This window comes from Colias philodice, chromosome 22, assembly GCF_061535455.1.
Source record: "Colias philodice isolate Cphi_HAF_F1 chromosome 22, ilColPhil1 Martin Lab GWU primary, whole genome shotgun sequence".
Lineage (NCBI taxonomy): Eukaryota > Metazoa > Arthropoda > Insecta > Lepidoptera > Pieridae > Colias > Colias philodice.
The window spans coordinates 4,868,639-5,012,817 of record NC_143107.1 but is presented as its reverse complement, the minus strand read 5'-3'; the positions used below and the strand labels follow the sequence as shown (position 1 = coordinate 5,012,817).

At 32.6% G+C, this 144,179-nt stretch overlaps 2 protein-coding genes across 2 annotated transcripts; both read left to right on the top strand.

Moving 5' to 3' along the window:
• Nucleotides 1-25,792: 25,792 nt before the first annotated feature.
• Nucleotides 25,793-117,736, top strand: LOC149478428 (uncharacterized). The gene is made up of 8 exons (XM_089709347.1): nucleotides 25,793-25,978; nucleotides 84,919-85,243; nucleotides 87,203-87,675; nucleotides 89,072-89,173; nucleotides 96,002-96,110; nucleotides 100,176-100,322; nucleotides 111,424-111,558; nucleotides 117,578-117,736. The coding sequence occupies exons 2-8, from the start codon at nucleotides 85,030-85,032 to the stop codon at nucleotides 117,703-117,705; spliced, it is 1,308 nt and encodes a 435-aa protein (XP_089565473.1). The 5' UTR covers nucleotides 25,793-25,978; nucleotides 84,919-85,029; the 3' UTR covers nucleotides 117,706-117,736.
• Nucleotides 59,666-61,094, top strand: LOC149478429 (uncharacterized). The gene is made up of 4 exons (XM_089709181.1): nucleotides 59,666-59,701; nucleotides 60,088-60,279; nucleotides 60,388-60,493; nucleotides 60,699-61,094. Exons 1-4 carry the CDS (start codon nucleotides 59,666-59,668, stop codon nucleotides 60,947-60,949), a joined length of 585 nt encoding a protein of 194 aa, XP_089565307.1. The 3' UTR covers nucleotides 60,950-61,094.
• Nucleotides 117,737-144,179: the final 26,443 nt, after the last annotated feature.

The following is a 144,179-nucleotide window of genomic DNA, read 5'->3' as shown; positions in this document are numbered from 1 at the left end:
TCACAATGTTAGTCTGCATACTCCTCCGAAACGGGTGGACCGATTCTCATGAAATTTTCTGTGCATATCGGGTAAGTCTGAGAATCGGCCAACATCTATTTTTCATATGTACCACGGGCGAAGCCGGGGCGGGCCGCTAGTAATTTATAATATCATCATCTTTCCAGTTACAATATTTACAGATACGGGAATCCTTCATTGACTGTGTTCTTGACACTGCAGTGGTAATAAATTGATAATGCTTACCTTGCGCTTAAAGAAGTAAAATAAAATGACTTGGTCTAGTAGAATGCAGAAAGCTTAGATTACAAAATAAAAGACAGATGGAGCGTTGCCGAACTAAACCGAATGATTTATCGTCATTTTCAATAAAGCTATGTGTGCTGTCATTTCGCCGCTGCACTGTACGTACACGGTGCTTCTGTGTGCGTGTAATGTTACCAGATATTGAAAAATTTCCCAAATTTTTCCCCGACTACGGAAAAAAGAGGGTTATGTTTTTCGAGTTTATGTATGTATGTATAATATTTCTTTGACACGCCCTGCAGTATAAACCGTTGGACCGATTTTGAGTTGTGAGGTTTCATTGCAATCATCTGAATTATTATGTTAGTGGCGGTAGTGACGTAGGCTATATACATAAATTAGCAGTCAAGTTTTAATTTTTATTTTAATATTATTTCGGGTTTGTTGATATTTTTTTTATAATAAGTATTGTAAAAATTATTTTATTAAGTAGGTATATAAAGTACCTGCCTACTTAAGTTATATATGGACAAAATAATTGTATTCAATTTTTAATTAAATAAATTACATAAAAAAATGTGTGCGTGTACTAGTGTACACACGTAAGAAGTAAAACTTCTTTATGACCTTATTTTTCAAAAAATAATTTGCAACTTTACAGAAATACGTCGAATCACGCGTGGTAGGGACAAGAAAAAGATGGCACGTAACGAAACGAAAAAATGTTCCACTAAATTTTTTTCCATACCCGATAAAGAAGTTTCACTTCAAAAATTTTCAATATTAACTACATATAATAATTATATTATTTTTTATTTTTCAAAATACAATGCAAATAGCGGTAGTTTTTAGTCGAGAATACGGGACATTTTATTTTCATCATATACATCATGGAGTTCACATAAATTAAATCGCTAGCGAAAACGACTATGGTGTTTTTAAGCTTTATAAAAGTAACAAAATAATGTATTATGCTTATTAAAATAATCTAATAATGATCATGAACCTTTAGTGCACTTTACAAATAATCACATTCACGATCGAAAAATCCAATAGCATTACCCTGAAGATCTTTTAACCGTTTTACCGTTTTACCAATAAAAATGGCAAATTCATTTTCAAAATACTGGCAACATACGTTGAAGTTTTGTATTCCTTCATATCTGTAAAATTATTATTCGTATAAAGAAATAAATCAGCCAAATAATCCACAGAAAACCTGTGAAACGATGTTTTATCTTTTTTTTTTGTTTTCGGGAACAAATTTTACAGCGTTTTATTATCACAAGACAGCATTTTTTACTAAAATTGCAAATCCTTTTTGACGTATTGCATGACACTATATGCGCTATAGCACTGGAGCAGCGACGTATTTGCTTTTGATTTCGTATTTTCTTTGACAAGGGCGACGGGCGGTTGTCATGCTCCATCTGTATTTTATTTTGTAATCTAAGGCAGAAAGTTAATCGCCTAATTGTCCGCACAGAAAATCGACCAATGCAACAGCTGATGTTATAATACATCTGCCCATCCCACAAGGCGGCATGACTTCATCTATAATATAAAAATGAATCCCAAAATGTGTTGGTAAGCGCATAACTTGAGAACGGCTGAACCGATTTCGATAATTCTTTTTTTATTATATTCCTTGAAGTACCTACGAGGATGGTTCTTATGTAGAGAAAACGTAAATATGTACCACGGGCGAAGCCGGGGCGGACCGCTAGTTTACTATACAATCTTACGTATTCATTTATAAAGATACTAGCTCTACCCATGATTCTACCAGCATTGCTCCTATTTGTCTTATCGTGTTGATGTAGAGATTATAGTATTCCTCGATAAATGAGCTTTTAAACATTAAAATAATTTTTCAATCGGTCCAGTAGTTCTTGAGATTACCGCGTTCAAACAAACAATCTCTTCAGCTTTATAATATAAGTATAGATAAGATATTAATCTTATTAAAATAGCATAAAGGAACCCATTTATAATATCAAATCCTAATATCTTTCGCGACAACGCAATTGAAGCAAAAGGAATCTCGTCCTTTTTTGAAGTTAAAAACAAATGTACCGTGACTGTGCGAGTTTTTGTCTCCCGAAATGTCTCATATCCGAGAATATGAATGATAGATGACCGCGGAGTGCTGACTTGTATGGACAGCAAATAAAGTCAAATATTTATTAGAAAAATTATGTTAGTATTTCTTATAGGTATTAAAATTATGTAGTATTGTTATTTATAAATAACGTAGCGATTAAATAACTTAATACAAATGTAAGAGAGACATATTAAATACATACCTATGTTTATTACAGCAGCGTATTATGTTACAGTTTAATCGGAAAATATAAAATTCATACAGATTGAGTACTTGATTTATACACACACAACTAACAGGGTATTAAAATTAAAAAGTAAAGGTGTTATACAGTCTCATATTGTACATTTTACAAACCAAAATTTCACGTTCATTAAGAAATAAATAAAAAAATGTTTCTTACAATGTTAATTTTAATAGGTAGGAGATGTTTTTTTGCTAACGCTACTTTACGTATCTAGAAATAAAAGATACACGTTTTGTTTATTGCCCTCCTGTATGAAATATTAAATGAGAGCCTATTTATATAAATGAAACAAGGATAATAATTAATAAGGATGTACTTCGCTTTTGCCTAATAAAATCCCTTAATATTTTATCGGTTTCGTAATTGAAAGGAAAAATAATCAGAAATAATTGTTAGCAGATTAAATACATAATTATTTGCGAAATGTATTAACAAAAATTTATCGTAATCAAGTTCATATTTTTATAGTCTAGTTCCGAAATAAATAATAATTGGGATTAAGCCAAATTAAAGCCAAATTACTAATTGGTTAATAAAATAAAAATAAGTTAAATATCCCATCCCAGTCTCAAACCTGATACGTTTTGTTCTAATCAAATATTCCTCGAAACCAACGAGGCAGCAGTAATACAATAATATTACTTTATTCCTAAGAAAAACACGTTTCAGCCGAGACAAGGCACGTTAAGTATTATGCTTGTAAACTAAAAACTTATACAAAGAGGCTTAATTGGCTTGTTCTACGTTTAATTACATGATTAAAACATTGTTTTTTCAACGTTATTTGCCCGCTCTCAGAGAGCAGATTAAGAATTTATTTGCTTGAAGACGTTGTGTTGTTACATTCATTTGAGATGCAAATCCATTTTTCTGTTGGAAGTTTAGTCACTTTAGTTTTATGTCATTGAATATTATGAAGGTATAATTAGTTTTACGTATAAGTATTCATTCGATTGGCGCGAAAATGAGAAAGGACAATGAAGTTTCATATGAGGATGACAGATTCCATATTCAAATGTTATGTCATGTATTTCTTTTAAATTGTAACCGTATTTTTAAAGCCGGACTATTTTATATGATGATGACAGATTCGAAATTCAAATGTAATGTCATGTTTTTGTTTTTAAATGTAGCCTTATTTATGGCCAGTTTACGTAGTTGTATATACGTTTGTAAAAGAAGTAGAAGTTTATAATATTTGTTGTTAGAAAGACGAAATCTTCTGAAAGTCTGTGAATTAATAAGACCCAAAACTTACGCCTAGTAAGTCTACGTTATTGAAAATATGTTCAAATATATGTAAATATGCGAATAGAAAGAAATATTATTCAAATTCCATGGAATTATCTAAACTTTATCACCATAAATCTATATAATTTGTGAGTATAATAAGAATTTGCCGTCGCAATATGTTCTATCGTAGAGGGGTGAATATCCAATATTGTTGAGCTCTTATTTTTGGGGATTTATATGGAAATAGAGGCCAACTTATGCTAGCGTAGATAAATAGTAATACACGCTTTTCTCCCATGTGTCAACTTTTCTTATTTCACGATGGAAGGATATAGCCTTTATGTTTTCGATAAGAACGATATGTGCATAGGCTAGAACTTTGGTGAACATGTGGTTAAGTTAATTTAACACATAAACCATAGAAATCTAAATAAGAACTCTTTCGTGCGTATACTAGAAAATTAGAAACAAATAGTATTTTATTTTACTTGAAAAAATTAGATTACATAGTAAGGATACATTAATGTTAGTAAATTATTTAAATTTGTAAAATGTTAGAAAAATGCTTAAAATTATCAAATGACGGGGCACCGGGGTCTCTAATTTTAATAGGTCTTCTTACATTTTTGATTATATTTGATCATAAATACAAAATATAGAGACATATTACTGGCGTATATTTTTACGAAATACATGAATTCTCATGAGTTCAAACAAAATTACTATATATTTGTAAAACCATTCAAATAAGGAGTCTAAAGCTTGTTGGCAGAAGCCTGGATATGTCGAAGTTAGACGTTTTAAAAGGATTGCTACTCTCTGCCAAAATGCATCTTTATTATTGTCGAAATTTGTTAATTCCACGTAACATGTACGTTTTATATTAGCTTAAAAATAATACCTAGTTCTTAATTATTTTATAGAAATATTTTTCGATTGACGCATTGTATAGGTACCTACTTCAGACAAACTTTTTCGACTCAAATTCTTTTAATAAAAATCTGCACTTAAAGAATTAAACAGTGGATGAGAATTATGTGCTACCCTATAGTTCAAATAAAGATTAAAAACATGAACAACCAATATTATAGATTCCACCTTCTATAAAGGTAAAAGTAACTGAGAGCATAAACAATCTTTATGAAAAAACCGATAAGTTACCATGACGTGTGCATATTCTGCAAAGCGACACGGTTCACAATTCATTTAATACTAGCTGTGCCCCGCGGTTTCACCCGCATAGCTCCGCTTCTGTTGGTCTTAGGGATCACACTTATACCAACTAAAATATCATCAGATATATAGCATATAACCTTCCTCGATAAATGGGCTATCTAACACCGAAAGATTTTCTTAAATTGGACCAGTAGTTCCCGAGCTTAGCGCATTCAAATTCGCAAACAAACGAACAAACTCTTCAGCTTTATAATATTAAGTATAGTTTACGATTACAACACAATAAATCAAGTACAGTAAAATTCAATATCCCATGGTCTACAGCTTGTTAGACATTCGACATAGGGGTCTGTGATTTCAATTCTACCAGTAATGGTCGATGAAACGATTTGTTGTGGGTACACCCGACCACAATACAAACGTAAATAAATAACCCATCACACAAATATATCTCCTATTGCCTGCACATAAAGGTTCGTTTCACTTACAGCAGTTACAGTTCAGTCATTTATTAGCGAGTGCATTCGATCTTTGCAACGATATTTCACGGTAAATACCCTTAGTGGTAACGCATTCTACAACCCCAAGTATCGGCAACATATTTAATTTGAACCTTATGTGCACGCAATACGGTTGTTATTTATATTTGCGTCATTTGAGACGGGCTTCTGCAGATTCGTTTCGGATTATACGAGATTGGTGTAAACGAGCGACGAACGTGATTCCAATACAGATACAATGGTATTGGATAACAAAGAACTACTCTTTTTAGCTCATTTCCTTGAAGATATTTATTGTAATCAGCGGTGTTTTGTCTAGAATACTGTATTGTTTTAGTTTCAGAAATGATGACTGTGCTTGTGTCATACATTTTGTAGATAATGCTTAGCAGGAGAGTAATTACTGAACTTAATTCACTTACAGAATTATTATGATACATTTTCGAAAATTGGAGCATTATTAAATAATGGCAAATAGTACGTTCCTCTCTATTTAATGCTATATTAACTTCTCCTGGACTATATAATATGAGAAACGTTTGGTGAATTAATGAGGAATTATGAATGATGAAATTACTTCAATTTACTTGGTTTGTTTTATAGGTAACAATTTTCTGAAATAATAGATACAGTTATAGCATTAGTATCTTAAAAAACATATTCATTATTATGAACTGTATCAAAAAGCATATTCGATTAATCATGCGCTGCGACTAAAAATCGCAAAGTCGCACGTCTGTCCCACTCAATGACGACTTCCTGATAAATAGTGATGTGCAATAATTACGATTTATGGCTCTTTGTGAATGAGTGCTAGTGACGGGTAATTCAATACTGAGATAATCTTAATGTACCATCTAGATATTGGCTTTGATATAATATTTTATACTTGGGTTACACTCTCGTGTATTAGAATGTATTTCATGTTTGTTTTGTTTTTTTTGAGATACTTCTTATAAGCTATTTTCTAAAATATCAACCATAGTGAATTTATGTTCTAATTTTCTCAATTTGATTGTAATTGAAACTGAATATCTTATCAAATAAACACAAGTCTAAGTCAATTATTTTGACACTATTAGTACCTACCTATAATTGAAGTTGATTGAAGTTGAAGGTAAGCTTTTTCTTTTACAAAATAGGTACATATCTAAATAATTTCACTGCTCCCAAAAGGATTAAGGATTAACTATTTGAAGTAAAACGCGTCGTGGCAATATATTCACGTCATGCCGTAAGGCGACGATTTTGGTATCTTCGAATCTTGCCAAAGAAGTTTCACTTCTGACACATGTGCTTCGAACACACGCTCTATAATTTAAATGCACGAGTAGGTATTAAATGTCTATGAATCCCATCTAGATAATATTACCATTATTAAAACAAATATATTCAAGTTAAAATATTGTTTACAATGTCGGCGTAAACAAAAAGAACCTTTTTGGTAAATAAAGTATACAAATGCAGACACCTTTGTTCAAGTTAAAACTGCTGAAATATTTTGGCAATATTGTTTTATATTTACGAAGCCTTTTAGTAAATTAAAGAGTTGTGCGATTTGTTTTCGACGAAACAAAATGGTGGAACCTCTAGGGATGGATTCTTCGAAGAACAAATCGTGTCTTGATATTGATTAAAAACGTTATAATTCAGAGTGAAACTATAGTTTTGTATTTAAGGTGGTAGTGGAGAATGTGCCTATAGCCTAGTATAGTATTATATTATCTATACTAATATTATAAAGCTGAAGAGTTTGTTGAACGCGCTAATCTGAGGAACTACTAGTCCGATTTGAAGAATTATTTCGGTGTTAGATAGCTCATTCATCGAGGAAGGCTATAATATCATCACGCTAAGACCAACAGGAACGGTGTCACGCGGATGAAACCGCGGAGAGCAGCTAGTCTGTGATATAGCTATGACCTATGAGTTACTAATACGCAATCATACTATTATCATAGTTGTCGCCACGTAACTTGACCACTTTTTAGTGTTAGGTAAGGGGGGGAAGCTTGCGCATATAAATATCTACAAAAACTTCCCTCATTGCACCTCTTTTTGTCCAAGAAGTTTGCCAGGCGCTATAACTCATTGACCTAACGGGGGTTCATTCGCAAAAAAATATAAGCAAGTAAAGTTGTACTCGATATGGATGTGGCTTTCTTATAATTAATAATCTATTTAAAAGACTGGTTTTTTATTTATTTCATCCTAATTGTAAAAAAGTTTAAAGTAATTTGAGTTGAAAATCAAACACATCTTGGTCATACACACATGTCATCTCTACAATTTATTTTCATTTGCAATTCCAATTATTATGAAATATCCATAGGTTGCTGTTTAAGAAATGCCTAATAACTGTAATTAAAAATTCGAATCAAAAGCCAAACAGGCATGAAACTAATACTAACACTCATCAACACAGGGAGGAAAAACAAAAAAAAAACAAATTTGCAAACGATATAACTACGTCCACAAAGTTTGAAAAAGTACTAAAAGTTCAAATCGGCGGTGTGAACCCATAATTCATTGTATGGAAACCAGTGCCCTATACTGATCGAAGTCTATATATCAAGTGGACAATACCCTGTCTAGGGCTGACAGCTAACGATTTGAAGTTTAAATTTCTTGGCTTACAAATAAAGCTGAGATTTGAATTTCTGCGTATCGGTCATGATGATATTTAAATTTATTACTGTATAAATCAAGTGTTGTATATATATGTCGTTGTATGTTGTATATATATATATATTGTCTTTAAATACTGAATTAATGAATAATGTAACAACTTATTGGACAACATAAAGTCTGTTCATTTCATTTTTTAATTACACATAATTTTTCTTTACTGTGGTATTGATGACCTAATTTTTGATTTTATATTAAAACAAACACTATTGAAACAACAAACAAACCGTAGATTTAATATTTTATTTATACAAGACTTCTACTATTATCCAGGAACTAAATGCATACCAAAAAAAGAGGTTTTTAGCAACAGAGGTTTTTAGCATCTGATACAAAATATAGAATAAAATCTCGAAGGGATTATATATTACGGAGAACCCTATTAAAATATGTGAATTTTTTAATAACATATTCCTCTTCCATTAAGGAATTCCTAAAATTGATAAATTTTAATTAAACTCCGAATCGTACATCCCTGCACCTTCACATTTTACGTGAAGGGACAGCGCATTGTTCCCTCCGTCCATTGTAAGTCCTGAAATTAAGATGTTCGGGAAATAATAGAATTTCCGACTGCTAACGTCAGAACGTGATCAATGTATTTTTATAGCAATTTATCATATCCGAATCTGTCTCTTACAGGTTTAGAATAGCTGCCAATATCGCGTGAACATTTATCAAAATGTTATCATATTGGGACGGGTGTAATGCCTTTGTAATTTTTCGCTTTTTGTAGGTGCGAGTGTCCCGAAATTAAAATGGAGTAATATGGAAATGAGAATTTGGAAAGCCGAAGCCCTCGTTATTTTTGCAGTCAATCTGCGACTTTTCAATTATTAAAATAAATTATGGATAGTTCTGACATTTTAACACATTTCATTAAATGTTCTACCTATTTAATCTTTATATGAGAATACTTTTTGTTGTTAATGTTGATATCAAGATAGTGTAAGTAAAGTGGCGAGTAAAATCGGACACTGTTAGAGAATAATAGAGAAAAATTAATATATTAACACATCCAATTGCTGTGATGGTTTGTATAAAAGATTTCAATATTGAACTCCCTTAAAAACCTTAAGAACTTTGCGCCAAAAATTAATAAAAATGCTAAACATAACGGCCAAATAAACTTCACAGGTTTGATAATTCTGTACCAAAACTTATGCAATGCATTGAAAGTGTAACAAAGGTCCATAAACATGCATGCGTCCTCACAAAAATTTACGTTCATAATATTACTTTGTATAATATTACTATCGGTGTAGTCTCTCACTGATTTACCACTAAACAATAATTAATTACTTACATTCTCCCAAATAATATTAGAATACCGTTCCAACATTCCCTACTCACTATTAGACACAAAACAGTTTACTAAAACTCTCAAATAATACTATTATATTTTACTCAAATAATACCGTAATACAGGTCCATCTTAATAATATTAGAAACACTATCTTAATGCCAATTTGTCAATCTTCCACAATCTTATAAGTGCGGTTGACGGGTCTACCACTGGTCTTACCGGGGCTTATTCAATGCTTTCGATGAAGTCACTGTTATAATATCTGACAGATAGCTGAGTATGCTTTTAATTGCTTGTATCTTAATTTAAATTTATTAGAAGCCAACAAAAAGGTTATTTGAATAGAATCGATGTAACTCTAGATATAGATATTATTTATAATTCTTGGGACCTGTGTCTCAGATAATTTAAGTTATTATAGGTGCCATTGTTGATAAAGTTTTTGAAAATTAGGTATGTTAAAATGTTCCAAAAAGACGATTTAATTTTTTTTTCAATTTTTTTAGAATACATATTAATTTTGTCATGGAACGAAGTCAGTTAGTTCAGCTCAGGAAAGTTAGTTCTTCTTTCTTAAATTTAATACTTTCCACTTATTCATTCGAACAATTAAATCAGTCAGTTTTAAGTCAATCATCATTCGTTCGTTCGTTTCAGTCGTGGGACGTCCACTGCTGGACCTTCAAGGATTTCCAGTATAACCGGTCACCGGCGCGGCAGCCTGCATCCAGCGGCTCCCTGCCACTCGGACCAGGTCGTCTGTCCATCTTGTGGGAGGTCGTCCCAGAAACATCATTACTAAAACAATATAATATACTACGCAAAAACAAATAAACTTTAAAACACACAATTAGGGGTTAAAATACTTACGCAATATAAACCATTAACGACTTTTATTTTCCCAGTTGAAATGTCGTTCATTTACGAGATAGCTGCATTTTATATCACCGACTCCCAAATAAAGTTATGTGGGCTATGAAATCTCGGAACGTTTATTTTTATTACAATATGGCGGCCGTAAAACTCAGTAATTCAGTAAAATTCAGTAAAGTATTCATTTAATGTGATCTTCGCTTTATTCTTTAAGAATTGTCAAGTAAATAAATAATATCTTCTTATATATAAAAATGAATCGCAAAATGTGTTGGTAAGCGCATAACTCGAGAACGGCTGAACCGATTTCGATAATTCTTTTTTTTATTATATTCCTTGAAGTACGAGGATGGTTCTTATGTAGAGAAAACATAAACATGTACCACGGGCGAAGCCGGGGCGGACTGCTAGTATACTAATAATATTATAAAGGTAGCTGAAGAGATAGTTTGCTTGAACGCGCTAACCAGGAACCACGTCCGATTTAAAAAAAGAGCGTGTGTGCTGAGCACACGTGTCAGAAGTGAAACTTCTTTGACAAGGTTCAAAAATACCAATATCGTCACCTTACTCCATGGAGTCGTGATACGTCATGACGTATCACCTGATACTCATGTAGGAAGGTGTACTACCATTGTACTACACTCTATTATAAATTTTACTCTCAACGCACCTAAAGAAGTTTGACTTCAAAAATTATTTCACCCTGATAGACAGTCCATTTATCAAGGAAGGCTGAAGGCTTTATATCAAGATGATAAGAGCAATAGGAGCGGCGCAATGCGAATAAAACCGCGGGGCATATTGTTAATAAAATAAATAAGTTTCGATGAATATTCTTTATAAATAGAAGTCTTGAACTAGATGCATGAATGGGGTATTTGAATATTTTCATTTAAAATGTATATACTCAATTAAAATCTAAGCAAGAATTATGCTATTATTTCTTACTTTCTATTAGATATTGATAATTATTATCCTATTTTGTATTACGACATTTGATTCTTTGTTTCTCAAATGCAATTTAACAGAAATACAAAAATCATGTTATTATTCATTTATAGAAACAATTTATGTTTCGTTTGAACGAAAATTGTTGAAATTTTATTTTTAATTGGCGACATCTTAACCTATTTCGCAATAAATTAGATTTGCTTGCTCTTTTAGATTTTGCGGCTCTTCAACGAATTACGTTTGACGTTTATTTTATCCTTTATTTTTACTGTTTGTAGTTTTGGATTATTTACACAAATTTTGTACATTTAAAATATTTTATTTCTTCATCTATTGATAATGCTTTAAATGCTTCAGATGTTAATTAAAATAACTGATACATCTAGTATTAAAAAAAAAATTGTAGATTCACTATTAAAACTTCTTTAGGCGTGTTGAGAGTAAAATTATAAGTCACGTCATCGTAATACCGTCATGACATGACTCGTCACCTTATTCCATGACATGTGTGGACATTACATCCATGAATAAGGTGACGATTTTGGTATCTTCTTGCTAAAGATGTTTCAGCTATGACACGTGTGCTCGGCACACACGCTCTATTCGATGTTTTCAAAATATATCGACCATACAAAAGTGAAATATTATTTTACTCTTTATATTTGTCACTATGAATTAATAATTATGAAGTTAAGTTTAAATATAATGGAAGTATCAATAAATGGCATCTAGGTTATAAAACAGGATCGATGATTTTATGTGTCATAAAAATATCCCATCGCAGTCGTAAAAAACCGCTAATAAAAAGCCGCAAAGTAGTTCAAAGATTTCCCTGTCGTGTCATAGTACTAACCATATTATGAATATAGGTACTTACCTACATACATATTATAATATTATATTATGTTGGTTTAATGCTAGCAAATACATACAGGGTGTTTTGTGAAAGGTGTAATAGTTTTTAAAGGGGTGAAAGTATAGCTCATTTGAAGTAAAAAAAGTAAACATTACCTAGCCGACACTTATTTATTATTAGTATCAACGTATTGCACGCCTCATAAGCGAAGCGTTGAGGTGGGTACTACTGTCACTTCGCGCAAAACATCTGATTTTTCAAACTTAAAATGTCTTTATGTATCATACATTGCACTTGTAAGATAATACATACACACACATATTAAGAAAAAACACTATTTTTAACATTCATGATATTTTTGATGTCATTTTTGTTATTTAAACCAGTTAAAAAACAGTTTAAAAAAGTTCTGTCTTGGACGTCCGTGTGTCTGTATGTGCGGATCCTTTTTCTTGTTAACACGATAGCGACCGAAATGCTTAACTAATCGAGTCTTTTTTTTTCTCTTACGCTTGAGTATGCTCAGGAATAGAACCCTTTCATTTTTCAGGGTCTGATTCGATGTGGTTTAATTGTTATTAAATAAACAAAAATAATTTATTAAAAAAAATTATGAGGCGTGCACTTTTGGATTTTCCAAATTATTTTTTTCTTTTATCGTTTTCTCTAAGAATTTGCTAAATTAAAGAAAAAAATAAAAAAAATCTATACTAATACTAGCTGTGCTCCCCGGTTTCACCCGCATTTCTCCGCTCCCGTTGCTTAGCGTGATGATATATAGCCTATAAGCATTCCTCGATAAATGGGCTATCTAACACCGAAATATTTTTTCAAATCAAACCAATAGTTCCTGAGATTAGCGCGTTCAAACAAACAAACTCTTCAGCATTATAATATTAGTATAGATTTAGCACAGCTAGTGATTTCTGATATTAATAAGATTCGGCTAGGTAATGTTTAATTTGTTTAGTCCAAATGAGCTATACCTTCATCTGTTTAAAACTATAACACCTATAACATGTCACCCTGTATATTATGTGTACCTACTTATAGTTATTGGAAAGTGCGTATTTGAAATGTGTTTTATTTCCGTTTTGTGACTGTTTTTCGTGTACTATACCTAGAGATATTAATGTTATTTATTTTCGAAATAATATCACCTGCTAAATAACGTTATTTTTATTGTAGATTCAGAAGTGAGAAGGAATAAATTGTTTAATGAAATTGAATTATTACTTATATTCCTAATTTCCTAAGTTTCAGAGAGATATTGAACGGTATTTCAAAACTATACCTTACCTTTATAAACAGCGGAAAAATTTACTTGCATATGTTATAAGTTCATATAAATAATGTTCTTTATGAAGATATAAGTCAAGGGCGGATCCAGCTTTAGTGCCTGGGGGGGGTCACATAGACGTGGTCAATTTTCAAAAGCTATATTTTGGTAATTTAATTTATACTTTGTACGTACGTAGATTTAAAAAAAATGGTCAAGTGCGAGTCGGATTGGCGAACCAAGAGTTCCGTACAAACATTTTTATATGTTTTAATATTAAATTTATGCTTTTTGCGATTTTTCCTTTATCTGTGCTATAAGACGTAATATCAAGATTCTGTGTTCACGGGAAGTACCCTGTAGGTTTTGATTCCTGGCAACACTTGCGAATGTTGATAAGCATGAAATGTATGTTTTAGCAATTTTTCCTCCATCTGTGCTGACATTGCTTTTAACCAAATTTCAGAACTCTGTGTTCACAGGAAGTAGTACAATACCTATAGATTTTGATTCCCTTGCGATAATGTCGAAATTTGCGATAATTTACGGCATAAATGGCTGTATCTTTTGATTGCGTTGGCTTATAAGTTTGATTTTTTCACATCTATAAGGAACCGTAGATTTGAGTATTCGGTATGAATTTCAGATTGATACCTCCACGCGTTCCTGAGAAAAAGGGTCTTCACAGGCAGACAAACTTGAAAAATATATATTTTTTGCAATTATTCCTGTATCTGTACTATAAGATGTTGCTTTGTACCGAATTTCAAGATTCTGAGTTTAAGGAAAGTACCCTGTAGGTTTTGAGTTTTGATTCTCTTGCGTATGTCGAAATTTGCGAAATTTTTCGGCATTTACGGCTGTATCTTCTGATTCGTTGACATAGAAGTTTGATTTTATTATAGCGTAAAGGTATTTTAGACTTGAGTTTTTGGTATGAATATCAAGTTAATACATGTCAGCGTTCATGAGTAACAGGGTTGTAAGTTAAAATTTTTTTTTAATATTTTTTTATATTATAATCTAAGGAAAAATTCATGCTTTTCGCAATTAGTAAACAAAGTCGTAGTCTCTGTGCCTATGTCCCTATGTATGATTAAATCTTTAAAACTACGCCACGAATTTCGATGCAGTTTTTTAAAGATAGAGTGATTCAAGAGGAATAGTATATAATTTATGAGGTTTTAGAGAAAGCGGGCGAAGCCGTGGGCGGAAAGCTAGTCTGCGTTTTAAGACGTTTGATTTTACTAAATTTCATGACTCTGTGTACTGGGGAACTACCCTGTAGGTTTTGATTTCTTAGGGAGTGTCGAAAAATTTCAGCAATTACAGCTGCATCTTATGATTGCGTTGGCTAAAACGTTTGAATTTTTCACAGCATCAAGGGACCGTAGACCGTAGGATTTCGACATTAGCAAGGGAATCAATACCTGCAGGGAGCACCCTGTCCCGTAAACACAGTCTTGAAATTGAGTAAAAAGTATCGTGTTATAGCACAGATGTAGTAATAACTGCGAAAACCCTAATTATTTAATTAAATTAAATAAAAATAAATTTTTAAATAATTTTAAATTTACAATCCCTTTACTCATGAACGTCTACATATATTTAATTGATATTCACATCAGAACTCAGGTCTATAATAACTTAAATCTGTTATTTAATTCAAATTCTATGTCAACGCAATCTGAAGAAAAAGCAATTAGAGCCGCATATTCTGTGATTCGCAACTACTTGCAAGGGAATCATCAATCAAAACCTACAAGGTACTTCCCGTGAACACAGTCTTGAAATTTGGTTAAAAGCAACGACTTAAGCACTTACAAGCACAGATAAAGAAAAAAATCCTTTAAACAAAATTGTAAGATACAACATAATGAAAAAATATGTTTGCTCGGAGTCATCGGTGCGCGAGTCCGACGCGCACTTGGCCGATTTTTTGTTGTAATTTGACTGTATTTTATAGTGTTCATTTGAAAAAAAATTTTGCTATTTTATGACTTATCCACGAACTGGGATATTTCGATATTTGAGGTTTTGTGTGAAAAGTGTAACAGCAAAATTTGTGGAAAAAAAAAATTAATTACATACAACTTTACCTACCGCAGTTATAGTTTTTTTTTTAATCGAAAAACCTGTTATTTTTCCTTAAATTACGACCACAGGTCGACCCTAATAAACTTTTTCTATAATTTTTGTTATATAATTCTCCTCCGTTACCGTTTGTAATTGATTTCATTGTTCTATATTACTTTTATGTCTCAAAATTCAATAAAAACATCATATTGAACAGTATTAATTTGTTAATTTAAAAAAGTTAATATTAAATTAGTGGTCCACTTAGGTCGTGGACCTAGCCCAGGGGGGGGTCATGACCCCGTGACCCCCCCCTGGATCCGCGCTTGATATAAGTTTCCTTTGACTCATACGAAAGTAGAAAGTAGGAGCGCAAAAATCACAAATAGTAAAGACGCGTACTATGCCGTACGTATTGGAATAAATTTGAGAAAGTTATGGGAATTTCTCCCATATGGGAATCAGAATAATCGGATCTCACAATTTTTCCCCGCTTTCTATTTTCACGAAACAATTTGTAACGAAAATTCTGACATTTTTAGATTTACCTTTTTTCAAGTTGGAACGAAAATGTAAAATGGAATTTTGGTGTTGATATTCAGAACGCAAATGTTTATTCAGCGACACCTATTTCAAAAGGTCTTTGATTTGATAAATATGAATTATGCACATACATAATAATATTTTCTACACTGTGAAATATAAGATGTAAGTAGGTACATAATATGTTCACCGTTTTGAAGAGAAACTTCTTTAGCCCATTGACCACCGAGCGGCCCGATCGGGCCGAGACACAATAGATTTTCTATTGTGTCTGTGATCCGAGGACTGACGGATTAGTGACGTTGAGAGTAAAATTTCAATGAGAGAACACCAAACACGCAATACTGTCACGTCATGGAGTAAGGCGAAGATTTTGGTATTTTTGAATTTTCCCAAAGAAGTTGCACTTCTGACACGGGAGCTCGGCAGTCAGCACACAAGCTCTTATTTTAATATATCAGTTATTCATTTAAAAGGTCTCTTGTCTCCATTTCTTGCATCGAGAAGTCTAGTTATGCATTTATTTAATTAAAAAACACAAATGTATCAAGCAATCGACTAATTGGTTTTCTTAATTAATGCGAACTACTAGCTTTTAATGTATCTTTTAAACTGAAGCAGTTCTTTTTTACAAGTACATAGTACATAATATACTAAACATGGAACCAAAGATACAAATTAGTTTTAAAAATTGTGCCAATCACTTTTATCAAGCTTTTATCTTTAACAACGCCACTGTAATTTTATTTTAATTTATAAGTTACTATCTTAGCTTCACCTGTATCTTTGTACGTAACCGTTAACCGTAACGTTTTGGACTCGACTTTGACCCACTGTAAAACAGACAGTTTAATTCAAACTATGTACACTTATGTAGTAGGATAAATGACTATACAATAATTTCATTTTTAAATTAAATTATTTTTAACAATATTTATAATAATTATAACGACCTCGTTCGCTATGAATTTAAGCGAAAAATTATGAAATTAATTTTCAAATCTTTTATCGTGTTCAATGATCAGTGATCACTTGCTATGTATTCATGTGGAAGAACTATTGAATTGTGCAGAAATGGTTTGCCAGTAAACGTATCAGATTTTTAACCGATTGCGTCGGATATAATGGGTAAATGTTTTTGCCACGTGTTTATAGAATTAAATCGACAAATTCGTTGTTTTGTTGTTGATAATATATGTTTTTTTTTTAGCTTTTTAGCTTGAAGTTAATAATAAACTATCCATATTGTATTTTCATACAAACAGTTTGATTGAGCATAATTTATTCGAATTTTAGAGCACTGAAGTAAAACTTTTGCCACTATGCAAAAGTTTTACTTCAGTGCTCTATTACTAAATAGAGCAACCGTAAATAAAATTAAATCCTAAACTTATTCATAGCATATCCAACACAAGTTATTCACCTACTATACAACACAGGTGGATTGAAGCTGACATTACTAAAAACTCCAAAATGTTGAGTTTAGCGAAACGGCCAGATAAAGGTACCCTTGTCAAAGTCTGTCTCTTACGACTTATAAAATGTTTTGTAAGGAGTGCGGTTATCTGAGCAAGGGTATTTTATTACTTACACAGTCTACTAAGCTTTCTATTTTTAAATAGATAGAGATAGATAGATATTTCTTTGTTGCACACACACAAGATTTACTTAAAACGCAGATAGAAAGACAAATAGTATGTACAAACTACTAGTAAACTACTAGTAGAAGTACTACAAATGGCAGCGCTAGCTAGCTATCTCTTCCAGACTACCATTAATGTAGTTAACAATATATTTTTACATAGTATAAAACAATATTTCACCTGCCGCTCTATATGTATGCTTATCTCTTCAAATGGGCAGCGTTGGACCAACAAATGATCGTGAATCCCATCGTGAGGCCCATCATAGACATTTAGGCCCTCTACACTATCGTCATTGTCTCTACTCGCCCAGCGCTGGCTATTGTGAAGAGGGCCCATAAGATGTGCGGTTATCTGAGCAACGGTATTTTATTATGCTACTTACGCAGTTTACAAAGCTTACTAACCTTACTATTTCTACATAGTATAAAACAAAGTCGCTTTCTCTGTCCCTATGTATGCTTAGATCTTTTAAATTACACAACGGACGTTGACGTTGTAATTTTTAAACGATAGAGTTTACTTCAGTGAAGGTATAAGAACCTATTTTGTTAATTACTTATGACACAATGCGGGCAAATATGCTGATGGAAAAAGCATAAATGTATTCATAAATTATTCACCATTTTGGATGCCTCTGATAATATTGTTTGAACTACGAACTAGTAATAAAAGAACACGAAAATCAATAAAAGGATATTTAATAAAAACTCTATAGCCATGCTATTGAAATCTTATTACATGCAATAACAGGACAATCAAACAATCCCCATTACGTAGTATAAACATTACCAAATAGCTTCATTAGTAATAAAAATAAACCGCACAATTCTACGGAGCGTAAAAAATAAAAATTTCAAGATAATTCCATTTCCTTATATCCCCCTACTGGTCCTTAAGAGTCGTCTCAAATAAATACGGGGGCTGACAAAATCCCGCGCTTTTTGCGGTCAAATAAAAATAGATGTTATGGGCGTTGAAATAATCCAGTTTTTCGTAAACACCCGTTATTTATGAGTGTTTAAAGTTTCTTTAGTAAATTATTGAAGTTGGTTTTGGTTAGGTTGGACTGTTATATTTCGATAACTTTTCAACTTCTATAAGTATCGATGAGTCATTCATTTTACACGTGAGTACATATTTTGTGAGAATTTTTTAAAGAATAGAAAAAATTCGATCACGAGGTGGGATCATATCCCGATCCGCGTCTTTGTGTTAATTATAATATTATCTATTAGGAATAGTCTACAATTTTTGATACGCTAAATTAGCACATTCGCAACTATAATACTATTATAGCATGTGTTTATTCATTCGAAAATAAATATTTTCTGAACATAAATGTAGGTAAGTGTAAAGCTATAATTCTGACAAAAGATGAGCAACGCACCGTAAATTATTTGGTAAATATAGATAAAACATTTACAACTACATTTACAATTTGAACAATAATGAAATTATCGAAATAATGTTTCTTGTATTCTTCAAATAAAATATAAGACAAATATTATTTTGTTAGTATTGTATACTTAAGAATATATATTACAAGAATCAATAACATAACGAGTTGAAGACGACCTTTATAAAACTTTCCACTCAAAGAGTTACCTACATAATAAACTAGCTTTCCGCCCTTGTTTTCACCAGCATTTTCGAAGAAAAACCTGCATAGTTCCCGTTTCCGTGGAATTTCCGGGATAAAACCTATCCTATGTGTTAATCCAATTTACCGTCTATATGTGTGCTAAATTTCATTGTAATTGGTTTAGTAGTATTTGCGTGAAAGAGTAACAAACATACATACATACACATCCTCACAAACTTTCGCATTTATAATATTACCTAATACTATAGTAGGATTCCACTCGAAAGAGTTACTTACATAATAAAGAAATTGCCTATGGCAAATACTCGAAACACGATGACACTCTATAAGATTATCAAGGTAAGTAAAAATATAAATAGAAGACGCTTATTTCGATTCGTTTTTACGCAGACAGTCACCATAGCAATAAATATCCCGTAATCTTCACGCAAATATCTCCAGGGGAGAGACAGTAGTGGAGGATTACCCGGCTGGATTTAGATGGTAGATATAGTATGATTACATTCTAAATACAGCCATAAATGAGGGGATATTTAATTTGTCGGCTTAATAGTCGTGATTATCTGTGTTTGTTTCTGTAATGAGTGGTTTAGTCATTTATTAGTGTTTCAAGAGATAAGAAATATTTTAGAACCGCCTGAGATATTGTGATTTTTGTCTCTCTAACACATAATTAATGAAAATTGTACCTAATGTTGAGCATCTGAGATATTTTTTAGGTTATATGCCTTAAAGGCCTTTAAATACATAATAATACATTAAACCTACAAATACATTAAACAGAATAAATTAAACAGAATCTATTACCAATACTTTTCTATTTCTATCCGATAATAAAAAAAATCTCTTTTTAATCCTACAAAAAAGCTGTCTGGATATTTATATATCTTTAATACGTTATAACATGACCTCGTCTACTATTCTTCAGTTTAGGGTCATAAAGGTTACTAGACCCACGTGAAACTCGGGTCGTAAAATTCGTGTGTATGCTTAGTAAAGTTTTTGCTCTTAAATCTTTATACAAACGTCGATAAGAGTAAATATTTGAGTGAGAGCGGGAGCACACGATGCGTTGCGGCGCCGCACCGCAAAGATTTCACCGTGTCAGTGGGCACACGAGCGGTGCGGCGCCGTAACGTTTTTATGACGCAGCGGCGTCGTAGCAGCGTTGCACAGCGTGTCCTTCCTTGTGACGCAAAACAACTGAGCGGTGCCGCTCCGACGTCGCACCGCATTCACCCCTCCCCGCCTCGTCTTGGTGGTTACAAGTCCGGTGCGGCGCCGGAGCGCATCGTGTGACATGCCACAGATATTTCTATGTAAGACGACGTAGCGACACCGCTCCGGCGCCGCACCGCCGCCGCAACGCATCGTGTGCCTTCGCTCTGAGGGCGCGGGCACACGATGCGTTGCGGCGCCGCACCGCAAAGATTTCACCGTGTCAGTGGGCACACGAGTGGTGCGGCGCCGCAACGTTGTTATGTCGCAGCGGCGTCGTAGCAGCGTTGCACAGCGTTTCTTTCCTTGTGACGCAAAACAACTGAGCGGTGCCGCTCCGACGTCGCACCGCATTCACCCCTCCCCGCCTCATCTTGGTGGTTACAAGTCCGGTGCGACGCCGGAACGCATCGTGTGACATGCCACAGATATTTCTATGTAAGACGACGCAGCGACACCGCTCCGGCGCCGCACCGCCGCCGCAACGCATCGTGTGCTCTTACTCTGAGAGTAAAAACTATGGGCTAGGAACAGTTAGTGCGTAGCGTTGTGTGGTTATGTAGTATGGTTGTAATAGTGCTAAGTATAACGTATTTAATAATTTTATTGTATTGTTAATCAAAATAATATCTACTGGGTATAAGTTGAAGAACAGATTTCTCTTTATTAACAGGTATAATTCATATTTGTTTCACATAATACATTTTAAGGTTTTAAATGTAATGTATTCGTTATTAAATGAGTAAAAGTCACAGATCACAGAAACTAAAGGGAGATATGGTTAGGGGGCGGGGCCGGTGTCGCAGCAATATGTACAAAAAGAGAACAAACTGTAGCGGTGCTGTATACGTACGTCACTTACAATCTAGTGTGCGAACGAATAGTCGCTCTCATATTTTTGTGTGATGACACGCACACAACGTGAAGTATTGTTTTGATTTTGTTTACTGCAGTTGTGTGCGTAAATTTATTATGAGACACGGTTTCGTACTCAGCGCAAGCGATTGGCATCTCTCTAGATCTCTATGGTAAAAGTAATTTCATGAAATTCTTACTTAATTTTATAAAATGCAACTATTACTTTGGTTTGTTTTTCTCTTTTTCAGGCTTAATCCACTGTACCGCTTTGGATGAAATGTTTGGCAAATATATTTTGAGACCTGAGAAACGGGAACAATGCAGGTTTCGAACACATCGACGAAGCCGCGAGCAAAAGCTAGTTTATTGTAAACACTAAAAATCGTAAAGTTAACACCTTTTCTATAGAAACCATTAAAACTATTGATAAAATGTTAAGTAATAGTATTAACAAAAACCTTTTATACAACGCTTTCACTGATTATCAGAAATCAAACTTTCAAAGGGAACATACATGCAATAGGTCAAATGTTCAATAGAATGTCATACTAGGTATTCAATAATTTATCAGTTCCACAATTTGGTCCATAAAATACACGAAAATTGGATAAAATTATTATGAAGTGTAAAGAAAAAAAAAATCACAAATATTTAAAAAACAAAAATCGTCGCATTACTCCCTGACGTGACGGTATTGCTATGAGGCGACCTTGAAATTTTACTCCCAAGAAGTTTAACTTCAAAAATTTGAACGAAAAAAAATTCCAAACAGTCCCAAATTTATTTTAACGATTCAGAAGCTATAAAGTTCAAGGCTTATTGTCAGATATACTGAAATGCTGATATTTCAAAGCAATTAGTGCCTAATTTGTCACCGATGTCGATAATGATAAACAGTAGCAGATAGTAATCTTCATGACTAATACGAAACTAATCACTCATGGCGTTGAATAATCAGTGCTTACTAGATTGTTATGACCGCCTCCTTGGTACAGTGGTTGACGCATGAGCGTAACACCGAGTGGTCCTGGGTTCGATTCCCGGTGGAGACGAAGAAAAAAAATGTCTCGGTCTGGCAGGACACATAAGGCTGATCACCTACTTCTCCCTAAAGAAAATCGATCAGTGTAACAGATGTATAATGCATCTGCCCCTTACCCCACTAGGGGACATGGGACTTCACTTTTTCACTAGATTGTTATGTGTATAGAATCATGTTACTATTTCGTAACACCTATTGCTTAATTCTTAGGAATATAATTAATAATTCCACCGAGTTTTGAAATGATCGAATTCTTTGAAAAATGCCGTGTGTATTTTTTTTTTGATAAATTATTGAGAATTAATTCTAATGTTTTGCATCGGAAAGGCAGAGACTTCTGAATCACAGCGAATGCTATATTATGTAGTCTCTACCTACTCTGTAGTCTTTATTTTGATTTTTTTTTGTATATAGAAATAGCCAGGCATTTGACTGCACCATTACCTGATGGTAAGTAGTGATGCAGTCTATGAAGGGGCATGCCTGCCTAGATAGAGCCTATTCACTCTTGCCTTGAATGTGTTTAAGTTGTATTTATCTGGGAAGACGGAAGCGGGTAGGGCGTTCCAATCCCTTAAGGAACCTTGTTCAATAAATGATTTTATTAATTATTATTTTTATTTATCCTTAACATAAACAACTTATTCCCAAAAGAATGATCGATCGCTCAATACCCAAACGCAAACGTCCCAAAGATTCAAACAACAATCAAGTTTTAAACAGCACTAATCAAATCAAATCAAATAATTTATTTGTTAGAACTAGAGTTCATGGCCCTGTAAAATGTAATAAATTATCAACAATTACGACAATAAAGGGACAGGACTTATTTTTCAAGAGACCACTTCATCTACATTCACTTGAGAGTCTAATATAATTAATGTTTAAGGAAATTTTCCTGTTTCACTTTAAATTGAGTTTACGTTAATTACTGCGTTTTTTTGTTGTCTTCGTGAGAGGTTACATTTTTTTGAGTTAAATTTTAGAAGTATTTTATTAGGCTTTATTAATATAATCTTATAATGTCACTTAAAGTAAAGAGAGTTTGTCAATTATTATCAATTCACATCTAACTAGATAAATTAAAAATTGCTAAAATAGATGGTTTGCCCAAAATTCCAAAAATTAAAACATGCAAGAAAACTTCACTGAAAACTTCTTTGACTATGTAGTATGTACTTTTTATTTTTATCTTTACTAAGCTATACTTTGTTTTTTTATACACCAAAAGCTAGAAACATAATATTACCTAGTAAATAGTACTTAGTAATTATTACAATTGAATGACTTATTTACGTGTAGATACTAGACTTAGATTACATAAATAATGTTAAATATATTAATTTATGAAGCACTAGCTTCCGCCCGCGGCTTTGATAAAAGGTAGCCTATGTTCTTTCTCAGGATCTAAAAATTGTGTGTGTTTCATCAAAATCGGTTTGAGGAGGCAGGAAAGCGTAACAGACAGACAGACAGTGTTACTTTCGCATTTATAATATTATATTATAGATTTGAATATCATAAAACCAAAAATACCAAATTCAATGTTAAATATATTTTTGGCAATATGTACGCCTCCATATTGAATTACCTGTTACCTCATATTATCAGAAACGAAACCATATTAATTATTACCTTAAAGGTACCTTTCGAACTCGGAAGCTTATAAGAAATGTATTTGAACATATTATTATTTACATTTTTACATGAAATCAGAGTACATTGAATAGCAAACATAGCAAGTGCCCTTGATATAAATTCCCTTTGATGTGGCCATATTGAATATACTAAGGTTGACATGTTCTCTTATTACAAAGGCTTTTGGGACTTCTAGTAATATATAATGTAACACGGCTAATGTAAAAATGTATTGTGTAACCACTGTTTCAAGTTTTAAAGAGATTTTTTTTAATTGGTGTCGCTTTTTACGGTACTTGTATCGTCTATTTTGAAAAGGTATTAAAGTGTGAAGATTTAGGTTTAACTGACGTATGAAAAGTGGCATCATTTTAGATTAAGGTTAGTACTATACGTTTAATTATATTATACTAGCTGTGCCCCGCGGTTTTACCCGCGTTGCTCCGCTCCTGTTGGTCTTAGCCTGATGATAGCCTTCCTCGATAAATGGGCTATCTAACACCGAAAGAATTTTTCAAATCGTTCCAGTAGTTCCTAAGATTAGCGCTTTCAAACAAAAAAAAATTGGTTGTCTGTAAAGTCGGTTTACTGACGATAGTTGAACGTGACAACGTCCGATTGTGCTTCTTTGTCGCTCGTTCCGCGCTCTCGCTTGCACTTCAAGCCTTACATGGAACGCCTCAGAGCGAGGTAACGCCGCATGAGTCATGTTTTTTCGTGCGTGCAACCGGCTTTATCAAATTATAAGACGTTGTCACGTCAAAATCAAACAAACTCTTCAGCTGTATAATATTAGAATAGATGTATTACATAGGCCGCATGATGCTTGCGTGATGACGCTGAATAGTATAGCGATTATATAACCATTATTCATAAAAAAATTTACTTAAGTATATAAAAATTTGAACTAGTACGCAAACTATGTCGATAATCTAAACTTTCGATTGATATAATATTATACCTTAACCAAATCGGGTCATCTATTTGGGGGCTACGATTTCACAGGGCACAGACAGACAAAAGTACACACGTAAATCTTATAACACCCCTTGATTTAGAATCAGTGGTAAAAATAGTTCTCTTCTGTTTGCTATAAAGTTATATATACTTATTTGAACTAACATGTAAAGAAGTTTCAATGATGTAGATAAACAAATTTTGATAATATTAAATATTAATAAAAAGAGCGTAATCATTCTTATGTATAAAGGACAAAGGTATTCCTTGAGGTAAAGAAAGATAAGAAACTCGTTATAATTATTAACTAAAGGAATATTTTATTTTATGTAAGATAGGTACCTATCAATTACAATATTATGGCCGCTCTACGAATTTCAGCATCTTAAACAATTCTTTAAATAAAACTTACTCATTGAAGTTTTAAAACGACTGAATAAGTTATTTTTTTGATGATCATATTGTGAACTTAAAGTCCATTTTAAACGTATTCTGATGACGTCATCACAGCTAACCCCAAATTCCATATCCAATCACGTGACTTCAATATTGTAGTAGTCAAGATTTTGCACGACACAATACCATACGAATCGTTTAGAAATAGGTTGAGCACCAAGAAAACTTATGTCCATAGCTTTCCTATCGCTGAGGGCTTAGCTATAAAATAGATTCCAGTTTCCACCCTTGCGTTATCTTCTTTCTCGCTCGCACGTTTGAATGAGCATTTTGCCAGTGCGTTTTGATTCCTCGCGTTGGTAGTACGTACCGCTGTTCGGATACTCGTCACGAATTTTGAATTCGCGCGCGATGTGAGAAATACAGATAAATATTTTTTTATAGTCTGTGCTGTGTTGTGGGTGAAATGAGATTGGAATATCTTAGTGTAGTACTGTGATTAGTGGCTGTTTATGCAAGCGTTGAGTGTTGCGAATGAGGTAATTTTTTTAATGTCACATTTATTTTATGTTGAATATTTGATGTGTGCATTGTATTGATGATAATTTTAGCACGGATGAATACAGACTTTATTTATTTAAATGGTACCATAATTTAACAAATTCACGCTATTTACCTTAAAATATCACGCTAATGTTGTGATATTTAAATAGGAAATTGAACTTAAACAGCACATCAAAATGGCAAAAATAATGCAGTGAATTATTTCAAAATCGAGTAAAATTAGTAATAGAAATAATTCTGATCAACGCACGCATTATTGAATTTTCTTTAGTCGAACAAGGTACCTATAACATAGGTAGCTATATATATTATTATGAAGTAGTACCGAAAGTAAAACTGGAGAAGATTTTCATAGAATAATATTAAGTAACTTTATTTTGTTAACGAGAAGGGAAGCAAGGTTTTATTCTAATAACTTAGGTACAGTTGAGTGAATTGTTGGGTTATGTATTAGGTAGGTAAGTATGCACTAACGTAAAAAAATATTTATTATTTCATACAAAAATGTTTCATTTTTTATGAAAAAAAGTTTACAGTTTTATTAAAAAAGGAAAGATTTGATCGTGTGTTTGTTTGTTTGAAATTAATAGGTTGCGAATTATGTTTTAAATAGGTAGTATAATTTAGAACTAATAAGAAATCACCAGCAGAAAATATCTACGTGTAGGTACCTACGTTATTATTTTTGTATTGTTTAGACATAATATTTAATTAAAAAGTTCCTAAATAATTATAACAAGTTAATAATATAGAGAAGTTAAGTTGGCTGAAAAATTGCAATGACCCTATGTTTAAGAGCCATCTCTACCAGACAAAGTGATATGCTTTATTTTATTTTGTTTTTATCCCGCATCAATCGTGGTAGAGCCGGGACGAGCGGATAGTATTCTTATAAAAAGAAACCATATTTATTCGGTTTTAGCTGTCAATGACCCTATGGTTAAGAGCCATCTCTACCAGACAAAGTGATATGCTATATTTTATTTTGTTTTTATCCCGGATCAATCGTGGTAGAGCCGGGACGAGCGGATAGTATTCTTATAAAAAGGAACCCTATTTATCGGTTCTAACTGTCAATGACCCTATGGTTAAGACTTAAGAGCCATCTCTACCAGACAAAGTGATACCTATGCTATATTTTATTTGGTTTTTATCCCGGATCAATCGTGGTAGAGCCGGGACGAGCGGCTAGTATTATGAAAAGAAACCCTATTTATTCGGTTTTAGCTGTCACGACGAACGTTGTTCTGTCAAAAACAAATGCAGGTTTTTAGATTGAACCTTCAACAAATATTGAAGAAACAATTCCTTGAATTGGACTACAGTTCTTGTATTACCTTATACTTATTCATAAATGTTTGTTTATATCAATATATGTATAAACATGCAAAATCTTATCCTGTTTTTGATAGTTTCAAATTACGATTTAAGAACAAAAACTTTAAAATTAACCACATAGGTACCTACCTACTTACGCATAGGACCATTTAAAAGCGTAGCCTAGTGGATACGAGTTCATATTTCAATTATATTATACCTAGGTACATTGTTGGAGTGTTAAGAAATGTGATGTTCTGTAGCATTGTTGCAGGAAAACTCCATTATCCCTGTTTCCGTGTAATTTTGGAGACTACTTAGAAAAACCGAGTTTTTATATTGTAATATATTTTTCAGTCTTTGTTAGGTAGGTACTAAAATATTTGTGTATTTCAGAATGAACAATCACGAATTCTGAAATTAAACATGTAGGTATAACATAAAATTAGCTGGTATATCATGTTCCAAATAGCTATTAAATATTTTCGCTAATTAGGATGCTGAAACAAATTATTTTTAACTAAAACCTAATCCGCCTCCTTGGTATAGTGGTTGACGCGTGAGCGTATAACCGAGGGGTCCTGGCTTCGATTCCTGGTGGAGGGAGACGAAAAAAAAATGTCTCGGTCTGGCAGGACACAGAAGGCTGATCACCTACTTGTCCCTAAAGAAAATCGATCAGTGAAACAGATGTATAATGCATCTGCCCCTTCACTTTTTTAAAACAATTTTGTAACAAATCCTTACCTAGGTACATAAAGTTACAAAAATAATTTACGTTACGTTGTAAGTTGTAACGTGGGTAATCATTATTTTAACAAAAAACCAAATGTCAGAAAATAAAATTGTCTGCAGAAGTAGACAAAAATTTTATAGAATAAAATATATTATAATCATCAATCGGTTCAACAAGTCGAAAGTTAAGAAGTAATAAAGCCAAAAAAAACAAGATTTCCTTCAATCCATACTAATATTATAAAACTGAAGAGTTTGTTTGAACACCCTAATCTCAGGAACTACCGGTTCGATTTGAAAAATTCTTTCGGTGTTAGAGAACCCATTTATAGAGGAAGGCTATAATAGGCTATATAATTATCATCACGTTATGACCAACAGGAGCGAGCCACGCTTGTGAAACCGCGGAGCGCAGCTAGTGTAATATATTAGTTAAGTTATTTTATACAGTAAAATAAATAAGTTATTCAAGTTGGAAGAAACAGCATATAGGTAGGTATCTACGTAAGTAGCGTTTTCACTTCAAACTGAGATATAGGTATTTTCTGCTTGAAGATTTACTAATTGTACTCGTATCTTTATTTTATAATTGCTATATGGTTTCCTCGTTTAATTGGGTTAATGTATTTATTTTAATTAGTCTTCTAGACTGGAATCTTGGGTATTGAGGGCATTACGTGGAAGTAATTGCATTTAGAAATATTTCTACAGATAAAAGGTAGTTACGTGTTTAAAGGTAGGTGTAGTAGATATCTATACTTAATAATTAATATTATAAATCTGAAGAGTTTGTTTCTTTGTTTGAACGCGCCAATCTCAGGAACTACTGATCCGATTTGATAAATTATTTTGGTGTTAGAAAGCCCATTTATCCAGGAAGGCTTATATAGGTGTGTATATTATCACGCTAAGCTAAGGAGCGGAGCACTGCGGGTAAAACCGCGGGGCACAGTAGTACATAATAAAAATAGATAGGTTCTGTTTTTATACAGTTGAAAATAGATTTCCAATAGTCGTAGGTTGTTATCCAAATTCCCGTCTAAAAGACTGACAAAATTGTAAGTAAGTATTGAAAATGGAAAATACGGTCACTTTGTTTGCAGCGTTTATTATGTAGGGTAGATATTATCTATACTTATAATAAAACTAGCCGCTCCGCGCGGTTTCACCCCCGTGGCTCCTCTCCTGTTGGTCGTAGCGTGATGATAATATTATATAGCCTATAGCCTTCTCGATAAATGAGCTATCTAACACCGAAAGAATTTTTCAAATCGGACCAGTAGTTCTCGAGATTAGCGCGTTCAAACAAACAAACAAACTCTTCAGCTTTATAATATTAGTATAGATTTATACTATAGGTATAATACTTATATTTAGGTAATGGGTACTTATGTAATTATTTAACGCTAACTTTTCAATCAGTAGAACGTTCAGTTAGATATATACTTGTAATCTTTTAAACTTCTAATAGGTATAAGCCTTAATAACGGCTAAACAATTTAACTTAGGTAGGTGTTTTCTTCTATGTTAATTTTGTGCAAGTACTATAAATTTTGCAACATAATATTAAATCCCAATCATTATTATTTATCCCTAATCATTTTTGAAACTTAAATTAATAAATAATACCCCAAGTTTTGGCTCTAATTTAAAACAAAACACTAATAAAGTTGGTATAGCATTAACCTTACGGGATAGTAACAGCTTATAAATACATAATATGCCAAAAGAACCCAGTTTCTAGGTTATTCGGGTTCAGTAATAATAGATTATGGGGTGTTTACACGGGTCGATTTTAGCCGTGCGGCAAGTCACCAGTCGCATCGCCTGTCCTAGCCGAATCGCTACCCGATTTACACGAGTCGATGAAAATCGCGGGTGACTAGTTCATTTGGCATCAAAATGTCGATCAGCACGGTCGATGTCTATGTGTCGATCGCCTGCGAATGAGCATTTTCACGGTCGATTTTAGCCACCAGCCGCATGCGGCCGGTAGCCGCGCGGCAAAAGTCGGATGCTAGTCTACTTTGGGGCTTGCGATTTTAGTCACTTGCGGCCTAGCCGAATCGCCATTTAGACGGTCGATTTTCACCGTGCGGCGGAAATCGTGCGGCTTTAGTCACCCGTGTAAACACCGCATTAGACGTGAGGGTTTTCATTTAAATTTAAAATTACTTAGTTCAGTTTTGTCCACGTGTGTGTGAGATTAGGGAATGTATTTCGCAATTACCTTTGACCGGTATTTTTAGTTGAAATTGTACCTATAGGTATATTAACTTTTACCTAATTTTTCACAGACTATTTAATGTCATAAGTCATAACATTTTCTTAAAAAATATTTCACTCATTTTCTTTACATCTTTACTAAATTATAAAGCAGAAGAGTGTGTGTTTATTTTTTTAACCCGTTTGTAATATTATTTCAATGTTAGATAGCCCATTATTAATTTATCGAGGAAGGCAGTTAAATATCATGCTTAAACCAATATTATCAGAGCAATACGGGTAAAACCTTGGAGCAGAAATAGTTTATTAGTCTATAATAAAAAATGTGTGCGTGTACCAGTGTACACACGTAAGTGAAACTTCTTTATGACCTTATTTTTCAAAAAAATAATTTATTATATGCAACTTTACAGAAATACGTCGAATAAAGGTAGGGATAAGAAAAAGATGGCGCGTAACGGAAAAATGTCACGCGTAACGAAAAAATGTTACACTAAATTTTTTTCCAACCCCAATAGTTTCACTTCAATATTTTTAGTAATACAAGTTCAAGTTATTTAAACAATAACAGAACGTCCTATTTAAAACAACATAGTTAGTACACATCGAGATAGTATGTACTACGTACATATATCTCGATGTTAGTACATAATGAAAATTGTCCAGCATTCCGATTGTCAATTTTAAAACAACCATTTCCTACAATTTTCATACACAAAGCACAAACGTATCTTGATTAAAACGGAATTCATTAATGTTTTTAAAATAGAGCATCACATATTATAAACCTGTATAATGAAAATGTAGTGCGAAATGTAGGAAGTCGAGTGGTATTTGAAATGGTTGCATATTTTCATGGTTGCTTAAATAGGTGATGTTTGTGTGTGTGTATTTTGTATAGATGTAAACAAATATTTTGAATTTTGTAGAAAAGACATAGAGATAAATCTTCTTCATAATTTATGTTCAAGTATTAGTAATATTATAATGGGACTTAAATATACATGGAGAGATACTAAAATTCCCTTGAGGTATCTATTGAAAATCAGCGAGTTTTCGCCGAGGGGCTGACCTACATAATATATCAGAATCAGACAGATATCTTTATATTGCGAATTTGTGTCGTAATAAATAAATTTACATATGTCATATACCGTTTTTACACGCTTTATATTAGCTTCACCTGTATGTTTGTATGTTTGTAACCGACTTCTTTGGGCGCGATTTTGACCCACTTTAAACGGTCAGATTTCGTTCAAACTTTGTAGATTTATTGAGGACCGATGACAATACACTGATTTGATAAAATTTTCTATTTTTTAGTTCGGTTTTCTATAAAAAGCGTGTTTTTTAGTTTTTTTTAACTATTATTATTTTATAATTCAATATTATAAATCTTTTCTCTCTTTCATAATACAGATAAGATTCATAAAAATCATGTGTTATTCTGATGTATAATGAAACCTATATTCCTGTAAAGTTTCCTCCAATTCCGAACAGTAATATTTACGTGAAAGGGTATCAATCATACATACATCCATACTCGCAAACTTCCGCGTTTATAATATCTATGATGTCTTATTGATTGTCGTTACGTAAAAATAATTTACATTATTTTTTAATTAATAAAAGAAAACATTAAAAGGCGCAGTCAAACTATTATCACATTACAGCCCAAGTGAATAAAAACTACATTTTGTCGACCATTTTATTATCCACTGCGGCACTTAGATAAAATAATTCATTTGCAAGTAAATGTCACCCTTTGAAGATTGTGTATGAATTACATTTAATATACCTACGTAATGTACTATATAGAGGTCATATTTTACCTCTAAAATGTATATTACCTATTATAAATTAAATAAATTAGATCTCAATCCTGGTAAATGCACAGTCGTCTCATTTAGTCGTAAAAAACAAACACTGCGTTTCAACTATCGAATAAAAAATCAAGATCTTGGAACTAGCCCTGACATAAGAGATCTAGGAGTGATACATGACCCAAAACTCATGTTTGATAAACATATCGATTATATTCTAGCTAAAGCTTCTAAAGCTTTAGGCTTTATAATGAGAATTTCGTCAGATTTTAAAAAGGCGAAGACGTTTAAAATTCTGTTTTGTGCTTACGTACGCAGCATTCTAGAATATGCGTCGCCAATATGGAATCCGCGATACGATAAATATATAACTAGAATTGAACGAATACAGATGAAACTTTTGAAATTCCTATGTTACCGATTACACGTCCCGTACAAATCTGAGGATTATTACGAGGTCTGCAGCAAATTTCACTTCCTACCCCTAACATATCGCCGGGAGATTTCAGATATTTTATTACTTTTAGGCATTACATCCAATAAAATAGACTGCCCAGAACTACTAGCCAAAATTTCTTTATACACACCCTCAATTTTATCTCGTAAATATAATCCTATCTTTACTTCCGCAGTCAGCACTAACTATCGTCAAAACTCGTTTATTCTACGCGTAAGCAATAATTTTAACAAGCTATCAAAACAGTTCGATTTTGACTTATTCTGCAGCAGTTCTTACTCCATTAAGCGTCAGTTAGCTAATGAGTTCTTCCGTCAGTTTGGTGGTCAAGTTGATATGTAATTTGATTAGTGTTACAATAGCATTGGTTTTAAGCATTTGATTCGTGTAAGTACGTAATCGCTCACATTTGTAATTGTTATATATTAACATTATTCTAGCCGTGAGAATCTGTAAATGGCTTATTGTAAGTATTATATTATGTGACTATCTTTAAGGATACAGCTGTAGATTCTCCTAAAATATAAATAAATAAATATAAATAAATATATTATATAAACTAGTTTACCGCCCACGGCTTCGCGTTGTGTAAAACTTAATAAATTATAAACTGAAACTTTTCTCGAGAATCACGCTATTCATTGGTGAAATTAGAATGAAAATCCGTTTAGTAGTTTTCAATTTAAATAAGTACCTACCTATGTGTACAAAGAAGCTACAGGAAGCGGCTTCATTTTATACTGTGTTAATATAGGTTATATAAGTACATCATTCAATTTAAACTCAATAGTTCTTTTAGTTGTAATAAATATAAAACATAACTTCCATACATATCTCCTATCCAACATGGCCGAAAAGACCTAAATTTACTCGAACGTTCGAAATCGTAGAACGTATAAATTCAATTTCACATATAGATCCAAATATGTTCCACCGACTTGTAATCTCGTTGTGTCGCGTAAAGTAATTGAAAATGTCTGGAAACATTAACATGATTATGTTTTTTATCCTTGAAACCAATATACCTATGTGAAAGGCAGATGTAATAAAAGTTATCTACAGGGTGGAATCGCTAACTGTACTCAGTTGGGGGTTATTCCGTAACTATGAGTGATATCAAACACCATTATATTTTACTATCTGGGTAATACTCATATTATAAATGACAGTATGCGAGGATCAAGTGAGGATATTCTTTCACGCAAACACTACTGAAGCGATTACAATGAAATTTGGTATGTTATCTAGGTAGGTACATACTGAAGACCCAGAATAAGACATAGGCTGTCTATTGATTCCGGAAATCCCACGGGAACGGGAACTATGCGAATTTTTGGTTGAAAACGCGGGCGAAGCCGCAGGCGGAAAGCTAAGTAGATAAACAATAGTCTGGATTATTGCGTATCTCTGCACCAAATTTCATACAGAACCGATTAGAATTTAAATATTTTTTTATTAGATTTATCTCCGTCAAAATTATGATTGTCCTTGTTTATTTTGAAAACTGCGAAAAATGCGTGCAGACTGCAGATGTAGATATAGTTAGAAAAATTTTAGATGTATAAAGAGCATTTTATTACTGTTAAGGTTGATGTTCCGACCGTCCCTCCATACATTTTTGATTACCTCTAAACACTTAACACAGACACTATTTCTTTAAAACTAATCATTTTATCACTTCTCTATAATGAAATGTGTGCGCGTTCGACCTTTTTAATCAATAATTTACAATATTTACTTAGAAAAACAACAGTAAAATACCGGAAAAATTTGACACTTCTACAGTAGTGTGCGTGACTTTTGCCAAGCGAAACACGACATAAAGCACGACATCTAGCGCATAGACTATATACTTATTACAGATCTAGCGCGTCAATGTCTAAACGAAAGGCGATGTTTAGACATTGACGCGCTAGATGTCGTGCATTCGCGTTCGTTATCTTATGCATAATGAGCATAATTCTAATAAATCAAAGTTCTGTGTAAAAATTGAGTAATTTCATTTCCAATCGTTGAAAGAAAATAACAATAAAATAAAATAAAACTAATGACCTTAGAAACTATGTTTTTTTTTATTTATTACTCATTATTGTTCGTCCGTCGTAGGTCTGTAAACTGTATTGTACACTGAAGGTAAATGGTACTGTAGGTACTTTAGTTCGGCGTCGTCGCTCGTCGGCTTGATATAAAATTACATTCTTGATTTCATTGACACGCGCTATGATTTGCGCGCGGAATTTCTTGTGTTGTGAATTTATTTTTGTATGCTATGCATTTTAATTGATTCAAATTGCAATGTTTCTCTAGTATGCATTTGAGACTATATTGTAAATTGTAATAATTGATCGTGGGTATAGTAATTAATTATTCTAATAACGCAATTAGTAATATATGTATTTTCGGTGGGATTCAAAACAAAAAATTGGCCCGTGATTTTTATGAAATTTCACCACATTGCAAATCACATCAATCATAGTTCATACACATGTATGACGAAAGTGATTAGTATTGTGGCTAACATTGACTCATCAGTTCATCACTGAAACCAGTGATAAATCAGTACCTATATCATATTGTGTTTGAATATTTTTAAACAATGATATAAGTATACAATTATTATAAATCGGTAAACTATCAAAGTAATCACAAACTTGCAAACATTGGTAAAATGTCCAGTAGTTTATGAGCCTATTCATTACAATCAAACAAACAAACAAAGTTTTCCTCTTTATAATATTAGTGTAGACAAACACTATGAATACGATCACGAATGCAAATTCGGGGATTTTCTAATTATTGCTAAATAATAATTGAATTCGTTTTGAAATACTCTATAATTTTTAGTGTATAAATAGACATTTATAATTTGGTGCTCATTTTTTTTGTACTGCTAACGCTATTGTAGGTACCTATTTTCGTTGTTTTATTTCAAGTGAACACGGCCATACAATTTTGTCACGAGCCGCCTATGATTGTAGGTACTTTTGTTAGGCTCCTTCGTCGTCCGCGTCGGCTCGAAAGTTCTTGATTTCATTGTCACGCGCTATGATTTGCGCGCGGATTTTCTTGTGTTGTGAATTTATTTTTGTATTATTATTATTTTTTATTTTTTATTTTATTTTATTGATTCAAATAAAATATTTCACTAGTATGCATTTGAGACTATATTGTATTATGTATAATTTATCGTAGGTATAGTTATTCTTATAACGCAGTTATATTTTCGGTGGGACAATTTGACCCGTGATTTTTCTGAAATATCACCACGTTGCAAATCACATCAATCATACACACGTATGACGAAAGTATAGTGGCTATAATTGACTCATCAGTTCATCACTGAAACCAGTGATAAATCAGTACATATATCATATTTTATTGTGTTTGAATATTTTTTAAACAACGATATATACAATATTATTATAAATCGGTAAACTACCAAAGTACTTCCGAATTTTCAGACAGACAAACAAGTAGTTTGAACACGCAGTTTTCTTATACTAGTAGCAAAAATCAAAAATCAATCAAATCAATATGCTTTTCCGAATTTTCAGACAGACACACAATTTTATTAGTTTGTTTTAGCAAAGTAGGTACCTATACCTATACGCTTACGTCGCGCGTCGCGTCGTCGAAAACGGTGCGCCCAGAAACAAACATACCTAATTCAGTTACAATCCTTTTTTTGTTCCGTAATTTATTGTATTTATTCTAATACGATTTTTTTTATTCGTCGGCCAGTTCTACTAGGTATAAAAAGATAAAATTGAAATATAATTATTGTAGCGACAGCCATATTATGTTACTATGTTTTCGTAAATATGTTTTTCACCTTCCTGGTTATTTTCACATAATCTTATCTTATATATAAAAATGAATCGCAAAATGTGTTGGTAAGCGCATAACTCGAGAACGGCTGAACCGATTTCGATCATTCTTTTTTTATTATATTCCTTGAAGTACGAGGATGGTTTTTATGTAGAGAAAACGTAAATATTATGTACCACGGGCGAAGCCGGGGCGGACCGCTAGTCTTATATATAAAAATGAATCGCAAAATGTGTTGGTAAGCGCATAACTCGGGAACGGCTGAACCGATTTCGATAATTCTTTTTTTATTATATTCCTTGAAGTACGAGGATGGTTTTTATGTAGAGAAAACGTAAATATGTACCACGGGCGAAGCCGGGGCGGACCGCTAGTCTTATATATAAAAATGAATCGCAAAATGTGTTGGTAAGCGCATAACTCGAGAACGGCTGAACCGATTTCGATAATTCTTTTTTTATTATATATCCCTTGAAGTACGAGGATGGTTCTTATAGCTAGAGAGCTAGTTAGTTTAGTTTTAGTGCAGTGGCAGTGTAAATGTTGTTGTTGAGGTTATGTAAATTTAACACTTTAGTTAACTACCAAGATATAAAGAAATGAGGATAGGACACAATAACTATTGGTTGAGGTATTTATAAACTCATAATATACTTTTAAAAAAATCACGTTTTAATAAATTTCTAGAATTAAATTAGAACAGCTGATTCAAAATAGCCTAAAAAATCTTAATAATAATAATTACGCTTCACAGCAAGAAGAAATGTACCATATGTACCCGCACAAAGTCGATATTGTGTTGCCTACCGTTCGACTCAATGGCTAGGGTTGTAACTACCTTTAATAATTATTACCAAACTAATAAACCGAGTGATGCGAAATAACCATAATTCTTTTAGAGTTTGATAAAATGATCAGGCAGGTATTTTCTTTAATCCTCTGAATTCTCGGTTACTAAATTGTATCGTTGAAATTATTCTTAATCGCGTAAATTTAATAAATAATCATATGGAAAACACTTTTCATTTGTTTTTTTACTTTCACGCCCAACTACTATACAATAATTACGTTGTTTCGGTATTTTGACGAGAAAACGCAGGAAACATCCGTTGTATCATTTTAGATAGATTGTATATTTTGTATCTGTAGAATTGAAATCAAAGCTATGTATATGTTGTCTCCATTCTTTTCTTATCGGATTGTTGATCCCAATGCGAATGCGTCACTTAAATTTTATAAAAGACAATTAAGAACATCAAAAATAAAGTGATACGTAAATATTTCACAGTGCAATATATTATGTAATTAATAATAATTATATATTTATGAAAAAATAATTACATCAGATTTAATAATAGCAATTGTTTTGAATGTACATAATATGAATAAATGATTACATCATAATAGTAATAATCACAATTGTTTTATTTCCCATTTGTTGCAACCCTAGCATATTTTCATGTAGCAGCAGAAGTACCTACACTGGCGGCGCGGCGGCATCGTGCGACATCAAAGGCATTGCCTTACTAGGTAAGTTTATAATGACTCATTTCTTTTATTATATAATTTACGTTTTACTTTTACAGAATCCGATTCAATGGATTATGAAGACGAGTCACACAACGCCATACGATAGTGATGATGAATGAACATTTCAATAAATGCATGCGTGTTTTTTTATGTTGTTTTGTAATTATTGTTAATTGTTTCTTAAATAAAGAAATAAACTAAATATTTAAATGATGATTTGTTATTTGCAACACAACTTTATATTTGAGATTCTTTACAAATGTATATTTAGTTTTGTATCATCAAATTTATAAATTTTATTCCATAGTTTTCAAAATTAAATGTAAATGACCATAAAAACATTAATAAAGTAAATCATTGATGTAAGGTCAGGGAACGTAATACATATATACATCTGACCATGTAGAAGCTAAGTCTTGTTGACTGCTGAAGTCTGTAAAGTTTTGTTGTCTGCTGAAGTCTGTACGCAATGAAAATGTCTGCCGTTTCGAAAATAAGTTTTTAAGACCCTAAAAATAAAATATATGAATGGCAGATCTGGTCAAATACTTTCAAAATTGTATTTTTTTCAGCACTTTCATAAGTGTCTGCCAGAATGTTATCCGCGTGATAATGGTCTGCCATTGTTATTTTCCGATAGTAATAATAATCTATTTTCAAATATCAAAATGGCAGACGTGGTCAAATGGTTTCAAAGTTCGCCAAAAATTTCCACCTGTCTTACCTAAGCGCGCGCCCCGTCCACCACTCTGGGCTTAGTGACTCCTCATCTCATGTATAGTAGGTATAGGGGAATCAACACACAAAAATCCAGGTCTGGTCAAATACATACAGGTAGCTTTGCGCTAGCTCTCTAGCTATTACTTCTTATGGAGAGAAAACGTAAACATGTACCACGGGCGAAGCCGGGGCGGACCGCTAGTAAATAATAAAATAATAAATAGTGTATTAGATTTGTTATTGTATCTTGTATACCTACGAATAATTATTCTTACGTCTTGTTGGGAAATGTTCAAATACCTACCTATTGAAATAATTTACTGTTACAAATCATTAGTGTTATTAGTTTTGAGTGAATAGGCATGGATCAGAAATTCAGAATATAATATGCTACTAACTACTCAAATACATACATGTTTACACAACAAACACCACTGACCTCTATAACTATAAGTTATAGAGGTCAGTGACCGTCAGTGACAAACACTATGGATACCTACGCTCGCGAATGCAAATTCGGTGATTTACTAATTATTGATACCTAGTCATTGAATTCGTTTTGAAATAGCCTGTACTTTGTAATTTTTAGTGTTATAGACATTTATAAAATGTGGTGCTCATTTTTTTGTAATAAATCATCCCGAACGCTATTGTATTTTCGTTGTTTTATTTCAAGTGAACACCTATACAATTTTGTCACGAGCCGCCTCTGGCCTCTGGGTGAAATAAACAAGTCAAATGATTTTTGTTCTAATTGTATTTTGGTAGTAGTTTGTTTAGAATTTACATTACCATTGTTTAATTTTTATTTTGTATTTGCAGTAAAATAAAAAGATGAAAAACTTCATTAGGTATATTGTACGACACCTCACTCTGAATCGCGCTAGCGAAATTTTTTCGTTACAGAGCACATATACAACTTTCGGACAATCTTCATTGAGGCCGGCCGGCAAATCGAGTACCTATGTCGAGAAACTTCTCTTATTCGATGGAGGTATTCTACCTTCCTTCCTCCACAGTTGTGGGACCCCGACGTGCATTGAACACGCAGCTTTCTGATACTAGTAGCTAAAATCAAAACCACAGATATGTCTGTGATCAAAACCATAATAATATTTTTACCTATTATTTTACTAAAAGTCGAGTGCATCGAAATCGTAAATATGTTTTTCACCTTCCTGGTTTTTTTTCCATAGTAAATAGTGTTTTTGATTTGTTGTTGTATGAATAATTATTCTTACTTGTTGGTTATGAAATGTATTTTGAAATAATTTACTTTTACAAATCATTAGTGATATTAGTTTTGAGTGAAAATGCTTGGATCAGCATAATATCATATTTGCTACTTCAAATACATGTTTTGATAAAAAAAAAACAATAGTGTAATGTAGGTAATAAAATAAAACTGCGTTTTATTGTAGGTAATCAATTTTGACATTATTTATTTCCCAAAATTACAATAAAATAGTTTACGCCAACAAATATAACTTTTATTTTTATAACAATCCTACTTCCTACTAATGCGAAAGTTCATACATGTTTCAAAAGAAAAACTTTTACTTTTACTATTATTTCAATTTATCCGGTTTAATTAAGACTTAATATTGATACATATGATCATTATAAATACAAATAGGAATTAACAATATAACGAATACGTGGCACAACTAAAATTTTACCGATACCACCCGTGGTCATTCTCCTTTGTGGGTCATTTGTAACAGGATGGCGGTTCTACAGCGAAAAAAGAAAAATGATGGTCAGAACGCTGATACCGGATACCTTAAGATACTGTAATATAAAATATTACTAGATTAGATAAAATATTATAGGTAGTATCTTCACCGTGTGTGACGCGCTTTACATTCACGCCATCTAGAGTTAAATCTTTATCATTTTTGTATACGTCTGTGTGTGTAAACGACCCTGTATGCAATGACAGATGTTAAAACGCATAATTTTACCGAATTGGGTGGATTTTAAGGCAATGATATAACATATTTCAATAAAATATAATATTCAGTAACCGCCATGACTATTCCTAGGTTTGATGACTATTCCAATTACGCAAAAACTCAAATAAACTAGAAATGTAGAATTCAGCGCCATCTAGCGGGATATTGGCTGGGAACAGATCGTTGCAATCACCTTAAATACGTTATAATAAATTCCAAACCTAATTCTACTGAATTATTAATCAATACAACGAATATATTTAATACTAGCGATCCGCCCCGGCTTCGCCCGTGGTACATATTTCGCAATAAAAGGTAGCCTATGTTCTTTCTCAGGGTCTAAAGATTATCTGTGCCAAATTTCATCAAAATCGGTCCAGTAGTTTATGAGCCTATTCATTACAATCAAACAAAGTTTTCCTCTTTATAATATTAGTGTAGATTTCCAATAAAAAGGAGTACCTAGGTATCATGTTTCCATGCTCAATTCAAAAGAAGAAATCAAATCAAAAACTGTAACATTGAAACGGTGCCGTATTTGAAATTTGAATCAACGTTATTGATTAAAGAGAAACCTCAAACCTTGTTGTGGCTGGTACACACTGCAGTTTATTTAGCTCTGAAGTAATGATTTAAAGGCATATCGTATGATTGTGAAAATAATTAGTGGTTCTTTTTGTAACTATATTGTCTTGAGTTGAAGTGTTACTATATGTCTGACATTTGGTAGCAGCCACTATAAAATATAAAACAAAGTCGCTTTTCACCGCCTGTGTGTCTTATTACAGGCTACGTGTATGCTTATTACCTTTAAAAGTACGCAACAGATTATGATCCGTGCGTTTTTTTTATTAGAGGAAGGTTTTAGTAGGTATACAATTTATAGGTTTGAAATTAAGCAGGCGAAACCGCGGGCGTATAGTGTATACATAGTTTTAATATAATTATAGGTACCTACTATAACGTCTATGTCACTAATATATTATGTAATAATGACTTGAGCTGTCATTTTCCTTGGCCGAGCCACGTCCACACTGACCGAGCTGCTTCACGCAGCAAATGCTTCGCGCAGCAAATGCTTCACGCAGCAAATGCTTCGCGCAGCAAATGCTTCACGCAGCAAATGCTTCGCGCAGCAAATGCTTCACGCAGCAAATGCTTCGCGCAGCAAATGCTTCGCGAGGCTGCTCGTTCTGTGGAAACCCGCCTAATGATGATAATAAACTCACGAACTGTTCAATTATATTTAATAAGGTATTGTAACTTGATTATAAAGAAATAAAACATAATATCATTATAAATATTCAAAACAAATCTTATATCGATATGAAAACTTCGTTGCTCATGTTTCCTTGCCAAACATTTCTACTCACGACCTATTTACTCTGAACTTATATTTGTTATTGGCTTCTTTAAATTTGCCCTGACAACTAGATATTTTCTCCAACTTATGTAAACATATCGAATGCTCTTTTGTTTACTAAATCAGTTTGTCCATATTGAAGGCAATTTTATAAACAATAAATTGGCGAAAATAGTCTTTATATTTAAGTGCAAAATGGTTAAAGATTCAGTGATGTTTTTTAATAAAAAAAATATATATGACGGTAGTTTAGTTGTTTTATCCTAAAGTACCCGCATTCATCTTATAGTTGTGTGTTAGCAGTAGCAATATTCTGTGGTTATTTATTAATTTCTATTGTAAATGTTCACCATTTAGGTAAATTAATTAATTAATATTAAGTATATTTATTTATATAGATAATAATTAATAAGACCTTAATATGTGCTATCGCCGAAGTTAAAGTTAGCGTTTATTTCAAAATTGCTTTTGACTATTGGTTCCCGTTTAGTTACGAGTTAGAATCTTTAGGTAAGTATTTTTGTGAAAATATAGTTGATAAACATAAAAGAAATGAGGAACGACAAAATTATAGTCTCGTAAAAGAACTAGGTAATTCACGCAATAATATAGATGAATAATCACAGACGGAGGTACATTTTATCTATAGATATTTTCCTTCTCAGTTAGAGCAGCCATGCGGATAATATGCAGATAAACTGAAAATGAGGTTTCTTTGCTTTTGCCCAGTCTTGAAAGGTATTTGATTTGGCTATAGGTACTATTCAAATAGTAAATAGGAGAGCTTTTATACAAGTAAATTAATATAATTGATTGAACGTTGTGAATTTTATTTTTGAACTTAGTTTTAATAGTAGATATAGTTTATTGTTTGTTGATTATAAAAATAAGTCTAGATTATGAAATTGGCAATCCATACTAATATTATAAATGCGAAAGTTACTCTGTCTGTCTGTCTGTTACTCAATCACGCCTAAACTACTGAACCATTTTTCATGGGTATGGAGATATTTTGATACCCGAGAAAGGATTTATGCTACTTTGTATCCCGGGAAAATGACGCAATCCCGGAAATCCCACGGGAACGGGAACTATGCGGGTTTTTCTTTGACTGCGCGGGCGAAGCCGCGGGCGGGAACCTAGTATTTTATAAGACACTAGCTGCGGGTGCACCCGGGTGACTCCGCTTCTGTTGGTGTTAGCGTGATGATATATAGCCTATTAATAGCCTTCCTCGATAAATGGGCTATCCAACTGAGATTAGCGCGTTTAAACAAATAAACTCTTCAGCTTTATAATTTTATAGTACCTATACATATAATATCTAAGGTAGACGAAACGAAAAGTTTCATTAATTACACTACATTTGAAAATTATTGTAAACTAAGTAAGTATAATAATAGCTCTAATGTATATTATTGCGGCAAACTGTATTATTCTAACCCGTAAATTCAGTTTGCACATGCAGTATAGATAAAACGTTTCCTCTAACGATATATTATTTCAAGCATATTTAGTTTCTAAACCGTTCAAACGACACGCTGTTATTTGTACTAATGCATAATTATTTAATGCCACGTTCTATAAAAAATGAATTGTAAATGTATTTTGTTTATTTTTAAAATTCTAATCTGCACTAATATTGTTAAAACAAAGTATGTATTTTCATTCGTAACGCTTTCAGGACAAAGCAAAAGCACTAATTTGGATGAAATTTGTAATAAAAATAGATGAAGATTCTCGACCCATTAGGTGCCACTGGCTTTCAAAATCAATTAATGTAAATACACGTAATTAGTTGGGAAAAATAAATAGGGTATGGAATTTTCGACCTGTATTTTCCAAGGGTGAAACCCTCGGGCACATATTGTATTTATATTAATATGCAACGAATTTGTAAATATGTTATCTTCCTTTCAAATTCAAAAATACCTATATGTATAATATATTTTATACCTATAAATATTAAATAAAAAAAAATAATATGCTAATAAATCGTAATAAATATTTCAATTCGATAAAATTTATAATCTTATAACAAGCCTGCAAGATGCAAGAGTTGGAATCTAGAATTCGGCTTAAACACTTTTTGCCCTTTAGTTGTAAAAGTTTTTTAATCAATGTTAAAAGCGCTTGTTTCTTCCGTTGTAAGTTGTAACAGCAAATAAATTGACACAAAAGAGACACTGAATAAATAAGTCAATGCTGAAACTAGGTGCTTTATGACTGTGATAATATACTATGTTTAAACTGTGTTTTTAATACGTTGGGATCTTAAAAGTAAAATATACTTTTATATTTTGTGAAACGTACATGAGTAATTCATTATTTATATGTGGATATGATACTATAGACTATGATAATATACTATGTTTAAACTGTGTTTTAATACGTTGGGATCTTAAAAGTAAAATATACTTTTATATTTTGTGAAACGTACATGAGTAATACATTATTTATATGTGGATAATAAATAAATAAATAACGACGATATAATATTTAGAAATAAGAATTTTTGAACAGAAATTTAACAAGTCTCTTTATAAGAAAGCTTAACTGATTTTGCTGCACAAATTATTTCCTGTATAGTTAATAATAATAGTGTCCTCTTGATCGAATCAAAAGAAAGAATGGTCGTCTAATATCATTATTCGATATTAGACGATCATTCGTTTGGATAACATTTACAAAACATAATAATAACTTCAAAAGACAGAATAACTACATACATAATGTACTTCCAAACAATTTTATGATAATGTTATTTGTACATAAAACAATTTTATTGCCTTTCAGTCTGAGTAAATATTACCTAAGTGTTTCAATCGATTTATTGAACCTAAATAACGAATAATTTACTCAGGTCGCAATTACTTGATATAAATAGAAGGTTAAATTGTTTTATCCAACTTTCTGATGAATAAGGCCGTAAAGTTTTAAACAAATACCCTTTTATTTAGGTACTTAGAGTTTTCAGAGGGAAATAGCAAAATAATTCATTATCTAACTGTACTTTCTTATGTGAATAATTAATCATTACACACATAGTACAATAATCTCTTTTATTTATTAGAATTTAGAAGACAAAAACGTCTGTATTTGAAACAAAATCTTGTGTATACATTGTACATCAAAATAATATAGAAGAAATAGATACCGAGAAGAGCATTTGTTAATATTCTTTAAAAAAATATACGAAAATTTATTTTCCTGTTTGACTGTTAAGCGCATCACACACGGTGAAGATAATGTAAAATAAACTAAAGATAATGTAATGTTGGTTGCCTGGAAGAAATCACTTATAAGTGATAAGGCCGCCATCTGTGCTGTGTCTTCTTTTTGTAAGTTTTTTTTGTTGGCAGTACAATAAAGTATTTAAATAAATAAATAAATAAATAAAATTTGTATATTATATTATCTTAGAGCATATTTCCGATTATCGCTCGCCATACAAATCCTATGAGCCATAACACACGACGAAGATAATATATATTTTACCTTCAATATCTTAAAATACCAAGCGATAAGCCATCTATAGGCCGGGAGATACTGACACAAAATTTCGGGTCATTTGTAACAGGATGGCGGTTCTACAGGGGTCTTAGTACGCAATGACAAAAAGAAAAACCGGCCAAGTGCGAGTCGGGCTCGCGCACAAAGGGTTCCGTAGCAGCAAATATAATAAATTACAGTTAAATCAACCTATCTCAAAAACTATAAGAGATACTTTGATCAAACCAAAAATCGTTGAAAGAGTTAATTAGCATGCATCACCTCTATTTTTTTTAGAATTTTATACCCCGTAGTTATAAAAATAGAGGGGGGGGGACATACTTTTTACGACTTTGAGAGCTGATATCTCAAAAACCGTTCACTTTAAGAAAAATGTTTTTTAGAAAACTTTATATCATTTTAAAAGACCTTTCCATTGATACCCCACACGGGTATGTACATCGAAAAAAAAAATTTCATCCCTCAGTTACATGTATGGGGGGCCCCACCCCCAATTCTTTTTTTTACTATTTAGTGTCATATTTTTGTAGCGGTTCATACAACACATATTCCCATCAAATTTCATCACTGTAGTACTTATAGTTTCCGAGTAAATCGGCTGTGACAGACGGACAGACGGACAGACGGACAGACGGACATGACGAAACTATAAGGGTTCCGTTTTTGCCATTTTGGCTACGGAACCCTAAAAATGATGGTCAGAATTTTTTCATTTTCCTTTTTTCAGTATCTTCACCGTGTGTGATGCGCTTTAAGGTCTATAATAATTATATATTCGTATCAGTAATTACTGACCCGCCCATGCGGTTTCATTGAGGAATAAATTAAACGATATACCTACATATTATTATATAATATGTTACGATAAAGAACCCTCTATAATAACAATTTCTATTTGAAGGTAATTACATTATTGTACAGCTGTTTTTCCTTGCTTAAATATTCCGTTTGATTTTTTCTCTATTGTTGAACATTTTTCTGAAAATATAAAATTGAATTTGGTGTAGACCTTCTTGAGCTATAGGTATGAATATGTATATAAAACGATATTTTTATTTATTTATAGGTAATTACTAATTAATATACCCTATAGGAACCGCCATAAATAATATTTTACCAATGTTCTCTAAAATGTATATTAAATTGTTTAAATCGTAAAAGCAGTTTTGATAAACATATAAATAACAAAAAAGTTAGTACTTCCTCTTTTAAATAATATGTGATATATGGTATTTAATTAGGCTACGCCTTTTCATATAGATATTATGAATATCAAACAATATTTAGCATAATACGGACCATTGTATAATTGCTTAATAATTTAAACTGCAGCCTTAATTATGTGTTATCACGATATACAATAATATATTATAAAGTGCAGGAATTATGACCTACATGCCATTTCAACCTATCACTACATAGTATAAAACAAAGTCGCTTTCTCTGTCCCTATGTCCCTTTGTATGCTTAAATCTTTAAAACTACGCAACGGATTTTGATGCGGTTTTTTTAATAGATAGAGTGATTCAAGAGGAAGGTTTTAGTATATAATTTATTAGGTTTTAGACAAAGCGGGCGAAGCCGCGGGCGGAAAGCTAGTTAATTTAATAAAATAAATTAAAACCTAATTGAATCGGAAAATAATGTTTTGCTATATCGCTGGGGTATAAAATATAGTTTACTACCTATTCCTAAACTAATGTACCTAATTTACGAGAATTTTGTATCAAAATAACTCAACTAGATCTCTGCCCGCGTCTTCACCCGCGTTTTCAAAGAAAAACCCGCATAGTTCCCGTTCCTGTGCGATTTCCGGGATAAAAAGTAGCCTATGTACATACTACATACCAAATTTCATTGTAATCGCTTCAGAAGTTTTTACGTGAAGGAATAACAAACATCCATCCATCGTCACAAACTTTAGAATTTATAATATGTATTACTAAATTTCATTTTCACATAATTATTATGTTTACTAAATTTATCCCATTCATGAAATAGTAGGTACCTTTATTAATTGATTTTCATCGTTAATAGTTTACTAAAAGCAGATATAAAATTGTAGTTATAATAAATAATAATTGATATGTAGCTCGTTTATTTTGGAATGTGTATTTTATTTTACATTTTCACGAAACATTTAACATATTTTAATTCTACATAGTGTGGATAAGGATTGTATTTACATAGTTTCAATAGGCAACTTTTATCAACCAATAAATGTGAAAAATTATTTTATAATATACTAGCTTTCCGCCCGCGGCTTCGCCCGCGTTTTCAAAGAAAAACCCGTTCCCGTAGGATTTCCGGGATAAAACCTATCCTATGTCCTTTCTCGGGTATCAAAATATCTCTATACCAAATTTCATGCAAATCGGTTCAGTAGTTAAGGCGTGATTGAGTAACAGACAGACAGACAGAGTTATTTTCGCATTTATAGTATTAGTATGGATCGTAACCATCATTATTGTATAGATGAAATGGAAAATCGAAAAAGATCTGATTTTACCAATTCCAAACATGACATGGAAACACGAAACAGGCCTGATTTCTCCAATTCTTTCTCCATTGAAAGGTTTTCGAAAGGTCATAAGAAGGTCAAACCCTTTCACCACAATATTATCTTAATAGAGGTACAATAGCAAAGGAAACATATGAATTCGCAGCTTCAACCAACATTCATGTGAGCTTTGATTATTCAATCAAAAACAAGCGGAAAAAATCGCTGACCCGCGACAAAATAGCGTAATGCAGGGAAAAATCGGTATGTCTGTTTTTCGCTGAGCGAGGTTTTTTGAAGCAATTATTCATTGGTCTTTTTATTTGAATAGATTTACATTGCAGCGGGGTTTGGAAGATAAAATCCAATTCAATTTATTGGACCTTTAATTGTTAATTGACTTTGTTAGATTTATTGATTAGGCATTTAGTTTTAGATTTTTAGGGAATTTTTGTTTAAATTGATGGTTATCAATTCGATACGTTAATATTTTATGACTGCTAGTGTATGTAGTAGGTATATTCACCTCGTATGATCTATTACAGGTTCATTAAAAGCTACCAAAATAATACAAATTACACATTTGAATGTGAAAAATGTGTTAAAGTATTACTTTCATTTATTTATGTAATTGTACCGAACCTTTTTGTATTGTCCGACATTTACTTCAACTAAGGGAACAACAAAATTGGGTCACTCGGTTAAAATGGACTAACTAAAAACTAAGACAAAGTTGGCAAGGTTTTTTTTTATTATTTCAACTACAGTTCATTTAAATGATATAGGTATTTATACAGAATTCGAAAGTACAGGTAGAGATTTTTTCTCCTTGTCTCCATGATTTTTGTACGGCGTTGCGGTGAAATAGTATGCCTAGTATAAATAGTATGCACAGATGCCGTACAAGAATGGTGGTCCACAAAATTGGAATTTATTTTTATTTTCCGACAATTATTGCAAGGGTAAATTTGGTCATTCGATTTTGTACGGCATCTGTGTCATACTATTCCTAATACTGCTTTTAATCCATTATTCCGCAACGCCCTACAAAAATCATGGAGACAAGGTGAAAAAATTTCTACCTGTACTTTGGAATTCTCACCTGCACTCAGTTGGACAGCTTACAAGTGACGGCATAGTGCTGAATATTATTATTTTATGCTCTTATATCGTTCTAGATAGGTTACCTGGTGGTTCAAATGACCCATAATTTTTTCAACATGGGACTGTAGTCTAAAATTATAAGCATGCTAATTTAAAAATCAGTCTTCAAACTAAATTCACAATACAATATAACGTCATCACTCATCATATTATAGCTAGGTATAATACGTTTCGTATATTATTAAAATGCTTTCCTGTTACGAAGTTAGGTATGTAAAACTGTTTGTGGGAACCTTCTAACTTGCTGTTTGTTTGTAATTTCGTTGTTTGTTCTCAACTGTTTGAAATACGATCAGTTTATTTAGGCTCTAAATTACGTATTGTTTGGTTTATTCTGTTCATTTATTGTGTCCTTTTGTGAGGAATTAGTAGTGAACTAGTAGCCAGTGAGCTAACTATAATATATTTTTTGAGGTCTTAATTTAGGTTAGGTTCTTAACAAATGAAACAATTTTCTTTAAAAATGGAACGCTATTAAACGGGTTATAAATTCAAATTCAAATTCAACTGTATAAGTTAGACGAGCATATTATTATTTAAAACTAGCTTTCCGCCCGCGGCTCGCCCGCGTTGTCAAAGAAAAACCCGCATAGTTGCCGTAGTCCGTACCCGTGGGATTTCCGGGATAAAACCTATCCTGTGTGTTAATCCAAGTTCCCTCTATATGTGTGCTAAATTTCATTGTAATCGGTTCAGTAGTATTTGCGTGAAAGAGTAACAAACACACACACATCCTCACAAACTTTCGCATTTATAATATTACTAGATTACCTACTAGTAGGATATGAAATTGCACCATCTTCGGGGGTTTTTGTCCCTGTATCACTACAGTGAAAAATATTACCTATTTTGGAAGTACGTGTAGTCTCATTTACGAATTCTTCAGCAACTGAATTTAAACTGAGAGCCCTTCCAGCGCCGGAATGTTAACCCAGATTTTCTTTGCGTATAAGGTTTTTAATTGGTTTTCAGTGTGGCATTCCTTTGAAGTCGTATCCTCCTATATACACTGGATAAATTCGTATGTATGTTAGGAGTAGGCATTGTATTTTTATAAGGATCTAAGAAAAACTACATCACCTTTATATATGTACTAGCTGTGCTCCGCGGTTTCACCCGCATTGCTCTGCTCCTGTTGGTCTTAGCGTGATGATATAATATTATAAACTATAGCCTTCCTCGATAAATGGGCTAACACCGAAAAAAATTTTAAATCGAACCAGTAGTTCCTGAGATTAGCGCGTTCAAACAAACAAACAAACTCTTCAGCTTTATAATATTATAAGTATAGATAGTATAGATATATTGTAATTTTCTAAACAACGTCGCTCTTTTGTAACGTTAGTTAAGCCAACTAATTATAAACCACCGCTGCAGTGCATTGGTAAACTCATTACTGCTAACTAGATGTACTAATTTGAATTAACCAAATTACAATTTGTGAATTACAAAATAATTATTATAATTAAGTAACCATTACTAGTATAAAACGAAGATAATTCCAACTGTGTGTCTCTATGTACTATGCTTAGATATTTAAAAGTGCGCAACGGATTTTGATGTGGTTTTTTTAACAGATAGAGCAATAAGATCCATAAGAGAATTAATCTAAGATTATTATATTACAACTTTCCTATAATTATTTTCCTCTATTTCGCAAACTACCCGCAAAAAGCTCTATAAAACGTGAAGTTACACGATATAATAGTAATTGTGATATATTATACAATCACGCTTTTACAAGACACTAAACACGAATCCCACACTTTCACTACTAAACAATTTTTTCTATTTCGCAAACTACCCGCCAAAACTGAAAAAATATATCGTAAAAAGCCCTACAACGTGATCACGGGTCACGTTTGTGAACGTGACAGCAATAATAAGCCTCAAAAGTCGTAAATTGGAAAATTTTCAAACTTCAATAACATTGCCATAACATGTGTAACAATTGAGATTCCATTTTTTCAACGTTATTGCATTGAGCAATAGTTTTATATGGGTTATACGGGACGCGAGTGATTTATTAATAAGAAAGGGTTGTATATTATCATAATTGTGGTATGTAGGTGTAAATACTTCTTTTTATTGTTGTTAGATTTTTATCAAATAATAATTATTGTTGTTATTTTAAATTAAAAATATATCTTTATTCTCCATGTAGTTCCTTTGTGTATTGCTATTAGATTTCTTTATCGGTTTAATTGACGTTATCTTAAAATGTGGTCAACAGTTAAATATGATAAAGGGCCGATTTTTCAATGCTCGGATAAAACTTATTCGTCGAATGATGTATCAAACTACCATTTTAAAAACGTATTCTAATTGCCCGTATTTGACAGTTTACGTGACATTTTAATATTATGGTGTAATACTTTATTGGACGGATAAGTTTTATCCAAGCATTGAAAAATCGGCCCTTATTCATTTATTTATAGTTGAAATATTTGTTATATTTTCATACAAATACTGCTGGGTTTATTAGCTGAAGTTACTAATGTAGAAATATAATGATGACATTAATTGTCAGTCTGTCTGTTTATTCTGAAATACTACACAATATAAAAGACTGGTTCGTCTTCTTTAGCTAATTAGTAAACAAACAATATGTCCAATTATAAAATTGGTTTTTATTCCAGTCCCTAAGACCTCTGTGAGAAATTCCTATTTCAAAAGATGTCTGTGATTTATTTCGTAAAAACATTTGCTGGAAATTTCTTGCCAGTAAGAAATATACGTATGCCAAAAGTACCTAATCAAAATTTTTTGTGCCTATAAGCTCGTTTTTCTTGTGGACTTCCCAGTATCGGTATCAGTTATTAAAACGAATATTTATCTTAGTTCAATTTATTTTATTTATCTATGTAGGTAAGTCATAATAATAATACAACAATAACATTTTATACCACATATATAATCAACTTTACTAAAATTACTGCTTTAGTAAACTTGATTTGTCGTTATTTTCTTAATTTCTCTGTATTTGTACAACTTATTTGTTTACAACTTAATTAAAGTTAATATTTAATATTTTTTTCAATTTTTCGCTTTGAACCTAACCTTTTACAACTAGGAATATGAGAAATAATATTGATGATTACAATAACACCTCGTCCTCATAGGTAAGTCAAAATTCAAATTCAAAATTCAAATTCAAATTATATTTATTTGCAAGAATGTAGTTACAAATTATAGATGTTACAATATTATGTGGCTAATACATTCTACCCATTGATTGGGTGTGCAAATATTGAAAAAGAAAGTTGATTAGTCTAATTATTTAAATGTACACACAATTCTATTTTCACAATTACGCGAACGCACTACGATTAACACGATTATATCACACACTTATCACACACAATATCACATATTATATCACACACATTCGAAACATAAGATCACTCAAACTTAACCCTTCTTTTTGCGCAGTCGCTAAAAGCTAAAACTATCGTACAGTAACTGACTGAACAACATAAAAAGTTCCGTTTTCACAGTCGAAAGATACTTCGAGTCGTTTCTCTTCTGAAACAAAGCGAATTAAAAATGAATGAGCACCGTGCAGTTAAAATAGACGTTCGACGTTTTAAAGTTTACACCAGAATAACTAGGGTCCTTGCTTTTGGTTCAATAGTATTTAAAAACTATAATGAATGACTCTTTGGAATGTTTGTAATGTTCACTTTAATAAAGTATTTAATTATTTTTAACAAAGAATTTGAAATAAATTGCAAAAATTCGAATAAATTTGAAAACATTTTTTTTAAATCAATTTATTGATTAGTTTCAAACTAATGCGTGAACAAACATTTCCGTAGATTTTTATATATTTCAATTGTAGATGTGCTTCGAAGCCATCACAGGTTGCTAAAATTATAAATGAGGTGCATGATATAATGCCCCAGCCACACGACTCGACGAGTGGTATGGGAAGTGACGAGGGAAGTAGGCAGGGACGTACTACGTAGTGTGGCCACGTTACTCGTCATGCCACTCGTCGTGCTCATCGTCCTGCTCACTGCTGTCGGCTTTTGCGCGCGAGTCAAAGGACCGGCAATACGAGTGCGAATTAGGGATGGGCGTCATGGAATCAACGGACTAGTTAAATTAACCGTCTATATGTACACTCAACGATTCGACTAGTCCATCGCTCACCAATGCACTAGTTGAATTCAACGGCTAAACAGTCTTATTGATAAGAATAAATTCTTTTCTTTGAAGTTTTTTAAAAAAAAAATATTTTTGGTTTACAAGACCAATGTTTTGAATTTAAACTATAAAAACAAACGATAATAAGTTTTTTAGTAATACTTTTTTTAGGGAGTATAATTTTTGTAAGAAAGCATAAATATTTATTAATTGTTTTATTGAGATTAGAATTTATTGTTTTAAGAATTTATTTAATAATAGTTATTTATTTTACACATGGACTAGTCGAAGATTTTAACTAGTTGAATGACTAGTTGATGAACGACATTTAACTATATCTAGTCTCGTTGATGAAAAATAGGTCGACGACCCATCCCTAGTGAAGAGCGTCGCGATTAATCGCGCGAGTAGAGCAGTGTGTGGCCAGACGGCAATATCGAGGCGAGCGGCAGCGCGATGAGCAGGACGAGGAGCAGCACGAGTAGCAGGACGAGTAGCATAGTGTGGCTGGGGTATAAGGATATAAAATGCACATACACGTACACACACACACACAAATTCCCGCTAATTCATCACAGACAGTTTAACTCGAAATAATTAATAAAATTTCTATTAGTACAGATATACCGCACTTCAAGCATACATTTTAAGTTGAAAAATATAAACACAATAATTTATATAGTGCGAACTATCTTTGTAAAACCGTGCCATTTACCGCTCTAACTGTCCGCGATACTTTCAAACCGTGTTAAATATTTCTCGGATAATAATTTATAACTTTACAGGCAAAAGCAATGGTCCTGCACTCTACGGGGAAATGGTGCAATTTTCTTCTGTGCTTTTCTATTGTCGGTTTCTGAAACGATATTTTATTATGTTATATCGTTTGTAGGTTACTTTCTTTAGTGTCCGTACTGATATTATAAACCTTATGAAATTGTGCGAGTTGCGAACAGCTGGTTGGAATTAAAATATATTTTATATGATAGTCCATTATTTTATCGTAGAAAAATAGACGTGTAATATTATATAATGTACCTAACATGGAAGACGCATCTCACATAGGTACTATGTTCAGTGGAACTTATAGTTTTTAATATGCTGTTTACCTAAAAATACTTAAACAATAAAACAACGTAGAAATCCTTGTATTTGATTTTTTTCTCTATGTTATATCTACATTCTCTGTAGAGACTGCTTTCCGAATTGGTGGGAAATGGTAGAACTATGTTATGACGAATCAAAAGTCCTTCTATAAGAAGTGTTATTGAATAAATAAATGTTTGAATTTGAGCCTACTTCTCTAGCTCCTATAACATCACTTAAATCAGAACATCAAACAAACATAATAATATTAGATAAAGCATTAATTAACTAATATTACCCAGAAAATGAATCACTTCATAATAATTACAAGTTAGTTACGGCCCTGCCTTCATACGAAACTTGATGAATACGCCGTTCGCACGGGAATAGAATGTGGGTCCTATTTCCCTGAGTTAGCATCCAAGCTTACGTCTTTATAATTATTAAAATGTATAAATTCATTCTTTAACTCCGGTCTGCATCGTGCAGACATGGGTGTAAAAGTCTCATTTTAGCCATTAAATGTAGTTTCTAAGTATATCTGAGTTTCTTTTGGGGCCTCCGGCTACGGGAAATGTAATTGGCGCAGTCGGTAGGATCCTCAAAAAACGTGGCATAGATAGTAACCTTGCTATCGCTACGAGGATCCAGAATCTACGATTTCTGCGGCCTGGAGGCTAAATCAAACATCGATCCCAAAAAGTAACCAGATTTGGTAAGTACATAGAATAGTTCTGTGTTGCTTCCTTTTTCTAGTTTATATTATTTTTAGTCCTAATTTCCTTTCCATGATTTTCCATCCGTGAAAGTCAAATTCCCGAGAGCACTACATTGAGTTAGGCTGCTCGTAGACTAGTTTTAAAAAATAGTAGAGATTTATTTTAATATTAATTAGACTAACTATGTAGATTATAAAGTTATATAAGTACTGGTGAAGGTAGTGAATAGCCTAATTTCTTAATCAATGATAAATTGAATAAAATTACAATTAACTCGAATAGCATACTCAAAATTGAGTAGGTATTCAAAATCCATTAATAAATAATTTCAGGATCAAAGAGACAAAACGTACACTTCATATAAAAATTATTCTACAAGCTTTTATTCGCGGTTTATAGGAGGCCTTAGGTTCAAGAATTCAATATATATGCGGCCGATTTCAATTGAAAAAACGTTTAAAAATTGTGACAAATAAATTTTTCATTTCATTCAATTTAATTTAATCATTAGAATTTTTGTACGGAGAATTAAATGCATCTTTTTTACAGAATAAAAATAATTTTAATAATTAGTAAAAATGATAGAAAAGCATTTCAGTAAACCTGTTAGAGGTTTACCTTTAACACATAATTATTTAAAAATGCGTGAAATGAATATGCATCAATTATATCCACCTGAGTACGGCCCTGACTTTTATTCCGAGAATTATTCGTATTCAATAGTGAATCGCCTTATCGGTATACATATGATCCGAACTTTACACACTATGCTTGTAATAGCTTTACTGACTGTGAAGATTAGGATCGATCATATTACCGGTATTAATTTGGATTACAAAAATGCTATAAAATATGACAATTTCATTTAAGCTTTTCAAAAAAAAATCATCAGCATTCAGTTTATATCATCTAATGATGTAAAATAGCCGTCATAGTATTCTTTCTCAGATGGTGGAAAATCAAAAGAAAATTAATTTCACATTAATTCAATTCTTAAATAAAATAAACCTTATAGACTGGGGTAGAAGCCTTTGAAAATAATGAAAAGATAAAAAAAATCGCAGTCGGATGAAACCCATTAGAAAAGGAGGGGAATATGATAAAAATGTAAGGAAAAATAAATTACGGTCAATCCGAGTTCGGGAAGCGGGAGGGGGGAGCTTTAAAGAGAAAAAAATGGTTTCTCTCGATTTCCGACAAAACTACAAGTCCTATAGAAAAAAGTTCAATGGCAAAGTTGTAGGTAATTAAAAGTTCTACAACTTTTGTATTCACAATTTTTTCACATAACCTAAAAATTTAGGTGAAAAATTCAAAAAACCAAGTTTTTGGTCTTTTATTTCTATCTACTTCAAAATTTATTTTTTTTCTATGAAATTTGGTGGAAACTTACTTTATTATGTCCCAAATACACTGTAATTTATTTGATTGAAAATATTTATTTTTTCGCCTTATTTTGAATTAATACCAAAAAAATAACCTAATTTTCAATCGAAAAGTCACCCGTCAAAATATCAGCTTTTTACAAAAACTTGGGGTGCCTTTTATTCATTGAAATCTCTACTTTCATATGGTGTAAAAAAAATAAACACCACCATAGTAAATGTTCTCAGGAAATGCAAACAAACAGTCTGAAAATTAGCTTTTACTAAATCAGGCACACTTCTTGATCTCTATATCTTCTCTTGTATCGGCTTTTCGGTAATATTTCAAAAGAAAAATAATTATCTGTTCTAAGTTTAATATTTTACAGCATATTCAAAAGCAAAATGATGTCGATAAAAACATTTCAGGTAGTTCGAGAAGTGTGTCTGATTTAGTAAAAGCTAATTTTCAGACTGTTTGTATGCATTTCCTGAGAACATTTACTATGGTGGTGTTTATTTTTTTTACACTATATGAAAGTAGAAATTTCAATGAATAAAAGGCACCCCAAGTTTTTGAAAAAAGCTGATATTTTGACGGGTGACTTTTCGATTGAAAATTAGGTTGTTTTTTTGGTATTAATTCAAAATAAGGCGAAAAAATAAATATTTTCAATCAAATAAATTACAGTGTATTTGGGGCATAATAAAGTAAGTTTCCACCAAATTTCGTAGAAAAAAAATAAATTTTGAAGTAGATAGAAATAAAAGACCAAAAACTTGGTTTTTTGAATTTTTCACCTAAATTTTTAGGTTATGTGAAAAAATTGTGAATACAAAAGCTGTAGAACTTTTAATTACCTACAACTTTGCCATTGAACTTTTTTCTATAGGACTTGTAGTTTTGTCGGAAATCGAGAGAAACCATTTTTTTCTCTTAAAAGCTCCCCCCTCCCGCTTCCCGAACTCGGATTGACCGTAATTTATTTTTCCTTACATTTTTATCATATTCCCCTCCTTTTCTAATGGGTTTCATCCGACTGCGATTTTTTTTTGTTTCAAAAATTATCTACTCTAGTCTATTATTAGATATGTTAAGTTCATCATTCAATGTTAGGTACGTATGGAAACAGTTAGAACATAGGAAGATGATTAAGAAATAAGGTTATCATTTATGATAAGAATTAAATATTAGAATTAAAAGATAGGGAATATTATAATATACTTAAGCCTGGATTACTACTTTTCGAATAAGCAAATTGTAATTATTTTTAAATTTCCATTAGTTTCTACAGATATTCTTGATTTATTTCATTTAGCTATTTTTCCAAAAAAGAATAGGCAGGCCCTCATCCCTTCCTATCCATATATAGCAACTAACAGTAACTCATTCTTGTACATAGAGGCTGAATGCCCGAAGTATAATATCTGGTATCTCTACGAATCGAAAAACAATCAAATTCAGACGAAGCCGGACTGTATTCAGGACTTCATTCAGATTAAGAATCAAACCTTAAATAGTTCCTGCGAGACGACAGTTATTTCACTCTCAAAAGAAACGACGCAAGAACTAGATGAACGACATTACATATTATCTTTGCCACGCTCATCTAAAATCTTGCTATAAATGCAACAAGAGGACTTCGTGATACTCCAAGTCTTAATTTTGGCCATTTGGAACACGATGTGACGCAGATCGACACATATACTTTATAGAGGACCACAGATGAGCAGATGAGCCCCAGCTTCCAGCAACATTTTTTGACAAAATTCAAAAATGGTCGCTGAACTTCGGCGGGAGGAGTTACGGCCCTGCCTTCATACGAAACTTGATGAATACGCCGTTCGCACGGGAATAGAATGTGGGTCCTATTTCCCTGAGTTAGCATCCAAGCTTACGTCTTTATAATTATTAAAATGTATAAATTCATTCTTTAACTCCGGTCTGCATCGTGCAGACATGGGTGTAAAAGTCTCATTTTAGCCATTAAATGTAGTTTCTAAGTATATCTGAGTTTCTTTTGGGGCCTCCGGCTACGGGAAATGTAATTAGTTGTTCCTACCAAAGTGTTGACAATAATAAAACGGGGTTAGCTATTAGAGCGATAAAAGCAAGTTCCAATCTTACACATACTTCTTCACACACACATACACATCTTACACACATAATATCAGGGTTTTGTTTGGTAGACTGTGTTAGGCGCGGGACATATACAAGCGGCGCGGCGCGCATCGGGCGCACCGCGGGCGCACTGCCGGCGCGCCGCGGGCGCGCTGTTCGCATCGGGCGCGCTGTTGGCGAAAATGATATTTATATAGAGTGGTTAAATGCATTTTCTTCATGCATAATTTAGTAAAATTATGTTTTTTGTGCTAAAAGAGATTAACATTAATTTGAAAGTAACGATTTTGTTTTGATAATTCCTTGTAAGTAAATAGCGAGGATAACCCCACGATTGCAAATATATCTTTGTTGAAAATGTTGGAATTTACTTGGAAAATTTTATAGTACTTTTAAAGTGATTTTAAAGTAGTACTGGTGTAATGATGGAAGAAAAGAAGGTTAAAATAACACAAAATTTATATTGTACTAGCGGTCCACCCCGGCTTCGCCCGTGGTACATATTTCGCAATAAAAGGTAGTCTATGTTCTTTCTCAGGGTCTAAAGATTATCTGTGCCAAATTTCATCAAAATCGGTCCAGTACCTAGTTTATGCGTGAAAACCATACATACATACATACATACATACATACATACATACATACATACAAACCTTTCCTCTTTATAATATTAGTATAGATAAAATATGGTTTTCAAACACAGGTTTACATTTAAACCATATAAATCTTATCATTAAAATCTCAGTTCAAAAGTATTTACAGTACTGGAGGCTTACTCTTCAACCTAATTTCAATTCCAATCTAAGACCAATCCGATCCCAATGTTAATTTTGCAGTCACGTGATTTCGTACTCTTGAAAACAATCTGACAACATTGGATTGAAATTGGGATTGCCCCGCGATTATTTGTTACACGTGAAGTTAGCTATGAGACGGGCCGCAATAGTGTCGTCTAACTCTTTATGATTAATCGGTAATAGGACTTTTAAATGCTTTATCCTTTAAAAAACAAGGCTAATAAATATTTCTGAGTTAAATAAATATTTAATTTTATTCTTTTTAACATATTCCATCTATTTGAGCGATAGAAAATGGTCAAAATCATAAAATCACGTTTGACGTTGGCTGTATGCGGGAGGATCGTTGCCTTTTCTGCAACCCAACGCAGACGCGCTCCAATTTCAAATATTCTAAACATATTCAAGTGGTTGAGAAGAGTGAATCTTATTTTAGTTGCGAGAGTTAGATATTTATAATTTTGAATTCATATTTAATTAGTTACTCAACTAATACGAGAGATTTACATAAGGGGTAAGTAAAAAAATATACTAGCTATATAATAAGACAAGGCTGGGCTAAGGTAATACTTGTTACTTTAAATATTAAATTGAATAATTTCATTAAAATTCAAACATGAAAGCAAGTCTCAAAGTCGAGCCTCAGATATTTTTAACAATTTATATAAACTGCATTTAAATCATTAACAATAAGATAAAAATTCATTTGTTTTCAGTATTGGGCTGAGAAGAAATGTGCTCTAAAAAAACATTGTGCAGATCTCTCGGCTTCAATGACACGTACTGGGGGAGGGACAGACAACCTAGCAGTGTTGTCTGCCCTAGACAATAGATTAGTGGCAGTAATGGGGGGACAAGAATTTGCGACGCGTGATACAATATTGACAGTCGACCCATTTCCTCAATCGGTAATATATTTAAATAAACGTACAATTTTGTAATATAAATTTACATTACATTACATTTAGAATTCTCAATATTTAATAAATTTTATAATATTCTTTTCATTGTTTCAGTCTGCACCAGTAGTGGAAAACATTTTAATACCTGCAGAAAGTGTGGAAATGGATAGTTCCACAATTATAACGTCACACAATGAGGCAGTACAAGAATTACCCACGAGTAAATATTTGTAGTTTAGGAATTTTAAATTATTTTAAATATGCTCCATAAACCCATAGTCACTCAACCACAATTGGGATTTTTTGTTACAGCTCGAACATGTAACACTTCACTATTTTATTTTATTGACTTTTTTCTAAACATAAACAATTTGTAACATGATGTTTCAAGTGCTGATTTTACATTTTTTATGATTATATTTCAGTACCTGCGCCTGCGACGCCACTTCAAAGTACCCTTCCACAGCGACCCCGCCGACGCCGGTCCTCGATACAGAGAACGGTGGATATTGACATGCAGCAGATGACGGATATCGAAGCGCGGCGGGTTGAAGCCGAATTAATTACAGCGCAAGCATTAACCAAATTGTCAGAGAGCGTTAGCAATATTGAAAATGCTTTGTTATCTATTGCTAATGCAATTTCAGAAGTTGCAAGAAAAATGCCCAGTCAATAACTTTTCAAGATTATATTATTATGTACTTATGTGTTGAAATAATTTTTTTTATTATTCTTTTTTTATTTGTTAGGTAATGTATCATTCTATTTTAATTGTTAATTTGTGTTATATTAGTAGAAAGTATAGAAATAAATACTATGATTAAATAAAAAAAGTTTATTCATTTCATTCATCATCACATGTCAAAACTTAGATTAACAACTTAATAGATTAATCATTTAAAAATAAGTTGAGTAGGTAACTTATAACTACCAAAGCTGAAAAAATACAATTTTATACCAAATAACTAAACATAACTAGAAAATTTATAACAAATAATATAAAACTTCCCTTGCTTTTAACCTACCTCCTACTTGCCCACAACTGCTGAACTAAAATATTTCGTTTTTCGATTCCTCGTCTTAGTTCAGCAGCTGCAGCTGTGCTGCTAGTTGATTCTTGAGAAGAGACATCAGGGCATTCATTACCACACTCTGCTGTATTCTCTACAAGATCAACACCTACTCTATTAATACATATGTTATGTAACACGCAACATGCGTTGATAATTTTAGCTACTGTATCTGGATGGTAATGCAGCACTCTATGTTTGTGTAAGCAACGCCACCTATTTTTTAATATACCAATGGTACGTTCCACGGTATTCCTTGCAGAGCAGTGCAACTTAGTGTAGTGATGTTCTGGGGAGCCATCAGGAGCATCTAATATAGGTGTCATCATGTACTCCCTCTGTGCATATCCAGAATCACCTGAAATGTAAAACTATTTATCAAAATAGATTCAAAAATACAAAAATCCTACTATAAACTTATTTAAATAATTTACTTGCCTAGTAAATACACATTTTCTCCATTATTATTTAAAGTAATTAAATGTTGTTAAACGGGGTGCTGATTCCACACGAAACTATCATGCGATGCTCCTCCAAATGAAGCATCTACTGACAAGATTCTTAAATCTGCATCACTAATCTAAAAATACATATTAAATTAAAAACATGGACTTATAACAAATTGATTATTAAGTGAATTATTACTTACAATCATAACATTTCTTGAATGAAAATGTTTGCGATTAAAAAACCTTTCTTCATTATCTTTAGGTCTTATCATGGCTACATGAGTGCCATCAATACATCCAATAATACAGGGAATGTTAAATTTTTCATAAAATCTAGAAAATAAGTGCAACTTAATGAAACAATGCTTTATAGAAAACACAAAAAAAAAACAGTTTTATAATCCAAGATAAAAGGTAGATAAAAATTAGGTATTTGTCTTTTGCATTACCTTCGTTTTATAGCATCTCTTTCCGGACGATTTTGAGGAAACTTAATCCATTTTTTTTGAATAACTGCATTGTTAAGAGCTGCCGTCACATCCCTTATACTGCGACTAACAGATTGTTGTGACATGAGAGTACCATACGTGCATCCAACTAATTTTTGGTAACTCCCAGTCGCATAAAAAGACAATGCTACTAAAACCTGCAAAAATTATACAAGTCTAAAGCTTTTCTTATGTATATCACTATATAATATTATCAACATCAAAAAAGTCAATTATTAAAGAATTAAAAGATAATATACGTACCTTATATTTTGGTGCTATATCACTTCTTCTTTTATCAGTTGGCATAAAAGGTTTGATTTCTTCATAAATTTCCCCAAATAAAACCTTACTTACTCTATAATTCGCTCTAAATTCTTCATCATTCATGGTAAACGCTTTATCCGTATATCGCATCATACGACGCTCATCTCGTCGTTGTTTTAATTGTTTTCTATGGGAATTACTCAAAATACTATAAATAACTGCTAACCGTGCCATATTATACACCAATAACTTATTAAAATCAATTAAAATAGTAAAACAATTCCTAAAAAGTTACACTTTTGCTATTGGAAAAATCACAATTGACAAGCAATCCGAACGCAATATCAACTCAATAGACCGCTGTCAAATAAACTCAAGAGTAGCATTTAGCGCACGGCATAGCCCGATCCCAATCCCACTTAGTTCTCGTAAGAAATACGCAATTTGAAACCAATGTGGCGCTAGTGTCGATCTCAAGAGTACGAAATGTTAAAATTCCGATGTATCGACATTGGAATTAAACTCGAGAGTAAGCCTGCTGATCATTCCACAATATTATTACAATTACAAATAAATAAAAAACACAATCAAAATCAGGATTATCTTTATTTCTGACATTGTAAATACATGGGAACTTTCATTATGCTCTTCTTCATTTTCACTTTCCCTACTGCCATCACCTGTGTAAATCATTTCATCGATTAATTCAATTCACCTTTAAAAACAAAACGAAGAAGGGTATGTAATAGCAGCTCTACATAATTCCACACAGAGAGAACACATTTTTGACTGACAGGCTACCGTCTCCTACCACCCGATTTGTTTTTGATTGTGTATGACCGTGAATTGACCTCTATTTGGATGCGATGGGGGAAGCGCGCCTGCGGTACGCCTGCGGTACGCCCGCGGCGCAACGGTGGCGTGCCGCCTCGACGCCTGTCCAAAATTCTTTCATACAAAATGTATAAGAAGGATGTGGTGCAAAACAGATTGAAGAGGCGCGCTTATGGCACGCCCGCGCCCGCACCGCTTGTGTTTGACCCGCGCCTTATGGGAATTAGTGGGTGGTACAAAATATACGAGGTTATCTTTTATATTTATTAGTTACTAGCTTCCGCCCGCGGCTTCGCCCGCGTGGTGTTTTGATAAAAGGTAGCCTATGTTCTTTCTCAGGGTCTTAAGATTGTCTGTGCCAAATTTCATCAAAATCGGTGGAGAGGTTTAAAAGGGAAAGCGTAACAGACAGACAGACAGACAGAGTGACTTTCACATTTATAATATTAGTAGGTATATTGTCGTCACAATACTTCCTATAAATGTACAATCCTCATATTTTGGTTTAATCAGCTCTAGGATAAAATATAATACATTATTATACAAATGCATCTACATATATGTAGGTACCTACTTCATGTCTTGCAATTACGCTGTTACAATTTTTTAACTCGTGAACCAATAATAGACTTAACCCGCGAGCACTCGCGCTATGAGCATTTTGCTCACAGTAAATTTAAAACACCCGCCATTTTGTCAAAATTATTCGTACGTACATCGTTCATTTGGTAGCTGAGTTTTGTTCCGTCCCCCACCCCTGTATGCAGTTCACTTCTCGAAAGTGTGCGCCAGTCACTTGGACGAGGTGGTTTGTTGCGCCGTGTACCATCAGGCGGCGTTTTGCTCATCGCGCGGGTATCGACGCAAGTACTTTTTTTTACTCATGACTTTATTTTTTTTCATCTTAGCGACTGTTTTACTGCTAATTTTATGTAATATTATGATTTTACATTACTGAAATAGTAATCTATTATGAATTTCTGTTATAGATGGATCGTGATCGTGATATAGGGATGAACAAATTTTATTTTATTTTAGACCAAAACCTAGTAGTATCTTTGGTTTTCATAAGAGCAAGGTTCTGGTATCTTACGTACCAAACAAGAAGAATAAAAAAATGTTCTTATGATAAGTACACTTCATAACGACGACCAAATCGATCCAACAACTGGAACTACCGCGAAACCAGAAATTATCACCTTTTATAATAAACCGAAAGGAGGTGTTGATGTTGTGGATCGACTAAAAGAAGAGTATTCTGTGGCAAGAGTGGCATGTAGATGGCCGCTGAGATTATTTTTCACGATCCTAAACATAGCCGGAATCAACAGTCAAATCATTTACAAAGAAAATACGGGTATAATCATCACGCGCAAAGACTACTTGAAACAACTAGCTTTTCAACTAACACAGACACATATCCAAAGAAGAAGCACCTTCCAAAATATTTCATATCCTCTTCAGCAAGTGTTGAATCGTTTTTTTACCAGAATCTGAGTTACCAGAAGAAGAAAAACCAAATGGTATCTGCGCGGTTTGCCCAAGACGCAAAAATCGCAAGACCAAAAAGAGCTTCATTTACTGCCAAAAATTTTTATGTACCGAGCATAGTCGTACAGTATGTGATATGTGTAAAGCTCGCGTATACGACGAAGATTAGTTATTTATATGTATTTAGTTAAGTTTTTTTTTTGAAAAGTTTTTTTTGTCGAATTTTTTCCGTAAGACTGCCTGACAAGACTGGCAAATTAGTTTCTATGATTGTTAATTAAAATAAAAAAGATTAATATTGTTAACTCTTTGAATATATATTTTGTAGAATAAATAATGTGTATTTTATTGAATAAAATGTTTTTTTATTCATATTTTTTGGTAAAACATGCATTTATTGACATTCATAAACGTGAGCAAAATGCTCTACACGCGAGTGCTGATGTAATTTCTTGAGGCGCGAGTGCTGGCGGGTTAATAAAGATAAAAGATAATCTGTCTTTAATTTATTTTGCACTAACCGTTGGTAATCAGTTTATAGCGTAGATATTGAGTTCAAAAAAATTGTAACAGCATACCTCGTCCAAGACATGAAGCCCTACGGTCCTATAAATGCGTTATTGCAATAATTTGTTACTTATCCTAACGCTGAATAAACCGAAGCCTTGATACTGAACATTTTCGAAGGTTATACATATATTGAACACTTCAACATATAAACGATATGAAAATTAACTTGTTTGGAAAATTATTCAAAATAATATATTCAAAGAAACACCTACCCACAAGCAGTACAAATATATAAGTACGATAGAAGTTATCTCAATTTCCAATACTCCAATTTCCTTTGACTTGTACCACAGAATAAATTTCACTATAGGTATCGCAGTCACAACGATTTTCCTTTGAAAACCAAACACCGTGTTAGGGCGCTTCGAAGTAAGTGATTAGTAAGAGTGTTAACATCAGACTGCTACAGAAAATGTGAATTTGACATATGGATATCTACTACAGAAACCTTGAGTTTTGTATTCGATTTTAAAGAAAGTGTAGAACGAAAGAATATTTGTTTAACTAGACAACCAAAAAAACCCCTTGTTGCAGGAATGAGGGACATAATTTTTTATAGATTTAAAAATGTAAGCTTTTTTAACGTACCTTTTTTTTTTTTTTATAGTGGTGAAATCTTCCAAAGATATCCACGGCCCCCGGGGAAGGAGCCGTGGGTTATGTCGGATTCTTACCGACTAAAACCACCTATTGTAAGCGTGTAGTCTGCTCGTGGCCACGCTTGTTGAAAAGTCTTCGAAATAACAGGATAAATAATAGAATGAGCGATTTCTGTATGAAATACGTAAAAAATCTTATAGCAAAGAAATGTATTACAGCTGATAATAATGTTAAGTTTACAATAATAGTAAAAAAAAAAATTGGTTGTCTGTAAAGTCGGCTTACTGACGATAGTTGAACGTGACAACGTCCGATTGTGCTTCTTTGTCGCTCGTTCCGCGCACTCGCTTGCACTTCAAGCCTACATGGAACGCCTCAGAGCGAGGTAACGCCAATGAGTCATGTTTTTTCGTGCGTGCAGCCGGCTCTATCGAATTATAAATTTATAAGACGTTGTCACGTCAAAAATCATCTGCTTGGGGCACAGGGGCGTTGTAAATCATTTTCCATCAGTTATTATCATAATATTACGTCAAATGTCGATCATATTATGTTATATTATGTCGTTCCCTTCAACGTGGTTTACTTTACTGATTCGAGCAGTGATAATATGGGCAGTGAGCAAATAAATTGAGAAGCCAATTAATTTTTTATTCACTCAAATTAAATTTCTATACATCTAATTACGTAACGACACTCATGCTGATGAACTAAGACGTCAAAACAATGCACCATTTCCAAATTGATGTACAAAGTAAATTTGGTTCGGATTCACAATAAGATCCAGAATCATAGTGCATTGCATCGAAATTTGCAATGTAACAACAATACATCTGCTATTGACAGGCTAATCTGTGGTTCAATCAAATTCGAGAGGCTGTCCTCTTCACTCCCATGCAATTAAATCGTGCATCCCTCTCTAGCGTATAATACTATGGCTTTGTAATGTTATCTCTGATTTCAGTATAGGGATTCTTGTTAAAAATAGTGATAGGATTGTGAGTGAGCAAATTAGATATTACATAGTAAAATGCTCGTTGCTATAAAGATATAGAGTTGAAATTCGATGTTTTAATTAGTAATCACGTTCACAAAATATGTAGAGATATTCTTATTTTACCTGGTTTGATATACTTTAATACCGTTTACCTTCATACATTACCGTTGAAAATGTGTCTGCAATATGTATAGGTATTATTATATTTTTTTTCAGAAATTGTACCGATTACCAATCTTGTTTGAACGCGCTAATCTCGGGAACTTTACTGGTCCGATTAGAAAAATTCTTTCGGTGTTAGATAGCCCATTTATGGAGGAGGGCTATAGGATGGCTATAGGCTATATATCATATCGCTAAGACCAACAGGAGCAGAGCCATGCGGGTGAAACCGCAGCTGTAATATCATAATTTTTCAGCTACTGACAGACAACAGTTGCCTCTTTAAAAACTTCTAATGTAGTCCTAATTTTCTGCGTCAAAACTTATGTATAACTAGAGGTCCGCCCCGGCTTCGCCCGTGGTACATATTTCGCAATAAAAGGTAGCCTATGTCCTTTCTCGGGTATCAAAATATCTCCATACCAAATTTCATGCAAATTGGTTCAGTAGTTTAGGCGTGATTGAGTAACAGACAGACAGACAGAGTTACTTTCGCATTTATAATATTAGTATGGATTTAAATAATACACCAGTAGATACTTTAGACAAAGTTCACACTTCAGCTTAGAAATAATTCAGATCTACTTGCATCGAGTTATCGAACGTTCGAATCTTTACTGCAAGTCCATTAGAGTTAATTTACAATTCCTGGAATAGAGTGCTTTTAGTAAATAAAATACCACAAATTGCCACCATTTCACATACAATTTCATTGAGCGGTAATGCATTTTGATTGTAATTTAGGCCTTGATATTTGTTGCGTTGTGTAATTTTATGCTTAGGGCATAGTGTTAGAGTTATGTTTGATTCTGTGTATTGCATTGTTCAAATAAATCGTTAGCTAGGTACTGTGATGTTTGACATCCATAGTAAAATGCGAAAGTCAGCCAGACTTCAGAGTCTAAAATACAACACCGATTTCGATGAAAATTCAAATGGAAATAGTTGAAAATTGAAGTTCAAAATATATAGGTTACTTTTATAAGCTTGTAGTTTTGTACGCAGCAAACTCGTGGGGCACAACTAGTATATTATACAGCGAATAGTGGGATAATTATATTGTTTTTAAGCTATCGCGGGCCTTGAGCGCGGGGACCGAATCCAGAAATTCCGTAACGAAAAAGGCATGCTGTGCAGCTGTGCAATAGCTTTACCGCGGCAGTCCCCGAGTGCCACACGTCTTTTTATTAACCCGCGAGCACTCGCGCTATGAGCATTTTGCTCACAGTAAATTTAAAACACCCGCCATTTTGTCAAAATTATTCGTACGTACATCGTTCATTTGGTAGCTGAGTTTTGTTCCGTCCCCCACCCCTGTATGCAGTTCACTTCTCGAAAGTGTGCGTCAGTCACTTGGAAGAGGTGGTTTGTTGCACCGTGTACCATCAGGCGGCGTTTTGCTCATCGCGCGGGTATCGACGCAAGTACTTTTTTTTACTCATGACTTTATTTTTTTTCATCTTAGCGACTGTTTTACTGCTACTTTTATGTAATATTATGATTTTACATTACTGAAATAGTAATCTATTAAGAATTTCTATTATAGATGGATCGTGATCGAAGGGATGAACAAATTTTATTTTATTTTAGACCAAAACCTAGATGGTTTTCATAAGAGCAAGGTTCTGGTGTCTTACGTACCAAACAAGAAGAATAAAAAAATGTTCTTATGATAAGTACACTTCATAACGACGACCGAATCGATCCAACAACTGGAACTACCGCGAAACCAGAAATTATCACCTTTTATAATAAACCGAAAGGAGGTGTTGATGTTGTGGATCGACTAAAAGAAGAGTATTCTGTGGTAAGAGTGGCATGTAGATGGCCGCTGAGATTATTTTTCACGATCCTAAACATAGCTGGAATCAACAGTCAAATCATTTACAAAGAAAATACGGGTATAATCATCACGCGCAGAGACTACTTGAAACAACTAGCTTTTCAACTAACACAGCCACATATCCAAAGAAGAAGCACCTTCCAAAATATTTCATATCCTCTTCAGCAAGTGTTGAAACGTTTTTTACCAGAATCTGAGTTACAAGAAGAAGAAAAACCAAATGGTATCTGCGCGGTTTGCCCAAGACGCAAAAATCGCAAGACTAAAAAGAGCTGCATTTACTGCCAAAAATTTTTATGTACCAAGCATCGTCGTACAGTATGTGATATGTGTTAAGCTCGCGTATACGACGAAGATTAGTTATTTATATTTAGTTAAGTTTTTTTTTTTGAAAAGTTTTTTTTATCTAATTCTTTCCGTAAGACTGCCTTACAAGACTGGCAATTTAGTTTCTATGATTGTTAATTAAAATAAAAAAGATTAATATTGTTAACTCTTTGAATATATATTTTGTAGAATAAATAATGTGTAGTTTATTGAATAAAATGTTTTTTTATTCATATTTTTTGGTAAAACATGCATTTATTGACATTCATAAACGTGAGCAAAATGCTCTACACGCGAGTGCTGATGTAATTTCTTGAGGCGCGAGTGCTGGCGGGTTAATACAGATATTATATTTACTTTATCTAGGTAGTTCGTGAATCCTATAATGGCTCAAGGATTATTTATAACTGCTTTTATATCCCACAGATTATTTATATCGGCTTCAATATTTTTACGGCTTACATGTCAGTGGCGGACTTACTTCGCTTTTGTTATTTCTACAATAAAAGAAGAGCATGTGTACTGAGCACACGTGTCAGAAGTTAGACTTTAGCAAGATTCAAAGATACTAAAATCGTCGCCTTACTCCATGACGTGATGTTTGCCATGACGCGACCTTGAAATTTGACTCTCTACGCGCCTAAAGAAGTTCAAAAGATTTAGGAATTTTGAAGGAATTCAAAAGTAAATAAGATGTAAGATAATGAAGAGTGATTGCTCATTGTTTCATTCATCTTCTTATATATAAAAATGAATCGCAAAATGTGTTGATAAGCGCATAACTCGAGAACGGCTGAACCGATTTCGATAATTCTTTTTTTATTATATTCCTTGAAGTACGAGGATGGTTCTTATTTAGAGAAAACGTAAACATGTACCACGGGCGAAGCCGGGGCGGACCGCTAGTTTTTAATACTTTTTAATTTTTATACCCATTGGTGAAGCATCTCTTTGCAAAGTTTTTGTCGTGACTTTTCGCTCAATGAGCGATTTCTTTAAGCGTAACATATTGTGTACACAGATTATCTCGATAAATTTTATGACTATTTATAATTTTATTAATTACTAAAACATGAAAAACTATCTCCATACATTCTCCTATATACATATTCTTATCAATCTGTTACATAGAATGTACCAGTATTTACAGACATTTTAGCCTCAGTCAAATTCCTTCTAATATCGAAATGCCCTGTGGTTTGCGGAGGGCAATCATTTAGTATTTAGTGACCCACATACCCATTTACTTATTAACACTGAATCTGTAAGGGCCTTAACATATTTCAATGGGTATATTTGGGTCTAAGTAAGGAACAATTAGGGTTAAATTACTTATTGTGTTGTATATTCTTTATGAATAAATGATATTACAATGAGTTTTATGTTTATTAAAAAAAAGATACACCAAATGTATTACTTAGCTTAAACTAGTAAGCCAAAAATAGAGAACCGCTCGACCAATTCGTCTAATTTTTTAAAGGTATTTGTTAAGGCACAAGAAATATTCTCATGGGGAGAAAACAAGGAAGAAATAAGAGCTGGTTATTAATAACATACCTATCATAATTTTAAATTGATGTTATGAATAAGTAATTAAATAAATTTGCCTCTACCACCCAGGTATTCATTCTGTTATCAATCTGAATCTTAATAGAAAAATTCTTTTTTTAAGCTATTGCATAGCTTCTATCGCGGGCCTTGAGCGCGGGGACCGAATCCAGAAATTTAGTAACGAAAAACCTTACGCTCCCCACTCCGACGGGCACGGAGGTGTGGCTTGAAGACATAGCATGCAATAGCTTTACCGCGGCAGTCCCCGAGTGCCACACGTCTTTTTTTTCTATATCTATTGCAAGAAGCCATTACTTTTCTTTTCACGTTTGACATATAGATACAAGAAAGTTAAATACTACATTCATAGTTTTGTTCAAGAAAATCCATTTCAAATGTCACCAGTATAAAAAGACCCTTGAGTTATATAACAGGGCTTACGTAACAGACCATTCTGACACTACTTACCAAATCTTATGTAACGCGCCCTATTTTTTTAATAATGCCAAAAAGCGCTATTTTAAAGTTTTTGTTATACTATTGAATTCAATATAATTTACGTTTATTTGTTGCTGTTGTAAATAATAATTATGTACTACCTACTTACTCCTATCATTTCCTTAATTTCTCTCTATACAAAACGTTGCCGTTCAGAAATCGCTAATTAGCGATAAGACTGCTTGTTGTAATATGGTTATTATAAATTTCAATTTGTATTTATATATAGAGCAATAATGCACGAATAAATAAACGAATATAATTTTATTAAACTACTAGCTATTCGCCCGCGTTGTCAAAGGAAAACCCGCATAGTTCCCGTTCCCGTGGGATTTCCGGGATAAAACCTATCCTATGTGTTAATCCAAGTTACCCTCTATATGTGTGCTAAATTTCATACATACATACAAACCTTTCCTCTTTATAATATTAGTAGGTATAGATTAGTTTTGTAATAATAGAGAAGACGTTTTAAACCGCTTTAAATGGTCTGTTTTGTTGAATAAAACTATCCTAAATAACACATAAAATACTTTTACTTCCACATACTAATTAATTATATAAAAATATCTTTGTTAACACATTATTTCAATAGCTCACTTAACCTTTACCTAAAAAACAATACTAAATACAAAAAATCACAAGGAATACTTTATTATCGTGACGAATTTCACAATTGACCTTTTAAGTAGATTCACTCAGACACCGTTAAAGTACCAACTCGTGCATAAGCCCTAAATGGAACCGCTATGAAAAGGTTTTTATTTTTTTAGAACAATAAAAAATAAAATATCAGTTTGGACTATGTATTGTTTGAAATGTTTTATAATTATGAATTGTTTTTTTAATGTCGAGCTGTAGTTCAAAATATGTAATGTCTGTTACAATTACCAACTATTAATTTTCTTTATCTTGGAATTTGATATTAACTGTTTTATGGCATTCAAATTTAATAAAAATGAAACCCGTCTTCCTTGGTCACGGCATCACGCGTGAACGGGTGGACCGATTTCGATAATTATTTTTTTATTATATCTATTCCTTGAAGTACGAGGATGGTTCTTATGTAGAGAAAACGTAAATATGTACCTCGGACGAAGCCGGGGCGGACCGCTAGTATTTTATAAATCTTCTTATATATAAAAATGAATCGCAAAATGTGTTGGTAAGCGCATAACTCGAGAACGGCTGAACCGATTTCGATAATTCTTTTTTTATTATATTCCTTGAAGTACGAGGATGGTTCTTATGTAGAGAAAACGTAAACATGTACCACGGGCGAAGCCGGGGCGGACCGCTAGTTAGGTATAAATTTTTAAAGAATAGAGAAAAAATCGATCACGAGCCGGATCTTTTCTTTATCTTGACTTTGTATAATGTGTCACAACAAAATATTTACTATATTCAATCTATACGTCTGAATGTAATAAAGCTGAAGAGTTTGTTTGTTTGATCGCGTTAATCTCAGGAACTACTAGACCGATTTGAAAAATTCTTTCGGTGTTAGATAGCCCATTTATTGAGAAAGGTTATAGGTTATAGGCTATATATCACCACACTACGACCAACAGGAGCGTAGCAATGCGGGTAAAACTGCGGAGGACAGCTAGTTGAGAAAAAAAGTGCAATTGTATCATTGAATTGAATTCAAAGCATGTTCTAATTGAATTAACCATAAGTACTTTGTAACCTTAGTAAGTACATTCTTCTACAGCGTAAGTCTATACTGCAACTTAAATCTCATTACGATTTGCGAAGCACATAGCAACAACTATTATGTTACTACCTACGCCCCACGGTTTCACCTGAAGCAATAGTTACTAGTTATTATTCTGTGCCTGAAGCTAAAATGATAGGCAAAAGCTGACATTCCTCATTTAGATCCTGAGGGCTTTTAAAAAATGTGGGTTATGTTTCATCCAAATCGGTTCAATAGTTTAGTCGTTAGGGTTACAGACACGCATATTTTCCAATCCATAATAATGAATATTGGCGTAATAATGAATATATAAAAGGCGCAAAATACAATTGAAATTCTGTAGTTAATTTTGTTATTTCATTTATTTAATACAATTTTTAAACACTTTACTACTAAGATAAATGATTAAAACTGTGAAAATGCGATATTGTTAGACGTTATTTGGTTGTGAAAACAATTAATTTCGGCACTTGTGTAAGTATATATATATATGTATGTGGATTTTGAATGGATTAAAGCTCGTATAATTAATTTATTAAGCCTCTATAATTCTATTATTGACCTATTACGGGAAGCATTTATTCACGACCCTATAAATCAAAGGCTGTTAGCATTTTTTTTACTGCATTTTATTTCTTCTTTATTGTTAATGCGTTCTCTTTTGTTTAATTTCACATGATTTTCATATTCTTAACTAAAAGTGAACCTGCTATAATCATTTTACAGCATTTTACATTAAGCTTAAAAGATTTGTTTGTTTGAACGTGCTTTTCACAGGAACTGCTTAAGGGAATTGGGAAAATCTTTCACCAGTAGACAGCTTCATTATTCTTGCGTGACATGGGCTATTTTTTGTCTATCTCGCTCCAAACCAAGCGAAACTGAAGGGATCATCTATATTTAAAATCCCTTTTTCATTTCCTAAAGTATATGACATAATACACGTCATGATTTATTTTTACAAAAATTTTAATTTGGGTATCTGGCAGAATTGCCAGCGTTGTGGAGTTTGCCTCTGCAACATTGTGCTGAGCCAGGGCCTTTTTGCAACCACAAAGCAAGTTTGATTGACAAAGCGGTTCGGATCGTCATTCTTCATTCGAACCGCGAGGGACTGGAACATGCTTCCTGAGTATGTGTTCCCCGACGAGTACAATATGGGGGTCTTCAAGCGAAGAGTGAACGGGTAAGGTACCCAGGAAAGCGCGCTCTATCATAGGCCACATCTCCAGCTGATGGTAATCAGGCGAGATCGTGGTCAAGCGCTTCCCTATCATACAATAAAAAAAAAGATATAATTCATGTCAGTTGTAATTCGAGTGTTATGTTATTTTATTTTTGTATTTTTTTTGTATTTTTTATGGTGTCTTTAAATGTATAAGCATATCATTGTGTTGTTTGGTTGATATTTTTTTTTATATTTGTAAATCTGTATTTTATTTAAGTGTAATAATATTATTATTTATTATAATTTACTGAAACAATAATTAAATTTGAACCTTGTATTGTTGCGTCTCGTAATATACATTTTCATATTAAATTATTATTCTTAACCAAATTAAATTTACAGTTTTTACTAGCTTATTTGTTTCAAATTTTAATTAAAATTAGCACCATTAGTTTTTTAATAAATCAATTTACGTATTCATGTTTTTTAATCAATAAATTTGTAAATTTTATGTTTTAATTGAAATTATTGGAGTACCAGGGCTACATCATCATATAGGCAGTTTGTTAGGTCACCCTTCTCTTTGATTGGCGTCACGTCAAACTTTATAAGGTCGTAAAAACTAGATCAATTTTAATTGGACATTTCGTACCGCACTCAGCCCTGCAGTATATCGACCGGTTATTTTAAACTCATGGTCTATTTATTGAGGGCAAAGTGCAGTGCTAATTTTTAACACGTTTTTATTAGCTTTAACTGTATGTTTGCATGTAACTGACTTTTGACTCGATGGTGGTTTAAACGGACAGATTTAATTCAAGCTTTGTACACTTATCAAGGCTCGGTGACAATACAATAATTTAAATCGTATTTTTTTTATAAACTATACCTATTTATAATTAACTAGATTTCCGCCCGCGGCTTCGTCCGCGTTTTCAAAGAAAAACTCGCATAGTTCCCGTTCCCGTGGGATTTCCTGGATAAAACCTATCCTATGTGTTAATCCAAGTTACCCTCTATATGTGTGCTAAATTTAATTGTAATCGGTTCAGTAGTATTTGCGTGAAAGAGTAACAAACACACACACATCCTCACAAACTTTCGCATTTATAATATTACATAGGTATATACAGTAGGATGATGAACGGTGTGTTTGTTAGTATCTGACTGTTACGAGTTACAGTTGATATAAAACTGTACATTTTTGTTGATGAAACGTGTTTATTTTTAAATATTGCTCATAAAATGAATGTATTTCTGTTCCGTGTAAAAATTTTGATTAACTAAAATATTATATTCAGTACAGCAGAAAGCGTAGGCGTAAAATCTTCTAAACGAAAATATTAGGTACTAGCATTTTTGTACGTAGGTGTGTGTTTTTTATATATTAAATAAGCTGTATCTTCCGGTTTTACACGCATTCTACTATCAGTATAAGCGTGATGATATAGAGTATATAGCCTTCCTCGATATAAATGGGCTATCGAACACTGAAATATTTTTTCAAATCGGAGCAGTATTTCCTGAGATTAGCGCGTTCATACAAACAAACAAACGAAAGCTTCAGCTTGCCCATTTATAGAGGAAGGCTCCTGCGCAACTTTCTGCCTATCCCAACAAAAATAATGCTAGCTCATTACCTTCTCCTTTCCCACCTTGATTATGCTGATTCCTCCTACCTTGATCTTTCCGAAGTCCAGTTGAGTCGACTTGAACGCCTTCAGAATTTTTGCATTCGCTTTATCTTTGGCTTGCGTAAGTTTGACCACGTGTCAGACTATCGCAAAAAACTCAACTGGCTTCCCATCCGCTTCCGCCGTAACTCCCACATCCTTCATCTTCTTTTCTCTGTCCTGTTTGATCCTAAAGTTCCTCACTATCTCAAAGATAAATTTGATTTCTTTACCTCTCCTTTCCCTCGTCCTTCCAAAACTTTACTTTTGCGTGTCCCTGTCACGAACACCAAATTTTATGGTCATTCCTTTGCTGTTCGTGCTGCCAAACTCTGGGATGAACTTCCACTAGAAGTACGTCAAGCGCAATCCTTAAGGAGTTTTAAACACCTTCTTAAATCACACTATCTTTCTCTTGCTTAGCTTCTTCCTCTATTTCCTTACCTTATTTTCGTCTTTGTTATATACCTACTACTATATACTTGTTCTATATGTTATATTTATTTAATATTTATAATTATATTTTCTCTTATTATGTATGTGATATATATTATATACATTGAATATTTATAATTATTCTTTCTTTCTCCCTAACGCCTTATTTTTTTTGCTCACCCACCTCCTTTTAACGTCTATCCTTACATATTACCTACTTACGGTGGCCTGGAAGAGATCGCTACCTAGCGATAAGGCCACCGTTTGTACACTTTGTTTTCCTCTTACCTGTACTTTATGTGTCTCTATTTCTTTTGTGTGTGCAATAAATAATTAAATAAATAAATAAATAATTAAATAAGGCTATAGGCTATATTATATAATATATATCATCACACTATGACCAACAGTACCGGAGACATGCGGGGGAAACCGCGGGGCGCAGCTAGTACTGAATACATTTAAAGGTCATTCCTTTACATACGTACTTAGAGTTTATTCCTTACCAACCTAAAAATACAAATCTTAGCTCTTAATAAAGATATTTGTATTGTAACCCTTCAGTGTATTATAATCGGTAAACAATCGACCGTACAATACTTGCCTCTGTCAAGGTGTGTGACCCAATTTATGTGAAACGAGCCCTGCATTAAAATCTGCACGAGTTAACATAAACCTGTAGGGGCGTTTATCTGAATATGATAAGTGAAATGTTTTCGTTATAATATGTTTTAATATTATACGCACATGCTCCAATGGCAAGAAGAGTCAGGTAATTGCCCAATTCTTATATAAGAGTGAGCTAAATGTATACGTAAAGAAGAAGATTTACTAACGACTGTGTTATCAAAAAAATTAATGAATATTATTGGTCTATTACCCATCTATCCTTTTGATAAGTTATCAGTGTTCACGTAAACATCTTTCGAGGCCTTACGTCGCGTATTCTGCTAGAGATCTTCCCTTTTTCGATGGAAGAATCACGCTTTCCTTAATACCTGGTACATTTCCTAAACTATTTGACACATTTAAACAAGAACAAGGTTGCACAACTATTAATAAAAACACTTGAAAACAGTAATAAGAGCGCCACAGTCGTACTTGACAGTAATGATGCTATTCCGAGTCAGTCATTTAGAGGTCAACAGATCCCACAGTTTTTGTTCGTATGTCGAGTTTCTACGGACTATTCAGTTCTTATTTTGAAATCATATACGCTCCCTCCTCGCTTTCTTAGTCTATTCATGGTATAGCTTTAATTAAGACGTATAAAGAAGTGAGAACCGTGTATACGCGACAGATTTAAAATAATAGTCATTATACTAAATAAAAGAAAAACTTGAATCTGTACCAAAAAGGCATAATTTAGGTATAAAAAATATCAATTAAATATATATTTTTTAAGCTATTGCATAGCTTCTATCGCGGGCCTTGAGCGCGGCGACCAAATATAAAAATTCCGTAACGAAAAAACCTAACACCCACTTCAACCGGCACAGCGATGCGATGCTATGCAATAGCTTTACCGCGGCAGTCCTCGAGTGCCACACGTATTTTTTTCTACACGTATGTTTCTGTCTTATTGTGTTTATAGCCTATACTTTATAGATGTCGTAAACACAGATTTCAATAAGTATAATAAAAGGTGGCAAAACATAACAGCTAGAAATGGGTCATATCTCTAAAAAATAAGTACCAACTACGATGGTACAGGTATTTGAATAATACATGAGACCGACAATAGGATGTTTTTGCCTAAAGCTTATTCGTGGGAATTACATCCATATACCGTTTGGAAGTTTTCCAATGTTTATTTAATTAATGTTGAATAATATTTTGATACTCGTATGCCTAAGATGGTATTATTTCGTAGGGTTGATTCATTTGATAATGAGCGCTATATGTATACGATAATAGGCTTTAATTATAAAAAGCCGCGCACACGAGCTTTCTCTGGATAAAGACCGATTTCATGTTTTTGGTATGTTATTGTTTGTCTTTGGAATAAGTAGCTTTCCACAAGTAAAATAATTGTCAAAATCAGTTCAGTAATCCAAGAGCTATTTCTATCAAATGAAAAAGTGTATGCATAAATCATCGCACTAACGATTTCACTAGAAGTTGCATTCGTTTTACACAAAATCTATATAATAATTGAAATATTATACAATAAATTCATAACTTTATTAATCATTACTTTCTTCCTGATTCCATGGCATTATTTACCTACCCAGGCAAACATTTTTATTCTTTCGTTCGGCGTAGCACGTACGTGCACAGCTACGTAGATATTAATCATCCTAAAAGAGTGAGCTATCAATGCAAAAAGCACTGTTAAAATCAAACAGATAGTTCTGGAGATAAGCGTGTACAAACTAACGAAATGATTTATTGTTTTCTAGTAGAATCGATACGAGAAATATTTCTGAATTTTTTTTATTTCATTCAAATTTAGAAAATACATATTATTTACTACTTCAAATTACTATGGTAAAGTATTATTTTAGTTCCATGATAAACTTACTTGTCTTTTTTTTATTAAATAAAGGTATATTAATTTTAAATTTGATACGAATGGCATATTTTTAATTTTAATTTATTTTGTGATTTATTATCCGTTCTATCCTTAGCTAAGCTACTATTAGTACATTACGTACTTATACTTTAGGTAGAGCTATGCACTAATGCAAAACCAGGCAGCCTTATCGCTCAAAGCAATCTCTTTCAGGTAAGGTGAGCGTAATGAAGTAGTTTATATGGAAGAGATTATATTATCGTTATCAAGGTTTAATCTTACATCAATAAAATGAAAATAGTGTAGTTTTTTTTAGCTAAGCTTTTTCGATATATATAAGCCCAGCCATACTCTTATATAAAAATAGTTTGTATACCAGATAAAATTTAATTACCTAGAGGGATACAAAATTTGAGCCGATTCTGTTTACAAAATAACTACTCATCTTTTATCATCATCATCAATTAATATAAACAACATTATTTGACTGAAATATAACCTGTAAATCTACGTTTGTCTATATGTTTGTTCTTCAAAAATACGCAAAACAGATAAGCTCAAATAATAATTAATATGCCTAATAGAAAAGATAAAACTCGAAGGACGGCTTCCTGTCTAATCATAAAATATAACACCCAAAAGTAAATATTTCAAAAACAACACCTGTTTTAATTTCATTAACGGATTACCACTTCAAAGATTTAAAATATTAAACGCTCTGGAAAAATTTCAAAAGGTCTAAATCAATTTGTTCCATAAGCCGCTTTATGAGTCGTAAAAACGAATACTTAAGTACTGCGGCGGTTCTTGCGTGTGTATAAATATTAAAACTATTTGCTTCGTTGCGAAATTTGTGAAAATATTTTATAACTTTATTTTGTGAGGCGCCGAAAGTGTTGCAATGTATTACGTCTAAATCTAAATGAGACGTTGGCCTAAATCTACAGACTGACTAGTTTACATTTAACTAACTTTAAATTTAATTTATATTATGTTGAAATTACAAATATGTACTTATAAACCTGAAGAGTTTGTTTGCTTGAACGCGCTAACCTCAAGAAACACGATACTGATTTGGAAAATTATTTCACTATTAGATAGGCCATTATCGAGGAAGGCTATAGGCTATAGGTATATCATCACGGTAAGACCAATAGAAGCGGAGCAATGCGGGTAAAACCGCGGGGCACAGCTAGTAGTTATTTAAATTACGTCTACGTGCAAATTATTTATTTATTTATTTATTTATTTATCCTTTATTGCTCTTAGATAACTTAAATATGAACTTAATCTAATTATAAATTAAAACAAATGGCGGTCTTATCGCTAAATAGCGATTTCTTCCAGACAACCGGAGTACCTACGGAAGGAAATTAGTTAGAGGAGAGGGATAGGGCAGAGCATAAATAATTGTGAATAGGTAACTATTTTTTTTGGTATTTTAATAAAAATATTCCCACTAACAGTTAATTAAGATGAATCTATCGTGACTAACAAAATACTATCCATCAACAGAACGGTTAACGTTTTTTATACAGATTTAAATAAATGTCCTATTTTTTTATTTAATATATAAATTAAAACATCCATACTAATATTATAAATGCGAAAGTAACTCTGTCTGTCTGTCTGTTACTCAATCACGCCTAAACTACTGAACCAATTTTCATGAAATTTGGTATGGGATATTTTGATACCCGAGAAAGGACATAGGCTACTTTTTATCCCGGGAAAATGACGCAATCCCGGAAATCCCACGGGAACAATGCGGGTTTTTCTTTGACTGCGCGGGCGAAGCCGCGGGCGGAATCCTAGTAGGTAATATTCATGTATAAAAATGTTCACTTTTACAAGCGGTGTTAAAGGCAATACGATTTAACCATATTATTTAACTTCGATTAAATTGTATGTTTCGTAGATATTATGTATAATCGTACATACAGGCATTATAGAAAGGAATAAAATATTTATTCTTAAATTTGTGGTATCTAAGTTATTACTGAAGAAAGGCAATGGATGTACACAGTTGTGTTATTTATTTCTGTTGCAGAACTAAGCGCGGTTAGTTTTAAAACTGCTATATCTTACTTCATAGTTGAATTGTAGTTGCAAGTATAAAATGCTAACAATCAATAATTTCATGAAATATTAGCTTTCCGGCTTTGCAGTGTCATAGAAAACCCGCATAGTTCCCATACCCGTAGGATTGTCAGAATAAAATCTATCTTATGTCCTTTCTCAGATCTTAAACTATAACTTAATAAAAAATTTAATACAAATCGGTTTAGATTTTCCGGAGTGAAGAAGAGACAGTCAGAGCTACTTTCCCATTTATAATTATTTTTCTTAGGGATTTTTAGCTGAATACGAAATCCCGGGTAATCTGGATTTTCCTAATTGTTATAAAAAGTAGCCTTTTCAACTTATCCACTGTTCAAATTAAACATTAATTTCATTCGTATCATAACTCTTCGATTAGGCAACAATAAAATGAATGAAAACGCACGATTGACCTCCATTGTTTCTACGTTCAATAAAACTCAGGTAGTCTTTACTCATAGATTCCGTAACATTAAAATTCATTGAAAGTAATGAACCGTTCGATTCAGAGACAATTTAAAAATAAATTTCCTTTCTTGCAAGCTTGGATTCGCTAATTGCTTTGTCGGCCGTTTCTTTTCTGGACTACGGGTGGCAACCGACCAGTGATTATGTGTTTTCGTTTTTTAGAAGCCTATAAATCTAGGTCTTATATAGATAGATTTATATGGGTGAAACTTGAAGCTTCTATACTAAATTGGGTAAAGAAAAATGACAATTTAGAGGTAAAGAATACGGAATAAATATTATAAATGCGAAAGTAACTCTGTCTGTCTGTCTGTTACTCAATCACGCCCTACTGAACCAATTTGCATGAAATTTGGTATAGAGATATTTTGATACCCGAGAAAGGACATAGGATAGGTTTTATCCCAGAAATCCTACGGGAACGGGTTTTTCTTTGAAAACGCGGGCGAAGCCGCGGGCGGAAAGCTAGTACGGAATAAATTAAACAGGACCTGAAATGGTAAAGTGCGGTTTATGGTTCTTGTAAACCAATTCGATTTATCCTTATTACTTGCTTACTTACCTTTAGCTACAATTTTTTATACAGAAGATAAAACTTTAGTAGCCAGAGGTCGTGGGATCGATTCCCACCCAGGGCAAATGTTGGTGTGATGAACATCGATGTTCACTCTGTGTCTGAGTGTTAATAATTATATCTTATATATAAAATTATCGTGTCACAATGTTAGTCTGCATACTCCTCCGAAACGGGTGGACCGATTCTCATGAAATTTTCTGTGCATATCGGGTAAGTCTGAGAATCGGCCAACATCTATTTTTCATATGTACCACGGGCGAAGCCGGGGCGGACCGCTAGTATCTATATAAGTATTTATTTAAAATTGTATATGTATGTTTATTAGCCATTTGGTTTCCATAACCATGCGAATGCTTAGTATGGGATCAGATCGTGCTGTGTGTAAAATATATATCCTGAAAAATATTGATTTATTATAATTTATTTATAATTTATTATAATCTAATACCGTTAAGTAATAAGAAGAATAAATAATATAATATTCGTGTGAAAAATAGTATACGATTTATGCATGTAATATGAATCCTTAGCACTCAAGGAGTTTAATACTTTTCGACAATCTAATAAAAAAAGCTGTTATGGTTACCGGTTTATAAGCTGCGTAGCATTTTCGTAGCGAATTTCCCTTTTATTTTAGTACGCCTTGGTTTCACAACCAACCTTTTAGAATTGATTTTTAAGCTATTGCATAGCTTCTATCGCGAGCCTTGAGCGCGGGGACCGAATCCAGAAATTCCGTAACGAAAATACCTCACGCTCCCCACTCCGACGGACACGGAGGTGTGGCTTGAAGGCATAGCATGCAATAGCTTTACCGCGACAGTCCCCGAGTGCCACACGTCTTTTTTTATTTAATAGAATACATTATCCTCTAAAAATTAGTTTTTTTTTTCAAGATTTTTCTAATTAGGGTCTTTTAATTGTAGCGTGATATTAAGCCAAAGTCGATTAATGAACTTTCTAACACAAAATCAATTCAATGTGAACCAATAATATCTGCGATCAAATAGTAAATAATAAATCAATACTTCAGCTTTATTATATTCTCTATATTATCTTCTTCATATGTATCAAATTGACGTGTCACAAAGTTACTTACCATACTCCTTCGAAACGGCTGCACCGATTCTCATGAAAATTTGTGTGCACATCGGGTAGAACAAGAGAATTAGCCAACATCTTTTTTTCATACCCGTAAGGTATACGAGTAAGGCAGAACAACGTTTGCCGTTACATCTAGTATATACATAAAATTCTCGTGTCACAATGTTAGTTACCATACTCCTCAAAAACGGCTAGTCCAGATTCTAGATAGATTCTAATGAAATTTTGTATGCCTATTGGGTAGATCTGAGAATGGGCTAACATCTATTTTTCATACCGCTAAGACCTAAGTGTAAAGCGTAAGGCAGAACAACGTTTGTCGGGACAGCTAAAATATTATATTTTAGTCAGTTTACTAGCTTCACTAAAGCCTTGTCTACACCACAAAGTACCGATATACCACAGATAATATTATATCGTTATTTAAACCGTTACCTAACTGTTATAACGATAATTGTCGATAATCGGTGCACATGAGCTGTTCTCAATTGTTATTATATCGTTGTTAGGCTTTAAGTGAGCGATATTATGTTTCGTAATACGTTATTGATTTAGAATAATTATTAGAGGTTCAGTTATTATTAATTATCGCTATTATAATTGTAATTTAATCATCATCGTATTCAGATTACTTCTAGTAATTAGAAAAGAACGTCTTCTGTCTCTAAAATAGTTCAAGTTATAAACAAATGTTAAGTGGAAAAGTTGTAGAGAATTGAATTATCTACAATATTGATAATAAATACAAAGAGCGTAAAACCCATAAAAAACGTGAAATCGATTTTTGTGACCTCAAATACCCCTGATTTTTATACTTGCGACCATCCAATTAATGTGAATTTTGCAATAAGCTTTGAGATGCCAGAATACAAGTTTTTATGTGATAATACACTGGCTGTCTCGATTTTCCGAGATTTGCAACTAATTGGTCCTAAAATGACTGCATTAGATATATTTTTATAAACTCTGTTTCAGCTATACCTATATAGGATTGTTTATCCTCCAAAAAGAAATTTCATATTATATGTTTGTAAATTACATACCTTAGATTGGTATGTGATTTACATTCATATAGGTATGTATATAAAAGTAATAAACATTACCAACCCTAATTATACAAAGTCAACATTCAATACAATAAACACAGTACCAAATACATAACCACAATAGCTGGTAAATTGCTTCAGAACACTATCATTTACTTGTCAATAGTTTGATAAGGCCAAGTTGAATTTATTATGGTCTTTGAATAGAGGTTGAATTGTGAAACAATATTTGGTATGTTTGTTTAGGGTTAGAAGGGAGTGACAGCGGGCTTAAAAGCGAATTATATAATCATACGAGCAATTTTAATGTACTACTAGTACAATTTTTATGTTCAGCCCGCGGCTTCGCTCGCGTGGTGAAAGGAAATTTCCCTTGGGAATGATATGTTTCACTCCGCTTAAAAGTACACTTGTCATTTCCTAGCTTTCTATCTCCTGCAGACACAAAATCATACGATAAAGTCGCTCCGTTTCGACGTGAAAGAATGGCATTATACAAACCTTCATACTAATTATTATACATACGGATAAGGATGGTGAGGATTACTTTGTTATAGTTAATTAAAAAATTACAAACCATTAAAAAAAACAAGTTGACTCACCGCTGTGTAGTGTGTATATTATTTTTATTTCCCTCTGTAATAATATATCTGATAAATTATAATAATAAGGTAACTGTCTCACAGTATTAAAATAAATCTCATTTGTTCCAGAATGCAGAAGCACCGAAAATCAAGATAACACCCAGCCAATTCAAAAAACAATAATGACTATAAACTTAAGTGCGTTATGTGAACAGCAAACGTGTCGTTAGTGCCAAAACAATGTTTTGCTGTAAAGAACTAAAGCTACTCTATGCCACTGTTGTTCTGTTGCTAGAAGCGGAAATGTTAGTGAACACAGGTGCTATGGAGTCGAAGTCTTCCATTTACGTGACGCAGAATCCGAACGATTTGACCTCGTTGGAACTGTGCGCGGCTAGAAATCAGCAGAGATTGGGCAGTGTGTTTGGTAATTTTACAAGACATCATAAAAAGGGTAAGTTTTTTTCTCCTTATATTTTTTTTATACCTAGGATTAAAACTAAACGTTTTATAAAATCAGTTGGAAAGCCATATTTTAACATATATATAGCTATAGTGTATCCTTTGTATACAATTATAATTATAATTTATGTGTTATTTTGCTGAATAAATGAATTATGAATTATGAATTATAGGTGAACATTTGCGAAAAAATATATTTTGTAAAGTTTTCTTCGTAGCAAGATGGTATGAAAAAAGGAATGAACTAAAAGTATTGATCAAACACAATATGAATAATTATAAGTTCAACAAAGCAATTATAATTGGCCGATTTAAAACCAATTTGAGGCAATTAATGAATAATTGCCGAAATGGAAAAAATAAAGTATTATTTTTGACTGTGTTTTGGAAACAAGAAAACAATTGTATTCTGAAAGTATAAAAAAAGTTTATTCATGGCCTATTTTGTTTTAATTAGCAACGTTCTAAGAACATGTTTTCCTTTTTATGCCATATTTTTGTCTACCCGTTCATTAATTCTTATCACTGTCTTGTCCCTCTCTATGTATGCTTAAATCTTTAAAACTGCGCAACGAACTTTGCGGTTTTTTTTGGAGTGATTCTCGAGTAAGATTTTCGTATATAGTTGGATAAAGCAGGCAAAGCCGCGAGCTGAGAGCTAGTATACTACCTACACAAAAATTTAACTTACAATAACCGCATGGCCTGAAAACACTTAATTTTTATGACCCAAATAAATCACACATCTAATAACTCCTAAGCTATCGTAATTATAGTTTCCAAGTAAACCTTGGGAATAAACACTTCAATGTTCCAACCCTCATTAATAAAAAAGTATTATGTTTCGTTAATAATGAACCTGTAGTAATTAATGAATAAAACTGAATACCACTCAATCAACTCAAGGAATCGTGAAGCGTATGATTAAAATACAAATTTAATACACTTTATGATAAAACATTCATTTAATTGGAGTTGATATTGACGGGGCATGGTAATTGAAAAATGGAAGTTTAAGTTTAAAATTGACAATAAGGATAGGGGTTAGTCTTTTATCGATACATTACTAAGAAAACATACAAAATAAAACTATATTGATGGTATTGCAATTAATATTTAACACCTATAATACTACTAGCGGTCCGCCCCGGCTTCGCCTGTGGTACGTCTACATGTTTAAACTATCCTTTCTCTCAAGTTAGATCGAACTGCATATGGTGTGCGAATTTTATTATAATCGGTTAAGTGGTTTAGGAGTCCATTGAGGACAAACATTGTGACACGAGATTTATATATATATTAAGATATGAGTAGATGCAATCTTAATTGCAGTGGACACTAATTTTATCCATTGGAATTAGTCACAAATATACGATCGTACAGAAAATAAAATGTATTAATAATTTTAACGACAAAAATATTGTTTGGAATACTATCTAACATAAGACTTCTAAATGATTCGGTCATTTAATTTGCTTATGCAAAAATATATGCATAAAAAAGTTTAATTTTGTCGTTTAATTTTGCAACATGATAACAATAAACTATAATGTGTAGTAACATCCAAATTCGAGATAAAAAAACTACATTAAAAATTAAAATACAGAATAAAAAATGCAGTATTATTATTATATTTATGAGTAATATTAAATGAAAATATGAGCGACCAGCGAAATAATTCAGTGTATTTTTATTAATATTAAATTACAATGTGACCCAATTACTTTGCTGGTACCTTAACGATCATAATATATTAAACACATTCTGGTCGATCCATTGTACTTACTGCCATTCTTTATACTATGGTACTACTTTAACAGATTGGCGTGTTTAATAATAATAAAGGAAAGAAAGCAAGTCACTATCAGTAATTGATCGATGGCTCCCAATCCTCTCTTTTATAGCGCTCATCATATTAAATAGAAAATCTTTAATAAACTTGTTATTACAGGTCATAGAAGAAGGACAACATCAACGAGTACAACCACAGAACCAGCAATGTATTCAACAACAGATGATCATACCAATGCCTACACAATAAGTGCATATACCACTACACATCTAAAACTACCCAAACCTCTTCGACTATCCGCCACTCTATTAGATAATGATTATACACATAATATAGATAACATAGATAATATAATTGAAGAAAATAAAGAAATTAAACGTGATAAACATCACAAACACGACAGATTATCAGATAAAGAAGTAGCGTTAGAAATGGATGAAACAGCAATGTCGAAATCATTGAATAAAGTAAAGAAAATGTATAGAGACTCGACTGCATCAGCAGTAAATAAATTAAGTGGTAAAAGTAGTAAAAATGGTATATTTTTGACTGAAAATTGTACAACAGTTATAGCTCAGATAGGAACCACAGCTATATTGCATTGTGAAGTTAGCGATATTACTGAAAACACGGTAAGTAGTTGAACCTTTTTCATTTTTCATAATATAAATTATGTATATAGTTTTAAAAAAGACATTGCCCTGTTGTTTGTATTGAGAGACTCTTCTATAAATTTAAAATAACATCTTAACAAAGTCAACAACAAATATTATAACATTTATTTCAAACGTAAACATTTTGTACATCTTTTTCTGAGCACACATTAAATTGGATAAGCTTCAAGAGAAAACCTTTAAAGTCTCCCAAAAGGTCATATCTGTCTTGTAACAGAAATATATGGCCCATTCTTTATTTGCTTTTAAGCGAATTTCTTATTTCGTGTACTTAAGAATAAGAGTGAGTTTTATTTACTATCTGTAGATGTAGATGTTTAATAGAATTTTCAATGTTACCGGGTATACACGATTATTATATGATTTTCTTGTTAATACATTCATACAGGGTAAAATAACATTGATCTTCTTGAACAAACAATTTGGTAAAGTCCAGTTATGTACGGAAAATTGAACATAAATATTTGTTCTGAAATTCGAACGATTTACGATGAAATTTAAGTTCCTGTTTGTATGGCAAAATTATAATGATGAAGATTTTGTTTGTATCCTCAAAACGATTGCGATGGCTGGGGAGTTACCATGATATTGTCTTAAAGCAGTATTACTTCCAGAGTGAGAAAGTGATGGCGCTAAACTTATATTATATTTTTCCACTATGAAATTAATACTGCTATAAGACGTTATGATAACCTGCCTGATATTATAAAGAGTAGGTGTCTTACAGCAGTATTATTTCCAGTGATGGCACTAGACGACTTTAGCTTATAGCTCAGTCATTTTATCACACTTGTATTAATACTACTTTAAACCCGTTATAAAGAGCAGGAATAGTAAAGTTACTGTTATTTGTGAAAATACCGTACATAATCCTTATCAAAAGTTGCAATCTTCTAGTATACAGGGTTACTTGTAAAACACCGGCAACCTCGCAGGACAAGATAGCTAACATCATAAGTAACAACATTTGTTCTACGACTTTTGATAATTTGTTAGATTTTATTTTCATACAAAAATAAATATTCATTTAATTTTCCGTCTGAATATTATAAACTCTACGCCTCCCAAAAATTACGTAAACAAAAAGCGAACGAGAGGGGGAAGGGGGCGTCGCGTCGTCCATCCGATAATTAATAGAACATAGACTTACAAATGTAAGGAGAGTACAATAAAAGTTTAAAAAATCATTTAAAAATAATTTATTGCGTTATGCCAAAAGTCGTAGAACAAATGTTGTTACTTATGATGTTAGCTATCTTGTCCTGCGAGGTTGCTGGTGTTTTACAAGTAACCCTGTATATCAAAGGATTTAACCTCTATCCTAAAACACAGTTAAACGAGAACATTCTTTCAGGTAACGTGGATCAGGAGGAAAGACTACTCATTATTGTCCGTCGGCTTAGTGACGTATAGTGCGGATAGCAGATTCTTCTCAGCTCATGGAAGACATGTTAAGGTATTTTGAACTTTCATCCATCTTGATAGAGTGCATTATTGAGATATTGAATTGGAGTTCCGATTTGTTTTAATGCATTTTCAGAAGATTCGATTTCAATTTATTAAATAATTTAAAAAATAAGTTCTTATAAGGTTGTTGCTTGTTTACCGTCACTTAACAGCTGTATTTCCTCTAAGTGGCTAAGCGGTTTTTGATTAAACAAATTTTAATGGTGAATTCAAATTATTTCGGTCGATGGTAAGAAATTCTTAATACATAAACAACATTTTGATAAAATCCATACTATATAATATAATAAATGCGAAAGTAACTCTGCCTGTCTGTCTGTTACTCAATCACGCCTTAACTACTGAACCAATTTGCATGAAATTTGGTATAGAGATATTTTAATACCCGAGCAAGGACATAGGCTACTTTTTACCCCGGGACATAGGATAGGTTTTAGCTTGGGAACGGGAACTATGCGGGTTTTTCTTTGACTGCACGGGTGAAGCCGCAGGCGGAAAGCCAGTATAAATTAATAAAATGAAAGATCCTAGAATATAAAATCTGCTAAAAGATATTTATTCGAGATAAATTACATCTATAAAATACAAAGAAATACGGTAAAGGTACATCTAACATATAAAATACATTATTGTACAAATAAGAGTGACTTTTAGATAAATATTATATTTTTGTTACATGGAAAATATCATACTCATAAAATTAAGTTACTTTTATTTTTGTAAAGCGTTTAATCTTATTTTATTGCATATACTGTGCATTACAACGATTTGCTTTGAAAAAACTATCAGCCTAACAAGTGCAATTATGTGCTTTATTTTGTGAGGCGAGAGCGTATATTCTGCCGTAACACAGTCTTAGACTAGCACGGAGTGTATAACTGCTATCGGCTACAGTAACGTACAAATAATAATTATTCTACCCACATTTACGTACACATTTTGTTTCGATCTGGTTAGTGCATGATTTGTAATAAGTTATTGTATGAAATGTTATAAGTCTTATTAAACTTGTATTAGTAAAGAATTTAATTTGGAACACAAAACGATTTAATCATAAATAAATCAATTTTATTTTTTTTTGAAGCATACTGAGATGAATTTGTTTTCAAATTGTATAGTTGTGTAGTAGTCGTCGCGAATATTTTTCTTTTTTTTTGCTAGTTGTGGTTTCAAGACTCATAATAAATATTATGTAGATTACAAAAGCAATATCCACGAATGAAAATCATTAGTGTATGTTTTATTAATGTTATTAATAAAATAATTGGCTGTAACTAGTAAAAAATATAACAATGTTTTAATATCATGTAATATAATTCAAGGTCATCAAATGTTATCTCAGTGATGTATTTGCTAGTAATCATCATCATTAAAATGGATATCGCACCCCTAGATGAAGACTCCGGTAACTCAAAAAACCAGTTTTTTCAGAAATAAAGAAAAACTGATATTTCTGCATTTAGAAAAGATATCAAAACTCTAACTTTACACATTCAAAGATAATATTTTTAGACCGTGTTGGATTAACTTGTTTGTTTATTGACTGTTAAAAACCTGAACAATATATTTTTTTTTAGTTACCGGGGTTTTGAAGTAGAAATATTGAACTTTTTTGTACACTAAGAAGAGTTAGTTTACTTTACCTGAAATTAAAATGAGTTTCACCTAAAAAAAAGCGGATTTTTGCTGAGGAGTTTTGAGTTATATTACTAGTTTTTCATTCATAAATAAATAAATAAATATTTTTTTTAAATAAAAATGCATAATATAAGAAAATTTAAATATGTATTCAAAAAATGGTACATATGAACTTATTATTACAAACTATTATTACTAATAATTACTTTTTTAATAAAATTGAGATCGTGGACTACTTATTGCTTAGCTAAAACTATACTTAATAACTATCATAACTTTCTTAAAATCACAGCAATAAGTAAATAGATGTTTATTCTAAAAAAATAGAATAAAAATTGTTAGTATTTTTGTGACCATTATTGTACCCGGGGACAAATTCCTTGAACCCTCCGATGCTTCTAGCGGGTCAGGATCCTCCTTTTTTGTGTTCAACATCTCTAACATCAATTTTCCCCGACCTTTCATAATTCTGAAAGCAAATAATGATCACATTCATTAAAAAATCAAGTAAAGTCAACCAACTAAAAAAAACAGCAAAACTTCACGATCTTACTTCGAACATTTATAACATAGAAAGAAATCAATTGAAAATGTTATAAATAATCTATTTACTTTATTATAATTGCGTATTTAACTAAACAAGCAACAATAAACAGAGTTAATCTTTTATTCAAGAAAACTGAGTTAACTCAAAATTTACGTAAATTTTCATGTAAATTAAAGTAACTCAAAATAGCCAAAAAAACATTGTGATACAATATCATCAAAACCCCTGCAAATCAAAATGAGCAGTCCTAAATATCAACGAAATTTCAGCAAAACTTGATCAACTCCAAATCCATACTAATATTATAAATGCGAAAGTATCTCTGTCTGTCTGTCTGTCTGTTACTCAATCACGCCTTAACTACTGAACCAATTTGCATGAAATTTGGTATAGAGATATTTTGGTACCCGAGAAAGGACATAGGCTACTTTATGCCCCGGGAAATAGGGAGGTGGTTTTATCCCGAAAATCACACGGGAACGGGAACAATGCGGGTTTTTCTATGACTGCGCGGGTGAAGCTGTGGGTGGAAAGCTAGTAAGAAAATAAACTTACCTTATAAACTTCACGTAAACTCCTGCAACTTAAAATGTGCAACTTTTGAAGCATCCTTCACCTGTGTCGATCGGGAATTAACTAAAGATGGCGGACTAGTCTACGGGCGGTGCGGGGCAAGGTCATTCAACTAAAGTAATGTTTCGCGCCATTTTTTCAAAATGGTGGACGATATTGTTACGTGAGTTATATCTCCGTGTAGGTACTCGATACGAGGATTTGAAAAGGCCATTAACTCAAAACGGGCACTTTTTGAGTTACCGGAGTCTTCATCTAGGGGTGCGATATGTCTAATATTTTCTAATTACATCTTTTGTTAATAATGTCATAGGTAGATAATTGATAAAAAAAACTGTTTTAATGTAATCTCCAAAAAAGAAATTTTTCGGTATAAATCATTAAAAAAGACGTTTTACAATATATATAACTATGTATAAGGCATTAAGAAAGACAAATTGCATTGTTATTTTGTAAGATTTTTAACTACTGTATGTGTACAAAAAGTTTTAATAAATAAAGTTTAATAATAATAATACTAATGGAATATCTATTGTCTACGTGACAATAGATATTCCACTCGTGCAATCAGTCAACCCGCAGGACACCTTGTGGCGGGGTGTCGGGGAGTAGCGACCCCGCGGGAACCGAGTGCTCCCGGGGGAGGCCCCTGTCTTCATCTCCGGCTCGCCTTCACCGGCCGGTCGGAGTGAAGCCTGACGAGGACAGGACCCCCACCTCTGGCTTGCCTTAACCGGCCGGCCAGAGTGGAGTCGCGAGAGCTTTTAGCTCGAAGGGTGGATGCGAAGCGTAAGTGGCGAGTGGGCACGTGATGCTGGACCCTCAGGGAGCGCGTGATCGTAGTTTAAAGTCCAGGGACGCCTCTCCACCCTTAGCTGCTCACAATATGTTGCCCCCTTGTCGCACTATTGCAGCGACTTATTTCGGGGGCCCATACAGTGAGAGGGCGAGTCACCACCTGCCAACATATTTTTACTTTCTTTTAGTAGAAAGGCAGGTGCCATAGTTTCCCATAGTCCTCAGTACCAGTCCATTTAGCATCCCAATCCATAGCCCAATCATTAAATTTCCATACCCTGCAATAGTCCTACATCGGCCGCGGACTGCCCAGGGCTGTATCTCTATAGTGCAGTCATGGGCAGGCTGCGGCTGGTGTCCCACAACACATTAAAATTCTCGAAAGGGCCTCTGCGTGTTGGATCCGTGTCCCCACGTAAGCCTTCCAAAGATCCGGGTACTGTCCTTCTGGTGGTACCCGAGTATTATGGAAATGAGAAACATAATACTAATGTTTTTAGTTGTTTGTTATTCTTTGAGAAGACGATAATTGCGGATATATTATTTTTACGATAACATGTGATGTTTCGTTTCATGAAAAATAATAATGATGTACATTGCTTTTTTTTCTTTTGATGCTATTGAATTATAATGTTTTATACGTTGTTATCGAACTCTAAGAAAAATGTAGGTCTCTTAGAAGATAGACTAAAAACTATATTCTAATTCTTGGACTCGTAAATTAAGGATATTGTAAGTTATAACACCTTTATCTATATACCATGTTAAATGCAAATAAAGGTTTTATTTATTTATAAGTAGATAATTATTGTTCTTGGAGTCTATATAGTGAGTCTATAGTCATAGTTATTAGTAATTTGTTAACTCACGTATTTTCTATTAATTTATTGCTTAATTTATTTGGGTTACAGATCGCTTAATCGATAGCGAAATCTAAAGCCACTTCGCAAGGTAAAAGGTCGATAACCTATTGTCCGCTAAAACTAATACAAACAGACTTGAATCAATAGATTGTAACTATTTTTTGGATCGTTTATTTGATCAATATTATTTCGTTTCTTTTCTATCATATATAACGCTTAAATTAATATTAATGCTTTATTCTAATGAATGTAAGTTTTATCTTTTCTTATATCATAAAGAGGAAAGATGGTATTTGTAGCGACACCTCGCTCTGAATCGCGCAAGCGAAATGTTTCGCTACAGAGCTATATATACAACTTTCCGACATCATCCATTGGGGCCTTCACGGCCGGCCAGTCGAGTAGACTGGTCGAGGATCCTCCCTTTTTCGATGGAGGAATTCCACCTTCCTTCCTCCACAGTGGTGACCCCTGACAGTTCACAACTCCTTCTGTCCATCCATGATGTCCATGCTCACCTATCCCTTCCCCGCCTACGATCACCGCCCGCCAGCCAGCGCACTCGGCTTCAAATGGAGTCCTGCCCACTACCATGTGCGATCGCGCATGCTTGGTCAGCTCCGCAGCCATCCTCACTGCACACTCCGACTCACTGGAGCATTACACGCAGCATCACCGCACTCAGTTCCGACTCACCGTGAACTAGCGGCTTCCTGTTCCGACTCACTGGAACATACCTGGCACTGGCAAGGCAATTCGTACTACGACCTCCGGTCTCGGAGGGGAGTCCTGTAGCGACACCTCGCTCTGAATCGCGCAAGCGAAATGTTTCGCTACAGAGCTATATATACAACTTTCCGACATCATCCATTGGGGCCTTCACGGCCGGCCAGTCGAGTAGACTGGTCGAGGATCCTCCCTTTTTCGATGGAGGAATTCCACCTTCCTTCCTCCACAGTATTTTCGTAAATAACGACTAAACTCAACAAACACTCTACGGATTTTTAACAATTCTTCTACGTTTGAAAATCTACATCTCAACTAACTTATGCAATTTTTATCTCAGTTCTATTCGTTTAGTAGTTTATATTTAACTCGAAGCATTGAAAGGAAGGCAATTATAAAAACAATAAACGTTAAATTCGTTCAATCCACTGTAATTACTTTGTGAAGTTCAATATAAGTTTTTGTTTTACTTGTCGACAGCATCTCGGGATTAAATGGTACAGATAATGTAATTTTATGTAATTGAGAATGCTTTTTCTTTATAAATAGTAAATATTATGAATAAAGTTTTATTTGTTTTTAAAAAGTGGTAGTAGGCACAAAATTATATTTTGACCAAAACTACTACATATATCTATCAATTAAAAAAAACATTGTTTCTATATTAAAAAATCTACCTACATTGTTACCCAGCCTAGGTAGGCAATTTTTTTTTTCATTAAATCTCAACCAACATTTAAACTAATAATTGAAATAGCATATGCTTTTGCTCTTGCTTTGTACGCGTGATAAACCGCTGGGCAGCTATAGTCAGTATTCATACAGTATTTATGAACACCCAGACGCTAGAATAACAATGTTCATTAGACAATATTTTTCCAGTGGGAACCTGAACACTTCAACTATAATTTCCCAGACAAAGCACCGTTAGTTATTTGTTAAAATTTTAGTGTAAACATCAGTAACTACAACATGATATCTCCTACCTACACTATTACTAAAAAGGATTGGATTGATCGTCTCTAATGATTTACTCTTATAACCATTTTAACACGCGATTAGAAAGGTTCTCTATCGAGGAATATAAGCTGTACAAAATATTTACTTAAAGCAATGAATACACAATTAATTTTAATAAATAGACCTTCATCCACAGAAATTTTTATGTAAGTTATGTTTATTTTTCATCTTTTCTAATGGTAACTTCTATATTGAAGTTCAACAATCGTCTACGTGGGAACATAAATAATCTATATATAATAATACCAAGACTCACATCAGAAATGTTGTTCTTAAAATTCATGATTAATCTCTCTACAGCACGGTATAAAATCAATCGTTGAGCAAGCGTAAAAAGGTTGATAACCTATCGTCCGCTAAAGTGATTACTGAAACAGGCTTGAATAAGTCGTTTCTATTTTTCGAGACGGTTATTAACTTCACAATATTTCGATTAGTACCTAAATATTTGATAGAAGAGTCTAGTGTAAGTTTGATTTATTGAAATTCATGACTTTTTTTCTTCGTGAATTTTATTATTTATTCTGATGCTCGTCACTATAAAGTGAGATGCTATACCTACGTCTTAATGGTAATTCCTCGCTATCCTCGCACATTATTGGTAGAAAAGCACCCTAAAATGTACCTGTTAACATAACATTTCTGTAACCAGGACTGGGCGTTGCACATACGCTTCGCAACATCAGCTGACGCGGGTTACTACGAGTGCCAGGTACCAACACACCCGCCAACGAGCATTTTCTTCAAACTGGTTTTAGTTGGTAAGTCAGCGTTTTTATTGAATTTGTGGTATGTCTGTAACATGACAATATGTGAGTGCTTAAAGTGATATATAATGAAAAATACATTTTATAGATGGAATAATGCTTTGTATTGTTTGGAAAATAAATGATGAATTTTGCGTTGATTTTCTGGTTAATAAATTCGGTTTAAAAAAAGTGAATAGTGAATATGTTTTATAAGTAAGTAGGTATCGAGAATAATATTGATATGTTGCTTAAATTATTAATTACACATTATTTTTAAATTAACTTCTTAAAAGTTATGTTTGAAAACCATTCTTTATAAGAAGCTAAATATGATTAAGTATATTATATGCTAAAACATATTATGTTGTTTCTACAGTATTATATTTTGTAGTCTGTAGATATTATATTATTTCTTCTATGTAATATTTTGGAGTAAGTTATTGTATGAAATTCGTCAAGTTGCGTGTCACTATTACAATATATGAGTTACATTTAAATAAATAATGCCAAGTCCTCGTTTCCTTATGAAATAACAATCTTAAGAGCTTTTTATACTATCCGATATATTATGTTAATAATAATGACTAATCTCTTATATATAAAAATGAATCGCAAAATGTGTTGGTAAGCGCATAACTCGAGAACGGCTGAACCGATTTCGATAATTCTTTTTTTATTATATTCCTTGAAGTACGAGGATGGTTCTTATGTAGATAAAACGTAAACATGTACCACGGGCGAAGCCGGGGTGGACCGCTAGTAGAGAGTAACATTAACGTATATGTTACTCCGTTGCCGCTACATAATATTATGGTGAATAGCATAGCGTGTTCTATGTCTAATTAGATTGTATTTAATTTATAAATAATTAAGTGCTATCAGACTTAAAAACCTACTGCAGAGAACAGGGCTTTTACTAAAGCTTAGAATCGCATATAAATCTATAGTAATTGAAGTCAAAGACTCTAATTAGTAAGTTTTAATAGTTTATCGAACAAAACTAAATCTTACGTAGTCGGACATGTGTAAATAGATCACGTCAGGTATCCGATATCGTATCGTAGGTTTTAAACAGACTTTCGCATAATATAATTTGCCCCTATTTCGTATACACTATATTCCCCTTATATCAAAAGTTTCTATTTGATATTCAGTAATACGAAACATAAAAGAGAATTTTCATGGTTAATTACGTAAAAATAATACAAAAGTGTATCTATAAGTGCCTATTTTAATGAAAATTTTCCGACATAAAAGTTTTGTTATTCCAAGCTAAAAATATTCTTGTACCTACGTATACTTTCTAAAGACTAATTTAAAATGGATGCCGTCGCTTGGAAAGTTTTCAGTTACGTAATATTTATATAAACGAAAATATTATTGAATTAAAATAAAAATTAAAATGAATCGCAAAATTTGTTGGTAAGCGCATAACTCGAGAACGGCTGAACCGACTTCGTTAATTCTTTTTTTATAATAACCCTTGAGTTACGAGGGTGGTTCATATTGAGATAAAACGTAAACAGGTACCACGGCCGAAGCCGGGGCGGTCCGCTAGTTAAGAATATAAAGTGTATTGCTCTCATAAATACATGTAAATATTGTATTATCGTCTTAAATTAAACAAAGATTTGAGACAATCTGTCTGGGCTCAGTTTTGTTCTGTAGAATGTTTAATTATAAACAAACAGAGAGATTTCTAGTCTAGGCGATTATAGAGGTTTATTTATGATTATATAAATTGCTTACTTTAATAGATTACAATAAATATCTAAGATTTTTTGGGGCTCTATTACATAATTATCAATTGATCAAGCTCAATTAATATTATGTAATAAAAACTTAAATGATTAGTATAATAATTATATGCGATTATTATTCCAAGAACGATGATTCTAAGAATTAATTCATGAGCATTTTCCTGTCCGTTTATACTTATTTAATAAATTATGTTTTCGTTCAATTAACGATATAATAAATGTTTTAGGATACCATATTAGGTATATTTTAATAGATTCATTAAGCTGTATTTATTTTTTTATATATACAACTAATCAATATAATATGTAATAACAATAACTGTTAGGTAACTCTACCAAAAAAAAAAACCCGGGGCGAGTGTCTATCTTCTTATATATAAAAATGAATCGCAAAATGTGTTGGTAAGCGCATAACTCGAGAACGGCTGAACCGATTTCGATAATTCTTTTTTTATTATATTCCTTGAAGTACGAGGATGGTTCTTATGTAGAGAAAACGTAAACATGTACCACGGGCGAAGCCGGGGCGGACCGCTAGTTATAGAATAATTTCTATAAACAAAGTTAAACATAGAAATAAATATTCAATTTTCCATTCAACTTAAATATACCTACCTATAGACAAGATAAAACCTATCATATCCTATCCTATCTAACTTCCTACTAATATTATAAATGCGAAAGTTTGTTTGGATGTGTGTGTGTTTGTTACTCTTTCACGCAAATACTACTGAACCGATTACAATGAAATTTAGCACACATGTCACATGTGGAGGGTAACTTGAATTAACACATAGGATAGGTTTTATCCCGGAAATCCCACGGGAACGGGAACTATGCGGGTTTTCCTTTGAAAACGTGGGCGGAAATCTAGTTATACAGGGTGGCTCTGAAATAAGTTGACAAATTATTTTACGATTTATTTTATTTTTCTTTTACACAGAATAACGGTGACTACTAAATAATAAAAAAACAGTATTATTTTAACGTAAATATCTATTTATTTTCAAAATAACCACCTTTAGCTTTAATACAAAGACTTAAACGTTTTCTGAAGTTTTCGACGATTTTCCGTACCTCCTCTTCAGATATTTTGTCCCACTCACGAGTAAGTGTTGCCTTCAGCGCGTCTACACTTCTGTGTGAAGTTGCACAGGCCCTCGCCTCTAGAATTGACCATACGCTGTAATCCATTGGATTAAGGTCTGGTGAATATGGAGGCCATTCCTTGGAACTTATGAACTCTGGGAAATGGTCCATACACCACTGCTGCACATTTGAGGCCCTGTGAGATGGAGCAGAGTCCTGTTGAAAAGTCCACGGTTGGTCGCCGAAGTGCTGCTGGCTCCAAGGAAGAACTACACTCTCCAAAATATCGCGTCGGTATATTTCTTGATTCATTTTCATACCTTTTTCTACGAAAACGAGAGGAGTTTTGCCTGTTGAGCAAATGCCACCCCAAACCTCGACTGAATGCGGTTTTTGGCGATGGGGGATAATTGCTGTGGCTCCAGGGCGACTAGAAGAGTAAATTCTATCGTTTTGGCGGTTATGAGACTGTTCAATCGTAAAAAATTTTTCATCTGTGAAAACAATATTTTTCCACGCTTCACCAGCGGAGCGCGCTTTCAGTAAGCGACATCTTTCAAGGCGTATTTTTTTATCTTTATCATCCAACCGCTGCGCTTTTCGCAGCTTGTATGCTGTTAACTTGAGCTCATTTTTAACAACTCGTTGTAACGTTGAATGACTTACACCTAAATCTCGAGCCATTTTTCTTACCTTGGCTTGTGGATTGCGGGTCAATCTTTGTTTGACGATATGTCGTAGCCTAGGCGTCCTCACAGTTCTTTTTCTGCCTCTTCCCGGACGATCACCAAGATGGCCAAGCTCATCGTAACGTTTAATAGCAGTAGAAACTAACTGCCGACTGATACCGAGAAGTCGCACTATCTCGCACTGCCGCTTACCAGCCATTATTGCACCTCGTTGAGCAGACATAGTAAAAAATAGCTAATTTTTTATTTATTCTCTTCACAATTAACGTTAAGTTGGCGCCAAAACATGTGAAAATAATAATTAAAAAACAAAAGCAACGCAGCATGTTCCATTTTTGAAATTTATTATTTTTAAATTTGTCAACGTAATTTAGAACCACAGTGTAATATAAAGTTAAAACTAGTAAAACATATTTCAATTTTTAACTAAACTAACATACTTTTGTACTAACTATACAAGTAAAACCAATCAAACAATATACAGTAAATCATAGCAAAACATATTTCAATTTTCAACTAACTTATAACTTTTTCAACAGCGGCCTACGCAGAAATAGTCGGCGAATCCGAGAAAATAATCCACGAGGGTTCCATGTTGAAGCTGGTGTGTGTCGTCAAGAGGTCCACGGAGCCACCATCCTATGTGTTCTGGTATTTTGAGAACAGGATGATCAACTATGACTTGAGTAAGTATTTATTGTATGGACTAAAATATACAGGTACCTATAGTTTAAAAAAATGATGAAATTATTGTATTGTAAGCGATCCTTGATAAGTGTACACAGTTTGTCAGTTTCATATAAACATAGGTGAAGCTAATAATATAAGCTTGTTAATGTAGTTTAAATACTAAATCACTATGTAGTATGTAGTATATAATACCATTATGTAAGCTTGGATCTGAACTACCCAACGGATTTTGATGCGGATTTTGTGGAAGTGAAACTTCTTGCGCGTTGAGAGTAAAATGTCAAGGTCACGTCATGGCAATACCGTCACGTCACGCAGGCGACGATTTTGGTATCTTTGAATCTTGCCAAAGAAGATTCACTTCTGACACGTGTGTTCGGCACACACGCTCTTTTTTAGGGTTCCGTAGCCAAAATGGCAAAAACGGAACCCTTATAGTTTCGTCATGTCCGTCTGTCCGTCTGTCCGTCTGTCCGTCTGTCACAGCCGATTTACTCGGAAACTATAAGTACTACAGTGATGAAATTTGATGGGAATATGTGTTGTATGAACCGCTACAAAAATATGACACTAAATAGTAAAAAAAAGAATTGGGGGTGGGGCCCCCCATACATGTAACTGAGGGATGAAATTTTTTTTTTCGATGTACATACCCGTGTGGGGTATCAATGGAAAGGTCTTTTAAAATGATATAAAGTTTTCTAAAAAACATTTTTCTTAAAGTGAACGGTTTTTGAGATATCAGCTCTCAAAGTCGTAAAAAGTATGTCCCCCCCCCTCTATTTTTATAACTACGGGGTATAAAATTCTAAAAAAAATAGAGGTGATGCATGCTAATTAACTCTTTCAACGATTTTTGGTTTGATCAAAGTATCTCTTATAGTTTTTGAGATAGGTTGATTTAACTGTAATTTATTATATTTGCTGCTACGGAACCCTTTGTGCGCGAGCCCGACTCGCACTTGGCCGGTTTTATTATAATAGATAGAGTGATTCAATTATAATTGCATGAACCAGCTGTCGAGTCGTTAGTACATAATGTAACTGCTTGTGCAAAAGTTAATAAGCAATTATAATCGTTTACCATCAGGCGAACCATCTCTCGATATAAAATAAGGAAGCTGGAAATTTCAAATTATTATGTTATTTCAGCACAAAATATACGCATAATAAGAGATTCTGGGAATTAATTTATGAGCCTTTTATAGGCAGTTGATACTCATTTAATAAATTATGTTGATTATGAGCAAACATAAGGATAAAATTATAGGAACAATTATTATTTTAATGATCCCAAATTATTATAATTCATGTGAAATTTAACTAATCGTATTTGCAGGTTAAGTTATAATTATTTATATAGTGTAATATATAATCGGCAAATTTGGTTTCATCGCTATGTATGATTTTTTGACAAATCGTTCCTAAAAAGTAATTATTTGACTGGATTAATAATTGCGATTTTCTTCGGATATAGTTAAAATATTGACGTTTCATACTACGTTCAATAATCGCCATATTTATTTCTGGTTAACTATATAAAAACAATACATTTTTTTATATAAAAAACGATGTTTGCAATATACAGATATCCCACCATGACCCACTTCTTTACCCAGTACATAGAAAACTTTAGTCCGAAAACTAACAATGAACGAGATTCCAGGAAGTTTGTTTATGTAAAACTTCAGGCAAAGTTACGTATTGTGTATCTAGTGTTATGCTCTTGTTCACGTTACAGTGGAATATTTCGTTTATTTTCTATAAAACTCTGGAACCTTCGAGAATTCGAAGAAGTTACAACTATTGTAACGATGTATTTATTTTTATATATTTTTAAGTTAAACTTTTTGTAATCAGACCGAATTTTTTGTTTTGTTTTGCTTTAAAAAATTGTACTTGTATTTATAAGGAGGAACGCTGGCTCTTGAGACACAGAGTTACTCTAGTTCAAGAGTCAGCGTACATATTTTTGTAAACATGGACGTATAAAAAAAGACGGACGGTATATCGCCTAAACATTGAGTGAAGCCTAGTAATGGCGGCGAAACTTCCATGTGTGTGTGCCATGTTGCCATGGCAATTACAGCTGTCCTGATGACAATGGCGGCTGTATTTTTTTCTATAAATTTTGCCGTAATAATTTTGTCATTAAAACATAAAAGAAATAACTTGCTTTCCTGTGGAATGTAATCCCTTGTGTTTTGTTATTTAAAATTGTACTGTTGCGACACCATTTAACCACGCAAGACGGCATTTTAAATATTTTTTGTGAAACAGTGACGCAGTTAATCAGTCGGTAGTTCACGACGTAATGGCGGCCGACTAGCTTACTATGGTGAGAGTGTGTGCGTGTTTATTGTCTTTACACGATCGCTAGCTTACTATGGTGGCTTCACGTTGTTTGTTCGTAATACGGCGTCCGTCTTTTTTTATACGTCCATGTTTGTAAATTGATGTTTTTGGCAAAATAAAGATTTTATTTTTTTTATTTATTTATTATTTACATCAAAGGAACTTAGAGCTAGAGCAAGAGCATTCTTTCGTGTTCTTTTAGTGTAAACGAAAACTCGTATTCAGCGTTGTTAGTATAAGAACATTGTATAGAACCTTTTTGAACGCACTAAGAACAACGAAATAATGCTCTATGCCTGTTTACCCTAAAAGAATTTGACGTAGTGGGGTTAGAATGAGCATTCGCTTGTTTGATGAAAATGCACAGTACAAGAATTTTTCGTTTATTATCTGTAAAAGTCTGGAACCTTCGAGAATTCAAAGAATTGTAGTTACTACTAGTGTAAGGATTGAATGCAAACATTTGTTCTTAAAATTGTAGCTTGGAAGGATACAGAAATGTTAATATGGAATATATAAGTTCAAGATTGAATTTAAGAAAGGTAAACGCTGGTAAATCCGTATAAAATTGAAATAAAATTTAGACATAGTATAAAACAAAGTCGCTTTCTCTGTCCCTATGTCCCTATGTCCCTATATGTATGCTTAAATCTTTAAAACTACGCAACGGATTTTGATTCGTTTTTTTTTAATAGGTATATAATTTCTGTGCCTCCAGTGAATAAGGGAGTAAGACGAGTTATTCCCTTTGGTTTTTATTGCACCATTGGATTCAGCTCGTCAAAATACACAACATATCAAAAGGTCATATCTCTAGCTGCGTCCTAACCCATTTTTTCGAATGACCCAAACGGTATAAGTAGGGTGTGATTAACGGTATAAGTTACCTTATCCATCATTTTAGGCAATCGCAAAGGAACTATTCGTCTCGAGTCAAAAGTACCCACGAACACAAAGACGTATGTGTAGTTATACTTTTTGAATAAAGACTTAATTCATTTTGTTCCATCAGTCCTAACACTATTTTAGTATAAACGCATTTGTGTCATTTTTCTAACATGAGCAAAAGGAACAACTCTTTTAGTGTCATTGGTTCAAGTGACGACATGAGACAGTTTGGCATTAATGCCGTATTGCTATTGGTCTATTAATTGAATACTGCACGGAAACAGCACACCATACCTATTCCTTATTATTTTTAAATCGTTTTTTTCAATAAATCTCCAACAACAAATCTTTATATTTTTTAAAAAAGGTATTTATCAGTTAAATTGGGATACTAATATATTTCTATGGAAATTAACTATTTTTTGCAATAGATATTAAAAATACAGTTAACACATTAAGTGCATTTAATGATATTATACTCTTTGTTTATATAAATACAGAACGATAATTGAATCATCTAAAAAAAGCCAACAAAAATGTTAAATTTTTTTTTTAAATTATCTAACTACAATAATCAAGACAATAATATTAGGTATAGTCTATAATAGTCGCATAAAAATAAGTATTTATAACCAGGCTTGACAATAATTATGAATATTGTTTTCTCCGCATATAGCGTTTTAGCCACTGTGCTTTGGTAATTTGCCTTTTTTATAGGAAAAAAATCCGCAATATCGATACTTCTTTGGTCCTGCATTTTCGTAAACATTTTATGGATACTCTGGTACCACATATTTTGAAAAAAATGGGCTATTGTCACGTAGAGTCTCTTCAAAGTGCGTGCCACAAGTCGTATTTGCATCCAAGGCACCTTCAAATCTGTGCTTAATTTTGCATAAAATCTTTGCGGCTCATTGTATTTTCTTTATTTATCTACAGTATATTGATATTATATGATATAGACATTGTTAAAATTCTATATCATGCCGTAAAAAATCGCCACTGACCAACTATAACTTTTCCTGTATTAACTGAACATACAGGAATATGGTTTTCGGGCTTCTCTTATCTCTTTATAGTGCTTGTATCCTCAATGTATACCACCATGACATTGTGGCGTTGCCACTTTTATTATCTATATTTTACGAAACGGAACGCACTTGATCGAATTTTAAATTGATTCGACGATTAATTTTCACTAGGACAATAGTTAATACGCAAAACGCAATACGCAGTTGATACGTATTTAATACCAATACTCAATGATTGTCTCCTGCTAACCTGTACAGACTAGGCTCATTGTGGTGACTGGTGAAACATTGTATAGCATTAACAACATAGTACTGTATTATTGAAAGATCGATTAAACGTTTATTTTACAATCTACGACTTTCATTATACATGGGTAACAAAACCCCATAACATATTCGGTTTTACTCCGGACAACATCTTCAGCCACCCAATCCCCTTGCTTGAAGTCCAAATCCAGCGGAGGACAATAATCGTCATTTACTAAAATTGAAGGTTTTTCGTCCTAGTATAAAAGTTGTCTGGATCCCATTTTATACACAATCTATAGTATAATACTATAGATATCATGTGAAACGTGACTTGGAAAAAAATTATTCAAATAAATCACAAAATAAAAATTTGAAACAATCTTAAAAGTTACGAAAAGCCCAATTATACGTCAAAATGACGCACAACATCCTCTTTACAACCAAATGGCGGAATTTACCTGGATGAGCCAACTATGTACTGCTAGGTCTCGACGGCTAATAAGTTGGTTCTAGATTTTGCAGCGATTCGATGGTAAATATAGAAGAGTTCATACGTCAAATTTACGTAGATTGGACTTCTAGGGTTAAATGCATAAATACCTAAATGTTGCTTTGTTTTTATTATCTAATAACGAAAAAAAACCCGTTGATTTCATTCGTTTTTCAAGCTACGTGCATAGTTTTTCCACTAAAATGCCTCAATTGAGTCATAAAGTACACAAATTTCAAGCATAATAAGTCACATCATTTCTATAAAACCAAAACTGGCAATAATATAAGTCGTGTTGTGCGATTATGAACATAGTGCATAAGGGCATAAGTCGTTATATTGCAAAGAGTAAAAAAAAAATTATGTGAATACATTGAGTTATTCCATTAAGTACTCGTTCATAAGGCCACAACTACAAAAAAACACGAAAAAAGTATATTTATGGGGTTGTTACAATATGTGTTCCTATGTAAAAATATAGTCTAACATCATATCTTACACATACAAGCTTAAAATTTTGAATTACTAAAGATTTAGTATTGATATACAGTTTTTTGTCTCTCCTGAAAAGTGCTGTTTTTGAGTTATTCCCTTATTCACTGGAGGCACAGATTTATTATGTTTTAGACAAAGCGGGCGAAGCCGCGGGCGGAAAGCTAGTCAATTATAAAATACAGACTTTAATGTAAACCACTGCAAATATCACACAAGGGTAGGCTAAAAACTTTTCAAATGACGTCACACAAGTTTTCACTATGACCGTGTATTTAAATTAGTTTTCGCTCTACTTTAATAGACGTGTGACGGAAATGAAAAGCTTACTTTTATGTGTAATTTTAAGTATAAAAATTTTAATACCTTCTTTTATTTTATTTACTCAAAAACAAATCTTTGTATTATAAAGGAAGACAACCAACTTGTTTATACTTCAGTTCTTGTAGTGATAATATTATCTACACATATTTAATGTGCACACATGTTAATTTTAGCTTCCTTTTAACATTTATTTTTACGAAATTTACATAAAATAAATTGTATGTATATGTAATCAATTTGTTTATTAATAAGCTATTTCTTAAGCCATCTGAAACGTACATAAACAAACATTTCAGCCATATATTATATCCTTACCTTATATGTATTACCTTATATTGACTGACCGGTTGGCTTGGTTGGTAGTGGCCCTGCCTTCCAAGCCAGAGGTCGTGGGTTCGATTCCCACCCGGGGCAAATATTTGTGTGATGAACATAGATGTTTGCTCTGTGTCTGGGTGTTAATTATCTATATAAGTATTTATTTAAAAATTATAAGTATATGTATGTTTATCAGCCATCTGGTTTCCATAACACAAACGAAAGCTTAGTATCAGATAGTGCCGTGTGTGAAAATTGTCCTGAAATATTTATTTATTATTTATTTATTTATTACCCAAACCATGGATAGGTAGGTAATTAATATTACATCCACAATAACCTATTATAATTCATCCATAACCATTCTACTAAATTACAGACAATACGAAGCGTGTATACAAATAATTACGATCAATTATTGTTTACTTACGTATATGGAACCCACAACACAATTAGAACCAGAGAACCATTGAGTTTCAAACAGTGACATTTTACCGCAATTTCAAATCAATTTAATTGAATGTTTGTTCGTGCACAACTAAGTGCCAATTAGCATTTATACACTCGATTTCCGCGGCTTCATCCGCGTTTTCAAAGAAAAGCCGACATAGTGGCTGGTGGCAGGAACGGGACCTGTGGGATTTCCGGGATAAAAAGTAGCCTATGTCTTATTATGGGTCTTTAGCTACCTACGTCCTACATACCAAATTTCATTTTAATCGGTTCAGTAGTATTTGCGTGAAAGTAACAAACATTGATACTCACAATTTTCGCATTTATAATATTAGTAGGATAGTGTTTGTTTCTTCGGTGAGGTTTTTGGCGTAGTTTATATTGCTATTTCGTAGTTCATTATAGTTTTAAATTATTTTCTCGTCCACGTAGTTGGTATGTGTAATTTATCCGTAGATAGGATGTGTAAATTAATTTCCTTAAGGGCCAATTTTTCAATGCTTGGATAAAACTTATTCGTCGAATAATGTATAAAACTACCATTTTAAAAACGTATTCTAATTGCCCGTATTTGACAGTTTACGTGACATTTTAATATTATCGTGTAATACTTTATTGGACGGATAAGTTTTATCCATGCATTGAAAAATCGGCCCTTATAATTGTGAAATAAGTTCTCAAATACCAGACATAATATTGTTTGCTCTACACACTCTTCACTAAATAAGTGAATATAATATGTTTATTCCTATGTGTTTTTACTAACTGAAATAATTGAAATATGCAATCAAATGTATATTTTGTTAGATTTACGCTTTCAATATCATATTATAATTAAACGTTCAAAACATGTATGGTATGTTATCTAGAATTCTGAAATATTGAAATTGAGTTAATTAGTATTTATTTATGTTAAATTTTTACATAAATTACTATTTAAGAAAACGCAAAAATAAACGTCTAAAATCGATCCAATCTTTGTAAATAAACCATACTATACCAACCATTACAGTAATCCTTACTAATATTATAAATGCGAAAGTAACTCTGTCTGTCTGTCTGTTACTCAATCACGCCTAAACTACTGAACCAATTTGCATGAAATTTGGTGTGGAGATATTTTGATACCCGAGAAAGGACATAGGCTACCTTTTGTTGCGAAATATGTACCACGGGCGAAGCCGGGGCGGACCACTAGTAGTGTATAAATAACCAAGGCATTATTATGATAAATCAATTTCCCAAGTATTTGCGAAACTCACTCTCAAAGCAATCGACTAAAACGCTATAGCATGTTGTTGCTTGAGCAGCGCAACGGGGTGCTATAACAAAAGGTCACTTTTTATGGAGACTAGGTTTAACTACAGGTTTCTCTCGCATTCTTAAATAATTAGGGCTATAGGCAATATTAAATGAAACCATTTTAACCTTCCTAATTTTTCTTGCTCGTTACACAATTTCATCATTTATTAGTACGTGTTTATTTTTTTATATTGAATACTGGCTGATTTATTTTCTTGCATATAATACCACAAGATGATTGCGTTTTACAGTATTATCCATTTCCAATTTAATATTTATGCAAATTACAGGCTTTTTTTCTATATAATAAATGTATATAAAGTTCGATTAAATCATAATTACAATTTGTTCAGTTTAAGATAAATAAGGATACATTTATATTTTATATAATAGTTACCTAAAGCTATTTTAGATTCATAAATGCAATCCATTAGCAGGAAACAATACAAACTATAGCATAAAGGCCTGCGCCTGATTTCTAAGGATTAGTTGACTTGTATAGTCTTATCAAAATAGATAGTGGATTGTTGACCCACACAGAGAACTTATTTATTAGTGTTAATTAAGTTTAACGATTTTATCCATACTATATTATAATATTATCAACTTAGATTACAAAATAAAATACAGATAGAGCATGTCAATCATTCATCGCCCTTGTCAAAGAAAATACGAAATCAAAAACGAATACGTTCCTCCGTTAGTGCTATAGCGATTCTAGTGTCATGCAATACGTCAAAAGGGGTTTGATATTTTAGTAAAAAAATGCTGTCTTGTGATATTAAAACGCTGTAAAACTTGTTCCCGAAAACAAACAAAAAGATAAAACATCGTTTTACAGATTTTCTGTAGATTATTTGGCTTATTTAATTTTGTATACAAATAATAATTTTACAAATACGAAGGAATTCAAAACTTCAACGTATGCTGCCAGTATTTTGAAAATGAATTTGCCATTTTTAGGGGTAAAATGGTTAAAAGATATTCGGGGTAGTGATGTTGGATTTTTCGATCGTGAATGTGATTATTTGTATAGTGCAATAAAAGTTCATGGTCATTATTAGATTATTTTAAAAAGCATTATACATTTTTTGTTACTTTTATAAAAAGCGTCGTTTTCGCTTGCGATTTAATTCATGTGAACTCCATGATGGATATGATGAAAATAAAATGTCCCGCATTCTCGACTAAAAACTACCGCTATTCGCATTCATATTTTTTGAAAAAATAAAAACTTTTTTTAATGTAATTTATTTAATAAATTTTATGTAATTTATTTAATAAATTTAATGTAATTTATTGAATAAAAATTGAATAAAATTATTTTGTCCATGTATAACTTTAGTAGATAGGTGCTTTATGTAACAAAATAATTTTTACAATATTATAAAATAATATCAAAAACCCGAATTTATATTAAAATAAAAAATTTAAACATGACTGCTAATAATTTATGTAGCCTACGTCACTACCACCACAGCTACCTTCATAATTCAGATGATTGCAATGACACCTCACAAGTCACAACTCAAAATCGATCCAACAGTTTATACTGCAGGGCGTGTCAAAGAAATATTATACGTACATACCTACACTCGAAAAACATAACCCTCTTTCTTCCGTAGTCGGGCAAAAATTTGGGAAATTTTTCATTATCTGGTAACATAACACGCACACAGAAGCACCGTATTCGTACAGTGCAGCGGCGAAATGACAGCACACATAGCTTTATGGAAATGACGATAAATCTTTCGGTTTAGTTCGGCATCGCTCCATCTGTCTTTTATTTTGTAATCTAAGATTATCAAGTTGAAGAGATAAGCTTTTATTTACAAAACATTTAAATAAGGAAGTATGAAAAAATAATAATTTATAAAAACTACACAAATCATTAAGTATAATTTAGGGCAATAAAATCAATGGAAGAGTTTGTTTGTTTGAACGTGCTAATCTCAGGAGTGCTGTTCCTATTTGAAAAATTTTTTAGGTGTTAGATAGCCCATTTATTGAGATCGAGCGGAGCAATGCGGGTAAAAACGCGGGGCACAGCTAGTAAATAATATAAAAGCAGTAAATTTATTCACTTCGATCCTATTGGTTGTAGAGTGATGTTTAAAGACTATTCGATAAATGAGCTACACAAAATATTTTGCTTTTCAAACAAAACTTACAAGAAACTAGGAAAAATTAACAATTGCAATATTAGATAAATTCTCACTTATAATACCACAAGAGCTTCAAAATTATCGGGTATTTTCCAATAGGTTCGTTGCAAACAAATGAAGGAAGCTCGTGTGGTATTCGGGGGATTATATTTCCGTCCCAAATGTCGGCCAATAATTTCACAATTGAATTCAACCTGTCAGTTTGACGTGTGGCAACTACCAGAGAAAATTTTCAAAAAATTATCAGTATAATACCATGTAGGTTGTACCACGTGACGTCGATGGTGCAATTCTATTGGTCGATATTTGGGTCGGAAAAATAATCATTGTTACTTTTTGTTACGGGAGCATTTCAATTTAAAAATCATTATTATGGTATGTTTCAAAGTTAAAAATCATCATATTATCATGTTATTCGTAAATTTAAAGACTATAAAGCATAAAATACATTGATCAACTATATAAATGTTAAACTCAACTCATCATCATCTAGAGGGGTTTCAGGCAATTTATTAAAATATATCTTTATTCACCACAAACACAGTAAAAATATTTGAGCAATTAACTTTTTTAATTGGAATGCATATTGAAGTTTACTCTCATAAAATAAATTGCAATGAAGTAAAATATTTTTAGTCTTCGATAGTAGTTATTAAATAGAAATATATTTGATACCATAATAATATTATCATATATTATGTTTTATGATTGTTTTTAACACGCTATTGATTAAGACCCTTAATAATTATCTTGCTTTGTTTACGTCAATGACAAAGACCGTACAAGAAAATCATCGCGCTTGTATAAAATATTCATTCAAAGTAGCACCTTATTTCGTGGCAGTACTGCTCAAAGTCTGTTGTGTATTCTAATACAAAAACTCTGCCTAATAAACGCATAGGCAGAGTTTTGCCTCCGACATATCTTAACGTGATTGTGCGTCTAGTTATTTACGTACAACAGTTGTCTTTGAGTTATCGTTTATTATATTTACAGTATTTTTTATATTAACAGCACTTTTCTTCAACAGATGGCGTAAGCGTTCACAATGGGAGACACACAAGCGAGCTAGTAATCGGCAAAGCTGAGCCCCGTCACGCGGGTAATTATACTTGCGTGCCAGCGAACGCGCGGGCTGCCTCCGTCACTGTACATGTTGTTCAGAGTGAGTATCATGGCACTAAAATGGACATACAAATAGCCTGATATACATACCTAACTATCGCTTCGCGGTTTCACCCGTGTGGCTCCGCTCCTGTTGGCCAGCGTAATGATATATAGCCTTCCTCGATAAATGGGCTATCTACCACCAAAAGAATTTTTCAGGCGAGTATATCCTGCGATTAGCGCGTTCAAACAAACACACTCTTCAGCTTTATAATATAAGTGTAGATATCTACTGATACTTACGTTTTTATAAAACTGATAATACAATACATAATATTAATTGAATAATTTATTTGTTTTAAATTAATAAATACACCTGTATTGTCTAGCCACTTTGAATATTCCAACTCTACAAGGATAGTTGTCTGAAACAGGCTGAGTGTTCCTGGCTTGAGTGGGATGATAGGAACAAAAAAGGTCTTTCTTCCCAAGTAAACGTTGTTAACTTGACATCTGTCATGTAATAACTTATCTAACTTACTTTACTGTAACTGGCAAAATATAGTACATATAAATTGTAGAGTACTGGAAAACAATAGTTAAATTTATATATATATTTTTAAAGATAATTTTCGTATTAAACATGTAATACGAAATTATTTGTTTAAAATTATAATATATTCGAGAACTATATATAATCATAATAATATGACAGAAAAAGACTTTGCAATATTTGAGTATCTGACATAAATTAATTTATTGCATCTTTGTATTCATAAAATGCGTAATTTTCTATTTATAGAAACTTTAAATTCATAAAATTACATTTTTTTAAGGCACTTTTACTAACAAAGTACCTACCTACAAAGTTCGCTAGAAAATTACATCACTAACAAAGTGCCAAATCTAAAACATAACATGGTTGATTGCTTTATATGTAGGCAAATAGGGTAAGCCTTTTAAAATCGTATCTCGTCCCAAATCCTTTGTGGGGCATGGGGACCCATACTAATGAGCTGGATTATAAACTTACATACATTTTACATTCATACAAATGAATGAATACAATTATGAACCTGAATTATTCTTAGACCCACTTTATATACAAAAAAAGTCCAGCTTTTGAAAACAAATTTAACACGGAAGAATTATAATTAACTCTGTGCTTCGCGGTTTCACCCGCGTGGCTCCGCTCCTGTTGGTCTTAGCGTGATGATAGCCTTCCTATAGCCTTCCTCGATAAATGGGCTATCTAACAGTGAAATAATTTTTAAAATCGGACCAGTAGTTCCTGCGATTAGCGCATTCAAACAAACAAACTCTTCAGCTTTATAATATTAGTATAGATTAGCATAGACTATAGATACCTACGTTAAATACTGAGATATATAACAACATAATTTTCCCGGCTTTTTTAACATGTTTTTACTATCTTCACCTGTATGTTTGTATTCAACCGGCTCCTTTACACTCAATTTTGACCTACTTTCAACGTACAGATTCAATTCAAACTTTGTACACTTATCGGTGACAACACAATAATTTTATGAGTTTAAACGTGTTTTTTTAATTATATTAATTATTTCGTAGAAACCGCTCTCCAAACCGTAACGATTTATTATGACGAATAAATCGCTTCTCCAAATAAGTCTAGCTGACTAAATAAATGTACGAGTTTGTACAAAGATACGTGTAGATTTTCTGAACAGTTATATATGTCACATTTATTTGACCCATTTCTCGTCAAATAAGTAGGTATTGCGTGGGAGGTGCTAAAAGATTTTTTATTTATGTACAATAAAGAAAAATACCTCTTACGCTCTCGTGAAAATAATGCGATGTTTTTCCACTCCATTTAGATAGGCGAAGGTTTTTATTTTATAGTATACCAAATGCTATTTCGTAAGGGAATTATTTATACTAATATTATAAAGCTGAAGAGTTTGTTTGAACGCGCTAATCTCAAGAATTACCGGTCCGATTTGAAAAATTCTTTCAGTGTTAGATAGCCCATTTATCGAGGAAGGCTATAGGCTATATATCATCATGCTCAGACGAACAGGAGCGGAGCAATAAGGGTGAAACCGTGGAGCATAGCTAGTTTATTATAAACCAGTATATGTAGAGCTGTGGTCTGTATGGCAATAGTTAAATGATTGTGGTCATGTCACTCCAAATCTTCTGGACAACCTACGAGCTATATAACAACAAAATATAGTGCTATCTATCGACATATAAGCAAGTATCTTAAGTGATGATGCTTTAGTGTACGGAAACAACCACGTTACTTAGAGCTCTATTTTTTATGATATCACTAACTTTCCGCCCTCGGCTTCGCCCGCGTTTTCAAAGAAAAACCCGTTCCCGTAGGATTTCCGGGATAAAACCTATCCTATGTCCTTTCTCGGGTATCAAAATATCTCCATACCAAATTTCATGAAAATTGGTTCAGTAGTTTAGGCGTGATTGAGTAACAGACAGACAGACAGAGTTACTTTCGCATTTATAATATTAGTATGGATATTTTTTCTTACATGTTGTTAATTATTGATATTGTATCATCATAATAATTATAAAACACACGTTCAGAATACACAGTAAAGATTAGTATATTGAATACCTTTTTATTTAAATGCTAGACAAACGAGTTAAAATACATCATAAAGCTATATTAATAAAATTATATTTATGTTATAACATAGTTAATTTATGTATAAAATAGTTATTAACATAGTTTAATAATATATTAAGGGTTGATTTTTCAATCCTTGGTTAAAAATCGTCGAATAATGTATAAAACTACGATTTTAAAAACGTAATCTAATTGCCCGTATTTGACAGTTTACGTGACATTTTAATATTATCGTGTAATACTTTATTGGACGGATAAGTTTTATCCAAGCATTGAAAAATCGGCCCTAAATCATTACATTTTTGCGTATCCAAATATGTTTTGATTATCTTCAACATAACAATATAATATGACTATTTATTACGATATACTCATCATATTATAGTTATTAATTAAAGCAAGTATATCGTACACAGGTTGGTATATTAATAATTCCTAGAGTACGCAATATCATTTCAAATAATAATTACACGTGGTACATAGTAGTTTAATATTAAACTGTATGTTGGTACACGATTTAATGTATAATGAATCTGTATGAATATAATGTATTTGGCTTTGCTTGTAATAAACTCTAAGATATGAAAAATTGTTCAATTAATCGACCATCATTGAAGACTGTAAAAGATTCATAAACTTAAAAATGAATCACTACATAGTATAAAACAAAGTCGCTTTCTCTGTCCCTATGTCCCTATGTATGCTTAAATCTTTAAAACTACGCAACAGATTTTGATGCGGTTTTTTTTAATAGATAGAGTGATTCAAGAGGAAGGTTATAGTATATAATTAATTATTTTTTAGACAAAGCGGTCGAAGCCGCGGGCGGAAAGCTAGTTAACAATATAATGAAAAAAGACTCTATCAAGGATAATATTTTTCTCTGCTGATGAAAAAAAAACTGTTCTGTAGCTTTGATTTTATCCGTAACAAACAAACAAAAAAATCTCCTCTTTCTTCTTTTACACCATGTCATCAAGAATCACGTGCTAGCAGTGAAATTATTTTGGAAATCGGTCCAGTTGTTCCTTAGATTAGCGTATTCAAACAAGCAAACAAACTATTCACCTCTGTTTGTGTGTTTCTTGTAGAGAAAAAAAAATTAAAATTTTTGATATCATTCCTTTTAAAGGGATTTTTTTTAAGAAACCCCCTTGTTACTGTTATTACAATGCAATTTCTAAACTCCATAAATATTCAGATTTCTAAAACCATTTTATTTCTACAGTAAAACAAATTTCATTTGAAGATTTAACATGTCAGCTGTTGACATCCGGACAGGTTTTCCCCATTCATAATATATTGTGAGGGAATATTTTGATATATTTGCATGAAGCTTTTAATGGAGGCTTGCTTTGAATACACTTTATATGACAGTACTTACGAATTTAGTATATTGATTTTTATTTACATTTGCAGAGTATTTCTATGTAATAATATATCTAATATATCTAATATCTAATATATATTATAAAGGCGAAAGTTTGTAAGGATGTATGGATGTATGGATGTTTGTTACTCTTTCACGTAAAAACTACTGAACCGATTACAATGAAATTTAGCACACATATAGAGGGTAACTTGGATTAACACATAGGATAGTTTTTATCCCGGAAATCCCACGGGAACGGGAACTATGCGGGTTTTCCTTTGCAAACGCGGGCGAAGCCGCGGGCGGAAATCTAGTCTTTTAATGTTTAGGATGTTTTTACATAAGTATAAGTTCTTGCTAGGATAGAATATGAATCTATACGAATGTTATAAAGTTGAAGAGATTGTTTGCTAGTGTAATACTTACTCTAAACAAAAATTTCAAACTCATTTATTTAGTCAATGAGATTATTCTAGAAGCACTTTTGTATGGTCATAACAGTTTTAACATTTACCACCGATTTGGAAAACAATATCTATAGAGATTTCCATTCCCATTTTTCTCTTCTATGTTATTTTATACATTCAAGTTTAAAAAATTAGACATGCAGTATAATTATTAATTTGATATTTGCCGATTTAAGAAACAAGAAAAGAGGTTAACGAACTCAAGAGGTTAGCCAAGAAAGTGATTTTCAGGGAGCTTATTCTACGAACAAATAAAATCTTATTGTTATGAAGATATTAAACCTCTGTATATATAAAATTAATAACGTACCTACATGTTCTGGTGTCATTGCTTGCTTCTTTATTTTTTTTATAAACCAACATATTATGTATTTATCGTCTTGCTTTACCTACTTTTCTGTAATATGTTTTCTTGAAACGTCGGGATAATAATAATATAATGAATAATTCGCGTTTAAAATCCGTTAAAGTCTTTAATTTCAAATTTTTTCTTGAATCATAAATTAGTTATCTTTATCATATTTCTGAGGATAAATATTCAAATCAAAATTTTAAAATTTTTCATTGTTTTCTCGGTTTATAAACGAGTTTTATTAGAATGCTTGCGGCAATGAAGCGTTGCCAAAAAAGTGACTGGGGAAATTGTTATTGAAATAAAAAATGATTTAAAAACTTATCAAATGTATTTACTTTTGTATTATAATTTGGAGTATTTAAATGTTACATATTATTTATGATTAATTTTGCAACTGGCTGTGATTTCAAATGTGATTTTCTAAACTGAACTTACTATTTGTAAAATTTTAATATTTAATTAAGTTTGCTCTACATAATAAACAAGTACTTACAATTACTTTATAGAGATTTCAAGTGCTCAAAACGTAGAATGTATTTAATTTTCTACATGAAAGTACCTATACCAAGTTTATTACTATAAAATATATCATTTTCTAAGTAGTTACTGAGTATTCTTATAAAATAATGTTTACGATATTTTGACGAGCTTAACTATAGGGATAATCCGTATAGTTAAGCTATACACATGTTACAAACGAAGGTAGATCTAAAAAGTTTTCTAAACTAAAAATAAATAAAATGTATAATATTACATTATAATGTAATGTTGTAAATGTTGCGTATTTTTTTTATTCTCTACATATTATTACGAAGATATTTCTTATCAAATACTGAACTTTATGTGCTACGCAAGAAAACCTGAAGCTTATCTATACTTAATATTATAAAGCTGAAGTGTTTATTTGTTTGAATGCGCTAATCTCAGGTCTTGACTGGTCCGATTTGAAAACTTCTTTCGGTGTTAGATAGCCCGTTTATCGAGGAAAGGTATACCTTTAGCCTATAAGGCTATCAGCACTCTAAGACCAACATAAGCGGAGCAATGCGGGTAAAATCGCAAGGCACAGCTAGTAGTAAATAGTATTATATTTATGATGAACACTCCGTCGAAAATATTATTTCCCACTTCATCCCAACTCGTAAAGCAATAACTATCTCAGAAACGTTATTACCGCACTGAAAATTCTGGAACATTTTTAAATGCACTTCGTTAACCGTTTATATTTTACAAGATATAATTTTGTTGCAGGTGAAACCCCCGCGGCAATGCAGCATGGTAACAACGTCTCGACGAAAAACTATACGCAGATATATGAAGTTTTAGTTGTAGTACTGTCTTTAAGTATACTATGTAAGCTGGCTAGGGATATTGGATAACGACCTGTGTACAATCGTTTAATTATTATGTAATGTTTGTTTATTGAAGTGAAACTTCTTTATCGGGGTTGGAAAAAAATTTAGTGGAACATTTTTTCGTTACGCGCCATCTTGTTCTTATCCCTAACACGCGTGATTCGACGTATTTCTGTCAAGTTGCATATAGTAAATTATTTGTGTTTTTGGTGGTTTAATAATATTGTGTTGGTGTATTCGTTACGATTTGTAGAATATCAAAGTGACCTATACTAAGTAAAGCAGGCATCGTAATTATGTATGCGCAGAAATATTCAATTTAAATTGCTTCTACGTAAAGTTCCGTATTTACCAAATTCATCTTTCAACTCTATTTCTTAGTACTACAAAAAGTGCAAAGTTGGATTATTTCAATAGATACTATATTTTACTGACACTACCAAAAAGTATAGTAAATTAGACCTCATACAGATCACTTTTCAAAGGTCTACTCTAGTAATAAATCAAAATCATCATTGTCTTTCAGACAAATAGTAAAGGAACGAACACGATATTTAGATCTATACTGATATAACATTTAAGTTGATACCAAACAATTGTCCAACGTTAAAATAAAATGTTATTATTTAAAAATGTAGCTTTAGGAGTGCATTTTAAACATTAAACTCAGCTTTTCATAACATGTCATAAAAAGAGTGTTTTGATTGATCGATGTTTTCGTAAAATCGAAGCGTAATATGCATACTTTTTATAAGACATTTTTAAAGGCTTATAATATTATATTTGATGAATATTGTTCAATATGCTCAAGTACTTATAAAAGAAAAGAAAAGCATCGGATATAAAACTACTGTAATATGTCGCATGTAGCCCAACTACATGTAAAGTCCAAACTTTATATAGTAGGTATCATCAATATAGGTACTATAATATCGATAAATATGTTTTCATTTCAGTGTAAAATATCTCAAGTACTATATATAGTATATTTGAGATAAAGTAGTTAGTGTTTTATTTTAAATGCAAATGCTATTGTTTATGTATTGTGAAACATAAGCCTCTTAGTAATGACAACATTGTCATTACCCTGCAGTTTTTTTACCTAGCCGTGTTCAATATTTGTGAGGTTTCCCTTACCTTAGCTTATAATTCATTTATAATTCAACATTAAGTACTTCACTGAAACATCTAATTTTTTACAACATTTGAAATTTCATTATCGTTTGCAATAATATTCCAATAGTTTACAATTTTTGTCTGGTTCAAAGTACAGAGATAGCTTGAGACCTGAGGATGGACATAGGATAGGTTTTATCTCGGTAATCCCACGGGGACGGGAACTATGCGGAGCTTCTCAATGCGTAGAGTATTTTTTTTATTATTATTATTTTGAAACATCTAATTTTTTACAACATTTGAAATTTCATTATCGTTTGCAATAATATTCCAATAGTTTACAATTTTTGTCTGGTTCAAAGTACAGAGATAGCTTGAGACCTGAGGATGGACATAGGATAGGTTTTATCTCGGTAATCCCACGGGGACGGGAACTATGCGGAGCTTCTCAATGCGTAGAGTATTTTTTTTATTATTATTATTTTCATATCGAAACGGATACACGAATGCATTATTTATACAAATTCATACAAATAAATAGTTCTAACTTGTAACAGCTCATAGAACATTTTAGTAAAATCATTTTGTTTTATCCATAAGCCGCTGATGAAATGATGAATAATGTTTATTGTTCAGTTTCATAACTTCTTGATTAGTTTTAGCTTATCTGTGAGATAAAACTACCAGTAATGCTTAAAAATGTCAGAAACTGTTAAATAGGCTATCAGTGATTTTATCAAGAAGTTTTGAAACCGGTTATTTTTATTGCTTTTAATGTATGAATAAATTGTTTTGTGTTCTTTTTTTTCGTGACTTTGTATTTCTTGTAAATATTTTTTTTAATAATTAGGTTTTGTGTACTTTTATATAAAAACGTTTTTTTTATATCATGGTTATATTCTAATGGTGTTTGTAGTTTTAACATTTGAGTATACTGAGATTCAATATATATTTAAAGTTTGTGTATGTAAATAATAGTATAATAATACTTATTGTACATAACATTTAACCAACTTTAAAAATAAGTAATTCTGTTCCCAATCTATTCAAATATTCCTTGTACAGTATTTGTAGCTATATAAAAATGTCACTCAGTCATTTTGTATATAATCACACGACAATAAAATATGTAATTTAGCTTTCTATATAATCTGGTTCAAAATTTATGCTAACTTACGTGAGGCGTAATATACATAACGGCTATTGCAGTTTTGATGAGATTGTTGTAATAAATAATCACGAGTATGTGTAATTGAAAATGTAATAATTTGTATTTGTGTATTTTTTTAGCTTTTCCTAATTTTAATATAGTAAAAAAAAATACTTGTTTACACTTGAAAAATCTTACTAAAGAAATATTATTTGACCGGTTGGCTTAGTTAGCACTGCCTTCCCTGACTTCCAAGCCGTCGTGGGTTCGATTCCCACCCAGGACAAATATTTGTGTGATGAACATAGATGTTTGCTGCTTCTCTATATAAGTATTTATTTAAAATTATATTATGTATGTTTATGTTTATCAGCCATCTTGTTTCCATAACATAAGCGAAAGCTTAGTATGGGATCAGATCGTGCCGTCTGTGAAAATTGTCCTAAAATATTTATTTTATTTAAGACCTCGTGTATGCTACGCCTCATAAACAATCTTCTAACGTATACTGAAAGAGTACAATAATGTTAAATGTAAATAATATTATATTTAAGCCATGTATAAGAAATGTAAATTATCTGTCAAAATATTTAAGAATAAATAATTTTCAATTTAACGTGCCAAGTTCTCATTTGTTTTATTTAATCCCCTTTCACTTACTTATCTTCTTCTCTTATATATAAAAATGAATCGCAAAATGTGTTGGTAAGCGCATAACTCGAGAACGGCTGAACCGATTTCGATAATTCTTTTTTTATTATATTCCTTGAAGTACGAGGATGGTTCTTACGTAGAGAAAACGTAAATATGTACCACGGGCGAAGCCGGGGCGGATCGCTAGTATATATATAAAAATGAATCGCAAAATGTGTTGGTAAGCGCATAACTTGAGAATGGCTGAACCGATTTCGATAATTCTTTTTTTATTATATTCCTTGAAATACGAGGATGGTTCTTACGTAGAGAAAACGTAAATATGTACCACGGGCGAAGCCGGGGCGGACTGCTAGTTTAATATGAAAACTAATTTCTTATTTATATTCGTAGTTTATTAATATAATAATATAAGACAAGATATTGTAATCGAAAAATCGAATATTTAAGGAATTTTGAAGTTTATATTTAAGACGATAAGGTCCTATTTTTTATGAAATTGTCTGAACTCTAGCCGCTCTTGACTTCATTAGCATTCTCAATACATATAATAATATGTATGATGGATTTCTGATAAGGTTATTTAAATGATTGAAAATAACAGCGACGAAAAAAATAATAGCGGAACCGATATTGATGGAACTCTTACTGGATGATCGAGTTGCAAAAGTGTATTTTTTTTGTCTTTCAATCTCATCGCAATTATTTATTAGGTAATTTTATATTTAAAAAATATGCAGACATAATATATAAAGAAGTTTTATATTTAAAGAAGTTATTTTTAATCTGAAGATAACTCCTTCCAAGAACGTAAATTCCTACAACCACGCAAGTGAAGCTGCGGGCTTTAAGTAGGTACTTGATAAAGATAACATCTAAACATTCAAGCAAAGAGTTTTCTCAAAAACGCTTTAAGCTGATCAAAACCTGTGATTAGCCGATTAAGATCGTAATTGGTTTTCATGAAAACCATTGATTTAATTAAGGGTACTTTACACGTGAAAGGAGGCGATTTTCGAGCCAGGTAATATATTTTAAGATAGGTAATTCATTAAGATCAAAATGTAAGGACATTTTAATATCGAGGACATTATTGGAGATGTTAAGGAATATTAGTAGATTTATTAATAAATAATAACAAAATGAATTGATATCTTATTTATTTTTTTAAACTTCTCATTGTAAAAATATATTTAACGACTTTTAGCGACTTTTTTTATACCAACTTAAGCTTACTCTCTATTTTTAAGAAATAAACTTGTAATAGGTAATTAATATAGTCTGTTAGATCTTATAAAAATACAGGTAAATAAAACACGCTATGAGTAGATTGTAGTTCATCTTTCTCACACAATTCATAGCATATACGTAGGTTTTTAATGATATTTTATATAATCTTTACTGGTAAGTACATCAACAAAAACCCACGTAATTCTAGGCCATAATCTACATACTACGTTCTGCAGCGAAATAGTTTCAAAGGTGTTTCCGACAGAGAGAAACACATGCAAATACGACAAATATTTCACAACTATAGCATTTATTATAATACTATTTAGAATTACATAATATATTAATAACTAGCGCTTCCGTAGTACATATTATGTAGCCTATAAAAGCTTTCAAGGATCATGTATCTACAAAAATGCAATAGACATAGACATATTCTCAGACAGTCTTCCAAAATTTAAAAATAATGTTGTTGCTTCATTTGTCTCATGATTAACATCATTGGTCTCGGTCAAGTTTTGTGTGTTTACTATTATATAAATTTTAAATGTTTAGTCAATTTAGATTTATAAGTTAATTATTTACATTTTTTTTGTTTTCTCATAGTTCTCAACATAAAAAAAATATTTAAATGTAAGATACTAACTATCACTGTTTTCTTTTTAACTTATTTTTTTCAAATTAATCGTTGTAGTTATTGTCATAATATGTAACCGTAAACCGTTTTATTTCGCATGTGGTGTTAGCCTTTAAGTAGTTATTACATTTATGTAAGTTATTTTGTAATCTTTTTTTGTATGCTTGTACTGATGTAATAACTGTTGGCTGACCTTAAATAAATAAATAAATAAATAAATAAATAAATAAATAAAAGATCGGTGAAAAAATCTTTGATATCATTCTAGTAATCAAACAAACATCTTTATTTTATAAGTACCTATAGCTATAGATAAAGTACAGTAATGATTTCAACTGTATGTAACATTTATCGCACACATAAATGAGATTTTGTTGAAAATTTTAGGTAACGCCTAGCCGATAGATGGCTAGGCGTCGCTCGCCCCGGAATAGCAGAAAGACGCAGGTTCGAATCCTGCCTCGTGACAGATTGTTTTCTTGTTTTTTACTGAATTTCTCCTATAAAAAGCACTAGCTTCCGCCCGCGGCCCCGAGTGGTGTTTTGATAAAAGGTAGCCTATGTACTTTCTCAGGGTCTAAAGATTGTCTGTGCCAAATTTCATAATCGGTTGAGAGGTTTAAGCGGGGAAGTGTAACAGACAGACAGACAGAGTTACTTTCGCATTTATAATATTAGTAGGGATTTGAATGCTATTCAACCAAATATCAACCCGCACTTAGCCACACATGTTAATTATAAAGAAACATGCGAGCTTGATGCTCATATTAATATTATAACACCTCGTTAATGTAGCGGTTAGAAACTTTAGCGCCTAAAGTAGGGGAGACCGGGTTTGGTTGTCTCACGGGTTGTTTGTCACAGCGGTCTTAACACAAAACTGAACTATCGAATAAGTCTGTTGAACAGCGTGGCAAGAGCGATACAGTGAAAACGCTGTCCCAACTTCGCGTCAGACCGCTCCGATCTGCCGTGAGGGCCTCACACGTGTTTATTGTTTTCGCACAGCAAAAGTAAATTTTTGTGCTGCTGTGTCGAACCTCGTAATTATACGTTCTTGTTTTACAGTAATAATCTTTCAGTTCATTTGATGATGATGAAATGTGTTTTATAATAGCGTAGTATAGTTTTTTAGATATTCATTGATCGGAATTTATTTTCAATTTTATTTTCATGAAACGTGTTATGGGGCTCGTTGTCACAAATTTTCGGGGGCTGGTTGTCACCTATCAACCAGCCCCCTGTATGCGAGATGACTTTAATTGCGTTTTGAGGTTGTTTGTTTTAGCCGTAAATTTTCAATCAACACCGGAAAATCACCCTAACAAACCTGCTGGAAGTCCATCTGTCCTTGATGACTCTATATTGACTCACGATTATTATTGTTTGCTAAAATTGTGATTGATTAATATTCAGACTGAAATAAAGACCGTAGACACGGTTTCATTTGGTTAAGAGTTCTTAATTAAAAATTATTCCGTAAAATTATAAGACCAAAGTGTGACTTTCTATTTATAAATTGCCTGTTATTTAGTACGTGACTACCTACCCTAGGCATTGTGACAACCATGCCTGACCCGGGGTTATAAGTCACATTTTTCTTTAGAGTGAAAATACAAAATATTTCTACAACTGATAATATTACACAAAAATACGTTTATTTATTTTGTAACAGAATAATTACACTATCTTTTGGTATACAAATATCATTCCTAAACAACGTATTTTGGAAGTTACATAAAAAAAGATAAAAATGTGACTTTCATCCCCGCTCTCCCCTACTGGGTTTACCGCCTAATTCTATTATATGGAGCTCTGTAGAATCTGTTTTAGGATTATAACGATAGAATTTCTCAATGAAATAATATCACTAATAAAGATTGGTTGCTTAAAAGGACGATTTTTCAGTTTCTGAATATGTTACATATGTTCAGCTAATCTATCAGTTAAAATCTATACTAATTTTATAAAGCTGAAGAGTTTGTTTGTTTGAATACGCTAATCTCAGGAACTACTGGTCCGATTTGAAAAATTATTTCGGTGTTAGATAACCCATTATTCAAGGAAGGCTATAGGCTATATATTATCATCACGTTAAGACCAACAGGAGTGGTGTAAAACCGCAGGGCACAACTAGTGACAAATATACATTAATACAACAATATTTGTGTTAGTAGTTATGGCGTTAAGTTTCAAAGAGAACGATCAACTTTGTGTATAATTGACGATCATATTGAAGTAAATTACGATTTAAAAACTACTATTTACACACTTAGGTTCAACCAATACAATAGCCATTTTTACGTACACACAACAAACTATTTATACAAACACAAGCATTTATTAAAATACCCTAAAAGGCTTTCAGTAAAAATAAAACCGCGGGCTATCTATCATCATCGATTCCACAATTGTTCACAAGCAAAGGTATTGGAAAGAATTTTTAATTTATTACTCACGATTCATTGAATGTGAAGGATGGGTGTTCTGTTTCAATGCGCTTGATATGTCCATAGTATTGAAGTCATTTATTATCAAAATTGTTATAGGAAGTAGGAACAACTAATTTTGATTTCGACTAATGTTGATTTGAAAAATTTGCTATATGAAATGTATTAGTTGCGTTTGAATAACTTTAAATCCTTAATTTTATTTTTAACTAGCTGTGCTCCGTGGTTTAACCTGCAGTGCTCCGCTCCTATTTATCTTAGCGAGATGATTTATTGCCTATAGCCTTCTTCGATAAATGGGCTATCTAAGAATATTAATTAATATAAATTAATTAATTAAGCTTAATACCGAAAGAATTTTTCAAATCAAACCTGTTCCTGAGATTAGCGCGTTTAAACAAACAAACTCTTCAGCTTTATAATATTAGTATAGATAGTTTGCTACAATATAAGTAAGTAGTTACAATCAGTATACTACGGAATTTTATGACTGTTTGCGTGTGTGTATGATCGTTAACATAGTGTGTTTGATTAATATCAAATAACATTTTCAAAAGACATACAAAATGCAAGATTTCGAGTAAATAATTCCACCAAAACGAAACATATATTGGGTTTTAGAATTTTAAGATAAAAGGGCATATTGTAGGAAACGACACGGTTGGAATAAATTCAAAGGCTGAGAATGACGTGGGTAGCTTGTTAAGAACACTTTGATTTTCCGTTTTGTGTTTGACTTCGTTTTTCAGAAGAACGTAGGTGGGTTAAAACTTTCGTTTTCCTTACACCATTTTTAAGATGTATATTTTATATAAAATAGACATTGATACATTCGCGTTGATATTATTTCAATGCATTATATAAAAATATTTTCCTAAATTGAAAAAAGGCCTTGAGACTTCGGTGTAATAATAAAACAAAAACATCGCAAATAACTGTTGATGAAAAATTATAGAAAAGAAAAGAATAGAATATAGGTTTGGTAGATTTATTTTAGAACCTAATGTAGAGATGTGGATTGAGTGAGAGACACCTAAACCACATTCGGTACCTACTGTATTTTAAGTATATGTTAGTATTATATGTTAGTATATGTTAGTATACTTAAAATACAGTAGGTACCTAATGTGGTTTAGGTGTCGCTACAGAGACACTTATTAGTAACTTATAATATCTACAAATAGAATTATAGATATAGCTACCACATGAATGTTAACTTAAGTTTGAACTAAAATTTCAACTATAATATTATCCTTCCTTGAAAACGACGTAATTAAGAATCGTCAGTACGATTATTTCTTTATCACTACGACTTTGTCACGTCTCATCTACCAAAATGTGTAAGAAACTCGTTAGTTACTGTATCAAGATATAAATATGAGGGTCACGTAATAGAGCTATATAGTTATTTACACCAAGTAACTAATTGCGGATTTTTATCAAAGGTAACCATGCGACTTCCAGATAAAGAGGTTTTGTGATCGTTTATACTTATAAAATACTAGCGATCCGCCCCGGCTTCGCCCGTGGTACTTATTTCGCAATAAAAGGTAGCCTATGTTCTTTCTCAGGGTCTAAAGATTATCTGTGCCAAATTTCATCAAAAGTCGGTCCAGTAGTTTATGCGTGAAAACCATACATACATACATACATACAAATCTTTCCTCTTTATAATATTAGTATAGATATGTAATGACTTAAAAGTAGTTAAATAGTAATTTACTATGAACCTAATATAAAGTAGTTTACGTCCGCCTCCTTGGAACAGTGGTTGACGCGTGAGCGTAGAACCGAGGAGTACTGGGTTCGATTCCCGGTGAAGACGAAGACAAAAAAAATGTCTCGGTCTGGCAGGACACAGAAGGCTGATCACCTACTTGTCCCTATAGAAAATCGACCAGTGAAACTGATGTCTGCCCCTTACCCCACTAGGGGACACTGGACTTTATAAGGTAGTCAATTATGAATTTATTATGACAAGAGACGTATGACTATTGCACGCCTCATAAGCGAAGCGTTGAGGTGGGTACTACTGTCACTTCGCGCAAAACATCTGATTTTTCAAACTTAAAATGTCTTTATAGTCCATTGAATGAGTCCCTCCAAGGGGGTCTAGAGTGCGTGAGTTAGTAACGTAAGATGTTTCTTCGGAAACATGTCAAGAGTCTCTAGGTAATAAACATACTAAAACCCCGGGACACTAGGAGGAGCCCCGGAGTGGGGGAAGGGGGGAAATGAGTCCATTTTTTCATTTTTCGCTTAAATCTCAAAAACGGTACATGTTAGAGAAAAACTTTCAAGGAAAAGTTGAAAGGCCATAAAATTATCTACAAGTTGTACCTGAATCATTTTTTCCTATATCCTACCGTTTCTGAGTTATACGCAGTAAAAAATGATTTTGGCTCAAACAATTTCCCCATACATCAATCGATCAAAAAATATTTATTTCTTCCAAAAAACTCAAATGTGCAACTTGTGACCGGTACTGATAGATTGCTCTTAATTAGGCCTATAATTGGTAAAATAAACACATTCCTCCATGGAAGCCTATAGGAGGAATCGATTGTCAAAATATTATATTAGAGCAGTTTGAGTTACTGAACTTGATCTTTTTATTTGTTTCTTCCAAAAAACTCAAAAGTGCAACTTGTGACCGGTACCGATAGATTGCTCATAATTAGGTCTATCATTGATAAAAATACTAGATTCCACCACGGAGGCGTTTACGGATAATTGAATTTTATTAGGGTAGTTACGATACCTGAACTTTTTATTTTTTTTCTTCCAAAAAACTCAAAAGTGCAACTTGTGACCGGTACTAATAGATTGCTCTTAATTAGGTCTATAATTGGTAAAATAAACACATTCCTCCATGGAAGCCTTTAGGAGGAATCGATTGTCAAAATATTATATTAGGGTAGTTTGAGTTACTGAACTTGATCTTTTTATTTTTTTCTTCCAAAAAACTCAAAAGTGCAACTTGTGACCGGTACTGATAGATTGCTCTTAATTAGGTCTATAATTGGTAAAATAAACACATTCCTCCATGGAAGCCTTTAGGAGGAATCGATTGTCAAAATATTATATTAGGGTAGTTTGAGTTACTGAACTTGATCTTTTTATTTTTTTCTTCCAAAAAACTCAAAAGTGCAACTTGTGACCGGTACTGATAGATTGCTCATAATTAGGTCTATCATTGATAAAAATACTAGATTCCACCATGGAGGCGTTTACGGGGAATTGAATTTCATTAGGGCGGATACGATACTTGAACTTTTTATTTTTTTTCTTCCAAAAAACTCAAAAGTGCAACTTGTGACCGGTACCGATAGATTGCTCATAATTAGGTCTATCATTGATAAAAATACCAGATTCCACCATGGAGGCGTTTACGGGGAATTGAATTTTATTATGGCAGTTAGTTAAAAAGTTCAAGTATCGTAACTACCCTAATAAAATTAAATACCTCCTAAACGCCTCCATGGTGGAATCTGGTTTTTTTATCAATGATAGACCTAATTATGAGCAATCTATCGGTACCGGTCACAAGTTGCACTTTTGAGTTTTTTGAAAGAAAAAAAATAAAAAGTTCAAGTATCGTAACTACCCTAATAAAATTCAATTCTCCGTAAACGCCTCCGTGGTGGAATCTAGTATTTTTATCAATGATAGACCTAATTATGAGCAATCTATCGGTACCGGTCACAAGTTGCACTTTTGAGTTTTTTGGAAGAAACAAATAAAAAGATCAAGTTCAGTAACTCAAACTGCTCTAATATAATATTTTGACAATCGATTCCTCCTATAGGCTTCCATGGAGGAATGTGTTTATGTTATGTGCGGAGGATTTTCTTGTTAACACGATAGCGACCGAAATAGTTTACTAATCGAGTCTTTTTTTTTTCTCTTACGCTTTAGTATGCTCAGGAATAGAACCCTTTCATTTTTCAGGGTCTGATTCGATGTGGTTTAATTGTTATTAAATAAACAAAAATAATAATTAATAAATAATTATTAAAAAAAATTATGAGGCGTGCACTTTTGGATTTTCCAAATTATTTATGTGTATTGAGCGAAAAATTTCTTTTGCTATTATTCAACTAGCTGCTTGTCTCGGCTTCACCAGCGTTGCCCTGGAAAAAAAATAATATTTAGGTTACTCTGTTAATATGCAGCTTTCTAATACAGTTACTTATTGATTGATCGTGAAATACGAACAAAATATAACCAACCTCTTCTTATCTTCTTATATATAAAATTCTCGTGTCACAATGTTAGTCTGCATACTCCTCCGAAACGGGTGGACCGATTCTCATGAAATTTTCTGTGCATATCGGGTAAGTCTGAGAATCGGCCAACATCTATTTTTCATATGTACCACGGGCGAAGCCGGGGCTGACCGCTAGCTAGTCTCTTTATAATATTTCCAAACAGTTATTTTCCCGTTCCCATTTAGCGCTATTGAATGCTCTAATAACTTAGTCGCCTAAAAGTAGATATACTTCAAAAATACACTTATTATTTGCAAACGCAGTTGTGGTAGCCTTTGACATAAAAGAGGCTTAGCACTGACCTTAATTTTTCATTGTTTTCAAATCTTTTGTTACAATTAACTGTTTTCACGATCCATTGACGTAAAACGTATAAATTTGGCGCCCTTGTTATATTATGTTCGTGAGATTTAACTGTTCGGGGAAGTGATTCGAAAATTTTCCTGTAGACTGTATTTTTTCTTTTGATACTTACTCGCTTCAATTTCCTTGAGGAAAAATATATTGTTATACGTGTAAATATATAATAATATACTAAAATTATATTAAAGCTACAGCCGTAAGTTTCAATAAAATTAAAACGTGCTGCATAATGATTATAATTATGTACAAAGTATGATAATCTATACTAATATCATAAAGCTGAACAGTTTGTTTGAATGCGCTAATCTCAGGAACTACTAGTCCGATTTGAAAATGTATATCGTTGTCAGATAGCCAATTTATCGAGGAAGGCTATTATAATATCATCACGCTAAGACCAACGGGAGCGGAGCAATGCGGCGGGTCGCGAGGTACAGTAAGATAATACTTATATACTAAACATATTTTTTTCATGTTGTATTTTTTATACACTATATCAATACAGATTTGTACTGTATCTGTACTTCCATTTTCATATTATATTTATTTTAACAATCACACACACATACATTCTTACTGAAAATCAAGTACTGGTACATAACATACAAGCGTCATTAATACCAAAATACATTTTACAATGGAAAAATGTCCTACATCTAATTGAATCTAAACAAACAGTGGTATCCACAAAGCGAGCGACTCTTTTGTCCGGATGTCTGTCATGTTTACGTTGTAAAAGTGAATTCTCCAGAATTTCATTACAAAAAAGTAAGCCGTAACTTTGGTAGCGTGATAACGTAGTAACAAGTAGTAGGTACAAAGTATGCAGTCGTATGTACATTGTACAAATAGACAACTGTGAATTTGTCAAAGAATACCGGTTCCACATATTATTGTAATTTGTATTACGTTTTTAAGTTTGTTAGGGAATAAAATTACATTTTTAATTGTTAAATGTTGTTTTTTAATATAATAAACGTTATACATGCATGGAGGCGTTGAATATAATTGAAATATTGTTAATGGATAAAAACGCGCAAATTTGAATGTATGTACATAGTACTTTTGTTACCTGGAAACCTCATGCTCATGCCGCATGCTCATGCCTCATACTCGTGTCGTATGCTCATGCCGCATGCTTATGTGTCATGCGCATTCCTCATGAACTGGTGGTTAAATGCGCTTTGAATGCTAACATTGACATCAATTTTATATAAAACTAGCTTCCGCCCACGACTTTGTACGTGCATCCCCGTTTTTCCCCGTTCCCGTAAGAATTTCGGGAAATCCTTTCTTAGCGGATGCCTACGTCCTAACATCTATCATGCCAAATTTCAGCCCGATACGTCCAGCGGTTTGAGCTATGCGTTGATAGATCACTATATCAGTCACCTTTGAATTTTATATATATATATAGACTATCTCTGATGAAAAAAAATTTACTTTATTTTCAATAGACGCCGTCTTTGTGTGTGTTTTTTTTCCACTTCGACATCGTTTGACATTTTACTTTTTGCGATGTTGTTTAAACTTTTATCAACATCAAAGTCTTGCATACAAAGCCGCAAAATGTTCCATATAAAAACAACCATAGTTTAACTCTTACCTTTGCTCTTTTGTGCTAGCACTTGACCTATTCGCGGCCCCGGCGTTGGTTGGAACCGTGACCTCGAGTAAGTATTGTATTAGTAAATACAGAATAAGATTTACTAGAGTTAATCATCTGTGTAGTAAGAAAGAGTATTCAATGCTAAAAAAAGATGAACGGGCAAATCTCATGGCCTCATGGGTAAATCAATGGGCAATAATTGGAAAGAGTTCATTTCAAAGACGTACGAACAGTAGCTCAATTTGTTATGTTATTTGAATTTTTACATTAAATCTTATTCTAAATCAACTATTAATTACAGGTAGGTACATACAGCATTTATTTAACATTGAATTGAACATTGTATTTAATGTCGATTATACATAGAGAAAAAAAATAATTTTCAGAAAAAATAGCACTGTGATAATCATCAAAACGAATGACATAAAGAAATTCAATAAATCTCGGTTCATTCTTAATTGCATCAACAACTACAGAAAATATCATCTATATTCTTTAGTAATGCTAATAATATATTGGGTTAGGACATAGCTGAGATACGTTACAATCCATTCGAGTTAAATTGGATTATACGCAGTGAAAGCTTTCAAGATAGAATAAACCCTTAATATAGATTATTCCCGAGCCTGGCATCTGGCCAGTTTATAATAATTGTTACGTATGTGGAGGTTATCTTAGCAGCATTTATTTAAATATTCACCTCATCCTTATATATAATTATTAAATGCATTATCACTGCATAGTATAAAACAAAGTCGCTTTCTCTGTCCCTATGTCCCTTTGCATGCTTAAATCTTTAAAACTACGCAACGGATTTTGATGCGGTTTTTTTTTTAAATAGAGTGATTCAAGAGGTAGGTGTTACAATGGTAGTATGCTTTTTCATCATACTAGTATTGAAATTTCTTTTCTGGCATAGTAACAAGTCAGTTCGCTTTTAAAAAGCATTGGTGGCTCAGTGGTGAGGACTTTGGACTTCATATCGATTATAGTAAGGAAACTGACACGAAGAAGAATCTAAAAGTTCGACGACATGTGACATCCACCAACCCGCATTTGGCCAGCGTGGTGGATTATGGCCTGTAGTCTGTACCCTCATAGAAGACTCCTGTGCCTGACTCCTGATGATGATGAACGAGTACACAATGCATTGAGTTCCTTCCAACATCCAAAAACTCACAGCAAAAGCGTCTCATGTAAAATCTGTGCTTAATATTATAAAGCTGAAGAGTTTGTTTGTTTGTTTGTGTGAACGCGCTAATCTCAGGAACAACTGGTTCGATTAGAAAAATTATTTCCGTGTTAGATAGCCCATTTATAGAGGAAGGCTATAGGCTATATATAATTACGCTAAGACCAATAGGAGCGGAGCCACGCGGGTGAAACCGCGAAGCGCAGCTATACTTTAAAGATTATGCTGGGATGCAATGTGTACAATAAACAGATAGAAATAAACAAGACTACAATTTCCAAAATATTTATATATTTTCTAGCCTATCATCAATTATAAGGATTTTCAAATAATATATGTTTATCCTACGTACTCTATGTATCTTTTAGACTTCGTATGTAAATGTCTCCATTTGGACATGCTTTGGACCCTTGACTTAACGACCTTTGACCTTTGAATAGTTAAATAATCCCTTTGTAGCGCTTTTTGCTAATTCATCTGAATTTTCAAACACATAATGAGATTGTCACAAACTTGTACATATGAAATAATATAATAATTTCCACGCGAATTTATCTTTTTCGTTGTCAAACGATGTTCCAGTACTAGACTTCACAAATCCCTCCATGGTATAGGTGTTGTTAATATCCTAAGTATAGGTATTTATTATTATAGAGACAGTATAGAATAAAAGCCTTAAAATTTGCCAGACAAAAAAACACCAGAAAACGTATCAAATATTTCGTGTTTTTTTAGTGCGAAAACATTAAGTTTGTTGAGGCCTATGTGTATACTATTAGTATTTAGGCATTTGAATCAATAAAAATAAAATTATACAGACCAAGAGATAAGATTATATAATTCAGTAAACAATTCAAGAGAAAAGGAGACTGTATTTATCCAGTAGTGCGTTATAAGCTAAATTGAAATGTAGCAGGGACTTGCGACCTAAATGATCGTGTTTATAATACAAGCAAGTCAAGATGTTAGAGAAAACAAATTGATTTACTTCAAAAACATTGAAAGCTAGGTAAACTGATGTTGAAGTATAATATTTGTTGACCTATTAAGCGTACAAAAAAAGTAAATTTGTATGTTTATGTTATGATCAAGTGCCGAATTCCAATTAATGCTCAAAACGCGAATATCAAATACCAACTTAAAATAATCAGAACGCGTCATGGCATTAATTCATCGCCAGCACGCGTTTTCTGCTTTTTTATTAGAACCACAACACGAATTTCGCGTTGTAGTTTTTACTATGACCACAACGCGTCTTGAACTATTGTTTTATTCTTTGAGCAACATAATATACCTATATAATATTATATATAATTGTATTTGATTTTCCATAACATCAAAACAGCTCTATATAGATTATACCTACATATTATAATATCATGAATATCACTCACTTCAACACCCATTAAGCATGAATGATTTGTTTGACAGCACGATTAATTATCTCAATCAAAAACCTCACATAACGACGTATTGGACATTTATTCCTGTGATATATGTATAGAACTGTAGTGGTAATTATTGCTTCCTGCAGAACTAGGACTTCTAACTATCGAAAAAGTTATTGACGTATCGACTTTTAAAACGGTAAAATCGTATGAATCTTTAATTATCTCTGGTAGTCTTTGTGATTGGAATTTAATGTGAATCACAGAGCTTAGAGATTCTACATTTATATTCTGTTACTTATGGCCTTAATAAAGGGAATTTTAAATACTTGTATTCTCGTGGGATACGGGACGGAGAGCTTAAAAGGTAGGTACCGACAATATGTCCTGAAAGTGGGTATCCACATTTTTATAAATTAAAATTCATTCATGGTCTTAGGAATGAATAATAAATGAATAATTAATGTACTTCATATTATAAGAAAGGAGCTTTTCAATTCAAGAAATTCAAGGCATGCTTCACGTGGCTGCTTGGCTTATATTTTAACGTAGGTATGTGACGTCATAACTTTTTATAGGATAAGCCAATTTGTTTATTCGAAAACGTTTCTCAAGAGACTTCCCTTAGATTTTGATATGTGTATTTTTCGGGTAACTTAATAACGCGCCTGGTTAACTTCGTCGACATCACTATTCACTACATTTAAAGATTTATCTTATACTAGCTTACCGCCCGCGGCTTCGCCCGCTTTGTCTAAAACCTAATAAATTATATACTAAAACCTTCCTCTTGAATCACTCTATCTATTAAAAAAAACCGCATTAAAATCCGTTGCGTAGTTTTAAAGATTTAAGCATACAAAGGGACATAGGGACAGAGAAAGCGACTTTGTTTTATACTATGTACTTATATATGTAGTGATTAGCGCCTGTATTTATTAATGGGTAAAAAAGGTTTACTATAAATATTTTTGGTTAATTAGCTTGTATTTCTCAGACATTGAATTTGGAATGTATCATGGAAAGCATAGGGATAAACAATAGCTAAATAGTATAAAACAAGTCACTTCCCGCTGTCCCTATGTATGCTTAGATCTTTGCAACTACCCAACGGATATTGAGTGCAGTTTTTTGACGTGACAACGTCTTATAATTCGATAGAGCCGGTTGCACGCACGAAAAAACATGACTCATGCGGCGTTACCTCGCTCTGAGGCGTTCCATGTAAGGCTTGAAGTGCAAGCGAGAGCGCGGAACGAGCGACAAAGAAGCACAATCGGACGTTGTCACGTTCAACTATCGTCAGTAAACCGACTTTATAGACAACCAATTTTTTAATAGATGTAGTGGTGCTCGAGAAAGGTATTTTTATATAATTTGTTAAGCATTAAAAAAAACAGGCGAATCCGCGTGCGCCGCTAGTCGAAAATAAATAGGAAAATTTTGGGGTCGCCACATAGTCTTGAACCTAAAAAATTAAAAATATACATTCAAGGTACTACAAATGATATCTTTATGTATTTTGTTGTCAAATATAATTTTTGTATCAGACAACAAGATACCTAGTATAAAAACTTTTGCCAAACACTGCACGAGATTGCTAATTATCGTACATAATTTTGTAACCAGCGTGTAATGGAAAACGTCGAGTTAATGCCATGTACATGAATATCTGATGTCAGACGATGGATGTTACCTGAAAATATGAATCGCTGGTTCATCGAGTGATTTAACCTTTCATTATTTTCAGATCAACGGGCTGTGGATACGTAGACTTAATGCACATACGCACACATGTTCTACAGATTGGTATACAATTAATGTTAAGGATAAATCAGTGTACTCATTATTATAACATTAATACACTATTTTTGTTGGAGCTTTCTAATTTGTCATTCGTTAGCATATTGAAATAGTGTCTATTGTTGATGTTATTGAGTGTAAATGAAAAATGTCTTGTAAATTAATGAAGGCATTTTTTATATACAGTGTTTGACAGATCAAGTTTATTACTTACTAAATATTACTAGAACAAGATTTTCTAGACTTTTCTAGAACTACCTATAATATAACTACATCTATACTATTATTATAAAGCTGAAGAGTTTGTTTGTTTGAACGCGCTAATCTCAAGAATTACTTCGATTGTCCGATTTGAATTCTTTCGGTGTTGGATAGCCCATTTATCGAGGAAGGCTATAGGCCATCACACTTAGACCAACAGAAGCGGAGCCACGCGGGTGAAATCGCGGAGCGCAGCTAGTGTAATACATACCTATATGCTATTGTGTATGTGTAAATGTGTAGTACTCTGGGAAGGAACTGTCTTCCTTAACACAGGATTTTCCTAGCTAGGAAGACAGAGCCACACTGTAATTGTACTGTATTAATTTTTGTACTCAACAAAAAATTTTTAATTTATTTTTTTATATATTCTAAATTTTTATCGAACTAGCTAACTTAAGCAATTCAATAATAAATATTTCCTACTTCAGTTTATCTCAGAATTCCACGCAGCTTCACAGTTTTAAAAGAAATAGTAAAGTTTTCTATTTGCGATACTTTTACAACTTAAAGTTATAGTGGAAAAGTATAGACAATCTTGTAACAGGATTAAAAGTCTATTGAACATCTGTATTTATAATCTTATAACGCTATTTACTAAACTGTTAAGAAATGTATTAATAGTGATAACTCTTAGTCAAGAAATAGTTAATTTTCTTGTAGAAATAAATAAAATAAACTTTATTTAACATGTGTAACGAAGTTATGAGTAGGCACGATAAAAAAAAATATTTATAAAATTCCAGACGCATTTTTTTTTCAAATAGATGTATTCTTAAAACTATGTGTAGACCCCTAAACAAGCAACCCGCCCAACTTTGCCACCCTGTATAATATAGCGAGCATATTCAACAAAAAGCTCTACATTTTTATATTTTACTACATCTGAATAAGTTTTCTATAACAATGTTTATACATTTATGTCAAGAGTATAATCTATTTAGATCAAAACCGCTGGGAAATACATCTTAGTAGAGAAACAAGGCAATTCCTCAAACATATTGTGAGAAAGGTTATCGATTTTAGCATAGCCTTCACACTGAATTGAAAATGTATATAGTATACCTAGTTAAATGTGGTTAAAGGTCACTGAAGTAGTGTAATATTAATGCAAATATGTACCAATGAATTGTTTGGTTTTGAAGTTTATTTTTTGCATAGGTAGAGATAGGTATATAAATTGTGTCTGTTTTTCTTTCAACTCCTTTTAGATATTTGGCCGATCTTGTGTGAAAATTTCACTGGCATCTCCATTATATAAATCAATAGTAAGCACTTTGACTACTTCTACCTATAGTAAATCATTAATAAACTAGCTATCCACTCGTGGCTTCGTCTGCTCCTTCTTTGAATCTAATAAAAATCCCATCAAAATTTGTAGCGTAATTTTAAAGATCTAAGCATCAAGACACATTTTTTTTTATTCTAGATAGGGAAGCGCTTGACCATAATCTCCCCTGATGGAAAGCTAAGATGCGGTCTAAGATGGTACGCGCTTCCCTCGTAGGTACCGGTTCACTCTTTGCTTCTTCACACATACGGCGGAAAACAACTTTGTTTTATACAATGTAGTGATGGGTGATTTTAATATGTAAACGGGTTTCATTTTTATATATATAATCTTCTTATATATAAAATTCTCGTGTCACAATGTTAGTCTGCATACTCCTCCGAAACGGGTGGACCGATTCTCATGAAATTTTCCGTGCATATCGGGTAAGTCTGAGAATCGGCCAACATCTATTTTTCATATGTACCACGGGCGAAGCCGGGGCGGACCGCTAGTCTTATATATAAAATTCTCGTGTCACAATGTTAGTCTGCATACTCCTCCGAAACGGGTGGACCGATTCTCATGAAATTTTCTGTGCATATCGGGTAAGTCTGAGAATCGGCCAACATCTATTTTTCATATGTACCACGGGCGAAGCCGGGGCGGGCTGCTAGTCTATATATATATAAAAATGAAACCCGTTTTCCTTGGTCACGGCATCACGCTTGAACGGGTGAACCGATTTCGATAATTCTTTTTTTATAATATTCCTTGAACTATGAGGATGGTTCTCATGGAAAGAAAACATAAACATGTACCACGGGCGAAGCCAGGGCGGACTGCTAGTATGTTTATAACATTAAACATATTGTTTATTGATATTTTGTTTCACATATTTCTCTAATATAATTGTAAGCTAAAACTTCTATCAAAACCGTATCTAGGAAATAGAATATACACCGAAAATTGGAGTTCACTTGAGTTTTACGATCCAAAGCAAATTAATTACGAAGCGTACAAAATGCAAGCGTTGCTATAACCGAATTACATCTTGCTAGTGGATTTACTTTGATTCCTGCTGAGTTTGCGATTTATAGGGTTTCGCGCGAATCATTTCGACTTGAGGTTATATTAGATATGGCAATGGATAAGGAAATGCTTTCTTTCATTAATAATCGGTTTTATTTTATGAGTGTGTATATGTTTAAGGGTATTAATTTTATAATAATTCATTTACTTAAATATGTTATTTTCTTTTATTCAAAGATCTTCGAGATCTTGAATTATTGTTCCCATTAACCAATAATAATACTCAAGGAACTGAAAATATACTCATATATGTATTATGTAATAGTACAAATTATATAAATGAAATGGTAATTGGTAATCTGCGTGTAAATTTTGTTTAAAAAGATACACATAAGTTTTAAAAGTGTTAACAATGTTGATCGGAATAACATCAATACTAATATTATAAAGCTGAAAAGTTTGTTTGTTTGTTTGAACGCGCTAATCTCGGGAACTACTGGTCCGATTTGAAAAATTTATTTCAGTGTTAGACAGCCCATTTATCGAAGAAGGTCTGTCAAGGGCTGAAGGGCTATCATCTCGCTGAAACCAACATGAGCGGAGCACTGCGGGCAAGACCCCGGAGCACAGCTAGTTAAAAATAAAACTTCAATAATATAACAAAATCAAACTAATCAATAGAAATAAACCTTTACACTCCAATTGATACAAAATATTAACTAGTTAACTTTTAAAAGCTATCTTATATAAGATAACAATAGCTTTTTAACTCCATTGAATTAAAATTGGCAATACAATCTTACAGAGTGCGTCCACTCTAACGATCAGTGTCGCTTTACTCAAGCACTTGAGAGGAAACTAAAGGAAAATTCGCTTTTAAATGGTTTATTTTAATGGTATTTTTAGTGCTATTTTTGTAGGATCAAGTAATAAGGTTAAAATAATACAAAAAATCATCTATTTTAGGAGAATATTTTGATACTAATAGGTTTTTGTAACATTTTAAAGCATTTTAATTTGGTATGAAAGTATTTTTATAGAAAGTAATCTATCTGTACACAAAACTAATAAAAAATTCTTTTAACAGTGGCTACATTACTCTAGAGAGACATCCATACTAATATTATAAATGCGAAAGTAACTCTGTCTGTCTGTCTGTTACTCAATCACGCCTAAACTACTGAACCAATTTACATGAAATTTGGTATGGAGATATTTTGATACCCGAGAAAGGACATAGGCTACCTTGTGTTACGAAATATGTACCAAGCGAAGCCGGGGTGGACCACTATATTTTATAACATGTTTGCTGCCAGACTCGACTGTACATAATGTAACTGTCGTACTGAGTATAACATATTATTCTTATTCTTATTATTAACTATATCTTTTGAACTGAGTATAATATATTTTCATATTAGGAAAAAATTTAAACAGTGTAATAAAGTAGATACTTACTTATCCAATAATTTGTTACATGAATATATCAATGCTAAATTTCAGACAATATGCATATAGTTAAGGATTTCTTTTCGTAGCTTATATAAACACAGCATGGTAAGTGTATAGAGATTACTCCCGTGTAAATAAATAGTAATAAATAAATATTTCAGAACAATTTTCACACACGGCACGATCTGATCCCATACTAAGCTTTCGCTTGTGTTATGGAAACTAGATGGCTGATTAACATACATATATAATCATTTGAAATAAGTACTTATACAGATAATTAACACCTAGACACAGAGCAAACATCTATTTTCATCACACAAATAGGTGGGGATCGAACCCACGACTTCTGGCTTGGAAGGCAGTGACCTTGCCAACCAAGCCAACCGGTCACTATATCAACACAGCATGCCAAGTGTATAGAAATTACTACTAAGGTCTGATTAACGTATAAGTTTTCAAGGAAAGACTGCAATCTGTCTAAAAATACAAATTAAGGCACACCAATTATTAAAACCCATCAATTAATCGATTCCGATTGAACCATCATTCCACTGAAAGCAGTTTCAGCTGAGTCAGTTTTGCTTCGATTCAATTTCCTCAAAATTGCTATCCTCTGGCTAAAGTAATTGTATTGTTCGGAAAAGCTATGGTGTTATTTTTAATAGATAATGGATAGCGATAAATCTTATAGTAATTGCAATGGAGGGAAGGTTTTAGTATCTCCAAAGGTTTTTAAGCTTATGAATAGGTACTTAGGTAAGGTAAGGTCTAGAACTTACACACAGTAGGTACAAGTATTTTAAAATTGTTTCATATTAATTAATAATAATGAACTATCTTTTGATTAGGCGATGTAATCTATTGGTAGGATATTTAGGGACTTCTTTAGATAAAAGCTATTAAACTTTGTATTTTTTTTATTTGTTAAGAATATGATTGTAAACACCTATTTATGTAGCTAATTAAATTTGTTTTTCCCGATATCTATAGGTACTTCTATACTGATATTATAAAGAGGAAAGGTTTGTATGTATGTATGGTTTTCACGCATAAATTACTGAACCGATTATAATGAAATTTAGCACACATACAGAGGGTAACTTGTATTAACACATAGGATAGCTTTTATTCCGGAAATCCCACGGGAACGGGAACTATGTGGGTTTTCCTTTGAAAACGCGGGCGAAGACGCGGGCGATAAGCTAGTTTTTTTATATACCTCGTTATTTTTATTTTCCGTCACAATATAAAATATTGAGATTGTATTTATGTAAACATATTTTCATATCAACATAATTGGAGTCACTTCTCTGTAATAATTCAGGGAAAATAAACTCAATTCAAATAAAACTTGAAATCCGCAATATGTTCGAATGTTTTAATGAAAAATATCGGTTGCGGACGAAAATCCGTTATAAATCTAGCTTTATCAACATTCACAGGCTTTTGTCAATGACTTAGTATTTAGGGTTGCAAAATAATTCTCATTTTTATTGCAAACTAGCGGTCCGCCCCGGCTTCGCCCGTGGTACATGTTTACGTTTTCTCTACATAAGAACCATCCTCGTACTTCAAGGAATATAATAAAAAATTATCGAAATCGGTTCAGCCGTTCTCGAGTTATGCGCTTACCAACACATTTTGCGATTCATTTTTATATATAAGAATTGATTTTTTACTAGGTATTACTTTTTATTTGATTACTATTTCCTACTAGTAACTAAGTAATGGGAATTAGTGAATTATTTTTTAGAAATAATATGAATTTGTAAGTTAATTTCCATTCTACAAATAAACACTTCAATATAATAATTTATCCATTAAAAAAACATTCAAATTAATATTGGTAGCTTTTAAGGATATTTCCAAACCCGGAAAAAACATAAAACAACTGTTTCCAACTCGTCGAAGACAAAAATGATTCATTTTATTAGTTCCAAAACTCATTTATTGTTAAACTCGGTGATACAATTTAACCCCAAGAGTGAAATACAAGTTTTTACGACTTAATCGAAGAAAGGGCGTTTTATCGTCACATTAACGATATTATCGTTATTTAAGAGGTTTAAATCGTACAGTTATTGTTTTTATGGAATCTATGAAATAAACTTCGTTTCTCCATTTTCATTCCCTTTTACAATAAAATTTAGCACGGTATAATATTGAAATCTATCGGTTAACGAAATTACTAAAATAGTATTTTTTTCTGATGATCATCGCTCACTTGAAGCATCTACAGTTAATTTTCAACGTGTCAGAAGTAAATTAAGAGCATTACTGAATATTATCAGTGAAATAGATCTAGCTATAATCAAATTAAAACTAGCATGGAAGAGTAAGAGTAAAAAATTTAATTTCAATCACACACATACTTTACAGTTTCTATAGTCAATACTATCTGTCTATTAGAACATTGAATTCTTATCAAATAGAAAGCTATAATAGTCTGAAAAATATGTTATTATTTGAATATAAAACCCAAACAATATCCACTTCTAACAACTTCATTTTTAAAATTACCCAATATACAAAAAGCAATTTCCACATCCATCTAACCTACTTAAAAACAAGGACAAAAGGTAACATTATCCCTCTCTCCATACAGTGTAATATTTCCAAAGCACATTCAAAAGGTAAAAACCATTTGAGAAGAAATCCTGGAACGGCCCAAAAGGTAATCAGTTCCCTTTAACGAGGGCTGATAAAACTGAAACTCAAACAGTATCGTGAGACTGATCTCGAAACGACGATACATAAAATTTCATTTTTCAACAACCTACGTACTTGAGTGAAGTTATTCCTTTTATATACGTAATATAGACTTATAAGTGAGTATATTAGTATGATTAGAGAGTATTTGGACGATTTAGTATTTGGAAATTGGCGTCTTTAAAACGCAGTTTATTAATTATATGATATATCATTTTTGCCAATGGTTTTAAAATTATTTCGTATAAGCTGAACATAATAAAATGCTATGATACAGAATTGCCATAATATTACGTGACTAGTCTGTAAAGTTTATTTTTTAAATATTTTCCAAGGCAAACTAAAAAGAGAAAATTGCGGTTTACTGAATTTATGTTTCGGTTCGGTAAAAAATGTATTTTTAGGAAATAAAAACCTAGAAAAATGTATTATACATATCTTATTCAATCAGGATATGACTGTGTAGTGTATACAAGTTATTATTTCAGTAAGTATGTACCTTCAGACACATAAAACTGAAAGAATAGAATAAATTCGATTGCTCTGGCGGGTCACGAGTGGCTGAGTTGGTAAGGCATCCGCCCCGGAATGGCGCGAAGGATGCGGGTTCGAGTCCCGCCTCGTGATCGAATTTTTTCTATTCTTTATAAATTTATAAGTATGTACTCATTAACATAACATACCAACACCGTAATAAATAGTAAATATTCATAAACTTATAAATTATTATGAGGCACGAAAAATTGTACAAGTTTGCAAAGTACGGAGTAGGCTTGTTATACACTTGACATCAAGTATCCCTGGTTTTATGTTGCCAATTACGTAAAGCACAACAATTTAATTTCACATTTCTGAGTAAAATTAAATATAAAGCTAGTTTTATAATTACATACTTGTTCGTACTTTACTGGTAAGTCTTTGCAGTAGGGTTCATAGAAAATTATGTCACCATACCACAATTTTATAGGAAAATGTGGTTTATACGACCAGTGTATGAAAGCCTCTCTGTTGTATGGGAATCGTTTTGTAACAGAGTCCAAGCTGCAGAGTATATGTAACTTTTAGTTCATACTATTTCTACGAAATATAGAAAGCCATTTCAATATCCTCTATTTTTACCAGTTCCTTTATACAATAGAGTGTACCTACCTTTGTGAGAATAATTGAAATATATTTTTTTTAGGTTATAGTTTGTACGAATCTTACATTTTTTTCTTATGTATTCACATTGTTCATAAAAATATTACAACTATAACACTATAACACTATAGTGTATTTAAATAAGAATTAATAACATATTATCGTAGAACAAACACTCTACGAAAATTGTTATTCATAATATGAATAACATACAGGCAATGTCTAACAATTTTTAAAAGTATCTATCTCACTAGGTTACGCAGTTTCCATTCAATGTGTTCATAATATTTTTTATGAACAATGTGAATACATAAGAAAAAAATGTAAGATTCGTACAAACTACTCTTGTGTACTCTTGAGTTGAATATCAACCACTAATTAATATTTAATAGACCACTATCAACCACTAATTAATCACAAAAATTCATACTTAATAAAATTAACAACAAAAAATTCAAATAAAATCCCCAATGAACTCTATTAGCCTACATATTTTCATACACATAATCTCATGAATCACTTAGCATCAAAACTTCAATTTCGACCCACATTTTGGAAGCATATCCCACGTTTCATACACTATAAAGACTCCAATCAAAAACCTGCCTGCACTAACGTTTCACATCAAAGCTAACTCAAAAAAGTATTCAAGCTGATATGTTGCAACGTTTGCAGCCAGCCTTATTTGCGAAAAAAGGAGTAGGAAAAGTAGCGGCAGTTTTTCCGTACTTCGAATTTCTTTACGGTGGTCGTTAACGAGACGGTCAT

What these genes read in the sequence shown, in the direction of transcription:
- LOC149478428 (XM_089709347.1), top strand. Translation starts at nt 85,030, where the DNA reads ATGTTTTGCTGTAAAGAACTAAAGCTACTCTATGCCACTGTTGTTCTG. An exon ending in CTCATGGAAGACATGTTAAG is followed by an intron (nt 89,174 to 96,001) that starts GTATTTTGAACT and finishes TTCTGTAACCAG; the next exon opens with GACTGGGCGTTGCACATACG. An exon ending in CTTCAAACTGGTTTTAGTTG is followed by an intron (nt 96,111 to 100,175) that starts GTAAGTCAGCGT and finishes CTTTTTCAACAG; the next exon opens with CGGCCTACGCAGAAATAGTC.
- LOC149478429 (XM_089709181.1), top strand. Translation starts at nt 59,666, where the DNA reads ATGGTCAAAATCATAAAATCACGTTTGACGTTGGCT. An exon ending in AATCACGTTTGACGTTGGCT is followed by an intron (nt 59,702 to 60,087) that starts GTATGCGGGAGG and finishes ATTTGTTTTCAG; the next exon opens with TATTGGGCTGAGAAGAAATG. An exon ending in TCGACCCATTTCCTCAATCG is followed by an intron (nt 60,280 to 60,387) that starts GTAATATATTTA and finishes TCATTGTTTCAG; the next exon opens with TCTGCACCAGTAGTGGAAAA.